This window comes from Delphinapterus leucas, chromosome 1 (genome assembly GCF_059928025.1).
Source record: "Delphinapterus leucas isolate spDelLeu-1000000601 "Yukka" chromosome 1, BTC_Dleu_Yukka2, whole genome shotgun sequence".
In the NCBI taxonomy this organism is placed as follows: domain Eukaryota; kingdom Metazoa; phylum Chordata; class Mammalia; order Artiodactyla; family Monodontidae; genus Delphinapterus; species Delphinapterus leucas.
In genome coordinates, this window is record NC_143129.1 from 173,576,980 (window position 1) to 173,720,071 (window position 143,092).

A 143,092-nucleotide genomic window follows, 5' to 3' on the forward strand; every position below is an offset into this window, starting at 1 on the left:
CATTTACTGATCTCACCCTGTACTTCTTTGTGACACCAATCACAATTACAATTATATAAGTATCGGTTACATTGGTCCTTGAATATCTGTCTTCTCAGTCATGGACACATTATTTTTGCCTCTTGCTCAAGAGAGTGCCCCCCACCAGCTGTCTCAGAAGTGGGTCCGAAATTAGATTGGCTATGTGGGTGTTGCTAGGGAAGGGGAAGCTGTAGGGATCCTGGTTGGGGCAGGCATCTTCAGGGCCCCATCAAGAATGCTTGGGTGAGGGGCTTTCTTGGTGGCACAGTGGTTAAGAATCTGCCTGCCAATGCAGGGGACACAGGTTCGATCCCTGGTCCAGGAAGATCCCACATTCCGTGGAGCAACTAAGCCCGTGCGCCACAACTACTGAGCCTGCGCTCGAGTCCGTGAGCCACAACTACTGAGCCCACGAGCCACAACTACTGAGTCCACGTGCTGCAACTACTGAAGCCCGCACGCCTAGAGCCCGTGCTCCGCAACAAGAGAAGCCGCCGCAATGAGAAGCCCACGCACCGAAACGAAGAATAGCCCCGGCTTGCTGCAACTAGAAAAAGCCCACGTGCAGCAACGAAGACCCAACATAGCCAAAAATAAATAAATAAATTTTTTAAAAAAAGGAATGCTCAGGGTGAATGAAGCCCCAGGCAGAGAAGGTACAAGCAAGAGATGGAGACAGAGCAGTTGAGCCTGAAATGTTCTTTTGCCCTAGAGGCAGCAGCATGGGAAAGTCTTCCTGATCACAGGATGCCCTCCCCCGCTGTGTTTTGTTTTGTTTTGCTTTGCTTGAGCTGGTTTCACCTTGCAAATAACAGATGAGAGGAAACCAATATACGGAGCTTTCTAGACTGAAGCTCCATGGAGGTGAAGACTGTGAGTTTGGCAACTTCGGGGCTGTACCCCAAGCTCAGAGCCGGCTTGATTACCGTTTGTTGGATGAGAAATGAAATAGCAAGTAGACAGCCCATAGTGTGGGACAGAAAGGAGTAGTGATGATTAAGAAATGTGATGTACATATTTACAGATGAAATATTGGATGTCTGAGATTCGATTCAAAACAATCTGTGAAGAGTGGAGAGTGGGGCAGAGTACAGATGAAACAAGACTGGTCACGTATTGATGACTGTTGAAGGAGGGAAATGGAAACAGCAATTGTCTGTACTTTGGTGTCGTTTTTATGTTCTATAGTAAAAAGTTTTTTAAAAAATTAAAAAAAATAAAACAGAATGAATCAGCATTGAAAGGCTGCTTACTGTAAAAAAAAAAAAAAGAAGAAAGAAAGAAGGAAAGGAGATGTACACAGATAACCAACAAAGACCTACTGTATAGCACAGGGAACTATACTCAGTATTTTGTAATAACCTATAAGGGAAAAGAATCTGAAAAAGAAAAAATATGTATGTGTGTGTGTGTAACTGAATCACTGTGCTGTAAATCAACTATACTTCAATGAACTTTAAATAGGAAAAAAGAAAGAAAGGTGATGTCCTCTTTCTCTCCTGTCACACAGATGCTGCCAGGTTGACCAGAGCAGAGCCTCCCTGATGTCCCGACTCCAGGACCCTCCTCCCTGGGGAGCAGACAATGCCAGCCCCCAAGTCAGCCCAGCCAGGGCCAGCTTCTGTGACAGCAGACTCGTCCTGGGCCCTCCCTTTGGTGCCCTCCACCTCAGTCTCAGAGCACGAGGCCTCTGGTTTCCCTCCTTCACTTACCAGAACACGCCAGAGCTGACCTATCACCCAGGTGCACACCCAGGTAGCCAAGGCAACTATTTACCCTCTGCCCTTAGAAACCATCTCCAGCTTGTGGCAGTAGGCACCCAACACAGCTGCCCTCTGCCCACAACCTGGCCGAACAAGCAAAGGTGTCTCCTGCTGGGGCTGGCATTGCCAGGTTGGGTTTCCTACCGATCCACACGCCCTACTGCTCCTGTCCGCCCTGGCTCCCCGCAGCCCCAGGGCACCACACACTCACCTTCTGGTCTGTCTGGGAGCCGAGGGGAGCGAGAGTCAGAACTCACCTCTTCCTGTTCCTCCAGCCACACGGCCCAAGGCATCAGCAAACGCCAGGCAGACGGAGGAGATCAAGCCCTTGGGCCCTGGAGTCACAGAGCCCTGGGTCCAAATGCCCCTGTCCACCTGCTGCCTTGTGACCTCAAGCCAGGCACTTCATCTCTCTGAGCCTCCATTCCTCCCTATGTAACATGAGGATAATACCTGTAACCACCCCTTTGGGCTGCTGTGACAATGAAATTGGCTTAGTGCCTGGCGTGTGACTAAACACTGACTGACTGGAGGGGCTCTGTTCCAGGGGCTCAGCCCTGTCCTGGGGGGATGCTGTGCTGGGAGAGTCCTGCCTCACCCCGTGGCAAGTCCTGTTTTAGGGGCGGCCACCTGGCTGGAAGACAACCAGCGGGTTTGAGCTGGTGCCTCATTTGTGTAGCCAGTACCCTGTATTAACTTGACTTTTGTTTATTTGGGGGGAGGCTCTGGGATGTCCGACAGTGGTTTGGGGGTCTGAAGAGCTCCCAAGTTGTCCCTGGACACTGCTGACGCCCTGGTGGTCCCAGTCCTGCTGGGGACCCGCCCCCCCTCCTTGCCCTCTTGAGGATCTTCAGAGCCATACCTACCTCCTTCCCCGTCACCCTGTCACCACTCCAGAAACACAGCACATGCACCCACCCAATATCCCCAGAGTGCTATTCTTTCCTAAAAAATCTGTTCCCCAGCCTGTGAACACTAGCTTTGGAGTCAGCAAGTGAGGATGTTCTACTGGCTGTGTGGCCTTGGACAAGTCACCTGGCCTCTCTGAGCACCCTAGGATGGGGAAAACATTACCTAACCCCCTGGACACTGTGAGGATTAAACGTGGAAACTTAAGGAAGCTCTGGACATGGCAGGTCCTATGTAAATGATGAACATACGTGGCAAGGAAATGACACATATTGGCATCCCCCCACCCTTCCCTTGCTTGCTGTCTAAGGAGGGGGCAGGCTTAAAGCAGAGAAGCCGGGGGTGAAGTAAGAAGAAGGTGAGGCCGCTGCCATGCCCTGAGTGGCCCTGGAATGTGAGTGAGCACAAGACGAAGCTTTGCAACTTTCCAGTCATGGCCTGCCCCCTTCTCTTCCCACCCTGGTTTCAGTGTGTGGACACCTCAGCCCGCATGTCCAAACTCTGTCCCATGCCCCTCAGACATCTGCTCCACGGCCACCTCGGCCTAGCAGGGCTCACACCCACAGTGCAGTCCACCCTCGGGGGAATAGGCCTGGGGAAGGGGCCCACACAGACCCTGGAAGCAGGCTCAGGCCTCTTCAAGCACGGCAGGGGTTCCAGCATCCGGAAGGTGGTCTACAGGGGGATGTATCAACAATATGAGCTCTGGGTGGGCACATCCCCTTGGTGGCTCACTCTGTGGGATGCAGTGCAGGCAACAGAGGACCAGATCAGCGTCCAGGAGCAAGGCCAGCACCTCACTTGCCTACGTGTAAGGGCGGTTAAGAACTGACTTCAGCCCTGCCCTTGCGACACTTAGTCTAGCAGAGAAAATAGACGTTAAGCAAGGAATTCTATGAAAGCGGGACCCTGATTCGGATGCCTGAAAGGAGAGAGAGCCTGGCTTCACTTGTGGGGGGTAGGGGGTACACCCTCTGCTACCCTCACTGAGGGCCTAAGGCCCCTCCTGCTGCACAGCCCCTTCCCAAGACCCTCAAGGCAGGATGTAGGGGAGCCACAGCCGCAGCTCAGCACCAGTCCTGCTGTGCTCGGGGCCCTTCTGCAGACCAGGATCCCCGGGCCTGTGTTTCTCGAGGGATGGCCTCCAGACCTGCTGCAGGTTCCTGCTCACCCCAGACCCACAGAATCAGATTCTCTGGGGCAGGACCCAAGTCTCTATAGTTAACAAGCACCCTGGGGCTCTGATGCTCCTTGAAATTTGAGAACCACTGTTGGAGGGAACATACCCCATTTGTGCATTTATTCAGCATCCTTTGATTGAGCACCTACTGTGGGCCTGACACTGTGCTAATTACTGAAGATACATCTGTGAACAGACACAGCCCCTGACCTTGGAGCTGACATCCAGGTGGGGGAGACAGTAAGACAAATCAATATATGATGAGATCATCCAGGCAGTGGTAAATACTGTGAAGACAATAAAACAGGGGCAGAGCAGACAGGGAAGGCCTCCTGGAGGAGGTGACATTTGACCTGAGACCTGAAGGACTCAAAGCCAGATCTGTCTGCGTCCGCACCTTAACCTCTTTGCAGCACTGTCTCCCTTGGCTGTTCGGCCCCCCAACTCTGAGAAGCCAGGAAAAGCAAGGATGATGGTGGAAAGAAGAGCACGCTCCACCCCTAGAGAAAAACCTTCACAAACTCAGCGTGGAGGGAAGTGGTGATATAATGCCCACCACATATAAATAGGCCCGACCGCTCCAGAGTCACCCTGGAAGCCTGCGGTCAGTTTGGACTTTGCTTAAGGCCGAGCTCCCTGCCACCAGGAGCCCAAAACGGCTGAACAAACTTCGAGCTTCACATGGGGCCGACCCTCGATGAGTTCAAGGCCAGAGCATTTCCCCAAAGTCAAAACCGCAACAGGAAGGCACAGAAAAAGTCTTCTGAGGAGGCCCCGCCTGGTGCAAGGGCTCTGGTCAGCCTTCCCAAAGGCCGCGTGGAGTAGGAAAGAGGGAAGCTAGAAATGTTCCTCCCCAAGTTCCAAAATCTCTGCCCTGCTCAGGTGCCACCATGCCTGAAACATCACCGTGAGAACTGGGGATTTGGGTTAAGCATTGACCGGCCTCCTCACTCCCGGAAGAAGCGATGCATTTAGCCGCTGAGACGGCGGGTGCAAGAGGAGGGACTTTGTGGGGTTTAGTTGTGCTGACTGTGTCTCGAATTTTCCTTGACCGTTCTGATGTCAGATCATTTGTTCCCATGTCCCATGGGAACTAGCTAGTGACTTGTTGGGAAGTAGGATCATCCTGGGAGTTCCATAGGAGAAGGGGCCCTGGGCAGGGCATCTGGAGCCCAGGTTCTCAGTTCTGGCTCTGCCACTTGGGCTAGTCTTCCTTCCTGTCCCTGGGCCTCAGTTTCCTTATGGTGGGGACCGTGGCCTGAATCAAGCGCAGGCGCCCCAGGCTGATTCTCTTCCCTGACAAGAGGGAGGGAAGAGGGCTCCAGAATGAAGGTGGTGGAGGTCCTGAGTAGGGGAAGGACCCTGGGAGTAAGAATGAGGTGTCGGGAAGCAACACGCTGACTCCCCAGTGCCATTGCCACCTGCTGCCCAGCGGCCCACTTCCTGCCTCCTTCCTGTCCTTGGGCCCCCAGGGAGCTGAAACCAGAGCAGACCTGAGCCCACACTCCAGCCAGGGTAGCAGCCAACGGCAAGCCCCAGGGCAAGGTGGCCTCCTGTGGGCATGAGGAGAGGCTTTGGCAAAGCTGCCTGGGCCATCACATGACCTTGACTGGCAGTGGAGAGAGCGACCAGCACAGAGGCCTGAGTACTGTTTGTGCAAGAAAGAGCACAGGAGGTGGGGCTGTTGGGACCTGGGCTGGAATCTTCACTCCATCTTTTATTCACTCTGTGGCCTTGACCAGACCCTTGGCCTCTAAGCCTCAGTTGCACCATCTGTAGAGTGGGGTTAATGTTCCCCCTTAAAGCCCATGCGAAGCTCCCAAGAAATTATGCACCTACTCTGCTAACCTCAGCATGTGGCACACAGTAGGAGTTTTAGAAAAGAAAAATTCCCTTCCTCTTATAAATGTAAGTTGAACTGTGCCCTCGATCCTGGTTCTTAACATTTAACCCCAGGGACTAAGCTCCCTCAACAAGAGGAACTGGACTTAGTTCAAAAATAAATCACCACCATCACCCTCATTCTTGCTACCAAATCTCTGCACATTTGTTACCAAGTGAGGTCCTGTCCAGTGCACAGTGTTACCACCATTGATAGTGACTACCATTATTGCACACCTACTATGTGCCGGGCACTTCTGTCACTATCCCAACACATTCCCATAACAACCCTTCAAGCTGAGGAAAACCCCATTTTACAGATGTGAAAACTGAGGCTCAGAGATGTGAAGTTTCTGCTCAGGGACCACAAGGAGGTGAAAAGGAACTGAAGCCCCACTGTCTGCCTGTAAAGCCCATGCATTTACCACTAGGCTACACTGCCTCCCAGGCTGAGGGAAGCCTCCTCTCTCAGTACTGCAGCAAGGGCTGCTAGGGAGACCCCGGAGGAAATAGCAAGGCTTGAGTGGCTCCCCTAACCATTCAGCATGTGATAATTTCACTAAAAACTCAATTTCCCTCCATCAAGGGCTCCTCCTCCTTTTTTTCAAAGTAAGACCTGTGTTTCAAGGTGGACCCCAGGGCTGCTTTGAACCCTGGAGGGGTCAAGAATGGAGCTGTGGTGGTGGGAGCACATTTCTAGAATGATCACATTTGCCAAACCCAAAATGGACCTGTGAGGCCTGCCGAGGACAAGGTCCCCACGTATGTGCATTTGGGGCCATTCTGGCAATCAGGGTCCCTGGGTCACTGCAGCCAAGTTCCCATGATGCCTCAGCTCTCTCTGGGAAAGTGCGGTTGTGCCTACAGGTTGTGACTCAGTCGACACATGTGTGGGCCAGTCACGGTGATTAGGGCTCTGTGGTCTCTCTGGCCCCCTGGACACCCTCGCTGAGCCTGGGAGCAGGTCAGGCAAGTCTTCTTGGAGGAGGGAGAGTGGAGCAGGCCATGGTGGACAGAGAGGTTTGGGGCAGGTAGAGAGAAGGACGTGTCTTCTCCAAAGAGGCATCCTGGCACAAAGGAGGTCTGCTTCATAGCCAAGCAGACCTGGGTGTGAATCCTTAGATGGACAGATGGATGGGTGGATGGATGGATGTACAAATGGATGGATGGAGGGACAGACAGATGGATGGACAGATGGGAGGATGGATGGGTAGGTGAATGAATGGGTAGATGAATGGACAGATGGATGGATGGACAGACAGACAGATGAATGGCTGGATAAATAAAAGAAGGAAGGAAAAAGGATCAGTTGATTAATTCCAAGGCTGCAGTCTCTCTTGCTGTCCCATAGCTTCCCCACCCCAGAACCCATCAATCAGGATACACAGGTTATGTCACAGTAACAGACAACTCCAAAACCTCAATGGCTCCAAACAGCACAGGTTTAGTTCCTGTTCACATTACATGCTTGTGGGTTGGTGGGGGCTCTGCCCCATCTTGCCCTCACTCAGGAACCAAGCCGCCACCACCCTGCTAGTCTCTGGTTGCTGTCACATTTCATTGGCCAAAGCCTGTCACATCATCATCCCTAACTTTAAGGGAATGGACAGTGCATTCCTACCACGGATCCAGAAAGAGGTAAGCCTGCATATTTGTCAACAGCTCTAAGGCCACCACACATGCTGTGCCCCACTCCAGCTGCCTAGGGTCACTGTCCCCAGGTCAGTGGGATGGAGACCAGGTGGGGCGGGGGGAAACAGAGAACAAAGACCCTGGCCCCATCTCCCTGGACATCTTCACTCCTCAGCCCCTCAGCCCTGTCTGCATTGGAAGGCGGATTCTCAACCACTGGACCACCAGGGAAGTCCCTGAATTGATTTATTCTTGATTTCGTTTCAGCAGGTGCCGGCCAACTCCAGGGCCAGCACTGTAGGTGACTAGATGACAAAGTTCCTCTGTCCTAGGAGGAATCCAAACACATCCGCTAAAGGTGCAGGAGAACAGGAGGTCCCGGGTCATGCCGGATACTGGATGCTTGTCTGTGTATCACTTGTTCACTGATTTATAGCCCATCTCCCCCACAAGGCTATGAGCTCCATGGACACAGGGACCCTCTAAATCCCCAGCACCTGACACGTGGCTTATCTTCACTGAGTATTTATTGACTAGATAGAGGATCTTGCAGATCCCAGATCTGTTCTTCCTGGCAGTCCATTCTCTTGAGCCTCAGGCTCCTTATCTGTAAGATGGCAGGTTGGGAAAATAAACTCAGAAAGCAAAGGACTTAGATAACTTAGTCTGCAAAGTTCCTGGATCATCACAAGCCTGCAGTGGGCATGGCTGTTGTCATCATTGTTATCATTATTACTAAGTGCTATAATATTGTAGTGATGGGAGAGATCCCTCCGGGGCTCAGAGAGCTGGGGGAGAGCTCTAGCCCCGCCCACAGCTAGCCCTGAAATACCACTCACATTGCAGTCCACTGCCACACCCACAAGTCCATTTCAGCCTCCCAGACCGTGGTTCTTCTCATCTTTTAAATGAGGAAACTGAGGGTCATATTGATGAGAGAATTCACCCAGGTCACAGAGCACCTAAGAGGTTTGACCCCGGGAGAGAGCATTTCCTGAGTGTGTGCAGTGGACCTGTCACTGCCAGGAGGGACACTTCCTTTGCCTTATTTTATCACCCCATCTTACAGATGAGGAAACTCAGACTCGCAGAGGTAATGGGCTTGCCTGAGGTCCACAGTCAGTTAGTAACAAAGGAGCACCTCCTGCCCCTGCCCAGGGCCTCAGCCTCAGAGCTCCAACCCTCAAGAGACTAGGATCTGAGCAGTGCCCTGGCCACCCTCTGCTGCTCCCAGAAGTGCCCTCCGTCTGCACCTTGATCTCCACACCCACGATGCCAGGAAACCCCAGCAGGGCGGCCGAGCTGCCGGGTATTTATAGCAGACATGCAGAAAAGCTGCCACCCCCATCTGTTTACCCACACAACGCTCTTCTAGCTGGACGCTTTCAGCCCCGTCAGCCACAGACAGACCCTCACCGCCACCTCATCTATTTTTTCCTCCCCACTTAATTTTGCATCATCCCAGCTTCCAAAATAAACTTCCCCAAACCAGCCGGGCTCATTCTGGCCCAGAGCCCCTAACGGAGAGCCCCCTGCAGCCCCAGCCTTCACATCAGCCCACAGGGCAGAGCCACCAAACCCAACCCGGCCCCTCGGCTGCCTTTGGCCTTGATTTAGAAGCAGCTGCTCCTGCCCTGGCGGTTTCTGACACTCCAGGGCCGGGGTGTCTGCATTTGTGGGGATGCCAGCTGGGCATCTGTGTGCATGGTTCCTGGCTGGAGGCCAAGGGTGCCGCCCTTGCCGCCAAAACTGCCCCCTCATAAACTCACATGTACACACACACACATGTACACACGTGCACACGCTCACACATGCATACAGTGTCCTGCAAGCTGCAGTCTCCTCCAGGGCATCCCTCACATGTTGGTGGCCTCCTTCCTCTCTGTCCTTGCCCTGACCCCTGCTGACCTCTTCCAGCTTCATCACAGGACCCACCCACTCCTCCATCTCTGCCCACCCACCACTCTGAACTTGTTTCATTCCTCCGACACATCATGCCATCTCACCTCCAGACCTTTGCATCTGCTATTCCCTTAGCCTAGAATACTTTTCCTCTCACCCTTTGCTAAACTAACCTTACTACCCCTTCAGGCCTGAACTTAGATATCACCTCAGCCAGAAGGTCTCCCCTGGCCAGCAGAAGGGGAGCACACACAGGCAAACCAGCTCTCTCATCCCCAGGAGAAAATGCTCCTTCCCCTCGGGATCTGAGAGAGTCATTTAGTCCATCCCCCTGTGGCAGAAACCAGGGATATCTCAGTCATTCCAGAATTACAATTCCAACTTTATGAAACTCCTTTTCAGGTGGGTTTTTCAGGTGAACAATTCAAAAGACCATTTATTTCTTCTGAGTTTTTTGCAAGGCCTGAGGATAGGAAAGGAACTAATGTCTGTGAGGTATATGTATTCCCATTCAAAAGAAAGATACTCATAAGCCCATTTTTTGGATGAAGAAACTGAGCCTTAGGGAATTGCACTTCATTTATTTATTCAGCACTTATTAACTGAGCTCTCACCACGTGCCAGGCACACAGTGGCACTAGGAACACAGCAGGGAGCAAGACAGGCATGATCCCCACCCTCTTGGAAATCATAATCCACTGGAAGAGACACATTACACAGATAATATTACACAGAACTGTTTAATAACCATTGTGATTAGTCTGATAGGGCTTCAAAGGAAAAGTCCAGAGGGGTGAGAGAATATATGTAACCAGGAGACCAAGGAAGCCTTCTCAGACATGATGTGTACGCCAAGACCTGAAAGGAATGAGCCCAGTAAAAGGCAAGTTGAGGAGCATTCCAGCAGGGGAAACAGCACATGCAAAGGCCTGGAGGGGAGAAGGAGGGAAAAAATAGACGGCTTGCTGAAAGCCACACAGCCAGTAAGGGACAAGCCTAAGTCAGATCCCAAGGCTAGCTGACCCCAGGGCCTTTGTTCATGCCTCCCCAACATGAGGGCAGATTGATGCTGAAGGAACGACACACACACAGCACGGGAGCTGCCTCCTTTACTGCCTCCTTGTCCAGAAAGTTGGATTTCAGATGTGAGCATGACACAGAGATTAGTATCACTTATTCTGCTAGAGAATGTTTGAGAAAATTAAGTCCTCTATGAAGACATCTTAGCCACCAATTTTTTTAAGCCCTAATAAAAACAAGTCAAGAAAATAAACATTCCAGAGCAACTAGGCACCACATGCAGAAATCCTTAGCTGTCAGGTACATTCCCTGTTACCATGACCTTAACAGAATGTCTCTTCTAACTTACCTTAGATAGTTCTCTACAAATCAGACCTTTTTTCTGAGACTCCAGGATTACAGGTATCCAAGGACTTGTAGGTAATGTGAATTGAGAAACAGTGAAGTTCATACTGCCCACCCCCAAGTTCCCTTCAGGCCAATGAGCTGCTTTACAGTTCCGCAATGTGCAAGGGAGGGGTCCCACGGGGCATTCCCACCCCTGAAGAGTTTGCTTCCTGGGTTGGGTCCTAAGAGCAGCTTCAACACAAACTCAGATTCAAACTTCTGGCACAAGGCAGCGCGCTAACGAAGCTTCCACGTTCCCCAGATGTCGCTTGGCTTCCCAAAGGTACCAGCATCACTTCTAGCTCAAGCCATTTTCAAGAGTCAAGCAGAAGGTGCAGCCTCAAGAAGTGTTTTCACCCCAGCCCTGTTTCTGGAAGGAAAGAGCAAGCTCCCAGCTGACTCAGTAAGGTGGGGCCAGGGCCCAAAGGAGCAGACCAGAGAACGAAGGCAGAGAGGAAGCAGCTTCCGGAATTTGGTCCAGATGGGAAGAGTGACCAGGACAAGAACGCTGTGGGGGACCAGAAACACAACTTAAGGCTGGGTCTGTGTACAAGACCCCAGGCCTGCCAGCCAGGGAATGCAGGGGGACCCCAGGATGATGGGTAAAGGAGAATGCCCTCTGCCCTGATCGGTAAGGACCCCCATCCTGCAGGTGGGTGGAGAAGGTATGCACAACTTCTCCTGGGCAGGAGCTGAGGGCACAGCAAAGTTAGAACAACTCTGGGGAGAAATGACTACCACTTCCTTCAAGTATAGGATTTAGATTCCTGGTATCACATGGTATTTTGGGTTGTTTTTCTTCTCAGCTCTAGAAGAGACTGGAGAATGGAGAGATTAAGAAATTCCAGGGTTTCACTATGGAGAACTGTATGGAGTTTCCTTAGAAAACTAAACGTAGAATTACCATATGACCCAGCAATCCCACTACTGGGCATATACCCAGAGAAAACCATAATTCAAAAAGACACATGCACCCCAATGTTCATTGCAGCACTATTTACAATAGCCAGGTCATGGAAGCAACCTAAATGCCCATCGACAGATGAATGGATAAAGAAGATGTGGTACATATGTACAATGGAATATTACTCAGCCATAAAAAAGAACGAAATTGGGTCAGCTGTAGAGATATGGATGGACCTAGAGACTGTCACAGAGAGTGAAGCAAGTCAGAAAGAAAAAAACAAATATCATATATTAATGCATATATGTGGAATCTAGAAAAATGGTACAGATGAACTGGTTTTCAGGGCAGAAATAGAGACACAGATGTAGAGAACAAAAGTATGGACACCAAGGGGGTAAAGTGGGGCAGGGGGATGAATAGGGAGATTGGGATTGACATATATACACTGATATGTATAAAAGGGATAACTAATAAGAATCTGCTGTATAAAAAATAAATAAAATAAAATTCAAAACAAAACAAAAGAAATTCCAGGGTTCCAGGTAGAGAAAATGGGCTTGACCTAAAGCAGGAAAGACTGCAGTTAGACATGAGATAGGAATAGCTGACCATCCGAGTGACAGCATCCTGGAATGAACTCCCAACGGCAGTTCTTCGTCCCTGAGAGCGGAATGTAGAAAGACCTGCCCAGACTGGTGAGGCCCAATCAGAGAGGCCCAGCTTTCCTGAGTCTGACGACCCCTCCTGTAGAGCCAAAGATTCCATAGTGGGTGTATCTGCTGTCTACGGTGATGGTGAAATAGCAAAAAGTGACCATAAGTGTTTTAATGCTTGTCTATGACTTTGCATTTTGTTCATCACAAAATCATCTACAAGCATCAAACAATTAATTGTACAGCCCAGCACTATCTATGAAGTCTTCTGTCCCCACTCCTCCAAAAAACACAGACAAATGGAAAAAAAAAAAAAAGCTGAATCTATTCAGCCTTTCAAGAGCGGATATACAGGGATGGAGGAGCACATTAACTTACAGAACATCCAGCCAAAGCAGAATGGGGACCCTCTACAGATCAACCAACCTGATGTCTCCAACGATCAAGGCCAGAAAAATAAACACGGCGGGGGTGGGGGGGGAATAAAGGGGCATGCCCTGGATTAAGAAAAATTAAGAAATGTAACAACTCAATATCATAGCTAGATATTTGACCTTGTCTGAGCCCTGATTAGATGAACAATCTGTAAACAGATATTTTTGAAACTATTGGGGACATTTGATTGGGATGTGAGCATTAATTTCATTAGGGGAGATAATAGCATGGTGGTTATGTAAGAAAATGTTCGTGTATTTTTGACAGTGATGTACTGGTAAATGTTTAACAACTGGCTCTCAGGGGGTGGGGTTGTGGAGGGAGCCCTGGTTTGTAGCTTTTGTCAATTTCCATGGTGTAAATACTCCCACCACAGATGATTTCAAGCTAGCAACATGACATCACTGAACGCCAAGTTGAGAAGAGACCACACAACCAGCTCTCAGCAGCCAGAACCAGCTGGCTCCAGCACTCCACTGGTTTTAGAGATCCAAACTGAAGTGTGTGCAGGAGACATGACAAGGTATCTGGAATGTGTTTGGAAATAATGCCCTAAAGAAAAAGAGAAACAAACAAAAACAACAAAAGAGTAGATGAAGCAAACGGAACAAAATATTGATAGTGGCTGAATCTGGGTGATGCATACATGGGAGTTTGTTATACTACAATTTTCTTCTATTTGAACGTTATCATAATAAAACATTTAAGACTACAATCATCTTCTATATAGGCGAGAGAGCTTTATTCCAAGACTTCTAGGTATGCACGCTGACTCCTGGACTCCTACCCTAACTCCACAGCCCCCCAGGGATCTGAAGATAAAGAATGGGAACCACAGGCATTGACATCACATGCCTAAATCCATCTATCAATCCATCAACAGGTAATAAGCAAGATGTCTCCATGGACCCTGTGCTAGGCTGAGGGTGGAAGGAGAGCCCCCAGAAGAGAAAAGTGACACAGGGCCTGATTGGAAGTCCTGGGTTGTACCGTCTGCTGACAGAGTGGGCAACTTAACCCAACTCTCTGAGCCCCTATTTCCTCGTTGGCAAAATAAGGGTATGAGTAACCTATGGTGAGAATTAAATTGCAATTCATAGGCACAACTCCTGACATGATCCCTGACACACAGTAGGATGCTCAGGAAATACTGGCTTCCTTCCTTCCGCTAGGGCTCTGCTGAGGTGCTGCAGGAACACGCGTGAGCCGTTAAAGATGTGCAGAGCTCACTTTCCTCATCAGAGAATGTCGGTGTCCTGTTGCCAAATCTCCCCATTTTTCAAGAGAAGCTGGGGATCCTGCTTCTTATGTGAAATCTCCCAATCTTGAAATGTTGTCAACAAATTCATATATTTAAAAACCTTGGGCAGGCCAAGCAAAACACACCTGCAGACCACTGGAGTGTGACTTCTGATTTAAACCATAGAACAAGATGAAGCGCTAACCTTCACTGAAGCTGGGCCCCGGGCGTAGAAGGCTTTACGCACAGAATCACACTGATTCCTCACAATATCCCTTATGATCCCCAGTGTACAGATGAGGAAACTGAGGCTCAGCTTGGTGAAGAGTTCTGGCAGGGCTGGAAACAAATATAGGTCTTCCTGAGAACTCAAAGTTCCAGTTTACCCCCTCTCTAGGTTCCTAGAAGGGTCTTTAGGAAGCAAACGCCAGGCCCAGAGAGGGGCAGGGAACTGCCCAGGGCCACACAGACACACCTGGCTGGCTGAGACTGACCAGGTTTCCTGTGCTCTTCTGGAACAGGGCCCCAGGGCAGACAGCTCTAGAAAAGGTGACAGTGCAGATCCAGCCAGCCAAGCCTGAGATGGTGCAGGAAAGGCACCCCCTACTTTTTTTTTTTTTTTTTTTTTGCTGTATGCGGGCCTCTCACTGTTGTGGCCTCTCCCGCTGCAGAGCACAGGCTCCGGACGCGCAGGCTCAGCGGCCAAGGCTCACGGGCCCAGCCACTCCGCAGCACGTGGGATCTTCCCAGACCGGGGCACGAACCCGCGTCCCCTGCATCGGCAGGCAGACTCCCAACCACTGTGCCACCAGGGAAGCCCCACCCTCTACTTTTTATCTCCTTGAACAATGTATGTATAGGCTTAAGAATGCTCTAGACCACAAGCCTAGGCCCTTGGTTTCTCCATCTCAAAAACCTGGGAAGTTGGACAGGAAATCCCAGTCAGCAGCTGCTCCACTCCTCAGTGCTTCTAAGGCTGGGCTGGAGACACAGCCAACCACCCTGCTTTGGATTAATTCACCCAGAGCTGGCAATAATTTAGACATGCAGTATGTGATTCTTTCTGATTAAAAACTTGGCCAGGTTTCCTGTCCTTGGTGAATTTTCATAGTTTTACTAATAAAGAAGGAGAATTCACTCCAAAAAAGGGCCACTCCAGGAGAAAATGGAACCCTCCTACACTGTTGGTGGGAATGTAAACTGGTGCAGCCACTATGGAAAACAGTATGGAAGTTCCTTAAAAAACTAAAAATAGAGTTGCTATGTGATCCAGCAATCCCACTCCTTGGTATATATCCGGAGAAAAGTGTAATTCTAAAAGAAACAGGCACCCCAATGTCCATAGCAGCACTATTTACAATAGCCAAGACTTGGAAGCAACCTAAATGTCCATCAACAGATGAATGGATAAAGATGTGGTATATATCTACAATGGAGTACTACTCGTCCATAAAAAAGAATGAAATCATGCCATTTGCAGCAACATGGATGGACCTAGAGATTATCATACTAAGTGAAGTGAGTCAGAAAGAGGAAGACAAATACCATATGACATCACTTATATGTGGAATCTAAAATATGACACAAAGGAACTTATTTACGAAACAGAAACAGACTCACAGACACAGAAAACAAACTTACCAAAGGGGAAGAGCGGGAGGGATAAGTTAGGAGTTTGGGTTTAGCAGATACACACTACTACATATAAAATAGATAAACAACAGGTCCTACTGCATAGCACAGGGAACTATATTCAATATCCTGTAATAAACCATAATGGAAAAGAATATGTACATTTATGTATAACTCGTCACATTGTAAATCAACTACACGCCAATTAAAAAAAAAGAAGACACTCCAAAAGTTAAGGAATCGTTTCCTTCAACCAAGGAACGGGAAACAACCAATACACGTTCAGATTCCATTTGTGTGGGGCACTCAACACACTGGACACAGAGAGGAGCTACAGACGGGAAGACCCCACCTCAGTCCTAGAGGATTTACAGAAAGTGCCAGGAGGAGCCTAGAGAAACCCCATGACTTTCCCCTTCTGGACCCAGACATTAATCCTTACATGTGGAAGACTTCTGTCTACTAAACAATGTAGTGGGTCATTCAGCACCCAGAACACCTGTGTCCAAACCTTGGCTGTGCCACTTACTATAAGCAAGCCATTTTACCCCTCTGTGCCTCGGTTTCTCCATATGTAAAATGGGAGTAACAACAATAGTGCCGATTCAGAGGGTCACTGATATACCTTAAAGCACTTTAGAGCAGCACCTGGGTTTCACCACGTGTAAATGGAAATAACAACAGCACCTACTTCCTAGGGCTGTGGCCAGGATGAAATGAGTTCACATGAGCAAATCATCTGGAACAGTGGCTGGCACACAGAAAGCACTAGATACACTGTTGCTATTATTATATGAAAGAGCTATTGATGATTGAACTTTTTATTAATTTGTATTTATTTCTTCACAACTGAGTCGCTCTTGAAAGTTAGAAGAGCATTTTCTCAAAGAAACTTTCACATTAAGACTTTCCACTGACTCAGACCAAAGGACTCTCCTCTCCCTTATCACGATCAGGGCGTGCCTTTCTGGCCGGGGCCCTCAGTTCCCTCCCTCCCTCCCTCCTGGGCTCATCTCTTTCCAGCTCACAGGACTCACACCCACCGCTTCACCGTGTGTCTCCCAGCAGCCCCATGAGAAGGTGAGTCAGGTAACATTGTCCCCACCTGATGGTACAGACACTGGAGGGCCAGCAGCTCCCCAAATGTCAGGGGCATGTGCTGAGGGACAGGGACCCAAACACCAGAGCCCCAGGCACCAGGCAGCACTGGGTACACCACTGTCCTTGGGCAAGTCACTTCTCTAACCCTCATTTCCTCATCTGTAAAACTGAGAAAAGAACAGTACCTTCTTCCTCGATTTCTCGTGAGGATTGAATGAGCGACAGCATGTAAAGCATTTAGAACAACGCCTGGCACATGAGGGCTCAATATTTTAGCAAAACAAGACATCCTAGTTTGCCTGGTACAGTCCTACTTTATGCCTGATACCCCAGCAAATCTTCCAGTTAGAGTCACCAGTCGCTCTCAAAAATGTCCTGGTTTGGAAGAAAATTATATGGCCACCCTAAAATAATTGCCCGTTGCTGTTTAAATTATTATTATTATTATTTTTTTATTATTATTATTATTTTCCACCATACCACGCTGAGACTCTAAGAGTAAATATGTTGGATCAAAGTAGTTCTGTAATTCAGTACTGATCTTAGGTGAAAGTGGTCCCTGCCCTGGGGACCCCAAACTCTGGTCCTCCAGCTAAGCTCTCACCACAGGGAGAAGAGACGATGGGGCCAAAGGGACGTGTCATCTGGAGACTGTGCCCCCTCTGGGCCACACTCTGGGTGCCCAGGGCCCTGAGATTCCCTGCCCAGATGGCCCTAAGCCCAATTCCAAGACCTGGGTGGGTCTCTTCTGCAGATCAACCCCTGAGGTCAGATGGCACCGCAGATATGCCCTGCCCTGTGGCCGAGGGGTGGCCAGGGGCAGCTCTCTTGGAGGTGGGGTGGGGTGGTCCGAGCTTATGTGTGCAGGCTGAGATGTTCACACGTGTGTGCACAGGGCCCCTGCACCACCATGCTCCAGTGCAGGCTCTGAGGAGTCTGAGAATTCTACATTCAGAGCTAGCCTTCCAGGTTGTTATGAAAGTATGCTTGTCAAGGTAGGAGAATAGAACATATTTTATTTCACATTTTGTTAGCTTGATTTATAACTTGCAAATATTTAGACATATGGTATGTGAACCTCCACCTGTACTCTTGCTCAGCCCCACAAATCCCTGCCACCTTCTGCCCACTCTCAACACCGAATGGTTACTGAGTCCCTCCTCTGTGCTGAGCCCAGGGGACTCCATGGAGTGAAGGGCACCCTCCTGGCACCCAAACGTGACCATCTTCGTGGGAGCAAACCTCTTGCCTCTAAAACAGTGAAGAGCACAGTGTCAGGGGTGAGGGTGTGAGCCTGGTCTACGGCTCTGCCCCAACCCGAGTGAGGTGGGCAGCTCCCTGCCCCTCTCTGGGCCTTAGTTTCCCCCATTTAGACAAGAGATCTCTCCAGCCCCGAGAGGCTCTGGTACCCAGGCTAAGGTAGGGTGAGGAAGGACACAATTAGATCAGGGACCTGGAGAGGGCGTGACCTGGGGATGGGCAAATAGCTTTCACCGGTCAGTAAGGTATGGAACTGAGCACTTCGCACTAGGGAGGCACAGGCTGCAGCCCATTTCATTTCATTCATTCATTCCACAAACATTGCAGCCGCCCACGCTGTGCCAGCTAGGGGCTGATCTGCCGGATCTGGAAGGATAAATAAAACAGGCACACAGAAAACACAAACGCAAAGCAAGACTTGGCGAGTGTGCTAAAAAGAGACCTTCCCTAATCTTGCATCCTCACAACCCTCAGGTCTTATGTCCATTTCTTGGAGGAGAAAAGGGGGACTGGAGAGGTAAGGGGCTCGGTCAAGACCCTGCTGCTTAGGGCGCGCCCAGATCTTGTGGCCAGCCAGAAGCGAGGTTTCGGATTCCGGCAGTCTCCGGCCACTGTCCCAAGCTGCCCGAAGCTGGGGAGGCCCCGTCCAGCTCCCGGAAGGCTGGAGGGAGGTGAGCGCCAGGGAGGGGCTGGGCCAGAGGACGCTCCGGTCGGGAGGCAGGGAGGGGCCTGGCGGGGGGCGGCCGGGCGGCACCGAACTCCCTGGCGCGCAGCCCGGGTGCGCAGCTCCTGGCGCCCGGAGCGCAAGCGGCTGGGTGCGCGCGAGCGGCAGCCGCGCTCGGTCCAGTCCGCCACGGTCGGGCCGGGGTCGGGTTCCGAGGCGCCGGCGGGGGGCGAGGCGGGGCGGAGAGGGCGGCGCTGCAGTGCCCGCAGCGGCGGGCTGGGGGAGCTGTGCCCGCCTGTCCCCCAGGCTCGGGCGGGGATCAGGCAGCTGGGTCGCCTCGCCTCTAGCCCGGCCGAGCTAGGCGACGCGCAGCCAGGCGTGCCTGGAGCGGACTCCGGCCCCAAGTCCTCTCGGGCGCCCGGCCGGGGAGGCCCCCGGAGAAGCCAGTCCCGCGGGCCAGGGCTGCCGCGGCCGCCGCCGCTCCGGCCCGCCCCCGGGGGGTGTCCCGGGCCGCTGGGCCCGCCCAGGTAACCCCATCCTCGGCCCGCCCCCGGCCCGCCCCCCCGGCCGCCCGCCTCCCTCCGCCGCCGTCGCCGCATCCCGGCTCTGGGGCGGCGCTGACAGTCTGGTCCGCGCCGGGCAGCGGGCGCAGCAGCGGGCAGGGCTGCCGGCAGGCACGGAGGCAGAGCCCCGCCGCGCGCGCGCCCCGGCCCGCGCCCGGCGCCGCGCCCCAGCCCGCCCGCGGGGCGCCCACCTGCCGCCCCGACGGGAGGCCCCCAGCGGCCGCAGCCGCTGCCCGGGGCCGGGCGCCCGCGGCGGCACCATGAGTCCCCGCTCGTGCCTGCGTTCGCTGCGCCTCCTGGTCTTCGCCGTCTTCTCGGCCGCCGCGAGCAACTGGCTGTAAGTCGGGCCGGGACCCGGCTGGGCCGGGCTGGGGCCGGGCGGGGCGGGGCGGCGCAGGCCCCGGGGGCAGCGGTCGGTGCCAGGCAGCGTGGGGCAGCGGGCGCGGGGGCGCCCGGCAGGTGTCTCGGCCGCGGGACGCGAGGCTCGTTCGCCCTCTGCACTGCCGCCGACACCGCCCGGGCCTCCCTCCGGACACCCCTCTGCCCGCGTTCCAGCCCAGAGGCTGCAAGGGTGGCGGCGGCTTCCGCACCCCTAGGCGGCCTCGGGAGCCCGAGAGCGCAAGGGGTGCGAGAGCGAGACCGCGGCCGGCGTGGGGTGCCGGGCGCGGGGCGCAGACCGGGCTGGGCTGACAGGTCGCCGAGGAAGCCCATTACGGGGAAGAACCCTGGCTCCTAATAACAGGTTAATCCCCAGAAGTACAGGGGCTAGTTCCCCGCGCCGACCTGCCCCGCGCGGCGCTGCGGGCTGGGCTGGAGGCGTGCAGAGACCTGTTTCTGCTTGGGGGGCGGGAGCCGGGAGAGAAGGAGGGAAGGGACGGGACGCCCGGCATCCAAGAGACCGCAGCCGACGCTGGACGGCCTTGGTTCTCCCTGGGGCAGGAAGAAACTCCGTCCAGACCTTAAAGAGCACAGCAGCCCTCCACCTCCCTCAGTCTCACCTAAGGAGGGAGGGGTAGTGACCGCTGATGACCTGTCTGTTTCTCCTTGACTGGGCCTGGCTCAGGGGACTCCCTGGGAAGATTGGCTCGGGGGGTGGGGGTATTCTAAAGGGTGAGCTTCCATGAGTGGGTGAACAGGGAAGCAGGAGGACCCTGGACCCCTTCTTCATCTCCCTCAGTGACCATTCCCCCAGTCCCAGGCTTAACCCTGGTCCCAATTCCTTCTGCCCAGAGCTCTGCCCCCATCGGCTGTGGGCAGCCAGTGGGGAGCCAAGCTCCAATATTGATCTGAAAAGCATGAGGTGGGAAGGGGGATCGCCAACAGTGTAGCTGGGGTTTCCATGGAGACAGCAGGAGAGGAAAAAAAATTCTCTCTGCATCAAGACCAAAGAACAAATATCTCCCATGAAATTGCCCCGAGTGTCCAATGGCTGTTGCTATGAGGTCATTGCAGCCTCCAGGGCCCCGCAGGCTGGAAGGAGTGTGTTCGTTGGGGTCAGAGCCACCCAGGGCTTGGGGGACGGAGGTGATGTGGAATTCTCCCAGCTGTTCTGAGAGCAAGAGTGAGCGACTCCAAGGCAGGCTGAAGTGGCTGCGGAGCTTTTGTTTTTCTTGGAGACTGAATTCGATTAACACTTCAGGGGCAGTGGCAAAGTGTACAGAAACCAGGGCACCACCACCTCCCTCCCACTACCCCCAGTAGGCCATCCCCCTGAGAGGGGCTTGGGTCGCAGAGCCGAGGAGGGGAGCTGATTTGGACTTGGGGAAGTCTGGGGTCCCTGGAGTTGACTCTGGAAAGCATGGGTTCAGAGCCGGGGTCTCCAAAGGGAGCGTAAGCGAGAACTGGGTGTGACCAGCCCAGGGCTGAAGGCTGCTCAAAGGCAGAGGAGGAAGCGGCAGTTCAAGGGTCTGACCCGGGCCGTCGGGAAAGAGCACGACATCCACAGTGCAAAGTCCTTCAAGAGCATCTAGCGTTTTGGCTCATTTTACAGATGAGGAAACTGAGGCCCCAGGAGGGGAAGCCACTTGCTCAAACTCAGAGCTGAGAACTGAACCCAGGTGCTCTGACCCCCAGCCAGTGACACACGCCCTTCCCTGAAGCCGTCCCAAGGTTGAGCCAGTGTGGCCCAGGTGGTGTCACCACCCACCCTCAGCCACATCCCAGCCCGAAATCCCAGCCAGGGAGGCAGCCCCAGCTTTGGGTCACGCAAACCATGGGGAATTCCAGCAGCTCAGTTCTCGTGCTGCGCTGTGGCGGGGGGGGGGCGGTGGTGAGGAGGGGCAGCCTTCTCGAGAGAAGAGAGGTTGGCAAACCTGTTCTCTGCAGCCGTGATGGTTCAGGTTGCCACGAAGCAGGTCTCCGGATGACCCAGCTCACTCCTGCTCCACCCTGGGCTTCGAGCCAAGGGTCTCTCTGCTCAGCCCAAGGCAGGAAGAACAAGGGGCTTCCCAGGACGCTGCCAAACCAGAGAGGCTATGATGGAGAAGAGATCTCTGGGCACATTCCCAAGACAGGGTCCATCCCCAGGCCAGGGACTGGTCCAGCTCTGGGGGAAATAGATGTCACAGCCTGGTCTCCAAGAGGAAGACAAGATAAAAGCAGATCACAAATGGATGAGACCATGAACATGCTGTTGCTGTCAGAGGAAAGAGTTGAGTGTGAGCTGGAGCGGTCATGGAGGGGACTTGGCCTGGAGGTTGTAGAATCATGACAATAATGATTATAGCTGCTCCCCCTGTACTAGCTAAATCCTGACAACATCTGAATCCCATTTTACATATGAGAAAATTGGGGATCACAGACGTAATTGCCCCAAGTCACCTAGCTAGTAAATGACAGAGGCATCTGACCCGAAAGCTACCTCTAGAAGGAAAAGCTTCTGGCGGGCAGATGTCCATCCGGGCATGGTAGCTGGCACTGTGTCTTTTCAAGTGTGAGCCACGCTGGAGGTCTGGCCCCAAGAGGATGGCTGGCAGCACTGTCAGAGGGGCAAGGCCTGGGTGTCCACTTCCCTTGCAATACCTGGAGTCAGGCTTCCGTCCAGGGTCGGCTGGCTGGCCGGTTGCAAGAGCCAGTGCTATCTGCTGTCTCCGAAGGGCGGGTGGCCTGGAGGGGAGGCCAGGTGTCCCGCTGCGTGCAGCTGTTGGGCAGGATGGAGCTTGGAGATGGGAGGGCTGTGCAGCCTGAGGCCTGGGCAAGCCCAGAGAAGCTGGAAGCTGTTGATTAGACTTGTGTCTGGCACCAGGAGTGAGTTGACAGCTTGTAGCAGCTCCCACCGAGGGAGGGATGGAGGGATAAAAACAGTCCATCGGTGGAAGGCCCAGACTCTGCCACAGACCTGGGCTCATAAATGTCTCTGAATGTTCCCCCCCGCACTGGGGCTATGCTGGAAGTCGGGAGACCAGGGTTCCAGTCCCAGCTTGGTCCCCAGTGCTGGGTGGCCTTGGATGGGCCTCTTTTTCCCTCTGGGCCACAGTCCTCAGCAGATTGTTCTGAACCCCAAATGGAAGGTACTGGAAGAGTTAGAGAATAGACAAACTAAAGTTTCATCATTGTGGGTTTCCTGAAGAAAGGCAGTGATGCGCTATGCTGGGGCCCCAGCAGAGGCCCAGTAGGCGAGGGCAGGGGGCCTGTGCTCCACTCAAAGGTAGTCCAGCAGAGTGGCTAGGACAGATGGTATGCAGTTCCATCCCAGGTCTGCCACTGACAAGAGCAGTGGCCTTGGACATGTTACTCAGCCTCTCTGAGCCTCGGGTTCCTCATCTGTAACACGGTACCCATGCTTGGGGGTGACGAGGCCAGAGCGAGCCCATGCATGTGGCGTGCTGAGAGCAGTGCCAGGCACAGCGATTAAAACTGCAGCCATGGCTGCTGCAGGATGTGGAGGGCAGCTGTCATTGAACTGGGGGAGCTGTGCCCCTGGTTACAGAGATGATGGAGGGAACGGGCCTTCAGGCTGCTGCCCCCAAGCGCCATCTACCCAAAACTGTGTTGTCCAGACCCTGTGATCTTACACAGGTCACACAGGGAGGATCCTAGGCTGCTGCCTCCCTGCTCTTCAGCCAGGGCCCCCGCAAGAGCCTCACAGAGCCAGGGAGACCAGCCGGGCTCCCGGGCAAATCCTGCCAGCCAGAGGAGTTGCTGCTGGGAATGCCCTTCAGTGCCCCTGGGGGAGGCATCTCCCTGCGCACTGGATCTGACTCCCCGCAGGTGTGCACCTCCGTCTCCGGGCCAAGCTCCCACGTGCCTGCTCACGCAGCAGAGGTGTGTAACTGCCCTGCCCGTGAGCAGAGTGAGGCCTGGCACTCTGGGTGCAACTTGTTGGACCAGGTGTGGGCAGAGCCAGCCAAGATGTGCAGTGCCAGCCCCACAGGTAAAGGTGTGGTCTGTCTCCCCCAAGAAGTGTCAACCTAGTCTCCAGCTATAAAGGGTCCCTCGCTCCCTTCTAAATAGCAAAAACCCACCCCCTTGGATCACCTCCCATGGCTCTGGGCATTGAATCATAATCACTACACACCCACAGCTCTTTACAGTCCACACCAGGATTTCTCAAATCCACCATTGATATTTGGGGCCTGTCCTGTGCACTGTAGGATGTTTAGCAGCATCCCTGGCCTCTCTACTCGCTAGACACCAGTAGCACCCGCCCAACTAGGTGACCACCAAAAATGTCCCCAGACATTGCCAAATGTCCCCTGGAGGACGAAATCACCCCCGGTTGAGAATCGGTGGCTGACAAAGCATTTTCACAGCCATTTCCCTATGAGAACCACATAACCTCTCCCCCTCCCCCTTCAGAGGAGGGAGTCTGTATTGTCTTCAGCCCCACTTCAGAGGCCCAGAGGTGCAGTGACTTCCCCAAGGACATTCTGCACGTCAGAAGCAGGACTTGAACTTGCTCTCACATGTCCAGATCTCATGGTTTTTATCCCCTGCCTATAGAACTGTCTCATATTGTATATAACTATAGTCTAATAATGTGGCTCCTTCTACAAGGTTAGAAACCTCTGGAGGCCGAGGCTGTGGCATCAACACAGCTCAGCAGCCTCAGTGCCTGGCATATATCTGGCATGTAGTAGGGGCTCAGTCAACATTTGATAAACAAACGAAGGACAGGCCTGTTCGCTCCAGAGGGTTGTAAGTTGCTGTCACATCGTGCCCCACTTCCAAAGACCTCGAGTGGGAGGGAGGCTCTGCTCTACTGCCTTGAGCCTCAGGTGATGCTAAGATGTGCCAAACGTGTGGCTGTCACCCGGCAGATGCGCTGCCCTGGCCCGCAGCTCCTGGCCAGGCCACCCGCTCAGAGCCAGGCTAAGCGCTCGCTCCCCTCACCCTCCTCCCAGGTCCCCGGGACCAGGCTCTGCCCGAGGGGTTTTGCTCAGGCAGCAGTCACGACCCAGCTGTCTGCTGTGGCTTGACTTTCTTCCCTCAACCCTGGATTAGCAATTGAGCAACTCAGCCTCTGACAAGACAGTGCTCCCCAAACCTGTTGAAACTCGCCCAACTCGGGCCCTGTGGGTGCATTTGGAAAGCTGAGCAATTGTACCACGGCTCCTCCTCTTGTTCCTCCCTCTGGAAAGAAGGGCTTGGCCTGAGCCAACTGGGCACGGAGTTGGCCAGGGAGCCGCTGATGGGGGTGGGGGTTGCATCACAGCTGCCCCCACCCCAGTCACCCCCCTCTCCAAACGAGCTTGCAAGAGCTGCTCCGCAAACTCAGCTGGGAGGCGAAGCTGCGACCCCATGGTTGCTGTCCAGATTTCTACAGGAGTTGCCAGGTTTTATCTCTGAGTCCTGAACTGTGTCTTCTGTGATTCGGCCAAACCCGAGAGAAGGCACGCTCCCTGCCGTGACCCCCCCCCCCAGCTCCCCCTTCCCCGCTCCAAACCCCTCTCCACCTCCCCCATCTCCTGGCAAACTTGAAACCAAACTCTGTTTTAAAAGTTCCCTGGCCAAGTCAGAACCCCCGCAGCAGAGGGGACCTGGTCTGAGAAGAGAGGCTGGGCGGGGAGGGTGGAAAGAGGGAGGGATGTGTCCTGGGAGGGGAGGAACCCCCTGACAGCTCACGGGTCATGGGGGAACTTTGGAGCGGCCCATTGGAAGCAGCATGAAATTGCTGATGAAACTAGAGGGGCTTCCTCCCTGCCGTGACCCTGGAGGGTGCTTTCAGACCCTGTTTCTCACTCTGTTCACACACAAGTCATATCATCGCAGGGTTGGGTCCCAGGAACTCTTTGCCGAGGACTGGAGACAGCAGGGTATTCCTCTTGAGTCAGTGAGGCCCAGCTGTCCTGGCGCCCCAGGCATAGAGGGCAGAATCACAGCCATCAGAGTCAGAGGGGTTCTCAGAAGTGATCAGCTTAGCCCCCTCCCGGGACACAGAGCCTCCAAGCAGGACAGTGAGTGCCTGGTAAGCCCTATTCAGTCATGTCAAGCACTTACTTGTCCAGACCTACGCTCCGTCAGGCACTGTGCTAGGCACTTGGGGTCACAGAGCGTATGAGTGGTAGAGCTGGAACTCTACCCCAGGTCTCCTGACTGTCTTCCCAGAACTTTCCCTGCAGCAGGTGAAAACAGAGCTGCAGCCCATACACCTAGCCAGTCATCTCTGCTGGAGGTGATGAGCAACAAGGGAGGAACCAAGGTTTTCCCATCTGCCCTGTTGGGGTGGGCGTGCGGGCTCAGCCACAGGCTCTCCCAGGACTGGGCCATTAGAAGGGGTGCACCAAGGCCAAGGAACTCGCTAGAAACCTGAAGCCACCAGAGCATGAGCCTCACTCCAGGAAGCCAGCGCCGGCCCTGGACAGCTCGTGCAGCTTCCCCATCCCTCCCTGGTCCTCAACCCCAGGGCTCCCTCAGCCAAGCTAGGGAGGACAGTTCAATGGTTCGATGGCTCCAAGGGCAAGAAAGGCACCCTGGGGACGAGGGTTGGATGGGTCTTTGCAAGGGAGAAGCTCTCTGCTGGTAAATTAGGGGGGCAAGGCAAACTGAGGAAGTGCCTTACATTTGACACCCACTCACCCCACAAGCACACCTGCCCCAGAGAGAGAAGAAAAATTCTCACCTCTGGCACAGCTCTGGAACCATCCAAGTTCAGGTCTGAGTGGCTACTTCCTGGCCCTGAGTCAGCCACCAGCACCCCTGGGAACAAATACTGTGAGATGGGAAATGGGGGGGGGGCTCCCAAATAAGAGGTGGGGGACAGGAAAGACATACAGGGAGCTGAAAACAATGGAAACTGAGATGTCAAGAGACGGAAAATACGGGTGCTGAGACTTCTGCGGATGGGGAGTAAAGGGAGCTAGGGATCCCAGGAGACAGGTAGAGGGCGAATTAGCACCCTAAGGTACAGGAGTGGGGACTTGGGCTCCAGAGGAGGCTGTCATTTCCCCCCAGCTGGGGAAATGCACTGGGGACAAAGAGAACGTGACCTGGGCATTGAGAACTCTAGAGTTACGCTACACCTGGGAAGAAGGTGGCGTGGACGCAGCACCCGCCACCCCACCACCACTGGGAATGTCTCCAAGGCCAGCCCCTCCTCGCCGGCTGCCCCTCCAGGGGCTTCAGGCCAGTGACAGCAGCTCCTTCCATGGCCTGAGTAGCTGCAGAGGCCACCGGCCCAGATGCTGTCCAGGCAGCCACATAACCCCTGAGACATTGCCCTCCCCAGCACCCTCACTCCTGAAAGCAGCCCTGAAAGATGCCTTCACCTTAGTTCAGAAGAGACATGGGGCTCTAGAAAGACTCATCAATCAAAGAAGAAGACCACCTTCCTCAAATCATTGTCCACTGATGCCAAACTCTCATGCCCTCGATGCCCTGGGCCATCTCTGGAGCCTGATCAGCCAGCCCAGGCTTAGGAGCCAGTATGACCTGTTTTCAAATCCTGACCACCACTGACACGGCCTTGAACACATGGCTCTCTGAACCTCAGTTTCCTCATCTGTAAAATGGAGGGGATGGGGCTTCCTTGGTGGCGCAGTGCTTAAGAATCCGCCTGCCAATGCAGGGGACATGGGTTCGAGCCCTGGTCTGGGAAGATCCCACCTGCCGCGGAGCAACTAAGCCCGTGCGCCACAACTACTGAGCCTGCGCTCTAGAGCCCGTGAGCCACAACTACTGAGGCCCGCATGCCTGGAGCTTGTGCTCCACAACAAGAGAAGCCACCACAGTGAGAAGACCGCGTACCATGACAAAGAGTAGCCCCTGCTCACCGCAACTAGAGAAGGCCTGTGCGCAGCAACAAAGACCCAACACAGCCAAAAATAAATAAGTAAAATAAATAAATTTATTTTTTTTTTAAATGGAGGGGATGATACCCACCTGGACAACCCCGCATGGATATATGAATATATATCCATATAAGGATATAGTAAAGCACGTGGCTGTTGTTTGAAGAGCACAAGGGACAAGGGACATGAGGTCCCTTTCTTCTAGTCATCTAGTCCCATGAACGGTTTCCAAGTCCCCTGGGCACACCTGAGCTAGTCCTAGATCCCCACTGTCCCTGCCCTCCTCACCCCAGTGTCCCCAGCTCCTAATCTCCTAACAGGACCATCCCCCCCATCCCATCCCTCATACTCCCAGTCCTTGGAGGATCCATCTGATGGGCCAGAATCGCTGGAAACACGTTCTCTAACTCCGCATACTCTGTCCGGAGACTATCAAGAATCTACAGTTGGGGGGGACTTCCCTGGTGGTCCAGTGGTTAAGAGTCCTCACTCCCACTGCAGGGGTCACGGGTTTGATCCCTGGTCAGGGAACTAGGATCCCGAATGCTGCGTGGCCCAAAAAAAAAAAAAAGAAATCGACAGTTGGGATCGAGGCTGAAGTGATCCACTGTGCCCCATGGGCGTGTGCCCTGCCCTCCGGAGTGCTCAGCTGAAAAACAGGCTGGGAACCCAGGTGGAAGAGAGCTGATGGAACCAAGCCAAAGAAGACAAATAGTTAGAACTGTCTGGGGTCCAGGAGAGGATCCAGCTCAATGGACTATGACGAGGCTTTGAGAGGGCAGTGATGATGTGACAGTGGTGATAAACATCTTAATGATGATTACGTAGTACTGTTGCCAACAGGGGAAGAGTGCCTACTGTGCGACTATTGAATTCACTTAAGCCTCCTGAGATCAGAGCTATTCTTCTCCCCATTCTAGAGGTGAAGACACTGAGGTTCAAAGATGTTCCCTCTCTTGCCTCAGTAACACAGGGATGGGACGCTGACCCAGACTGTCCATCTCTCCTGCACAGTGCACCGCGCTGCCTGCCACGCCAAGGGATGAGAGTCTCCGGGACCGGGACACTGTAGGGAAGAGGACAGCAGGAGACTAAGACCACGGGTACAGAAACCCTCAAAGGTCTGAGGACAACTGGAGGTGTGGAAGGCTCCTGGGGAACGAGGCGCTCCCCACCTGCCAGGAGCACACAGTCCCGGAGGGGTCTGCGTCCCTCTCGCCCTCACCCGGCCACGCCTCCCCAGGCCACGCCTCCCCGGGCGGCTCTCGGCTCAAAAGGGGCTCATTTCCTTCCGGCTCCTCCTCCTGCCGCTTGGCCTCCTTCCTCCCTGGTGTCGCCGGCAGGCACGACGGCTCCTGAGGAGGCTCTAAATGTGGCCCGGCCGGGTGGGGAAGCCAGAGGGAGGGGGTAGAGAGGCCTGGGCTGGCGTCCCAGCCCCCACCTGGAGACCATGGGGCCAGGACCCACGACGCTCATCTGCTTGGCCTCCCAAACGCTCCAGCTATTTCCCGTCCCCTGTCCTCTTGACGCGCAGAGCGAGAGCTGGGCAGGAGTCGCGAAGAGGTGCGGATTTTCCTCTAGGAATTTGTATATTTTTTTAAAAAAACAAGCAAACCTGGAAAAGCTTGGGACAAGCCCAGCTAATTTTAGTTTCTAATGAAAACAGCAGGTGGCCGAGAGGATCTGATCTCCCTGGCAGGGCCAGGGCCCTCCAGCCTCGCAGGCTGCAGGCACGGGCCAGGCGTGGGGAGGGCCTCCTGGGAGGAGCCTGAAGGACCGGAGCCCCCGCTGGAGAAGACGGGGCACGAGCTGCCTGGCAGCGAGGCGGCCCGGGGTTGGGGGGGGGGGGTAACCTGATCGATGGCACGGCTGTGGCTGGAGTCCTGCGTGGCCGGGGCAGCGGGTAGCAAATGGCTAAGCCTGTGCTCAGCAGTGGCAAGAAGAAGCCTAAATTGGGGCGATGCAACCAGAATGAGAGAAGAAGCAGGGATGGCCGAGGACCTCCACAGGCCGACCCAGCCCAACGCAGTCAGCACCCCCACCCCCACCCCCACACACTCCCAGGAATGGCTTGTGCAGTTGACATTTGAGCCGGCCCAGCTCCAGGTCAGTAAGTGGCACGCGTGTCTCTGGAGGAAAGGTTGAGCCACCTGAGGGTGCAGAGAGGGGATTCCTGAGGCCCCTGGAACCAGCTGGGCCTTGCCGCTAAGGGTCTCCAAGTCCTCAGCAGAGCAAAAAGCCACAGAGCCTCCACTTTCTCCCCTCACCGCCCCGCCCCCAACCCTGAGCACTCTGCCAGGAGGGGAGCAGAGGGGACCTAGTCAGGACAGAGTCATCCATTTATGCTGCAAGCATGTATTGAGCACCTTCTAGGTGCCACACCCTGTGCTAGGCATCGAGGAGGCCACGGACTGGACGTGACACCGAGGGTGGTGTTAGCCCCCTGCAGCTGTCAAACAAGGCAGATCCACACCCAGGGTACAGGGGAAAGAGAGGTCCCAGTGTGAGCTGGGTTTGCATTCCAGCTTTGCCACTCACTAGCTGTGTGACTTTGGGGAGTCACTCCACCTCTCTGGGCCTCAGTTTGCTCATCTGTAACATGAGGCCAGGCACCCTAACCAGATACCAGAATGAGCAAGCAGTGTGGGCAAGGGCGTGTGATGCCTGGGGTCCTAACTCTCCCCACTCCATTCCCAGTTCTTTCCAGTTCTGTAGCCAGCCCTTCCCAGGCAAGACCCTGGGATCTGAGAGAACCAGGGTGAGTTGGGGCCATGTCTCCTGTGGCCTGGAAGGGGACAGCTGTGGAGCCAGATGAAGGCAGGGGCTGGGGGTGGTGGGCATTGGTGCCAACCTTGGGGGCAGGGACACTCCTCAGCGGAAGAGGGTTCTCAGCCTCTTCCTGGAAGCTGTCCCAGTGACTCACACCCATGGCAGGCCAGCAGCTCACCCCTAAATCCCTATTACTGTTATTTCAGCCCGTGTCCCTCGTTGAGTCCTGAGCTTACGGGAGGCGGGGGTGGGTGGCCCCTCAGGTCCATCTCACGCCTCTTCAATGGCAGGGGCTCCGTCTGTCCGCCTGGCATGGGGCCAGGGGGACTTTGAGGCTTGAACCCACCCCCCGTCCCAGCGGACTCTGACACAGACCCATTCATTTATGGTACCATGAGGAGACAGGCTCCGAGTGGGGCGGGGACTTGCCCAAGGTCCCACAGTGGGTTGGTGGCTCAGCCAGGCCTCCCCAGCTTGTCCCTCCTGCCCAGAGAACCCCTGCCTTGAACACAGAAGCCAGGGCCCCAGCACAGCCCCACCTGGCCCCTTGGCAGGACACAGAGGGAGCAGAGGCTGAGATGGGGACAGGTCAGCTCTGTGCCCCCATGTCACAGAGGGAATAGGGGGCCCCACCTTCTCCTAGAGACCAACCCTGGCATCTGAGCAGGAAAGGATCCAGCTTTAGGCCCAGTTGCTAGTCCCCTCACCCGTGGCTTCCCAAACGTGTACCTGGCCCACAGCCAGTAGCCGGGCTCTTGGTGCCCCCTGCAGGCCAAGAGCGCCAGGTGGGACTAGCTCCGTAGCTGGCAGAGGCAGGGGATGCACCTAGGTAGGGCAGAGGAGCCGTCAGCCCCCTCCCCTTGCAGATACACCCTCCCCAGACCCCCAGCCACCTTCCCACCCTTGTCTCCCTTCTGAGAAGCTCAGGCTTCTGCCCAGGCCTCTTCGGGACACTACCAGCCTCTGTGCATCCTCTGGGCAGGACCTGGTAGAGGAGGCTGTGAGGCTCCCGGGAGGCAAGGAATTCACGAAAAGTGAGGGGAGGTGGGACTGCCTCAGCCCAAGACAACCCACCTCCCACCAGCCCGAGCTGCCAGGGAAGGGCGAGATCCTCACAGCTACGGTGCACCCAAGATGTGCCGACCGAGAGCCAGATGCACCAGCCACGTCAAGTCACGTTAATTTCTCACAGCAGCCTGTGGGATTGCCAGATCAAGAAAGCCAGACGCAGAGAGGCCCCGCAGCTTTGAAGAGGAGAGAGGGTCCCAGAATCAGATTCCTTGGGACTTAGAAAGAAACATCCCCAGTGGTTACTCACAGACTTCCCCTAAAGTGCCCTCCAGGCCATTGCCAGCCTGGCTTCACAGCTGCTGCTGAGAACGTGTGAAAAGCCCAGATGCCCACCAAGCCCTGCCTGGAGTGGGGCCCAGACACCTGTACTTTCGGCAAACCCCACAAATGTTTCGATGCGCAGCCAGATATGAGAACCATAACTCGGGTCCAGCCCACGTGCCTGACAAATAGAATCCAGCTGCTGATTGCACACCCCCGGGGGTGGAGAGCTCAGCAACCCGCAGGCGGCCCACCAACTGCACCTTGGCCCGCATCCTTAGGTCAAACGAACCCAGCTCCCAGCAGCCTCTGCCCACGGGTGACATTCAAGTCCTTGAGCCACATAAAAGAATATTGTCTCTACCAAAGGTTTTGAAGTCGGGCAAAACCAGGTTCAAGTCCTGACTCTGCCTTTACTAGCTGTCTGACCTTGCACACAAAGCAAAGTACTTAACTTGTCTGTGCCTCAGTTTCCTCCTCTATAAATGGGGGTTCATTGGCTTGCTGGGAGGATTAAATGCAATCATGTAAGTAAAGTCTTAGGCTTTACTGATTAAGGGCCGTACAAGTTAGCTATTCTTATTGTCATTGTCTTAAAAATCTCCCATATCTTACTAGGCTTTCTGTGTGCTTTTCTATCTGGGTACCATGCATTTATTCATTCCTTCACTAAGTAAACAGATGTCCAGCGAGTTCCTGCCCCATTGCCTGAGGCACCACGTCAGACCATCTTTCACATGCAGGATCCCTTTAGCGCCTGACAACAGTTCCCTGACTTGGCCACAATCGGTGGTCTCCCCCTCACATTACAGGTGGAAAAACTGAGTCCCAGAGAGCAGTGGCCTTTGTCCTTCTTCGGACAAGAAATCTGTGCAGCTTCCCTGGTAAAGATGCTCTGGCTTCTTCACCTCTACCACCCAGAGAGCCATTGCCCCCCCATCAAGCAGACCTGGGCTGCTGGGCTGGTTCACTGTGGTCCCTGGGGCAGTGGGACACTTGCTCTGCTTTTGTTCAGAGCCCCTGACCTGTGGGGCTGAGGCTGAGGGTAGAGCCAGGGTCTGAGTCTCCTGCTGGTAGGTGGTGGGAAGGCCCCTTTCCTCCTCTGAGCTTACCTGTAAAGTAAGGAGTCTGGACCAGACCACCTGTCAGGGAACATTCCTTAAGGCTGTGATTCCGTGCACCCTGCTGCTCCTCCAAGAATCTGGAAGGCAGCTCCAGGCAGCCCTGCCTGCCCTGGGAGGTGGCAGGTGCATCTCCCACTGAAGAGCGGGGAAAGGGAGGCAGGGGAGGGAGGGGAGGCCTTCCAGAGTCACCACTCAGCTCTCCTTCCACCATTAGGCTGCTACTTGTGTGCCTACTATGTGCACTGGGCCCTGGCCAGGGATGCTGGGATGGGGTGAGGGGACAGGTTGAGGGGCAGTGCAGTGGCTGGAGCACAAGCCTCGGGGTCATCCAGACCCGGGCTCCAATCCAGGTCTGCCCCTACAAGTTGGGTGACCTTGATGGTCATCTCACTGCTCTGAAACATGCCTGGCACTTAGCAGGTGTTCTGTTAATGCACACCCTTCCCTCGAGAGAAAAACCAGTTTCTTCCTCACAGGGTCTTTCCCCAGCTCTGCTCCCACCCCGGTGAGTATTTTTGTGTCTTACTCCTGGCCCCCTTGCCTCCTGGCCCAGATTGCGAAGTGGCCGTCACTAGGGACTTCCCTGGTGGTCTAGTGGTTAAGACACCATGCTTCCAATGCAGGGGGCGCGGGTTCGAACCCTGATCGGGGAACTAAGATCCCACATGCCACGCAGCACGGCCAAAAACAAAAACAAAAAAACAAAGTGGCCGTCATTAGGGCAGAGCCTTCCAGGGCCCTCATGGAGGGGGTCGGCAGGGGAAAGGCCCATGGGGTTTGGAGGGGTTTGAAGCTTGGCTCTGACACTTGCTACCTGGGTCACCTTGGGCATGTTAACCTCTTAGCCTTTATTTTGGAATCCATAAGATGGTCGTAATAATCGTCACCTCATAGATTTGGGGTGAGCTGGCAACAGGAAGAAGTGCCTGCCGCCGTGCACAGCACATGGTAGGTGTCCAATCAACAGTAGTGCTCTCTGTACTGCTGAAAGGGATGCAGTAAAGCCCCTTCCCACGTATGCCTGGCCCCAGAGTGCCTCGACATAAGCTATCTCATCTGGATTGTATATCCTCACTATAACCCTGTGAGGTGGGGCAAGCATTGGTGCCCCGTTCTCTGGCTATAAAGACTCCAGGGGCGGAGGGGAGAGCATGGCACACTTTGTTTTCAAAGCCCCCTCCCCCAGCACTATCCCCAGCCCCCCAGCCCTCACTGCCCTTATTGTCCTAAGTGCTACAGTAGTGACGCTGGTCTCCGCCTGATGGCCCTGGGGTATGGCTGGCAGCGAGGATCATGACCTTGTAGCCAGAGGTGGGCTTAGGTCACTGGGGTCTCTGCCTTGGGAGGGAAAGAGACACACCAGGGCAGACAGTGGCTCCAGCCTCCCATCTAGAGGGCATTTCGACACGAAGGGCTCAGAGCCCATGGGCGAGGTCTAGGGTAACATCGGGGTACATATAACAGTGCAGGGGCCACCCAGGCAGGGAGGGATCCCACGGGGGTCTGTCAGCCGCCCTCCCAGTGCTCTCCCTGCTTTGGCTAACTTGAGATGGAGGCCTTGTGCAAGACAGCACTTCCCCCCTTCTGGCCCTGGGAACCAGGCAGGATGGCTGTCACTGGATCCAGAGAGAAGCCAACCTCCAGGATCCATCCCTGGTACGAACTGGCTCCCAGAGACTTGGGCAGGGCGTGGCCTCAGCCGGGGCGTGGAAGGAGGAGGGAAGGGGCTCAGCCTTACGTCCCATCCCCATCCCCAACCCCCCTCTCCCCAGGTACCTGGCCAAGCTGTCATCAGTGGGGAGCATCTCAGAGGAGGAGACGTGCGAGAAGCTCAAGGGCCTGATCCAGAGGCAGGTGCAGATGTGCAAGCGGAACCTGGAGGTGATGGACTCGGTGCGCCGCGGCGCCCAGCTCGCCATTGAGGAGTGCCAGTACCAGTTCCGGAACCGGCGCTGGAACTGCTCCACGCTCGACTCGCTGCCTGTTTTCGGCAAGGTGGTGACGCAAGGTGAGGGAGGGGCTCGCGGGGGTGCTGGGGACCCCGGAAGGGACCACTGTTTCCTGGGGTGGGGAATCATGTGCTCACGAGTGGCCTGGCGGGTCCATCACTCATCACAGGATGCAGAAGGAGGCATGGGAGCGGGCGGGACCCAGCGGGCGGCAGTCCCCTGCGGGAGGGCCGATGGAGGAGGATGCCGTTTTCTGGCTGCGCAGCACAAGACGGTGTGCCGTGTTTTCGGTCCCGGAGCCACCATTCCTGTTCTAGAGTCAGAAACTGAGGCTCAGGCAGGGGAAAAGACGGAGTTGCCCGGGGCTCCTCAGAGGGTGAACAGCAGAAAAGAATTCAGACCTGGGCTTCCAGCCCCCCAACCCTGTGCTATTTTTACCTTAGCACTGGTCTCACCTACGCAAGCTCATCCCGTTCGTCCGTACCTTTGACGAACCCTGTTGAGCCTCACTTGCCCAGCCCTGAGACCCCGGGAAGAGCAGCACGCAGATCCTGTCCTCCTGGGCTCACAGTTGAGGCAACAATGACACTTCAGTAGGGGCAGTGGCTCTCACACCTGTAGCACCAGCTAGGGACCAGACACTGGTTAAGTGCTTTAAGTGATATTAACTCATCTGGCCCTTTGAGATGGGCTTCCGTATTGCAAATGACGAAACTGAGGCACACAGAGGTTAGGTAACTCGCCCGAGGTCACAGAACCAAAAAGTGGCCAAGCCAGGACTTGAGCCCGTGCCGTCCAGCTCCAGGGTCTTGCTCTTACCCAGGATGAGAGGGGACACAGGAGCCTCGGGAGCACAAGGGTGGACCCCTGCCCCAGCCAGGGCGGGTGCTCAGGGAAAGCTTTCCCAAGGAGTGGGTCCTCGGCTGACACCAGAAATATGAGAAGGCATCAAGCCAGAGGAAGATGGGCCAGGGCATAGAGAACGTTCCATGCAACTGGAAGTCTCCTTAAGAGGTCACCGGGTCAAGCCGCTGCCCTCGAGGGAGCGCTCTAAACCAGCTGCCTCTTTTACTACTTCCTGAGTGTGAAACTGACACTAGTCCACAGACCCCTTGACTTGCTCAGGCAGCAGAAAAGCGTTCCTGGGCCAACCTTTGTCTTGGCACCTGTGGTCCTGGACAGCGAGGGCTGCTGGGCTTGTGGCAAAACCATTTGGATGTTGTTGGAAACCAACTGGGATAGAAATTTGGAAGCCATTCTCCTGGGAGTTGGCAGGGGCCAAAAAGGCACGATTATGCTTGGCATGACTGAACACTGCTGCTTCTGAGAAGAAGCAAAGGCCCAGTGAGTGGCCTGGGAGCAGAGGCCCTCCCGGGACCACGGTGCCCCCGCCGAGGACCCAGGGCTGTCTGTCTGATGAGGCCCAGACACTAGGCTCAAACAGCAGACCCTGGGCACAGGAAGCCCCTGGCACACAGTAGGTGTTCCGTGTTTTAGGTGGACTCATGAATAGACTGGCAGGGTCACATGTGCCAGGCCCTTCATACCCCCATGCCTTTGCACATGCTATTTCCTCCACCCCCAAACACCCAGCCCTCTTTCTCCTCCAGCTCAGCAGCTCCCTCCTCCAGTCTGCCCAGCTCCTGCAAGCAGGTGGTTGCTTTTTCCACGGAGCTCCAAAGCTCTTTGTTCATGCTGGGGTTTTCCCCCCTTTTTTCGCTAATTGTTTTGATATAGTTTCAAACTTACAGAAAAGTTGCAAAAATAGTACAAGGAATTCCCATATACTCTTTTTTTAAAAATCTCTATGTGATAGGTTTATTCAGTCAGCTACTTTCATTTTCTTCTTTTTAAAATGAGGTATAATTGACATATTAGTTTCAGGTGTACAATATAACGATTCAGTAAGTCTAGTTAACATCCATCACCACACAGTTGCAAACATTTTTTTTCTTGTGGTGAGAACTTTCAAGATCTACTTTCTTAGCAACTTTCAAATATGCAATACAGTATTATTAACTGTGGTCACTACGCTGTACATCACCTCCTCGTGACGTATTTATTTTATAACTGGGAGTTGGTACTTGGTGACCCCCTCACCCATTTTGCCCAGCCCCCATCCCTTCTTCTGCCTCTGGCACCACCAGTTTGTTCTCTGAATATGTGAGTTCAGTTTTTCCTGTGAAGAATTGCCATATACTCTTTACCTATCACCAGCTGTTTACATTTTAACCCATTTGACTTATCAATTTCTCTCTCTCCTTTCTCTCTCACTCTCTCTCTCCCTTAATACACACACGTGTACACACACACACACACACACACTTCTGTCTAAACCATTTGTGTCCACGTGGCTTTCATTACACCTTTCACACTGAACTGTGATGCCTGTCTCCCCCAGCCCACTCCCCCATCCCTAAACCTTGAATTCTTCCAAGGCAAGGGTAATGTCTCATTTACCAGTTTCCCAGCGCGTGTCAGAGCCTGGCATGGAGGAGACAGTCAAGGGATGTCATCCAGTGGCAGAGAGCAAGTCGGGGCAAGGACTCAAGGGGCAGAAGAGGGGAGGCATGGGTCAGTGCGGCCTGATGCAGGTGAGGGACCCCGTCAAGAAGTGCTTTCCTCACCTGTGTTTGCACCAGGAACCAGGGAGGGGGCCCAGCCCCGGCTCATCAAGTTCAGGAAGATGCTGAGAATCCTACCAGGCTTGGCTGGAACCTGCTGTGGACTAAAGTCCAAGTGACTTGGTCAAGCATCCAGTCTCCTCGGGGCTGAGTCAGGGCATGCACTCGCCAAGCCAGCCACATGCGAGGCAAGGGCAGTCGTGTTTGGAGGAGTCTGAACTCTTCCCATTCGTCCATCCCCTCACTTTTGCATTTTCTGTTTTCTTCCCTAGTAAAATTCCTCCTGGAAAAGTCTCAATTTATCTCCACTGAACAAGAGACGGGACTTGTCCCTCCCGAGGCCACAGTGCTGCTTTTGGGGGGTCCAGGGTTGATGAGGCCATGCGGGGAGAGCACGGGCAGCATGACCTTGGGGGAGGGACCTCACTCCTCCGAGCCTCGGTCTCCTCACCTGTCAGTAGGACCTGCATGTGTGCTTACCTCATAGGGGCATCACCATTTAGGGTGGACCTTGACCCCAGAAAAGCCATCTGTGCTCACCAGCTGCTGTGATTTGGGGCAGCAGCCGGCTGGGCAGGCCTTTCTCACAGCCCCCAGGTTTAGGGGTTGGGGGGCTAGGCCAGTGCCCGCATTCATGGGCTGCCTGGCTGGGGTCCTGACCTCAGACCTGGAAAGGTAATAGCTCACAGGCCAGGCCATACTTGGAGGAGAAAAGGAGCCCCATTTGTTGAGGGCCTCCTTGGTGCTGCCTTGCATCCGACCACCCTCACGACAAGTCCGAGTGTGTAGTATTGTTCCCACATTACAGCTGAGATAGGAGGCCCGGCAGAGGGTGTGATGCACCTAGATCCGGGACCTGACGGCTCTTGGCATGAGTTCCCGGGCAAGGTCCATCCCCTGTCCTAGCCTCAGCGTCCTCCTCCCTGGATGGGGGGTGGTGGGGCAACCCCAGGCCCCAGCTCCTGGACTTCCCATCAGGATTCAAAGATGATGTCTCCAAAGGCCTGCCTGACTCCCAGGGCACCTGGGGGTGGGAGCAGCTCTCTTACGGCCAGCACTGCCCGAGGCCGTACAGCTCCAACCCGCACCCCCTCCCCTCCCAGGCAGTGGAGACCCCCTGCTCCTGGCCTACAGAGGCAAGACTGACGGTGACATAACGGTGACTGGTGAGGACATGTGTAAGTCAGGGCCAAACTGTGCTCTAGGCTGAGAATCTGCCAGAAATTTGGTGAAGGTGGCATTGGAGGCAGCCAGGAATGGGGCAGCCGGTGGTTCTTGGCTGAGCAGGCGTGCAGGGCCAGATGTGGGATGATGGCCTCTGTGCGGGTTCGGTCACTGCTTAATCCCTGTGCCTGGGGCAGCACCTGCACGAGGTAGGTAACTGATAAGTATTCGTGGAATGAACGACGAGGGCTTGAGGGTGGGAGGGAGAGGCCAGGGAGTCTGGCGGAAGTTCAGTGCGGCCGTGAGCAGGATGTGCTGGGGTCTCGGGGTGGGCCGGCCCGAGCAGCATGGGGAGAGGCGTGGAAGGCAGTGCAGACGCCTCTGCGCCTGCTTCCCTCCATCTGTAGACAACGCCGAGCCTTCCCCTGCCTTCTCACACCTTGCTCTGTGAGCTTGATCGTGTCCCCGTCCCGAGAGGGGACCCCATGAGCCCTGCGGCCCCTCTGGGCTCTGACTGCCATGTCGGGAGGCGATGTGGCGCACTGGTCGTAGCCAAGTGAGGATTCAGCCCAGGCTGTGTTTGCAGTGTCCGCGTGTCTAACCTCAGGGCACCTGACTGATGGGAACTTCAGGCTGGATCTAAGAAGTAGATGCTTTTCAGTCCTGGGCTGTGACTCCCTAACACCCGTGCTCTCACCTTTGTCTTCAATGTTGGCATCACTTTGGACCCAATGAGGGTGACAACATGCCTTTCTTCTGGGGACCTCTCAGGCCAGCTTTTGGTGCCATCCGATACATCACAGGAGGTCTGGGGAGGGGTTGCCCCAGAGACACTTTGCACTGGGGGTTCCTTGAGGACAGACTCACCTCCGTCTCCCTCGTGCTGGCATAGGGCCTGGCTCACAGCAGGTGGCTAATAAACGTCTGGTGAGGGAGGAGGTGTCTCTGCGCTGAGGAAGCTTTTAGCCCAATGGCAAATATGTGGACAAGTGGCCCTCAGGGGGTAAGTGCCCTACCAATATTTGTTAGCGAATGAATAAAATGGCATTAATCACCCAACAATAACATTCACAGTAGCTACTATGTCTCAAGCTCCTACTCCAGGCCAGAGGCTAAGCACTTCCCATGTTTTATGCCATTAGATTTCCATACCCACCTGAAGAGGTCAGAACTATTGTCAGCCCCATTCTATGGACATAACAACTGAAATCACACATTTAGGAAGTGGCAGAACCAGGACTAGATCTCAGGCCTGCCAGGCTGAGCATCCACGCTCCTCCCAATACCCACCTCTGTCTCCAGGAAGCTGGGAAAGGCCTGTTCTTGCCAGCTCTGTACTGGGCTCGAGGGGGACAGAGGAGGTGGTGAGGGACAGCGTGGCCCCTGGAGCTTCCAGTCTGGCTGCAGACAAGGACACAAGACACTTAGAAGATGAAACAGTCCGAGTCCAACTCTGACTGCGCGGGGAGGGCAGGCCAGGCCAGCCAGAGCACCCGGGCTCCCAGGAATCCATGATGGTGGGAGGGATGCGCAGAAGTACCAGGGCCTGGCCTGCTGGGCCAGCGTTACTTTCCCCATGTTAGAACCGGGAAAGGTCACTACACTAGTAAGAGTCTTAACACGGCTTTGTCCAGCTCCAAAGCCTTTACTCTTTCCCCTGCCCTATATTGTCTCTTAAATCCAAAGAGGCTTCCTGGAGGTGGTTTCAAGAAAAGGTGAGCCTTTGCAGACAAGAGAGCAAAGGAAATTGGAAAGGCAGGCTGGGGGGCAGGGATGGGGAGATGACAAGGGCAGTGCCTTTCTCAGAGGGCCGTGCCTCTCCTGCCCCACCTCCGGAGGACTCCCGCTGGGTCTGCTTTGGAAACATGTAAGTTATGCTCGGAATGACACTGCCATCAGGACACCTGCCTGATGCCCCGGGGATCCCCACGCCCGTGGCTTCCTTTCTAGCCCAACTCAGCCTCATCTGTTTCTCCTCCAAACACTCCTTCCTGCTCAAATGTCTTTCCATCCAGCATCTGGGGAGACAGCGCATGTGATGTGCTCAGAAGAGCACTGGCCTCGAGTGAGGCAGGCCGCGGTTCCAATTCCCTCTTGGCCACCGACTGGCTGAGGGACCACAGACAAGCCCCCGAGCCTCACTTTTTCCTCCACAGAGCAGAGCTGGAGAGAGCTGGTTGCTCAGATCACCATGAGCTCATGGAAAGGCCCTGGCACATCCCAGGCCCTCAGAAAGGGTAGTTATCACTGGATCCCCAGGACAACTCTGAATTCCCGGCCCCAGGCAGGCTTAGCACCTTGGAAAAGATGGCAGTGACGTGGGACCTAGAGGACGCTCAGGATTTAGACCAATGGAGCCAGGGAAGAAGAAAGAGCAGGAAGAAAGGAGTTGGGTGTGGAATGGGGCAAATGGCATTATGGAAAAGGCAGAAGGCTGTAGGGCAGCTGCTAGCACCTTCGAGAGCTCTGCCTTTCCCTCGGCCGGCTCTGCTGTCCCAGGAGGACAAAGTCCTCCCCCTGCAGCTGGAACAGGCAAACCCCCAGACCAGGGAGCAGTTATCGACCAGGTTGCTGGGGAACCCCCCTCTGCCACCCTCACAGCCACACCACAATCCTTTTTCTGTGTCTCAGCGGTCTCTGCCAGGCGCCCCACTGGTGAGCAAGGCTCCAGCCGGGCAGAGGGGATGAGCCCTGGAGTCAAGGGATCGGGACCCAGGGCCAGTCATAAAAGGCTGGAGGAAACGCTGCCATCGGCTCTCGGGACACAGTGGCTCAGCCACATTCTTCAGGCCTTCTGGGGCCTCCTGTGCTGAGCACAGGCCCACTGCTCACCATCCCCCAGTGAAGAACCCACAAAAGGAACTGGACATGTCCCACAGCTGGTGGCTTCACACATGGAGGTGGGAAGAGATGGGCTGTATATTCCTGGGGGCTCCAGGCTCTGGGCTCCGGGCGGCAGGATCATGTCAAGGTTGAAACTCTGGAGCTAGGCTGCCTGATTCCGAATTCTGGCTCCACCACTTCCTGGCTGGGTGTCCTTGGACAGGTGCTTCATGGCTCAGTGCCTCAGTTTCCTTATCTGTAAAATGGGGAGTAAAAGTGTCTACTCTGCAGGGGTGTTGTGAAGAGTATATAAATTATGTCAAGTGCTCAGACAGTGCCCAGCACAGAGTGAGCTCTCTCTAAGGTTTAGCTCGTCTTATTATGTTCCTTCCAGAACCTCTTCCTTCAAGCCCAAGTGGAGAGAACTATAGCGCCCTTGCTCCCGAGGCCAGGACAAGGGGGCCTGTAGTCCTGGCAGATGGGTGTTGGTTGGGGATGAGGCAGGGGTCTCCCTGAGCCACCTCACAGGGAGCCCTGCACCCAAGGCTACTAGCACTCAGGGGAGGAGGTGGGCCCAGAGCTTGGGGCAGGCCAGGGGCTGCCTGAGGGCCCAGAGAAGCAGAGGAGAAAGGAACATGCCAGGCCAGGGGCTGGGGCCACCCTGCCAGTCCCATCCACCCTACTATCTCGTGCTTTCCCTTCCCCCTTGGTCTTTGGGGCAAAGATTTGTGCTGGTTCAGGCCTGGAAATACCAGAAATACCAGAAACTAAAGTCGTCTCTCTTTGGGCGGCCACAGCACAAAACCAACCAACATGATCCTGCTATTAACCTCGATTAACTTGGAGAGGATTCCATCTCAGGCTGTCAAGGCCCCCGTGGCTCCAGCCAAGCCCCCTCATGCCGGCCCAGAGTGTCCAGGCCAGGGCAGAGGGTGGGCCGTAGAAAGTGGGTGGCGGGCAGTATCCCCAGCTCAAGGGCCGAACCGAGAACAGGGCGTCCTGGGCCATGGGGGCCTGAGCTGCCCCCAACCCCAGCGCTCGGCCTCCACTGCCTGTCCACAGACACGGGCACAGAGGAGGTGATTGTTTCTGTCTGACCACGGCGACTGCTCCCCAGGGCAGCCGAGAGCACCGGCCTGGGTGTCACAGAGGTAATTGCCAACCACGAGGCCAAAGCCTCCCCCCTTTGCTCCTGTGGACACAGACACTCCAGCAAGAGACAGAAGGACAGTCACGGGCACACAGAGGCCCTCACAGGGCCCAGAGAGGAGCAGGGCCCGTCTGGTCACACACCCCGCCAGCCCTGTGCACATGCACCACACACACACACGCAACACACACAAAGACACTCCCTCCCACCACCCACACCCCCAGAAAGGGTCTACATAGCAGCTACACCCCCTGAGGCACAGTTCCTAGGAGGATAAAAACACCCATTCAGGCAAGAGACAGGGCAGGCACCAACATAGAACCACCAAGAAGTCATGGGGCGGAAGGGAAAGACAGGCAGCAGAGGCGGACAGACCGGAGTTTGAGTCCTGGTTCTATCACTTGCTGACTGAACGACTGCGACCCACTTCCCCTCCCCAAACCCGCAATGTGCCATCTGTGAACTAAGCACAGATAAAGCTTCCGATGGTAGAGGGCATCCCCTCTTCAGCAGTGATCCTGGTAAGCGGTGGGGCCATTGTCATTACGGTTTACTCTTAGAGGTATAAGGAAGCAAGGTGGTCTCAGAAATCGGCCCAGCCTCAGCAGGAAGGGCTGGGGCAGGTTCCTCGGGCGGGGGACCCCATCAGAGCCTAGAGGGGCCAGCTGGGGAATAGGCACAAAAAGAGCTGGGTTGACAGGCCAGCCTGCTACTTCTGTAGCCTTGGAAAGTTAATTCACCTCTCCCATGCCTGTCTTGTCTCTCATAAAATGACGTTAACATCACTAACCTCCCGGAGAGGTTCTGAGAACAGTAACTGACGGTGCTCAGAGCACTGAAGCTGGACCATCTGGCTGCTCATGCTGTGTGGCCTGGGACAAGTTGGCTAATCCCTCTGAAAGCGGGGATAATAATTATACTCACCTGACGTGTGCGGGGAGGCTAAATGACCAGCACACGTGAAGGCCGCAGGGCAGTGTCCGGCGTGTGTTAAGTATGTTGGCCATTGGTGGGTAAGAATAAGCACCAGCTCGGCGTGACTCCTGCCCCACGGGAGTCAGCCTGCCTTGCTCTCTCCCTGGGCCTCCGTCGTTCAGGAGTCCCATCTACGCCTCTCCTCTAAAAAGGAGGGTGCCGGGAGGAGCACTGGGACCCAGCCCTGCCCTCCCTCTGCCTCCCTCCCACAGGGACTCGGGAGGCGGCCTTCGTGTACGCCATCTCTTCGGCAGGTGTGGCCTTTGCGGTGACACGGGCGTGCAGCAGTGGGGAGCTGGAAAAGTGCGGCTGTGACCGGACGGTACACGGGGTCAGCCCACAGGGTAAGTGCGGGCAGTGGGGAGGGCATGCGTGGCAGGGCAGGGGCCGGGGCCCAGGCCCTCACTCACCCACGGACCCCGCATGCCCACCCCACCCAGGCTTCCAGTGGTCGGGATGCTCGGACAACATCGCCTACGGCGTGGCCTTCTCACAGTCATTTGTGGACGTGCGGGAGAGGAGCAAGGGGGCCTCGTCCAGCCGGGCCCTCATGAACCTCCACAACAACGAGGCCGGCAGGAAGGTAGTGTGTGCGGCCCCAGCACCCTCACGGCCGGCCGGGAAAGGGCGGGCTCGGCAATGTCCCCAGACGCTCTCCCCCGCCCCCACCTGCCCCTCAGAAAACACTTGTTGGGCTCTGGCCGGTACCAGGCACCTCCTATGGGGCGGGGGGCACGGGGAGGGAGTGGACAGGTAAGCAGGTATCACAGGACAGTGTGAGCGGCCCCCAGTGTAGCACACACGTCCCCCAACACGCCCCCACCCACACATATATGTGCACACAGGTGTGTCTCCATCCCTCTTTGTCACGCACACACCCCTAATAAGTAGCAGGGTTAGGATTTCTCTGTCACTGCGAAGACCGTGTGCTTAACTACAATACCACCTGCTATCTCCATACCTACTCTTCAAGGCTCCTGTGCAGGTTCAATGCAGCCATCTTCTTCCCCAACACGTCACTTTTCCCTGTTTCGTATGACACTGCCCTCTCCTCCATCAACTCCGAGTGCCCCAAGGGCAAGGACAGTATCTTTGTTCCCAACACAGCTTACCAGGCCACCGTGGCATACAGCAGGAGCTTAATACAGAGGAAGCATGACCGTACATCTTTCTCCAATTCTGCGCCATGACCCCGTCTCTGCCCCCGCTCATCCGCCCCCCAGCAGCCCCTCCCCGGCCTCCCCTGGCATCTCCTGATGGCCCCTCTCCCCTCCCCGCCCCCCGCAGGCTATCCTGACTCACATGCGGGTGGAGTGCAAGTGCCACGGGGTGTCGGGCTCCTGCGAGGTAAAGACGTGCTGGCGAGCCGTGCCGCCCTTCCGCCAGGTGGGCCACGCGCTGAAGGAGAAGTTTGACGGCGCCACGGAGGTGGAGCCACGCCGTGTGGGCTCCTCCAGGGCGCTGGTGCCGCGCAATGCGCAGTTCAAGCCGCACACAGACGAGGACCTGGTGTACTTGGAGCCCAGCCCGGACTTCTGCGAGCAGGACATGCGCAGCGGCGTGCTGGGCACGAGGGGCCGCACGTGCAACAAGACGTCCAAGGCCATCGACGGCTGCGAGCTGCTGTGCTGCGGCCGCGGCTTCCACACGGCACAGGTAGAGCTGGCTGAGCGCTGCAGCTGCAAATTCCACTGGTGCTGCTTCGTCAAGTGCCGGCAGTGCCAGCGGCTCGTGGAGCTGCACACGTGCCGGTGACCGCCGCCCAGCCCTGTGCCCAGCAACCACCTAGTGGCCCAGGGAAGGCCAATAATTTAAACAGTCCCGCACCACCCACCCCAAAAGATACTGGTTGTATTTTTTGTTTTGGTTTGGTTTTTGGGTCCTCATGTTATTTATTGCCGGAACCAGGCAGGCGACCCCAAGGGCACCAACTGGGGCCTCCCTGAAGCCTGGGCCTTTGTGGCTGCCACTGACCAAAGGGACTTTGCTCATGCCTCTGGCTGCCCACATGTGGCCACTGCTGACCACTCACTTGTTATCTGTACCTGTTTTTCCACTTGCAGACTTAAGGTGGGTAACGAAGTGTTGCAGCCACAGGCCTACTGACCCTGCCATCTAGGGAAAGGGGCAGCCCTATGGCAGGGGGATGGTGCCATCTTGACAGCAGTTGCACCCCACACTTACACACGGACCCCGGGCAGCTTCAGCCTGGTAGCTTTGTCTCTCAAGCCCCGTGGAAAAGGAATGGGCAGACACCAGGTCCAGGGCAGAAGGTTAATTTCAGGCCTCCATGAGCAGCCGGAGGTTCAATCTCTGTGGAACCCTCCAGGCAAGAACAGCAGATGAGGCGAGAGCCAGTGAAGGCTGCAGTGCCCCCACCCCTAGCCCAGCCGCCAGGCCTCCCCTCAGAGAGGGGGACCCTCACTCCCTGGTCCCTCCCAGGCAGGAATACGGCTGCGTCCTGGATCAGAGACCCCAGCTGGGCCTTCACAGTGACGCCGTGAGCGTCGCTCCACGGTGCTGCTCCTCTATGAAACTAAGAATGGAAACGCCACACGCACACAGGAGAGGGCCACGTGAAGAAGCCATCTCCCAACTTTTATTTCACTCCCTTAACCGAATCTATTGAGCAAATACTGTTCTAGGCCCTGTACTGGGCCATCTCACTGGATGACCACAGCAATCCTGGGAGGCCAACAAGACAGGGATGCATGCCTGTGCCCATTTTACAGGAGAAAGGGCAAGGCTCAGCTGGGTCCCAGAGCCAGTAGAGGCAGAGGCAGAGCCAGAAGAGCCCCCCAGCCAAGGCTCCTCCTGGACTCCTGTACCCAGAGGCCCAGAAACTGTAGGTCCCCCTGGGTCTGAGCCTCAGGGAAGGGGCTCTGGCTGGAGGAAAAGGGGCTGGGAAGCAGCAGGAACCACAGACCACAGGCTGAGCCGGAGCCCACTTGGTTCCCAAGGGAGGGCAGAGCAGGCTCTGAGGGAAGAGGTGGACAGTGGGAAGGCTGACGAAGTGAGGTCTCAGCAGCGGAGGGTACCGAGGGTACTGAAGCATAGCCCCCAGAGCTAGCACCAGCAGCCCGGGCCTGGCCCTGTGCACCAGCCAAACCATCAGGAGCCCCGCCCAAACTTCTGTGCGCAGGACCTGCACACAGCAAGCCCTGGCCTGACCCAACTGCTTCTCAGGTGGGCTCCCAACCACCAGAGGACCTCACTCTCAGCCCTCTCTGCAGGCTGCACCCACCCTGGGGCTTTCAGCTCCTGGTTTGAGGTCTTAAGCTCCAGGCTCCAGGTTCTCAGACTCCAAGTTCTTGGCTCCAGGGTTCAGCGTCTGAATTCAAGGTCCCAGATCCAGAATACGGGCTCCAGCCTGTAGACGCTCTCCCCCAGGCCTTGCGGTTTGTGCCTCCTGGTGTTGGCTCCCTCACGAAGACAGGGTCAACACCCTCGGCCCCCAGCCAAGCTCTCTGCTCATGTCCATCCAAGAAGAAGGCCAAAACCAAGTGAGAGGCTGGACCCACATTCAAATGTGGGGATAATCTTGGGGCAGGCAGGCTCTGATGTGGATGAAAGCTGAGTCGACTGTGTCCCCACAGCTGCCCAGCTGGGCTCACTGCTCCTCTGGCGGGCTCTGTTCAGCTGTCTGCTCAGAGCCAGGCAAAATACTATCCCTCACTGGCAGAGGCCCGACCCACACAAAGGAAGCAGTGGAGACCCCTCCCCCACCCCTAAGTCCTGTCCCCAGAGCCAGGGCACTAGTAGATTCAGGCTGGATGCTGGTATGATGGGCACTGCCCCAGGAAGAAGAGAACGGATCTGCGCTTATTCATAGGCCTCACCTTTCCACCTACCAGGGGGCTCCTCAAAGCTGATCCTCCCGGCGTTCTGAAGGGTGTAGCCTCGGTGAAGCAGACTAGATTCTAGGAACCTCTGCCCAGCCCTACCACCACTGCCACCAGCACCCCAAAGGCCAAAGGGATCCACAGCTGCAGGAAAACGGAGCTTCCTTGGACACACCCAGCTCTAAACTGTCCAGCAGAACAGTTTAAAGAGGAACCAGCACAGGACTGACATAGCCACGCATCCTGGAAGCTGGCCAGAGGGTTCAAGCCCTGCCCGAAACCCTCTCCACTGGTCTTACCGCAAGGCAAAGGTGCCCTCGGAGGCCTAGGGCTGGACAAGCCCCAGCTCTGGATGCTGCTACCCCCTCTGCTGCCCCCACCTCGTCCCGATTTTTATACTAGGCTCCTTGCCTTTGTGACATCCCCATGAAATAGTCTGGTGCACGATAAAATGATTATTTCTTTATCTTGCAATTGTGGCAGTGACTTTTTTGTAGAAGAGGGAGAAGAGCAACTTGGGGAAGGACATGGGAAAAGCAGATAAACATTATCAAATTCTAGAAATGGGGACACCCTTTGACCCCTCTCCTTCTGAATATCTAGTTTGAATTCACCTTTAACACCCAGAGGCTGTATCCGCATTTCACTGAGCCATGCATGATCAGCTGTTCAAACCTTGGCCTAATCCAAGGTCTCAGAACGCTTCTTGGGCATTGATTTGGAAAGGAGGGACAGATACGATGACAGAGGAGGGTGTGGTAAAGTGGATGTCGATTGAGGAAGTGGGGGACAAATAGAAAAGAGTTTAGTTCCTGCCCAAGGACACAAGGATTCAAGGCCTGTGACTAAAAGTAAACTCCAAGGTTGGAGCCCAGTCAGAATGAGGAGTTTGGATGGAAAACTCCATATAACTCAAGTCACAGCTCCTGGGGAGACCCAAAGTGGCTTCTCAGGAACCTCAGTCTAGTGGAATGAAGTCCTCAGCCTTACCAAGGGGGCCATGGTCCCACACCTACACTCCACCCCTACTGCAGTAAACCCACACCAGCCTGGGAACAGTTAGGCTACTATGTGCTTGGCTTTCCAAAAATTTAATGGGGTATAAAAGGGCCAAAGCAAAGTGCTTTCAGGATAGCAGTGGTACACACAAATTTGTGAAGCATTGGGGAGGGGATGGGGTCTAGAGTATGGGAGGATAGAAAAGGACACATCCGCAAATCAGGGTCAAACGCAGAGAGAAAGAGACTGGTGATATAGAGGGTCCAAGATGGTAGAGCAAAGAGGTGGGGATGCCCGTGCCCAATCACCTTCCAGAACTGGGAAAAGGACCTAGGCTTTGCAATCAAACCGACCTGGGTTGGAATCCCAGCACTGCCACTTCTTCACTATATGGAACCTTGAACAACTCTTGTCCCTCTCTGGAACTCCTTTTCTTCATTTGTAATATGGGGCTGCTCCCCCTGCCCCAACTCCATTCATAATTTGGGGTTAAATAATAATAGAATCTGTTTCTTGGGGATGTTAAATAAAACGTGTGAAGCTCAACAAATGGCAGCTATTACTATAAATATTATTATTCCCTTTTCAGGAATGCAGTGGGCAGTTAAGGGAGCTCTAAGATTGAGGGGATCCGAGGGAGGATGAGACGAGGAGGAAAGCAGACAGTGTGGGATAGGTTAGGGGCTGAAGGCAGGTGTGCCCCAAGACTGTGGTCCTACTTTGGCCCCATCCCAGAGATCAGAAGCAGGCGGATATCTCAGGGCAGAGATCTCCAGGCAGGAAACCGAGAATCCAAGGGATCGGGGTACCCAGGGAGCAAAGCAATGGCAAAGCTGCCCCTAGGCACCAACAGGAGAGGCTGAATCCAGGCTCCAATGTGGGTGAGAGGCAGGACTAGGACAGGGAGTAGGGGTGAAGGAGGCCATAGTCAGAAGTAGAGGTGGGTGTGTCGGAGCTGTGGGAAGCTTATGCAGTGGGGCCCAGGGGCTCCACCTGTGAGGGTGGAAGGTTTCCAGGGCTCCCAGGCCAGGTCTGCTCGCAGAGAGGCTGTGTCCAGATCCATCCTTGACAATGCCCTCAGACTCAGGCCTGAAGGTTTCTGAGAAGGTTGTGAAACCATGTGATAATAAAGTGGACCTCCTTCTCAGCTCCTTTGTGATAGCCAGTACTCCAAGGAAGTCTTGGGGAGACCAGAGGCAGGGTTTAAAGTGGATCTTGGGCCAAGAAAGGGCCAGAGAACACAGGAAAGTGAAGGGTAGAAGGAAGTATAGGGAGGGTTCTGGGCAACTGACAGGGGCTAAGAAAGGCTGAGTGAGGAAAAGGCAGCGGGTAGGAGGGCAGACACAGAAACAGAAAGATACCAGAAGAAAGAGAGGAAGGTGCTGAGGGACCAGAAGGCATCTGGGCAGAGGAGCCCAGCAGCTTCCTAGCGAGAGGAGAAAACGCTGAGCTTCAGGAGAAGGCATCTGACTCGAGAAGGTCTAAGGGATGGGGGGAGGGGGCGGAGTGTGGCCTGGCCTGGCCTGGCCCAGGCGATGACTTCATAGGCATCTCCCCCCATTCCTTCCTGAGCCGCCAACCCTGCTGACCCCCTGCCCGCATCTCAAGGGTCTAGGCCAAGCAGGCGCTGACAGGGGAGAGAAGGGGCCCTTCTGGGCCAGGTCCCCAAGCCTGGCATAGTGCCTGCTGGGGAGGAGGGGCCTAGAGGCCCAGCCCTTGTCAGCATCCCGGCCGGCACTTTGGAGGCAATTAGCAGCCCAGCTGAGCTAATCCCCCGCCTGGCGAGGCCAACACAAACAGGCCCAGGCCGGGTACACACTCGCCTCCCTGTTTGCTGAGGGGCCCGGTGGTCTGCCAAGAACAACACCAATAACCTGGGGCCTTCTCGAGGTTAAGAGGAGGACCGGGGCTCGCTGAAGAGCTGACAGTGCCTGACAGAGCATACTCTGGCCAGGTGCCCTGGCTGCCCCAGAAAGGCAGCCACTGTTCCCAAGCCTTTGGCCAGCCAGGAAGAGGAAGCTGGACACAAGGAGCCATATACTCTGATTCAGTGCCCACCCCCCACCCCCAGCCCTGCCACCTGTGAGCGAGAAGGGCCAGCCCGGGCTTGTGCTGCCTCAGCCAGCCCCACAACTGAGGCCGGCAGGGGCCGGGCCCTCTAGGCAGGACTCGAGGATTACATGCTCCACGCTGGACACGGGAACCCAGAGGCAATTCAGACCTGGACCCTGCCCTCAGGGGCTCACAGTCTACCGAGAGAACAGACTGCGTAGGACCCTGCAGCAGGGCCGGTCTCTAGCCACACTGGCCACTTCCCCAACTTGGAAACGCCATGGCAGAACTCCCACAACTGACAAGGCAAAGGCGGACCCAGAAGAAACAAACTGAGGCCCAGAAATTGATAAATGGGGAGACAGGAGGGATCCAGAGCCAACTTTGGCACAGACTGGTCCCGGTTCAAGCCAGCAACCACTGGGCGAGCCCAGAGACAAGGCCCTGCTCTGCATCCCCGCTTCTCGATTCCAGCCCAATTTCACCTTCATCAGCCCGTGGCCTGAGAGCATCTCTGTTCTGAGCCAAACCCTCTATCCTCAGTTTGGTTCCTCGCCCCCACAGGTATGCATGGACTTCGCAGCAACATCAGGAGCCACAGCCCCTTTGAAGGGTCTACTGGGGAAAGCGACATGGCCTCCTGCCTGGCCAGGCCCCTTGCGACACTGCTGATCATCAATAGTCAACACCATCACCGTTTACTGAGCATCTACTGGCTGTGGGGTCAGACCCACACCAACACTGCCTGCCAGCACTATCCCATGTCATGGTCACAAGCGAATAATGGAACAGAAACACTTCCTGTCGGATAAATCAGCTGGGAGGCAGCTGCACGATTTACCCCCATGTTACAAATAAGGACACTGAGGCCCACAGAAGGGAAGACTTGCCTACAGCCAGAGCCCAGACCTCCAGGCTCCTGATCAGGATGTAGTGTGTCACCAGGCTCCACCCACAAGCCTCTTCATTTTTCTTCACCCCACCCTGGCCTAGACCCTTCCGGGTCAAAAAGCCTCAAGAGTCTTGAGCCTACCCCTCCCCACAAAAATAGCATTATCTGTCTCTGGCTGGGCTATGCTCAACTCTGTCACTCTGCTGGGAACCTACACATGGCTATGTAGACAGCTTTCTCTAGGGCAGAGGGTGAGGAAGGCTGGAGTCACTCTGCTAAGGTGGACAAAGCCACATCCGGAAACAGCAGCCCTGCCTCCTACCCCCTGCCCTGGCTGGTGTGGCAGAAGACTAGGTCCGGTTCCAAGCCTGCCAGACAGGCTGTCAGGATCCTGCCCACCACAGGAAGGGGCTGACAATCCATGATGTGAACTCCCTTTGGGCTGCTCCCATACCTGGCTCTAGAGCATCTAGCCTTGGACCAAGGTATAGATGAATAGATGAGTCCTTTTCCCTTTCAGTTCAGCCAAAAGGGGAGGTATTTTTCAAAAAGATCTTTTACTAGGAAATTGAAGGAAAACAAGTAGATTATAAGTACACAGAAACAAGCAGATTCCTAAGCAGGACTTTAACCAGCACCTAACCAGAGCCCTGTGGACGCCACTTCTCCCTTCTCTCCTCATGAAGCCTCCTTCTAGACACCGGGACATGGGGTCGGGGTGGGGTGTCATTCTAGCTCCACTGCTGGCAGCCTGTGGAATCTGAAGCAAGTTAGTAAACTCTAAATCTCATCGGTAAAAGAGAGATGAAGATAACGACAGAGCCAGGACTGAGCTCGCGTCTGACTCCAAAGCTTCTATTCTGTACGGCCTCCCCACCCTGCCCCCACCACTATGGCTTTCAGAGGGCCACACAAAACACTGAATGGGGAAGTGCCTTGTGGACTGGGAAGGGCGGTAAAGGACATTGACGGTTGTCATAAGCCAGCACCCTGGCTCTTTAAGAATGAGGGAAAGCGTTCTATGGGGGTGTGGGGATGGCATCGTAGGTTCCCGTCCCATGAGGTTTAGATGACACGAGAATTTGCGGGGTCTCTCTCCTCCTGGGAGTCTTCCCACCCCTCCTCCTCCCTCCTTTCAGCACCTCCGGCAGCCTGCGCCTCCTGCTCACCCCCTTCTTGGACCTGCGGCTGGAGCCACCTGGGAAACTTCAGAAATAGCTGACGGTTATCACAGCCAGGACAGGGCGAGCTGCTGCCCCTCTGATTCATCACAGAGCTGGAGTGGATCCAGAGAAGTGACCAAGAGGATGCAGGGCTGCTGCTATGAATTCAGACTGCTTCAGTCCACAAAGAGAGAGGCAGAGGGCTCATTCAAATCATAAGTGGATAAGGAAAGGGGACTCTGGAATCATTCTTCAAAAGAACAGGCACGCGGGGTGCCGGAAGAAGCCTGAGCTGCAGTTGCACAGATCCGGGACTGAACCTCTTCTAGGCCTCTCGCTAGCAGGGTGACCTCGGATACGTTAACCCCTGTGAGTCTCAGCTTCCCCATCTATGCCATCTCAGAGGCTACTGTGGGAACTGGACCATAATGTAGGTGGCTGTCCAGTAAAAAGTTCTCTGTCCCAGTCCCTTCACTTTGACCTGGGACACGTGTTCCCCCCTTCTCCCTTCCCACCTAGCCAGGTACCAAAGCCACCAGCCACACATACCCCAGCCCTCTCCTCTCAGCACCAGGGGAAGCTCAACGTGTCATATGATTCCTAGGCCCCGTGCTGCTCGGGTTCCCGTCTGCAAGCCCCGCAGGCTTCAGTTAGATAGGAGGCCCCCAGCTCGGTGAGGAGAAAGGCAGGTTATTCCCCTCCAACTTGCCCTCAAGGGTAAGAGCTCCGTCCAGTTCACCCAGCAGAGGCTTCAGCTCATTAGCAAGGAAGGGGTTCTCAACCTTTAACCTATGCCCCCCTGCCTTTGAGCAACAAAACCCTTGCTTTGTTAGTTCTATGTGACATTTCAAAATAAATCTTGTGACTAAAACAAGCACTTCAAATCACATACACAATTTGTCCCCTGGCTATTCTGTTGATAATACTTCCCCTCAAGGGAAGTGTAGTGGTCAAAAGCTCTGGAGTCAAATAATCCCAGCTCTACCATGTCCTAGCTGTGTACCTTGGGTAAGTCATTTAACCTGTTTCCTCAGTTACAAATTGAGCTACCGTGAAGATAAAGCACATAAAGCACTTAGCACGTTGCCAGTGCACAGCTGGTGCTCAGCCATTAGCCATCACTACTGCTGTTAACAGCAGAGGAGGCTCCCGTTGCTGAGCCAGATGCATCAGGGTGCGCTCCCCAGACTTCAGCTGGCAGAAGATACACTGCACAGAAAAATGGGTGGGTGCCCCTTTTACAGACCCGTGCTCCCCTGAAGCACCTGTCACACTGTGGCACACACACTGTTGCTTCTAATGTTCACATCCCCCTCCTCAGACTGTGAGCTCCTTCAGGGTGGGATCTGCATCTTCTCTTTTACATGGCAGGGGGCAGGGGAGTGTCAGGAAGCATTGAATAAATATCAAATGACCCGAGGCATGCACTCTAGGAAAAAGTGCAATGCAGCCACCTGCCAAGCGCTAGATGGCACAAGGTGAGCTATTGGACTGATAAAGGGCAGCAGAGGAGTGGGCTCGAATCCTTGAAAGCTCTAAAACACTACAGCTCTATGGCTGCTACTCTAGATTCCTTCTCTAGAACAACGGAGTCAGGAGAGTAAACTATCTCCATCCACTACTACCCCTGGATTACAGGACCCCACCGCCCTTTCAAGGCCCCGGAGAAAAGCCCGGCCTGAGCCCACAAGCCCTGGTCCCTGCGCAAGGCCCCCCGGAGAGCCAGCTCACATGGCTTTGTTATAAATGATGCCCTGACAGCCATCTGACCCACTGTCTCCTGGTCTCCCCATCTCCAAGTTCCTGAAGCCTCAGCCAAAGACAACAGTGAGGACTCTTTTCTTCAGGGCCCAGAGTGGAAGGCTCCCCAGCACCTGGGAGCAGCTGGAAGTTGGAACTCAAGGACTCATCGCTGCTGGTCTCCCCATCTCGAGCCAAACACATCTGTAAACAAGCCTTCTCAGTGGCTCCCTGCAGCTGCTCCCCAGGAGTCAAAAGGGAGAGAAGCAGGCTAGAATCAGGGCAGCCCAAGGCTTACAAGTGAGAACTGAACCAGGCGGGGCCTGGTCTGAAAGAAGGCCCCTTGGTATGGCCAGGCCTGCGCTGGTGGCCTTGTGCCCAGATCCTTGGATGGGTTCACCACTGCCTAGGACTGCTGCCCTGTGCCAGGCTGCTGGGACCCCAAGAGGCATAGGGTCTGTGTCACACTGCTGTAGGTCCCACTGTTTTACAAGCTGGCAGAGAGAAAGAACTTGCTGGGGCGGAGATGCCTGGATGCTGCGCTGCTGTGCGTGATCCTGTTTGCTATAAAACAGCCAGACATTCCTAGGACCTGGAATCGCGCCGAGGCCATGGAGCTAGCCTTCCCGACCATATATCTCCAGGCGGGGGACAGGCCTGAGACATCTGAGATAATAAAGACATGATTGTCTCAGCCCTGGGGCTTGTCTCCCCTTTGTCCCAGGGCCCAGCAGCCAGCAAGAAGTTTAAAGACATCCACCCCCTTCTCCTGGGAAAGTACAAATGCATCAGATTCTATAGCCCCTGGGGTGAGCTTCCCAAAAACCAGGCCTGGGATTCCTGCTCTCAGCTCACCAGAGCAGAAGACAATTCAGGGTCCATCCCGTGGCAGCACACAACTAAGTGGAACGTAGAGCACTCATTTGGGGAATAGGCCATTCTCCGTGCATACATCTCAATCTTCACCAGCCCTACAATAGAGGAACTCTTCAATTTTAGGGATGAAGAAACTGAAGCTGAGAGGGGTTAATGCACTTGTCCAAAGTCACAGGTATTCAAAAGCAGATGGTTTCAAACCTAGATCTGTTTTACTCCAAAGCCTGCAACCTCCGTGTTAACTCTAAAACTCCTCCACAACCCCAGACTTCTTTTTAATGCTCCTTCTTCCCTAATGTCCAATTGCTCAATTCCAAAGCAAGAAGGTTTACCCTTTAACATCTGAAAGGAAAAATTCATGAAGGAAGCAAAACCCAGACTCCGAATCTAGAAGCCAAAACAGCAGTTGCCAGCATGGTTTCCCCGAGTCATTTCTACCTCAATCTGACCAAGTGACAACCACCTCCTATCCCAAGGGAGGGTGGCTTCACAAGGGAAAATAGACGTGAGAGGTGCCGAGGATGAGCCCCAGCCGTTTTGTGAATCAGTGGAACGCCAGTCCTAGCTTTCCTAACCACAGGACCCACTGAGTGGAAAGGGGGCATCATCCACACGGAACGGTGGGCTCACGGAGAGGGAGCACTGGACGCAGAACCAAAAGACTCTGATTCAATCTGTGAATCTTACAGACGCTCAACTCTAAGTCAGTTTTCCCATTTGTAAAATAAACACCTGTTCTACTTGCCTCACAGGCTTTTCTGAAGATGAACACAAAAGCATTTTATCAACAGCTTTACAAATAGATGGTATTATGACCCATGCGTGGTTTCTTCCCCTGTTGGTTTCTTTTGCATTCCTGGCTCCCCACTCTTCTTGCTGCCTTTCTTCCGATCAAACATCTGAACTGACTATGTGCTTAACACCATGCTGGATCCAAGGGTACAAGGAGAGGCTCACACACAGGGTAAGAGAAGATGACAGAGACATAAGACCAGACAGTGTGAGGCCACAGCCAACTGGCTCCCAACAAACTGAAGAGCCAGGCCCGCTGAGGAATGGCCAGGGTCTTGTTAAGCCTCAGGCCTGCCCAAGGTCCTCTCAGCCTGGCTGTGGGGCCCTAGGACTAAAAGTTTAGCTTTCCCCTAATTCAGACATTCATCTGCCCATAGGCAAGGATACAGACATGATCTTTCAAGGATACTTCCAGCCCCAGGGTCCCACCAATCTGCCACTAAGTCCTTGATTTTTCCATCCTCTATTCGTGGGCCTTACCAAATTAAAGAGCCTCGACTCTATTAGATATAAACTTCCCTCCTTGGGAGCAAAAGGGCACTAGGCAAAACCAAGCAGTAGGAAATCTTTCAGAATGCCCCCAGGGAAAAGCTGAAAATCCCCCTTACCCACCTATTTTGGCCATCTAGGCTCAGAACTCTTAAGACGACATGGAGGTCATCTCATCTGATGGTCCCAGTGTACACCCTTCAGGAGTTCTCTGCTTACACACATTCCAACCAAGCCCAACAGCCCTGAAATAAACCAATTCCCTCCAACTCCCATGCCACACACAGATGTTTCACTCTCCTCTGGCAGCCCAAATTCGATGCTGCTGCTTGTAGGGACAGAACATATCTGTCTATACAGAACATGTCTGTCTACACATGTCTGCAAGGTCCCCAAAGACAGCCTGCACAAAGGCTTGGTTCATGATCCAATTTAAAGAAAAAAACTTAGGGAGAATGAAGACTGATGCTTGGCTGAAGGTTAACTGAAGGATATTCAGTTATTTGAGAAATGAGAAGCAAGATCATTGGCTCTAGAGGGTAGTAATGGGTCTCAGAATTGAAGTACAGGCTGCAGGTATGGATGACAAGACACTGTGGGCAGTGGGCTCTTTTCCCAGCAGTTTGAGAATTTGTACTCTCTTCCCAGGGGCAATGAGAAAGGCAGAAACTCAAGAAACCTTGCTAAGTCTCAGGTGCACAACCAGCCAGACTCTTCTTGCTGTTTCTCTGCCATCTAGTGGCTCCTCTGGAGCACTACAGGTCCACCTTGTGGCCATTTTCCTCAGCCCCTCCAATATCTTCCTAAATAATGGTACCACTTAGACAGCCAGGCATTATGCTGATGCTGTATCTACATCACTCCTGGTCTTCATAACACTGCAAGGTGGGTATTGATTCCACTTTTCAAACAGGAAAACCCAGGCTTACCGAAGTCAAGTCACTTGTCCAGGGTTACACTGAGAGTCAGTGGAAAATATGATGGCCGTCCTCATGCCTCCAACCCACCTGGAGGAACAGAAGGCCCCAGAACTAAAAATAATCTCAGTTCTTCCATAAATCCCTACATGCTCCAAGTTCCTCAGAGTTAGTTACCATCCTGGTCAAGTAGATGGTACCACAGCCTCCTCCAGCCCCAGGATACACGGGGCACAGCACTGGGAATTGAGCAAATCACCCCACTTAATCTCTGTCTGCAAACTGAGAGGCCACACAAAAACATCTACACAAATGCTCACAGGATCGTGACACATAATAGCCAAAAGGCAGAAACAACTTAGGAGTCCATCAAGTGATGGATGAATTAATTAGACAAAATGTTATCCATACAATGGAATATTAGCCACAAAAGGGAATGAATTTCTGATACATGCTAAAATATGGATGAACCTTGAAAACATTATGTTAAGTGAAAGAAACCGATCATAAAAGACCACAACATCATATGATTCCATTTATATGAAATGCCCAGAATAGGCAAATCTATAGGAACAGAAAGTAGTATCAGTGGTTGCTTAGGGATGGAGGAACTGGGGGTGGGGGGAGGAGGGTTTAGGAGGTGATAGCTAAGGGGTACGGGGTTTCTTTCTGAGGTAAAGAAAATGTTTTAGGGACTTCCCCAGCAGTCCAGTGGTTAAAACTCCATACTTCCACTGCAGGCTGCGTGGATTTGATCCCTGGTCAGGGAACTAAGATCCCACATGCCACGCAGCGCAGCCGAAAAAAAAAAAAGAAAATGTTCTAAAATGTATCATGGTCATAGTTGCACAACTGAGTGAATATATAAAAACCACTGAAACTTCCAGTTATAAGATAAATAAGTACTAGGGATGTAATGACAACATGGTAAATATAATTAACACTGCTGCATGGTATATATGAAAGTTGCTGAGAGTACATCACAAGGGAGACATTTTTTTCTATTTAATTTTATATCTACATGAGATGATGTTCACTAAACTTACTGTGACAATCATTTCATGTTGCATGTAAGTCACATCATTACACTGTACACCTTAAATTTATACAGTGCTGCATGTCAATTATATCTCAAAACTGGAAGAGGAAAAAAAACACTGAACTGTACCCCTTAAATAAGTAAATTGTACAGTATGTGAATTATATCTCAATTGTTGCACCGCCACCACCTCCCCAGAGTAAGAGGGCTGGTCTCAATAACCTCTAAAGGCCTTTCCGGTTGTCATTTAGGGGGCAGAATCATCTATCACTGTCAGTCCAGCACTGATTACTTGGCCTGAACAGATGTAACCTAGTATTACCACCAGTCCCATCAAAGGCCACCACAATAACTTTGCTTCATGCCCTCCTCCCAAGCCCTGAGCAGCCTCTGCCTCCAAAAGGTGGATGCCTTCTCTTCCTACCTTAAGGAACCCAAACCATAGACATCTACACACTCACTGGCTCTAGGAAAGAAAAACAGGGCAGATGCGGCCCACCTCAAGCTCTGGTCCTTTCTCTTTTTACAGAGGTCCTCCAAAGGTGTGGCTCCATTTTGAGCTCAACCTTTCTGAGAATGTTCATTCACACTTGGAGGAGGCAAGCATGTTTTGTAGGAAACACACTGGCTTTGGATCAGATAGCTCTGAAGCTGAATCATGGTTTCACTATTTTGAAGCTTCATCTTGGGCAACTTACTTAGCTACTCTGAGCCTAAATTTTCTGTCAGATGGTTCTGAATATTAGCTCCCACTACTGTTATGGAAGAAGCATGTATATCACTTGAGGATATCATTCCATAAGCCATGTACACTGTACAAGACATCAGGAACACCCTCTCCTGTAAGCCTTGGCTCAAACACTCTACCCTCTGAGAATTCCTACATGACAGCCCCACCTCACTGATTATCCCCCTGGCTTTCAATGGTGCTATTCTAAAGGACCTTCTGTGAGTTGGTCAAGAGAAAAGAGGAAGGATACCAGGTTGCAGAATTGGCACTCCCATCATCCCCCCACTGGCCTTGGATACTCACTAAGGTCCAGCTTTCTCATCAACAAACCCTGCTGTGCCAACCCACAGGGATGCTATGATGAAAAAAAGTCTCTACAGTTGAGCAGAGACTACAGGCAGACTATCCAGATTCAAAGGCACCTCAAGATCCTCTAAATCTACGCAAAGGAAAAGGGTATCATTCTCTCATGCTACAACTGTTCCTAAGGTCACCTTCCCCAAAAAGGTCCTACCCAATTAAGCTGCCAGTGTAGAGGAAGGCTTTTATACAGCTATGCTTGCCCTCAGCATTATACCATGCTTAAACTATACTTTTCAGCTTTGTAATTCATCACATACATTTTATTTTCACAAGATACATATGGATAAGCACACAGGTTCCAGAATCAGACCTGAGTTCCAATTCTGGTTGGAGATATTAAGCAATCATGAAGTCTCAGAGTCCTTATCTATAAAACAAAGTTACTTGTAGCATAAATCCCACAGGGCTGTTTTGAGTACTAAATGTGATAATACTGTGGGTTCAACACAGTGCAAAGCACACAGAAAGTACTCAATAAACATAGCCATTCTTTTACCAAAGAATATGCTCCTTTCTTCCATGAACCTCAATAATTAGAGCTGAGCCCTCCCTGAGTGTGGTTAACGTTCCCTCTTTAACTCACTCATTTGTTTATGGGGGTCCCTAAAAGCTATCTTTCTTCACACTACACCTATCCCTCAACAGGGCTCCTGACTACTCCCCGAACACACCAGGTATCTCTCATCTTTGTTCACTTTCCAGCCACCCAGAAATCCATACTCATCCACCTGACCCCACCTCCACCCCTATATATCTCTGCATGTCTAAATCAGACCCACCTTTCACCTTTTTCAAGAAGCCTTTCCTGATTTACTTTCACCACCCTCCCTTCCTCTCACTAACAACATACACACACAGCTAAATGTGACTTTTCTTCCTGGTATGTTCTGTTACCCTCCCTTACTTTCATTCTTATTAGAACCATTCTCATCCACCTTGCTATCTAACAGAGGGCCTCTTAGTACTAAATAAACATGTAAAATTGACATTGCACAAAACAAAAGCAGTGGAGAGATTTGTGGTTCTTAACATAATAACGTTTTCTGAACAGTTCTTATCCCTTGATGTTCACAAACTGGCTCGGACCAGCAAGATCCTCATGCTAGCTTCAGGGATTTGGCCAACCTGAGACAACAGTCCTGGTAATTCTGGGACACAGGGGAAACTGCACAGCTGACCTGATCTTCAGAGGGTTTTTTTGTTTCCCTGCCTCCCAGGGGTTCTAGAAAGAAAGCAATTTCAGAGATGAAGCATCTAAAGCTCTTCGGATACAACGTACTATGCACATGAAGTACTTCTATGAAATTAAAAAGCTTGGGAGAAACCCCATCTCTGCGTCTTGGGTTCTTCTTAAAGAAAGCTCTGAACTACCTTGAGCTCTACCATCCTAGCTCTATAAATGGTGAATCTGTACTCCTATAATTACTAAAACACAAAATCTCCAAATACACCCAGTAGCATGTCACAATGATATTAGTAAGTACTTCCTCACACACACCTAAATTCTTCCCATTGCAAAGCAAATCTGGTAGCTGTTAATATTTGCACTGCAATTCTTTGTTTACAAAACATGTTCACATATATGATATCATTTAATCCTCACACTCACCCCCAAGACGTAGAAATTAGCATTATTCCTATTTACAGATGAAGCAAGTGTAGCTTAGGGACATTCACTGACTTATCCAAGATGACACAGCTAATAAGGCCAGAGTTATAACTTGGGGCAATTATTTCCCTACAGCACATTGGATTTTTATATTTTGACTGACTACAAATTCTCTGACTCTTAACCTCTCCTAGATAATTCAGAAATCCCCCTAGTCCACAAGTGAATTCGCTCAGCCAATATTCCTTTCTGCCTCACCACCTTCTCCCTACCCTCTGCCATCAAGACCCCACATAGGGAATCCCCTGGCAGTCCAGTGGTTAGGGCTCCATGCTTCCACTGCAGGGGGCACGGGTTTGATCCCCGGTCAGGGAAGTAAGATCCCCCATGCCGCACAGTGCGGCCAAAAAAACCCACAACAAATAAATAAATAAAACAAAAACATACAAACAAAACACCCACATAAAGAGTGGTGTTCAGATATTAGATAAAGAGCACCCCGGAGTCAATTGGCAGTTCTAACTTAGATTCACCACTAGGTGGAGGTAATCTCAACAGTCCAAGAAGTTCATGGGCTAGCTCATTGGGAAAGAGAGAACAGTGGGGCCGGATTTCAAACTAGCTCAATCCTGCGCTCTAGAGTCCACGACCACCACTGCTGAGCCCGCATGCCACAACTACTGAACCCTGCGCGCCTAGAGCCCGTGCTCTGCAACAAGAGAAGCCACTGCAATGAGAAGCCCGTGCACAGCAACGAAGAGTAGCCCCTGCTCGCCACAACTTGAGAAAGCCCGTGCACAGCAACGAAGACCCAACACAGCCAAAAATAAATTATAAAATATAGAAATTTATTTTTAAAAAAAAGTAGCTCAATAAATTGTTTAAAAGAAGAAAGAGATTGCTCGATACAGGCACAAGTTTCCCCACTTTTGTGAGGGTATGCCCCAATACCCAATAGCCCATTATCACAGAGTTAAGAATTTCCAGTTCAGAGCTTATGGCTCAAAAGCACTGAACATTTGCAAAACCACACAGGTCCTCTGCTCCAGTTCCTGCCTCTGAGAAGACTGGTCACATGACTGCATCAACTACAGCTAAACCACAAACCAAGACACAGAAACTAAGACCCTATCCAATCAAATATTAATGCATCAGTATGAGGCTAATACAACGAAGCAACTGTTTAGTCAGACTTCAAAAAAAAAAAAATCAATCCACCTGGAACTATACTCACTGACGAGAAAGAGGAGGAAATAAAGCCACGTGACACTGGCTCACACCCTGCCCAAAGGTCTGAAAAATAACCAGGGTGTGTGTGGCGTTGGGGATCTGCAGCAGAGAAACAAAGTGACCTTGTTTTTAACTTAGCAAGAGATTTCATCTCCTAGAAGTCCAATTTAGTCTGTTGGAATAACTTCAATTTCATACTCATTTCTAGCACTAACTTACACTTTGGAATTTGGACCTGTGTACTCTCTGCAGATGAATTAGAATATTCCTGGGACGAGTGAAAAGGATATTCATCTCCAGTGAAATCTGTATAGTACACTTGTCTTGAAGTTATCAGGGAAATACAGCCTTCCTCTACATTCTAGCTTTGACTTAGAAAACCTTAGCTGAACTCTACAACTCAAATACCTGCCCCCTTCTCAAATTGCTGCCTAAGTAATTTAATTACTTAGGTGACCGCCCAAACTATCTTAGTGCCAGTCCAATAAAACCATATGACTATGAATTTTGTAAACCCTCTTTCTGATTAAGGGTAAGAACTGAATGCTGGTTTGGAAAACCTCCTCCTCAAAGGAAAAATGCTGTAAAGATTTGTAGCCCAAAATTACTCTAAAATTCATGTCAGACATAAATGAAACCTTAAGAGATCATGTAGTGCCACAGTTTTCAAACCTGGGGGTATATTAAAATATCTGATGAGCTTTAAAGAAGTGATGCTCTGGGCTTTCCTGGTGGTGCCAGTGGTTGGGAGTCCGCCTGCCGATGCAGGAGATGCGGGTTCGTGCCCCGGTCCGGGAAGATCCCACATGCTGCGGAGCGGCTGGGCCCATAGGCCATGGCCGCTGAGCCTGTGCGTCCGGAGCCTGTGCTCCGCAATGGGAGAGGCCACAACAGTGAGAGGCCCGGGTAACACATACACACACACACACACACAAAAAAGAAGTGATGCTCCTACAAAAAATAATTTGAAAAAAATTGTGATGCCCAGACCCTATCTCCATTATTTTCCTTTTTTTTTTTTTTTTTTTTACGGTACGCTGGCCTCTCACTGTTGTGGCCTCTCCCGTTGCGGAGCACAGGCTCCGGACGCGCAGGCTCAGCGGCCACGGCTCACGGGCCCAGCCGCTCTGCGGCATGTGGGATCTTCCCGGACCGGGGCACAAACCCGCGTCCCCTGCATCGGCAGGCGGACTCTCAACCACTGCGCCACCAGGGAAGCCCTATTTTCCTTTTTTAAAATGAGCTCAAACCTATTTTTGAATTTACTAAATAGGAGAGAATGAATATATGAGTGGCAGACTTTGGGCTTGGCTATGTGTAATCCTCTGGGCAATGGAACGTGAGAAATTTCAAATGTGCTTGACCTTGTACCCCCTTTGGCTCACCACATGAAGTCCTCTCAGGAAGGCACTGCTCTCTGGAGCCAGGCTCCAGAATGAGAAACATGAAGCCAACCTGAGCCTAATCTGAAGCCTGGAGGCAAAGCCCAACTGACCCCTCAGCGAGAAAAATAAATGCTTGTTGGAATAAGCCGCTTGAGTGTTAGGGTGGTTTGTAATGCAACATTACTGTAGCAATAGCTAATAAAATGTTTTTAAAAAAGAGGAGGGGCTCTTCAGAAAAAACTCAAAGTAATACATAAAGTATTGTAACAGCCCTGGAAAGAAAATATTAAGATGAGGTCTTCTGTTAAGCTATGTAGTTAAATCACCATGCTCTGAAGTTCGGGGAACCTGGGTAAGTCTTACAGAAAACAATGAGAGCTAAATTAGGAATGTGATTTAAAGATACTCCCCTCACATATTATTCAGATACACTAACCATGAAGAGCTCAGCCCTTTCTGGAAGATAATGGAGTTGCTACTTCTTGGTGAAATACCGTCCCTTCCCCAGACTGTTATATACCAAATTTGTAGTGTATGTTAGCTGTACCCAGCGGAGGCTAAGTTCCAAACCTCAAGAAGCAGGGTCCTCGTATACCAGTTTCTTAGCACTCAGCACCCCAATAACCATTAACAACATCAAAATGGGAGAAGGAAAAAAAGAAAATAGTCTAAACCTAATAATGAAGAAAAAGTATTATTTTATCCATTCTATGAAGGTATTATGAAGATACCAATAAGACACCGATGATTTAACAACAGTTTTTCGGAACCAAAAAAAAAAAAAAAGCACCACTACATTAAATGTATACACAAATTTTAAGAGGTATTCTGATCATACTATGAAAATGAGCCCCCCAAAAAAGGAAAAATACACCTCAGAATAAAGGAACTACTGCAATCATTTCTTAGATTCCACAATCAATCCTCTCTTCCCCTTAGAATATATTCCCTCTACTGGCATAAAATCCAACTGAAAGGGAATTCCCTGGCAGTCCAGTGGTTAGAACCCGGCTCTTTCACTGTTGGGGCCCTGGGTTTGATCCCTGGTCGGGGAACTAAGATGCCACAATCCACATGGCACAGCCAAAAAGAAAAAGAAAAAAAAAAAATCCAGCTCAAAGGATGCCTATTTCTAAGACCTTCAGTAAAACATCGGTATTTTAGAAAAACAGTGATGTACTGGTGTTGTATTAGCCTAGATACTGTAAATTTTGCCATAAGCTAAGTCTGCTAAGGCCTGTTTCAAAATAGCGCTTTTCCAATCCCTAGATCACACTCCCTGGGCAGTATCACTCACTAAGCCAAAGATAACAGACAAGTCTGTTAAGTCAAATAGAAAACAATATTTAAACAGAAAACAATGTTAGCTTCATCCATATGCCACCCATGTTCATCTGATATGTGTAAATCAAATTGAAAATATTTAATTAGAAAACAATGTTAGCTTCAATCAATCCTCTTGTCACCATTGCTCTTCTGACGTGTGGATAATTCATCAACACAACCATGTAACCTGCTTTATTTCATTTATTCATTCTTGAAAACATGTACCCATCCAATGACTATTTTTAGAGCCATTTCTTATGTGTCAAACACTGCTCTAGGCCAGGGCTACAGCAATAATCAGGATGGACCTATATGCCACTGTACTAAGAACTAGGGATACACATACACAGTTTCTGCTCCCCTCAGTCTCATAACATGATCCAGGTGTCTCCCCCTGGTATGGTCAACAAGGAATAAGATACATTCGTTAAAACAGCAAAGCTTAGATTTGCCTCTTCCTAACCCATTCCCAATCAGCCCAGCTTAGTTCTAGCACAGTATGGAATCAAGTCAAACATGACTCCATATAGAAAACTATCAAAATGAGGCTATACCTTGTATCAACCTTATTAACTGGATTAACAGTCCTTAGTTTCTAAGACTCTCATACAGATCAGTATAATGCCCTTAAGGGAAATGAATCATTCTTGTCACCTACAGAAAATGTGTCCCATATTCAGATTCAAAGCACAGAATCTGGAATCTTATAGAAGCAGTTTGAGGTGAACAACCTAGGAGCAGTGGTTCTCAAACTTGGCTGCATAATGTAAATACCTGGAAAGCTTTTAAATAACCCACTGCTCAAGCTCCACTCTACTAAAGCAGCAAAGTTTGAAAACCACTGATACAGAAAACTTGGAGAAAAATGGCTGCTTTCCAACTGATGGATGGATTTGGAAGTATGCTGCCATTTCCTTCCAAAAACATGAGCAGTGAGCTTCCAGAACATTTCTTCACTAAGAACTGTTATGAACCCACTTGGTATTAAAGAGGAGTCTGTAGGCTACCTGCCAAACTTAGGGGAGAAGGCACAAACCTGAATGTGAGGGGAAAAAGAATCTCAAACTGAATTCCACAAGACAAAGTACATTAAATCTTTGTGCTCTAAATCTTTATCTTGAAATCTGTTAGAAATTGATATCAATAAGGGTCAAGTTCCCATTCCTAAATATCTAAAAGTTAAGAGGCGGAGGGAAAATAACAACCCCCAGGCTGACTTGTAATGGGTTTTTTTGTTTGTTTGTTTAATACATCTGAAAAGAATGCATATACAAAGAATTCAGACATGAGAAAGCATTGGTTCAACACTAATGAAATCTACAAGAAGTAGGATTTGGGGAAGGTGGGGAAGATTACCTAACATTTTTAAGACTTGGAAACTGCAACCAAAATAAGCTGATAAAATCCCTATTAACACTTATGAAGAGTCTTCATAAGACTCTCCCCAGGATTTTTATTAAACTAGAGAGCCTCACCTGGCTGCTCTAGCGTTCCTCATATGCAAAACAGAAATAAGGGGATTTCCCTGACTGGTCCCCATGTTGTTAAATGTTCTCCCCACCCCCACCCTACCCCACCCCACCCCCAGCTTCTTAATGAAGCAGGTCTCCATCCTCATAACTTGAAAGAGGATGTGAATCATCCCATAGACATCTGTCTTCTAGCACCACCCCTCGGATTTCCTCTATACACCAGGTCTTCAGCTGTGTTCTAGGAACACTGTATCATACACTCTTAAGCTGCACGTCTATGCTAAGCATATTAAGACAATGACTGACAGGGAAAAAAAATGTTTTTTAATTACGTACTCAATCCATTTGGTGTATTTCAAAAGGTGCAATACTTTTCTTCATTTATCAGTGAAAGAAGTTAGAAATTAACTTCAAAAAAAATCAGCAAATGGCAAACAAATTTCCTTGAGAGTCACAGTCACATATATAGTGCATCCTAGAAAAGAGGAGGGGCAAGACAGGTTCCACCCACTTTCACGAGTTTCATCAAATACTGGACCTACTCAAGGGTGGAGAGAAAAGGCAACTTTCAAAAAGGAGTATATTATTAAATGAGGCGTTTACTATACTCCTTCCTAAGAGCACCAGGTGGGGAACACGTTTTCTAAACTAGATCTAGGAAGTGGAATGTGGAATCAATCTATCCTCCTCCCCTTAAGGGCTGTCCAATGGTTAATGAATTAAAAAAACATGACTAAATAAAAACAAATCCCACACACACTCCCCCGCCCCCCAAAAAAAAGAAAAGAAAAAAGAAAACTAGATATCCCAGATTACTCGCCAGAGTGGAACCCGGAAACAGCTTCAACAACCAAATTAGTCTGTTACAGAGTCATCACAAGCATGCCTTGCTTTTAAACAAAAAAAAAATAATAATAATTTTTTTGAAACAACAAAACAAAAACTAGTACTGATCACTTTTCTGACAATACACAATTACTCAAAATTAACTAGTACTGAGAGGGGGAAGGGGGCCATACCTACGGGCCTTGTCTCACATGAGTGCATGTGGGTAGGTGCAGGGCATTTGTCATTATTGCAAAAACGAATTTTAATTTTTAATCTTTAGTTTGATTTAAACATTGCTTTTAGTATGATGCCGACACCAGCTGTGCAGAAAGGGCTCTGGAGAGACGTTCATAGCAGCACACACCTGCGGCTCTTCTTCGGTTCTGGAGGCTCCAGGGCAGCCAATATTGCTTCATCAAATACATTCTTTAGGCCTTTCTGAAAAGGGGTAGAAAGAAAAAAATGGGCAGTCTGATACTCAGTATAATACAGTTGAAGATCAAATTTAAAACATTCAAACCCCCAGGAGTTGGCAAATAACGAAACCTTAAAAACAACCCTGAATCTCAACACAATCATCTCACTTCACCAAGTTTTGTCCAGGCAGGGCACTGGAAGGATCCAGCAATTCAGGAGCAGAGGAGCAGATATTCATGAGTGAGACAGTGGTCCTTTAAGAAAGCTTTTTGCAGACCAATGCAAACAAGCACATGTCATTTGCTCATTCAATATGAGTTTTGTAATATGCTGCTGGAAGATTTTACATAAAAACAAGTAAGCAGCTCTGCATTCAAATGAAACAGCTAGATATGGAACAGGACTGAGAGGCTGGGCACCGGGCAGTGGCGTCCTTATCATATGGAAGGTGCAGGCAAAGATGGAGAGAGCGATTACAGCAGCTGCATCAAAAATAGTCACTCTAAACTCCCTTTATCCCACCAATTAGAGCCAAGGGGATTCAAGGAAGCAAAAATGTGGGTACCTGATACATATGTAAAACTAGAGCCAGTCAGTGCAACAGGAATAAAGTTTCATCAGGCATTTATACAAACAATTGTATATTTTTAATTTCAAAATTTGAAGGTAACCATAATTGTATGTTTCCCTCACAACAGTAAAATCAGAAGCAGGAAAATATAAAGATGGCAGCTTTACATCTCAACATTAACAAACCTTAAGTCAACTGTTAAAATGGATGCTACTCTTAAAAGATAATGTAACAAATGATCTCATAAAGCAGTAGCAGGTACATCAATTATCTTTCCCACCCAGACTGACAAATACTCCACTACAGCACAGACAGCCAAAGCAATAGCAACACAAAGTTTCACTACACAAAGGAAAACCAGAAAAGAATCCTCCCTTCCCCATTACACTGTACTAGCAGGTCACCCTTTTTCCATAAATTTTGTCATGCAATTACAATTAACAATTGATTGTAAGAGTAAAATGATGTTTGTGTTGTTTCCTCCATCTAGAACTAAGATCTAGAAGTGTTAAACTCTTCTTATTTTCCCCAAGAGGACATTCTTAATGCCAGACCAAGTTCCCTTTTGCAATAGTAATCCAAACCAAACAGCTCTGAGCATCAGGCAACTCAAGCAGCAGAAAGTTAAACAAGTCCAACTTGACTACTGATCACAAAAAATATTCTATAAGATATTGCATTCTTGATCAAAAACTAATACAGAGGTTGCTCTAAGGTGGTGAGTAAAAAGACGCAGAGGCTTTCAAACAGGATGGTTTTATTCCTTTGTTTTTAAACGATCTTTCTACAGTAGTGGGACAGGAAGCAGCAGCAAAGAGGGGAAGGAGAAAACAGTTTAGAATATACAGCACTTCCTTTTGGGTTGAGTTTCCGGAGGCTCGAGGGCAGCTAGGATAGCCTCATCAAACACATTCTTCAGACCTCTCTACAAGACAGAGGGGAGGAGAGAGAATAGCAGCCAGGTTAGAGGATTAGAAAGACCAGCAGATACAACAGCAGTCTGGATTAACTGGGCTGAATTCACAGAAGCAGTGTGCCTTAAGAAAAATAACTGCCAGAAAGCTAGATCTTAAGCCCATTAGCAAGACAGTAAATAACAGAACAAATTTCTTACCTCAAAAAAGGTTAACTGAGCAAGAAAGCAATTTTTGTGAAAATGCCATATGTTGACTTCTATAACAATCACACTTTGAAATCTAAATTACAACATTTTAATGAAAATAATGCCAGAGGAGAGGAATGGATATGTAAGCACGAGATACATGCAGTGAATAATTAGGCCTTGCAGAATTCCCTAGTACTTCTAATGATAAGAATGGCACACACATTTTGGAACTACACCTACTACAATTTCAGGCTTCTGTGAATTCATCCCCTGAATAACTGAAGGACACAAATAGCAGGCTAACAGGCATGCTACATGTTTCTAGATCCAAAGACATATCTGGATGGGATTAATCAGGATTTCAGAGTAAACCAGTTTCCCAGAACAAAAGGTTCAGACACTTAGAAAAACTGTTAATTGTTCAGCAGTACCAACTGGGAGAAGTTTAAACAACAGACTCTAGAAACAGCATACACCTCAGTTATTCAGTAATGTTATTAGAGCAAGTAACCACCACCCAATAGGAAAACAAAGAACAGGGTCCTAGAATGAGTTTTAGCAAGCAGTCCAATGCTTTTAGATGTCCGCATGGTTATCAGAGCATAAAGCATGGAGTGAAAAACAAAGAATATTCTCAGATCTACAGGGATTAAGATGCAGAAATACACTTACACCTCAGCCAGAACTCCAGCGTGACAGTGCGACTCAGTAGTACTGGTACCAGGTCTACAGACTCACCTAAACTCACCTAAATCTGAAGCCACAGGTATACCTCCCAAAGAAGTTCCACATGTTCTTTAGGTCAGTTGGATCCCAAGTAAAACCTTTCCCCAAAGCCCCAGAGCACGGCTCCAATAAGGAGCGCCAGGCCCAGATTACCCCAGCCGCCCCCACCTTGCCCTCCCCCCACCACAGAAGCCTCGAGAACTGGCACTCACACATTCCACTAGGGACAAAATAAATGAGAAATAACAGTAAGCACTTGGAAAGAGGCAAAGAGGTTAAAAAGTTTCCTTCCTTCTGTGTCTTTTACAAAGTAGAAATGATGAAAGTTAAAGTTCCTCTGAAATTCTTTCTACACATCTAGGAGCAAACTCTGGTTGTCAAACATAAAAGGAAGGAGGGAAGATAGAAAGAAAAATAAATTTTATAAGGGAAAAAAGAGGAGGATGACAATCAGAAACCAGGGCATCCCTTAATAAGAAGCAAATACTTTCTTGCTTATTGACAAAGATCAATTAATCCCCTACAAGACAAAACTAACCCCTGCTTTAATCACACTATCTGATTATATTAAAAGCTCAGTTTTAAAGGAACCAACAAACAGAATCTGGAATCCTAAAAAATTATAGCTCCCAAACAGTACCCAGGGACCCCATTTTCTATCTTCTCTTTTGATTTCTCCAAACTTCAAAATCTGGTAAGAAAAATGTAGTTGCTAAGACCTTTTCAAATTTCTGTTCTCTGGAGAGTGACTTACCATATAAACCTGTTCATACTGTAAAAAACTTTATATGGAAGCATCCAATTCTCTAAGCTTCACTAGTGACCTAAAATTGGGTCCACATGGCCTACTTGCCTCCATTTCCCCCCAAAGCAACCTGTATTTAGAGAATGGGGATATGTAACAGTTATCTGACTCATATGTTCCACACACATCCTTCTTCAATACACATACACACACACACATACACACACACACACACACACACACACACACACTTTTCTGGGGATGGTATCAAAACACGAAAGCATCAGGCATTTAAAAAAATCTCAGTTAGTGCTACATGTGAGAAGATGTAAAATCTTCTCAACTTTTACATATCTGCAATAGCAATACAACAGAACTAAACTGCCAAGGAAAACTGGGTTTGGGAGAAGAAATTAGCCCTTGAAGTCATCCTGTGAAATATCCAGCTAAGAACAAAAATTTTATCTTTGCACATCCAACCCAGGGCTAAACTGGAGATTATTAAATTATGTCTACATGCTACATACTAAATACCTAGTACATGTTTTTTTTCAAACTTCATAAAAAAGAAAAATTACCTGAAAAAGTAGCATGAGAAATATGTGAATTTCATGTAATTATAAGAAATCTCCACCCTTCAGTCTTGCCTTATTTTAATTAGGCGTGTTTGCTCATTGTTCAAATGTCAAAGTAGAATAAAAGAGTTCTGTGCTAATTATTTACATAATATTTTCCTTTGGTCCCCAGAACAGTACTCAGAGGGGAGAACTGGTTGGTGATACCATGAAGGTAGAGAAAATGAAATCACACAGGTCACTTATAACTCTCACTCTAAATACCCTAACACTGCTCCCCGTCCTCAGAATCTGAAGTTTCCCATCAAACTATGAGACGAGTTCCAATTAAATCATTCAGAAAGAAAAGAGGACTGCATAAAGAAGGAATGCCTCCAAAAACATAAGAATAGTGACACTATATAAAGGCATGCTTGAGAAATGGCCTAGGTAGCTTTCTCTGACATGAAAGTCTCAATGATTACAACCAATTCCCTATCCCAGTTGAATTACCCCAGAAACAGTATACCATCAATTGTCAGTACTGATAAAAAATCAGATTTATTTAGATGAGATTTTAAGTTGGGGGGAGGGAGGGGAATCATTCACAGACTCTTGTAAATTTGTGCTAATCTGGACCTTTCCGTTAATTTTTGTTTTTAACACAATCCCTGACCACTACAAATGATTCAGTAAAACGTGGGAACTCACCAACACAAGAGCTTTATTTAGAGACTAATAATTTTCTCCATAAAAACAGAGACCTCTAACAAAAGAATATATACTGTGAAGCTGGTCACAGTCTTCCTGGGCAGCTTTCTTGAGCACTGCAGACCACTGTCAGAAATAAGCCCTGAATCCTACTGCTGCTCGAAACCACTCCACTGTAAATAAACGCGGGGTTCCACAGTCCTCACCTGTGTAAGTGCAGAACACTCCACATACTTGACAGCCTTCAGGTCACGGGCCAGTTTTTCAGCAGTCTCTGGGGTGATAGGCTTCTGTTTATTCTTGGCAAGTTTCTCAATAGTAGAGGGGTCATCTCTGAGATCAATCTGGGTCCCAACAAGCAAGAAAGGAGTCTTTGGACAGTGGTGAGTTATCTCAGGCACCCACTAGAGAAAAGATATTTTAAAAAATACACCTGCATTAATCCACAAGCCTCCAAAGCTATTTACAATCAACAGAAGTTCTATGACAACCTTTTTTTCAGGGCAAGAATATCTGACTAACTCACCTTTTCTTTCACATTTTCGAATGAGGATGGAGAGACCACTGAAAAACAGACTAGAAATACATCTGTTTGTGGATAACTCAGCGGTCGTAATCTGTCATAATCCTCTTGCCCTAAGGGGAAAAAAAACTGGAGAAATCAGCAACTGAATCTTGGTGCCCTCATAGCATTAAAATCACAAATCAGTCAACAGATTAAGCATGCAGCGAACAGCACACTTATCATTAATAAGAAGGCAACTTATTTAACAAAATATATGGCTTTGTAATAGAATATTTGAGCAATATTCTCACTCAGCTAATTCTAGTTAAAAGGTACAAACTATCAGTTATAAAATAAATAAGTCACAGGGATGTAATGTACAGCACAGGGAATACAGTCAATAATATTATAATAACTTTGTATGATGTGTAATATATAAAAATATCAAATAACTGTTATACAGCTGAAACTAATATAATATTGTAAGTCAACTACACATCAGTAAAGAAAAGCAAAACCAAAAACCAAAAAAAAATTTCAGGTCCTTAGAACAGCAATGAATTTGTTATGTATTAATTATTTGCTTTGTTACTGATTTGTAGTTTTCAATCTTTGTGTCTACTAGCAACCAAACAATAATGTAACAAAAATAAACTGTTGCTACAGAAATAATTAAAAATCAAATCTACTCAGATCTGATTAAGAAACAATCACAGTGAAACTATCTAAGGGAAGGAAAATCTCAATGAAACCCAGCTGACAAAATCCACTGCCCATGACTACCAAAGCAGGTTCACATGTTTAGTTAATATGTACATGTAAGACCACTACCTGAAACTGAAAACACATAGAGAAAAATTCAACAAGAATCAATGGATGCTAAATCAATATGGAGGAAACTCTGGCGAAAAGGAGAATATTTGTATGGTCTTAAAGATTATTAATAAACCACAAGGGGAAGAACATAACTACACTGTGAAGAAACAACATCACCTTGACTGAGTGATCTAGACTGCCACCACCAATGAGTGGCAGATGAGTATCATACGCCACTACATTTATATCCTGAGAAAGACATCACTAAGGTAGTATTCCAACCAAAATAGCATAACTTGTATCTAATCATGAGGAAACAGACCAAACCCAAAATGAAGAACATTTTTATAAGGGGAGGAGGGAGAGAGGATTCCTGGGCCTGTATTCAATAAAAACATCATGAAAGACCAAAAAAAAAGGGGGGGGGGCAGGAGGGCTGAAGAACTGATCCAAATTATAAGAAACTAAAGAGACATGACAATTAAATGCAATACATGGTCCTATGCTAAAAGCAGAAAAAACTGGACTTGGATCAACTGATAAAACTGGAATATAGATGTTAGGTTAGAGTATGGTATCAATGCTAAATTACCTTAAGTTGATTACCATTATACAAAAATGTCTCTGCTCTTAGGAAATACATACTTATTCAAGGCTAAATGGCAACTTACTCTCAAATAGTTCAGGGGGAAAAAGTATGTATAAATATGTTGGAAGAGAAAAATACAGCAAATAGGGTAAAACATTAACAACTGGTAAATGTGGTTAAAGGATGTATGTGGGCTCCTGATACTATTTTTGCAACCGTTCTGTAGGTTTGAAATTATTTCCAGATAAAAAGTGTATATCCATACACATTTCCAAAACTGTGAAGGGAAGGGAAGAGTCACAGAGGAAGGATTTAACAGTCCAATTTCAAAACTGAGCTACAACAATCCTATGTATTAAAGAATAGCCCTAAAAAACAAACAAACAAACAGAAAAAAAACAAAAAGGGAATTCCCTGGTGGTCCAGTGGTTGGGACGCTGCACTTTCACTGCAGATGGCACAGGTTCAATCCCTGGTAAGGGAACTAGGATCCCACATGTCGCAAAGCCAAAAAATAACCAAAAAACAAACAAAAGAATAGGTAAGTAATTAATGACACTGAACCGTATGCTAAAAATGGTTAAAATGGTAAATTTTATGTTATATTATTTTACCACAATAAAAAAAAAACTTTAAGGGGAAAAAAGGAAAGTTAAATATTTTGTATGCCAGTGATTTTGTTTTGTTTTGTTTTTGCCAGCATTGAGAGAGAACACAAGAATTTAGGGTAGCTATCAAAACATGATAATTAAAGATGTCATTCTTATTACCACTTAAATAATACATCATAAGTAGACAATAAAGGTACTGTCAGGATAATACTCTATGGAAAGTGAATAAAGGTTGAAGGAGAAGTCCAAACAGCAGATATTACAAAACAATAAAACCACCATCAGTACCTCTAGCATTTACTGAATACTTACTATAGCAATATGCTAGGGTTAGAATCAAAGGAATTCAAAGGTATGCACTAAGATGTGTAATTCTCACTTCTTAAATTATTAATATAATGTACAACTGTAGACATAGAAGGGATTTGGAAAGGAAAGAATGGGGAAAACAAAATCAGCCAAACTCTAACAATTGTCTCAAACTGCCTGAGCTCTAACGCTAGCTGGAGCTTTGAGGCATCACAACCAAAGTTCCAATAAAACAACAAAACAAAAAGTAAATGTAGAAAATAAGACAACAAAACAAAATTAAATGTAGAAAATAAGACAACAAAACAGTTAACCAAGCTGTGTAAAAAGTACAGACGTTCACACACCTTTTCTTGGCCCTAGACCCTATTCAAATGGAATATATTTCACAAAAATTAAGTCTGGCATACTAGAAAAGGCTTCATTTTTAGTCATTCAGCCCCTGCAACAAAAGCAGATCCAAGTCTGTATTCCTGAGCACCACTAGGGGCATCTAAATAAATGCCCAATGTTTTACATGCAACCAACCTTCTATTCAGATGGACTGGTGACAGAAAACAAATACAGTCATTCTCTTTTTTTTTTTTTTTTGCAGTACGGGGGCCTCTCACTGTTGTGGCCTCTCCCATTGCGGAGCACAGGCTCCGGACGCGCAGGCTCAGCGGCCATGGCTCACGGGCCCAGTCGCTCCACGGCATGTTGGATCTTCCCGGACCGGGGCACGAACCCGCGTCCCCTGCATCGGCAGGCGGACTCTCAACCACTGCGCCACCAGGGAAGCCCAAGCCATTCTTTATTAACACTAGATCCAAAGCTGTACTGGTCTGTCCATTTACTTGCAATGAACAAGCCCTCAAAGCTATAAATCTTTTCCTTTCCCAAGGAGAAAAGAATTAAAATTGTTCGATAAACAAAAAGTAGGCTACCTTACATCTACATTTGCTACAATTGCTACATTTAAGGAAACAGAATGAGTACGATCCCTTAGATGAGCAAGATTCTTCAATATCCAAGCATAATTTATCCAGCTAAAATCTATCCTCTAAGTATGAGGCAGCACTATCAGTTAACATACTTTAAGGTACACAACATGATCAAGAAAATTTCACTCTACTGCGTAAGACAGGTTTTGACTACAAGTCTTAAATTATATCTACTCTAACAGTACACCAGCTCATCACTTAACTTCTAATACTTGACAAAAAGCAAGGATACATCTCATGAGTTGCTGGTTTTTTTCTTCCTCACAATCTCATATTCAGAATTTGAATTCAAGAGGAACTAAGTCAGTTTGAACTGAGGGCTCTGGTCCATATGAAAAATCTGAAGTGATCTCATGGTATGAAAAATAAGAATACTGCTAAAAAACAACACTTTCAGAGAATTCCAGTAGGACATTATAAAGCCAAGAAGACAAATTAAACATTTCACAAAATTTACCGCTACAAATTAAAACCTAAACATTTTTTCTACAACCAAGTACTCAAAATTTAATGGCACTTAGTGATCCCTGCTTCCTCTGTGCTATGGAGCTTACTCCTAAATAATTCCGTACCTTTTATATCATAAAAGAAAAAGAAAAAAAATCCAAAAATAAATGAGGACACTCTGGAACCTGATTCCTACCATGTTATGTATAACATCTGTAAAAATCTATACTATTGCATGTTAATGCAGAATTTACTGAAGATTCAAATCTTAGTCGTAACGCCTTTGGAAGGTTCTACAGTAGCACTAAACTAGAGACCAAAGCAGCTATAAATATCTCTATGGAGAGCGTTGTCATTCCTGATAATGTAATTGATCAGTAACTGTAGAAGGTTGCCAGATACTAGAAAACACCTCAATGAAAGGAGTTTATTTTTAAAAAACACAACAAACAAAAAACAGAATCAGCTAAACCAGGTCAAAGTGCACCACTATGACTTGTTCTGAATATTCTTCTTCTGCTAAGAAAGAGAATAATATTAGCTGTACACCAAACACATTCCAGTCCCTGTGCTGGGTTTTTTTTAATAGTAAAGTGTGTGAATCATAAATACACAGCTCCTGAGTTTTTACATATGTATACACTTTATGAAACTATCACTGAATCTTCACAACACCTCTAAAAGGAAAATATTTTAAACATTTTACATATCAAGGTAATTAAGCCCCACACAGTTAAGCAACTTGTCAGCTATCTAGCTAACTGCTCTATCTAGCATCAAAGTCCAACCTTTCTCTTGTTTATTACCATGGTAAGCCCGGAATGATTGCCTGTGATTACAATGATTAAAATTTAAAAATGAAGCTAGCTTTTGAAAATTGAACCTAAGAAAACAATTAAGACTATATATATAAATAAATGAGAATGGGGAAAAACAAATTTAATGTAAACATAAATGAACCCAACTGTATTACAAATAACATAGCCACACTTTGGGCGGGGGAGGGGGGGATAACAAATCCAAGTAATTTTTGAACAAGGAACTGTGTATGCTATTAGACCAAAGAAAAAAATTACTGCAAACAAATCTTGAACTCTTCTTACATATTTGCTTTTCACAGTGGTATGGTATAGCAATTCTGAAACTATTTTGTGTGTATTGCAGGACTGAAAACAGGTACATCTTTTGGGGAACCTAGCTTCTAACTATAGAAGAAATGGAGATGAAAATATGGAATTGATGAAGGCAAAGAAGACTGCCTGAGTTGGACTAAATTGGAGGTATCAACAAAAACTCATTATCCAGAATAAACGTGTTAATATTTTCTTCCCTAGTTGAATGAATGATATTCAGGACAAGTCACTGTGGTGCAGAACAAGTCGCTAGCATGTTACAGCTGTTTTGCTGTCTTATCTCTGTCCAGACCTCTACAGCAATGAGCATATCTAGCACCTAGATTCCCATTTTGCAACAACTGTAGGAAAAATTGATTCAGGCAAGAATTGTCAATGGTTATTAAATCTAGAGGGGGTGCTATTTAATGACAACAGAATATTTACACCATTTTAATATATCTCCTCACAAATTAATTATTAATTATAAAAGGAAAAATTCTAAATTCTAAACATATAGTAGGAAAACTGGACAACACCTTAATCAAGTGATCAAAATTACTTTTACCAAAAGGTGATACCCTGAGATGGACGTAACATTACTGATCTGGTATTCTAACCAAATATGCAATATCCTGAATCTACTCATGAGGAAATGGACAACCTCAAACTGAGAAACATTCTGTAAAATAAGTGGCCTGTTTCCTTAAAAAAATGCCAATACCATAAAAGGCTGAGGTTCCATACTAAAGGATACTAACCAAAGAGAGTGACAACTACATGCAATGTGTGATCCTAGGTCAGAACCTATACAAGAAAAAGTGCTCTAAGGGACAATATTAGGACAATTGACAAAATTAGAGAGTTGACTACAGGTTAAAGTTTAAAATGTTATATATAATGTCAAATTTCCTAAATTTGGTAAGTGCACTATAAGAGAATATCCTTGCTCTTAAGAAATATACAGTGAAGCATTAAGGAACAAAAGGGCATGATGTATGCAACCTAACTCTCAAATGGCGTAGAAATAAAAGCAATATGCATATAGAGCTGGAGAATGTCACAAAGGTTAAGAATTGGTGAATCTGGTAAGGAGTTCTTTGTATTAGCAACTTTTCTGTAAGCCTGAAGTTAAATCAAGACAAAAAGTGACAAAAAAGAATGTGTGTCCAAATACTAAAATGTTTCTGTAGTAAAGATCATAATATGAAAGAAAACTGCAAACAGACCCCTATATTAACAAAAGAAGTTAAACAAATTGTGGTGTGAACTGCCACACAACGGACTACTGTGGAACCATGAAGACTATGACACACAAGTACAACACTGAGAGGTATCACCATGCTTTTCTTTTAAGAGATAAAGTCAGGTACAGAGAGAAGAATATCCTTTTTTTTCCTATGCATAAATACAATGAATGTATAGGAAGAGCTCTGTTTAGGACATATGCTAAGATGTGATTGTCTCTGGATATAGATGCTTTTTCATTTTCTCCTTTAGCTTATCTATATTTTGATTTTCCTGTAATAAGCAAAACCTGTAATCTCTATAATAAAGAATAATATTTTTAATTTTGACATAGAAAGGAATTGGTGGTGGAATTGGAATTATTCAATATGAAAAAGAGCCTATGATAAACATATTGTGAAAAAATTTAAGTATAGAACTATATACACAATAGTAAAACATATGAAAAAAATAAATAAATAACTGTGGAAACTCATTAAACAAGAATTTGGGGGACTTCCCTGGTGGTCCAGAGGCTAAGACTGTGCTCCCAATGCAGGGGGCCCGGGTTTGATCCCTGGTCAGGGAACTAGATCCCACGTGCTGCAACTAAGAGTTCGCATGCCTCAACTAAAAAGACCCCGCGAGTCACAACTAAGGCCCAGCGCAGCCAAATAAATTTAAAAATATTAAAAAAAAAAAAACAGAATTTGGTGTTGTGACCACAGGGGCAGAAATAAAGCTATGAAACAGAGGGAGAGTCCTATCTCTGGTCTTAAGCGATATTATTTTAATATATCTATAAGAGTTTCAGCCAAAGACAGGAATAGTATAAAAAGAATTCAAAATGACTATATTCAATATCTTGTAATAACCTATAATGGAAAAGAATCTGAAAAAGAAAAACATATATATATATATATATAAAAAACTGAATCACTTTGCAGTACACCTGATATTAACACAACATTGTAAATTAATTATACTTCAATTTTAAAAAGGTTTTAGAAAAGAATAAATTAAAGAATTCAAAATAAAATAACACAATCAACAGGTTAAAAGTAACCAAAGAGTTAAAGAAAGTCAGAGGCTATCTCAGTGGGGATGAAAGCTTTAGCAGAAAGAAAATTGAGTTAATGGCATGACTCGAACCAGGACTCTGAGATTAAGGCCTTTGGAGAAAGACACAGAGTCTCCTTGTAGGTATGTCAAAGATAGGAGACTCAATCTGGATGCCTACAGTCCCAGGTCTCCAGTGCCTGTCAAAAAAGATCTCTGGCTTATAGTGACCTTAACCAGTTGAGGTGAAAACTCCCCAATTTGCCTGGTATAGTAAAATAATTTCCTTAGTAAATGGCCTTTAACCCCTAGAAAGATTCAGAATCTAATATAGAGATGAAATAAATCAACATTATTATTGTTAATTTTCAGTTACATTTAAGAATAACCTATTCTTATTTAACACTCAGCGTCTATAATATTTAAAACAATCACCATGGGACTTTGCTGGTGGCACAATGGTTAAGAATCCGCCTGTCAATGCAAGGGACATGGGTTTGAGCCCTGGTCCAGGAAGATTCCACATGTCGCGGAGCAACTAAGGCCATGCGCCACAACTACTGAGCCTGTGCTCTAGAGCCCATGAGCCACAACTACTGAGCCTGCGTGCCACAACTACTGAAGCCTGCTTGCCCAGAGCCCATACTCCACAATAAGAGAAGCCACTGCAATGAGAAGCCCGCGCACAGCAACGAAGAGTAGCCCCCACTCGCCGCAACTAGAGAGAGCCTGCACGCAGCAACGAAGACCCAACGCAGCCATAAATAAATAAATAAATAAATTTATTTTTTAAAAAACTATCACCATGTTAAAGAACATGATAGATTAGTTTTCTGATTCCAATTTAAACTGTGTAATTGAGTAACTGATCTTGAGGTTTTTTTGTTGAAAATGTTAAGAATTTTATGAAAGTTGTAAATAATACTGTTTAAGATAAATTAAAACAAATACAGAAAATCGTAAATTATCAGGTTTATTAAAGTTACATATGTAAAAACTTGGAAATGTTTCACTTGTCAGGTCAAGCAAACTGAATTGCTCAAAACAGAAAAGTAAATACATTAAGTTTATAAATGCAATCTAAAGTGCTAGAAGAAATTTAACAGTTGTAAATGAGGCTGACTGGGATTAAAGTCTGACCAATCCAAGTTAAATAAACCAATGTTAATCAAAGGACCCTAGGCCACCTTGAGAACAATCTGTCAAAACTGACTGTTTTAATAAAAGATTTAATAAGTGTGCAACTAAACTTAAAGGCTTACCCACTCCCAACCTAAGACTATACAAAGACCTGCATACAAATGTTCATAGCACCATTATCCATCATAGCTTAAAATTAGAACCCAAACAACCAGCAACTCGTAAATGGATAAAACAAACTGTGCTATATTCATAGACTGGAATACAACTCAACAATAAAAAGAAACAAACTACTGATACACATAACACAGACAAATCTCAAACAAATTATGCTAAGTGAAAGAAGTAAAACACAAAAGGCTACAGACTCTATGGTTCCACTGATATGAAATTCTAGAAAAGCAAAATCATAGTGACAGAAAGCAGATATGTGGTTGCCTAGGGCCAGGTCAAGGGAAGGGACTGACTATAAAGGGCAAAAGGAAACTCTTTAGGATGATGTATATTGATTATGGTGGAGGTTACACAACTATATGGTCAGCAAAAATAATCAAACTGAACACTTAGAATGAGTGAATTCTATTGTATTATACTTCAATAAAGCTAAAAAATTAAACACTGATTAAACCATAAAGGTTTATAAAAATAAGCTTTGAAATTTGAAAATAAAATTTTAAATTCATTTTCAACCCCAAGTAGCCATAAATTGTCTTCTCTCTGTATACAGATTGCCTCCAAGGGCACACAGAAACACAAAAAAATCCCTCACCTACCACGAAATGTAGGTCATTATCTCATTTTGTCTATCTTCCAAGTTTCCTCTAATATACCATTACCCCTAATTTTTAATTCATAAAAACTTTAAAGGCCTAAAACACCATTAGAAAGCCACTGATCTCTGGGGCTTCCCTGGTGGCACAGTGGTTAAGAATCCACCTGCCAATGCAGGGGACACAGGTTCGAGCCCTGGCCCGGGAAGATCCCACATGCCGCAGAGCAACTAAGCCCGTGTGCCGCAACTACTGAGCCCGCATGCCTAGAGCCCATGCTCCACAACAAGAGAAGCCACCGCAATGAGTAGCCTTTGCTCGCCACAACTAGAGAAAGCCCACGCGCAGCAATGAAGATCCAACGCAGCCCAAAATAAAAATAAATAACTTTATCAAAAAAAATAAAGAAAGCCACTGGTCTCTAAACTTAACTGTTTACTATTGTCTCTCCATTTCACCCTCCCAATTGAATCTAGACAGTTCCTTAAAGTGGGCAGTATGATACACTCCATAAGAGCAATATGTCAGCTGACAGACAGTGAGAGGGTAACTCATAAAAAGTGAAAAAGTTAGGATTCCTACATACCAAAAGGATACCTTTCTGAATTTTTCCTTTGCCTAACTGAGCTGATGACAACAGAAACAACAGAGAAAAGTCAGAAATGAAGATGTGCAGCTACTGTTAAAACAAGGAAAAAACACTGAGAAATTGGGAATACTTAAGGAAGAAAGAAATCTGTTCCTTAAATCTGAAAAGTTGACCATAAATGTCAATACTGTGAGCTAGATTATTGGTTTGCCCTCAAAATATTTTCAAATGTAGTATAAAATAACAAGCTATAGTATAATATAAGAAGCTATCTGTACATATAATATGCAGACACATATATTAAGTAAGTCTTCAAATATCAGAGTGATAGTACAGCCTGTCTAAGGTACTCTGCTCTCATCCTATTTTATCTCCTTCCACACCATCCATCCAGGGTACCCCAAATGCCTATTTGCTATTCCAGGTCTGGGACTGCTTCTCGGTCAAGCATCGACCATCATAATATTCAATCCTGCTATTAACAAAAGGCAAATGGTTTGCTAATATTCTAGTTTCCCAAATGTCCAAAATAAGACAAGCACCAAGTGTTATAGTTACAGACCAAAACATTGTAAAAGACATCAAGTTTTCACCTGCAGTATCAAAAAGTCCAAGAGTATAAGGCTCTCCACCAATCATAACTGTGACTGCATAGTTGTCAAAAACCTAAAACATAAAAATATGACATTGTTAGTGTGCAAGGGGATGGTCAAAACAGGACAGGACAACTCTTAAGCTAAGACAATGTTTCTTTCCCAAGACTCAACCATCTCTTAGTCCATCTTTCTTATATGACCAACCTTGCCAACTAAGCCCTTGCATGACCTAATAGTTCTTGAAAAAAGTGGCAGGAGATGTATTCTGGGATGTCTGCTCTACCCCAGCAGCTTGGATAAAAACCCACAGAAGGCTTAGAGGTGTCACAGGAGCAGAGTCCCCTGACTATACAAGATGATCCTATTCAAGTCTGAAACTTCTGAGACAGTAGTTTAAAGTTTACCTCAATTTTCAACCTGATTTCTAAGAAATTATTTCTTCATAGACCATTTCCTTTTAATCTAGTATTAAAATCTCCTAGATCCATGATAATCTTTTTCCTTTCAGGGTTGAAGACAGGAGCAGCCTTGTTGCAAACATTCCCATTAGAGAGAAATGTAGGTTCCTTCAAGGTACTCAAGGAAAGTGTCTAAGAAACGGCTGGCAGATTATTTGTTGGGACTTCATGAATAAAACTCACGTTATTGGGTACAAATCACATGACCTAAGATATCTTCTTTGAATTGGGTATACTTAAGGATAGTATATAGGTGGGGGGGGTGTGTTTATGTACACTTAAGGATAGTGAATAGGGTATACTATTTGTAAACAGACTGTAAAACCCATTAACAAACTTAGTATATACTAATATTGGTTGTACTAAGTTATTTGTGAAAATGGGAGCTAACAGTGCTAAATGAAAAAAGACCCAACACTAATTCATGGACTCCTCTGAATTAATTTACAATTGAAAAGTAAGGCTTTGCAACCAGGAGAAGGATGTTACATTTTAAGATCAGCTCTGTTTAACACTAATTTTCTGGTTCATGTTTTAGTGGGTCGTTGGGAGTTTGTTTAAATGTAAGCAAGAGTGGATTGGAAGCAAGGGCTTTGGGGGAGGTGGTAGTTAAGGGAAAGTCAGTTCCTGATAACAAGAACAAGGAAGTGTAAAGAATGTGGTTAAGCTCTCAAACCATTCAGGTTATTTTCTTAAGTCATACCTAACCCTTTTCCAGAGATCCACATACAAACACATACATAAAACACCCATAAGCCCTCCTTAAATAGAAAGCCTAGACTCAGAAACCATGTTTACAAGAAAACAACTTTAAATGGAGACTGAAACACAAATAATCTGACAGTTGCCCTCACTCAAGATCCACAAAATCGATGTAGCTCTAAAAGTCCCCTAAAAGTCCCTTTCAACCTCAGAACTTCTTTCACTTACGAATGTCCCCAAATGGGCCAACTCAAAAATACGATTTCGTATTTAAAAATATGATTTCTCCCCCTCAAAGAAACCTAATTTTTCTTCCAATAGCCTGGGCCTACCTCAATCACTTTATATGCCCTGGGACATTATAGACTTTCAATTACAATTAAACATAATTACCAAGCCTTTAATCTGTCACCCTCTCAAAAATGCTCTCATCTCTGAAGATTAACCTAAAGTAATGATACATTTTCTTCCTTTTTACTTCCAAACAATACTAGTTCCATATTAATCATACATAGGTGCTTCATAACCCACCCCTAAAAGAGCTCACTTCACAGAGGTGGTTATTGCCAGGCCAGGCCAACCCTAGCTCCTCTCTCACCACAGAATAGACATCTATGTTTAATATAATTACACCACTGGATTGGTCAACCAACCTGGGACAAACACTGGATCCCCAAACACATTCACAATGAGTGTTACTCTAAATAACTGTCTCTCTCTCTCTCTCTCTCTCTCACTTCAGTATCTTTGTTATTCCCATTTTCCCTCTACTCTTCCAAGGAGCCGATAAAAAGCATTTGTGGGAGAGAATCCCCAAAGGCTTCTTCTGTTGATGTACTCATAAGAAAAACAGGTCTTCTGTGCCTCTAAAAACCAGTCTGGAGCTCCATTACTGCTAGGACAACAGCTCCATAAGCTTTCCTTCTATTCCCTAAGGAGAATAAGTGGAGACACATACTACTTTCCCTGAAGTTACAAGACCCCCAAAATCATCCCAGAAGACCTCCAAGCACTGATTAATCATTGGCCAAGATATCAAAAAAAATCACCTCTTTCCAAAATGTAGGGCATACTTCTCCAAACTGAGACCACCACGCTTTAGAATCTTGTCTATTGGAGTTTTGCCTCCCAGCACTTCTTGCAAACCCTTGTATCACCCCTTCTGACTTTCCACTGATTTTTCAGCTGTTTAATTTTAAAGTGTATATAATTTACCCATGAGAAGTCAAGATCTTTAAAAACAGGAAACAAAGGCAGACAACAGAAAAATTTCAGTACATAAAGTTTTCAAAAGGATATCAAATTATAATATATTTCACTAATAGATGGAAGCTTTATACTTACAGTCGGTACATACTCAGAAGGAAATTTGTTTGTTGTGTAGGATATCAGGAGACATGTTTTACCAACGGCACCATCACCCACAACAACGCACTTAATCGTCTGCATTGCTGAAACAGTTTTGTATCCACTTTAAATATTTCAAATTTGATGATGACCTACAAAAGGATTAAAGATATTTCTGTTAATTATTTGTACTTATACATGTGTTTTTTTCCTTCAATTAGCAACAGGCTCTCTCATTCAGAGCAATAACAGAAACAGCAACCCAACTACTAGGGCTAAAAGAACCTAAAAAGAGAAATAGTGACTTGCAAATAAGAGTCAATTTTCTAAGTTTCTGATCCTTGGCTGTTTTCTTTTTTCTTTTTTTAATTTATTTATTTATTTTTGGCTGTGTTGGGTCTTCGTTTCTGTGTGAGGGCTTTCTCCAGTTGGGGCAAGTGGGGGCCACTCTTCATCACGGTGTGCGGGCCTCTCACTATCACGGCGTCTCTTGTTGCGGAGCACAGGCTCCAGACGCACAGGCTCAGTAGTTGTGGCTCACGGGCCTAGATGCTCCGCGGCATGTGGGATCTTCCCAGACCAGGGCTCGAACCCGTGTCCCCTGCATTGGCAGGCAGATTCTCAACCACTGCGCCACCAGGGAAGCCCGGTTGTTTTCGACATAAGGGTTTTTTAAAAAATCAAAAGTAGCATAAAGAGCAGCATGTCTTTTTATAATGCAAGAGAAGAGGCTATTTGAAAATGAATCCCACGTAGTGTGTCAAGTTAATTTGTGCAACTTTTCCTTCAGTTGTACATGCCCACACATGTATGTGTACTAGACTGCAATACAAAGACCACTGCTTCAAAGAATGGTCCATTTACCCAATCTTAGAGCTATAGTTACTCAGGCTATAACCAATAAGCAGCAGAGCACCACCACCTCCCGTCTGTAATAGATGAGCAACATGAGGGACAGGACAACGATCAGGGTGATCCCTGGTCTCAGTTGCTCTTTTAGCGCCAAGTTGCCTAGCTACTAATTCAATATTCATGGCATGAAGAGGTCAAATCCTAGATTTTTATAATGAAAAATTCAGATCACTCTAAAGCATTCTAACTTACAAACAGATACAATTACTTCAGCTTCTCTTACTGTAGTCCTCCATTCTAAGAAGCTATTGATTACAAATGCGCCAAGGATTTATTACATTTCAATTCTGAATGCTTGTTTTTACACTTAAACATTTCTAAAATCAGAACATATCTTTACCGAAGGTTCCTAACCCTTGTTACCAGCCATTTTCCCCCACATTTTGACATCTACGAAACTGGGATATATGACATCTTAAGAGTCAATGAAAAATTATAACAGTTTTTCTGGAAGAATAAAGAAGAAACACCACACCCTCTATACCTATATTTTAAGATAAAATCCTTTTTCAATTATAATTCTGTAGGGATTACAATTTCTTGTTAGCTAAAGCTGCCACCTTATTAAACATAAAAATGTCACAGAACCATCTAACTGTGGATTGGATGCCAGGCCTATATGCTCGTATAGTAACCTGCACAACTCTTAATCATGACTTACAAGTCTGTTAACATCTCTGTATCAGGGCTTCCTTGGTGGAACAGTGGTTAAGAATCCGCCTGTCAATGCAGAGGACACAGGTTCAAGCCCTGGTCCGGGAAGATCCTACATGCAGCGGAGCAACTAAGGCCATGCGCCACAACTACTGAGCCTGCACTCTAGAGCCCACAAGCCACAACTACTAAGCCCATGTGCCACAACTACTGAAGCCCCGCACGCCTAGAGCCCATGCTCCGCAACAAGAGAAGCCACCACAATGAGAAGCCTGCGCACCGCAACGAAGAGTAGCCCCCGCTCGCCACAACTAGAGAAAGCCCACATGCAGCAACAAAGACCCAACGCAGCCAAAAATAAATTAATTAATTAATTTCAAAAAAAAAAGAAAAAAAATCTCTGTATATACAAGTGAGTAACCTACAGGAAATATACATTCTCCTGTTCCTCATCAAAACCATCTTGACTACATTTTCCCTGTAATGCACTAGAGAAGTACTCATACTAGGTTAAGGATCTTAATCCCTAAACAAAATCAAATTACCTATCAAAATAATCACACTAAACCAAGCACTAAATTAATTCTAGAGAATTATTCTAGAAGAATGTCTTTTACTTAATAATAAAAGAAGAGAAAACAGGAATAGCTGTCTTCTCATGGTTCCTCAGTCCACCTCTGAAAAACAGGATAACATTCTGCTAAAAAACAAGGTCTTCTGTAAAATTTCTTTCCAATTCAGAGTAAAGAAAAGAAAGGTTAAGCAGAGAGAGTTCTGATCATCCTACAGAATATTTTCCAGGTGCCTAAAAATCAGTTTCAAGTTCAGTTCCTGTATCTTCTATTTCTCATGACCATTATTATGGGGCAATTTTTTTTACAAAGAGTTTAATCATAAGCACTGGACAGAAAGTAAGGTTTGATCACTGTGGCAGACACTGCTAGCAGTCTTCCAATTCTTCCTCTCTTCTTTAGTAACAGAATTTTACTGAAGCATATGGCTCTTAGTAAAGACTACATTTCCTAAATTCTTTTGCAGCTAGATGTGACCAAGTTCTGGCAAATGGGAATGGAAGCGATGGATGCAATTTTCAAGACTAGCCTTAAAAACAAGGGGAATAGTTTCTCCTATCCCGGCCTTTAGACTGGAATGCAGACATGATAATGGAAGCTGAAGCAGTCACACTGAACCAGAAGACAGAAATTACATGCTAAGGATGAGTAACACAATAGGAAGGGCCAGCCCTGTATTGCCTTCCAAGGCTTTTACATGAGAAAGAAACTTCTCTTTCATTAAGCCCCTATTATTTTGGACTTCTCTGTTACAGCAGCAGAACTGAATCCTAATTACTATATTTCACGGATGCTAAGAAGACAACAATTTTTAAAATACATCCTAAATTTAGAGGAGTTAAACGTAAGAGAAAAAGTCTTAGAATCAATAAAATTATAATAATATTTGGATTTATCAAGTAACTTTACAGTAAACTTGACCACTTTTGAGACTTTGTCTTAAAAACACCTAAAATAAATGCTATTATTAAATTTTAACTGTGGTTAAAATCAATTGTCATCCCTAAATATGAAGATCCTTATCTTCAGTCTACCTATGGTATTCACTTTTAAGACTTGTAACCCATACTACCTAGCAAATACAAAATCATCAGGCCATTTATAAACTTGAAACTTCTAGTGAAGGAAGAGCTACCATTTCCTGAAAGTTTCATTAAAATTCTCTAGGAAATAAGGAAGAAGAAATTGAAAACAAAAAGTTTCCATAATTAAAGACATGAATACGACTGCCGCATGGTTAAGTCACAACTATCACAAGCTGTATTGAATGTCACAATATTGTTCTGTTTTATGTTTTGTTTTTTTGATCATGAGGCATGTGGGATCTTAGCTCCCTGACCAGGGATCGAACCTGCACCCCTTGCATTGGAAGGCAAAGTCTTAACCACTGGACCGCCAAGGAAGCCCCAAAATCTCTCTGCATTCTTAAGAGCAAAATCACTACGACTAAATGCCAAACTTTCTGAGGAAGATCTTTAAGCTTTTCCAATGAAAGATAATGGGTGACTAGAACTCTTGTGAGAGAAATGTGGTCCGCAAACAGTTTGGCAAGATCACTAACATTACTACTTTGAGAACTTTTAGAAGTCTGGATCTTTTCTGAGCAGGAGAAACAGCCCCCAAGCCAATCAGGCCCTTCTTGCATGTCCTGCTTAGTAAAGCTGGGAAGAATTTCCGAAATACAGAAACTAAATACATAACAATAATAATTTTCCTAACCCTGAAGTCAGGAAAACCCTGGGTTTTAACCTCTGCTCAGCACTTACTAGTGACCTACGCAAGTTTCTTAATCTCTTTTTGCCTCAATTTTCTCATTTGTAAAACAGAACTAATTATAATTTACACCAACACCTTGCAAAGTTATAAAGACTAAGTAATATAAAAGGACTTGGCTCCTAGCACATACTCAATATACATGAATTCCTCTACCAACTGTGCCAGTTAAGTCAATCCCACCATACCTATTTTCGTCCAGAGGATCAAAACTTGCACTGCACTTTCTTCTCTCTTTGGTGGACTATTACCCAATCAAAACTTCTCACACTTTGCACAAAGCAGGTGCACCAAAAACATAGGCTAAAATGAACTGAATATATTTGCTGCTATTTAGCTAATGACACAAAAAACAAGAAATCCACCCAAATATTTTTTCTTCACCTGAAGACTCCCGTATGATTTTTTGCTGTATTTCCTGCATTTCCCTGTATTTACAGAGCAGTCCCTAAAACCAAGCTACTTAACAGGTGTTAACAATATAATTTAGGTATTGGAATAGACCCTATCACTATCTTTAAACACCAAATTAAATGCTTTTTTAGTTTATTAATTATCACTGCCTACATGCAAACTACTGAAAATGTGACAGTTGTTAACCTAAAACAATAAAACAGCCAGTTATTTTACCTTCTCCCTATTGGAGATACAAAGGTACTTCTCAGGTCTACAACTAAAGTCTAGTGGTAGGGTGTGAGAGCTCCCCCTTCTGGTCACCTGACTCCATCTTTTTTTTTTTTTCTTTTTTTTTTTCTGACTCCATCTTAAATGAGGTTTCTGTTTATTAATGTTCACATTGTTATTGATAATATTTTTTATAATCACTTTTTCCTGTTAGGCTTGAATTCAGCCTCTAGATCAGCAATTCCAAAACTATCACTTCGGACAACCAGAGTCAGAATTACCTGAAATGAGTTTGTTAACAATTCAGATTCCTGGGCCCTCACCCCAAATCTAATAGATCAGAGCGCAACACTTCCTATGAAATTCTAATGCACAGTGAAGTTTGAGAACCACTGCCCTAAATGATAACAAGACAAAAAATACCAGTAACAAAAGAATCTAAGCTAAAATAAACACTACTGACATTTAGATCACCTAGAAGTGAGTTTCTTAAAAGCAGAATCCAAATTATCACTGTGAGTTATCTGTATCAACCAGGCACTTTACATATTTAGTAATGAAAAACTCATGTTGTATACTGAGAGATCACGAACCAAGATACTTCAGAGGTGCTTTAAAACTGGTTCAGGGCTTCCCTGGTGGCACAGTGGTTGAGAGTCCGCCTGCCGATGCAGGGGACACGGGTTCGTGCCCCGGTCCAGGAAGATCCCACATTCCGCGGAGCAGCTAGGCCCGTGAGCCATGGCCGCTGAGCCTGCGCGTCCAGAGCCTGTGCTCCGCAACAGGAGAGGCCACAACAGTGAGAGGCCCGCGCACCGCAAAAAAAAAAAAAAAAAAAACTGGTTCAACCCAAGTGTTCTCAAATAATAGTGCCAGTGGCAATACTTATATAGCGCTTACTATATGCCACATACTGTTCTAAACATATTCATACATTTCGTCCTCTCAACTCTGAGATATGTACTATACTGTCCCCATTTCACAGGTAAGAAAAGTAGGGCTCAGCGAAGTTAAGCAACCAGACCAAGATTACTGAGCCCGTAAATGGCAGAACTGGAATTTAAACCCAAACAGTCTGTCAAGGCTCTGCTCCAAAATTCTATACTATACTACTTTCTCCTAAGAAGTGACATTAATCAAAACAAATATGTTCACTAAAAATGGAGTGGCAAGTATATACCTATGACAGTTGCCAGACTGGGAAGAGGAAGGCAGAAGAAGAAGCAAGAAACAGGGGTTAAGTTCATTTCCTATTTCTTCACCCTGCAGACAACCACTCAATCTTATTGGGGAGAAGGGAAGCGAGAAGAGAGAATTTTTAAGATAAGAGTTCACTCTTCCCCTTTCTATCTATATACCCACAAATCTTCCATTTCTTATGCTTCCTCAACCGACAGTTCAGCAATCTATCAGAAACTGGTTGTGGATCCCCAGTTAAGAGCACTGGTTCAGGAGTCAGACTGGCTCTACCACTCTAGCTATGTGACCTTAGGCAAGCTGTATAACTGCTCAGTTCTCCCTTATCTCAAAAATGAAAATAGTAATACTTTTCTCATAGGGTAAGTTGATCGAATAAGATAATATATGTAAGGAATTCAAAACAGTGCCTGGCCTCTGGTAAATGCTTAGTAAATGTTTGCACCTACTCTTAAATGAGTAAAGGCACTTTTATAATACTCATTGTCTTTACTACAAATGTAGTCAAATTTAGAGCTATCACTACAAAGGTGGTCATTTCAGAGTCAAGTTCCAATTTAATTAGGATTATTCTGCAAAGCATTTGACATGTATTATTAATAATTTCATGTACTGAAAGGTCACCAGATGACCCACAGATGGGGAGGGAGTAGGGGGCCAGGGGAGAGACTTTGTTCTTGTAATATATACAATGCCAGCTTCAACAACATGGAGGAAACTAAGCCAGACATATTTGTAATTCCTTATGTTAACTTCCTATTTAAACAACGTCAAATCACCATAACAGCAAAGAGGCTATGTAGTACCAATGTACCATTCTGCTATCCAGAGTGGCTAGAAAAGTTATTCTGCACCAATAACTAAGCACTATTTCTTTTAATAATGAAGTTCATTTGTACCAGAGCTTGGAATTGGTTGGTGTTGAGCAACTTAAGGCATAAAAAATGATTCTGCCAATCATAAGGAAGATAAAATTGTGAAATAAGGTGGATCTTCCATACTCCTTCCCAATACCTATCACTCCTCCTGACAGCCACACCAAAACCGTTATCTCCTACATTCTTAAATGCTTTGGAGGTCCAAATTACCCTTTGAGAATCTCAAAACTAAAGCCCCTTTAGTTTTCTGGGGTTCTTGAGCTCTGGATTTAAAGAGGCTATGGAACTCTTAGTATCATATTATTATTGGCTGGATGCCAACTAAACTCCACCAAACAATGCAATCCCTGAGGAAAAGGATTTGTATGTGGGGAAGGGAAAACGCTCCCAGCTACAGATGCCCTATCTTCCCATGCCCCACAGTTCATTCTAGGCACAAGGCACAAAGAGCATATGAAAAGGTTTGGGGGTTAGGTATTTGCTAATAAGCTTGTTTTGCAAAAAATGTATATTCTCAATCAGACTATTATATCCCTTATAAAAAGATGTCAAATATTAACAGTAAACAGTGTGAATAAAAGCCGCATCCAATTTTTGGTATTCACTGTGGTGAAAATAAGTGTTTGGTCTTTGTCCAGGATTCCTGTCACAGAGCTCCTAAAACCCTTGCAATTCCCCTAAATGGTAGCAGTACCTTTTGTCATTCATAATGAGCCCCTTCCTAATAATGACTTAGGATGGGGCCTCTGGATAGCCTTGGGATGGGACTGCTCACCAGAAAGACCAAGTGATGAGAGCGTTAGAACTTTCAGCCCTACCTGCCAACCTCAGGAAGAGGGGACGGGGAGGGGAGCACTGGAGATTGAACTCTGTGAAAACTGGCGAACAAGATTTAAAGAGCTTCCAAGTTAGTCAACACGTCGTGCTGGAGAGTGCCTGCCTGGGGAGGACACGTACCCCATACCCCAAATTTGCCATCAGCCATGCAGAAGGGTGGATAGCCTGGGTACCCCATCTGCAGCTGGTGCCTAAAGTGGAGGCAGTTTTGTGGGGCTGAGCCCTTAAGCTGTGGGGTCTACACTAACTCTGAGAGTTAGTGTTACCATGGAATTGACAGAAGTGATGTCGGAAAAAGACACTACATTCACACTAACACAAAATACACTCAAAGTAATGCTCTTTTCATTTGAAACACATTTCCCCCGAAGTAATCCATTTTCATACTTAGGATACAGGAAAGAGATATGGAGAATCAAGAGAGTAACAACCCTGAATAAAAAGCCTTCCTTACCTATCCAATGAAACAGCTGGTCTGGTTAAACGATTAAACAGAATAAATAAAATCGGCATCACCTGTCTCTCCTATCAAATCCAGTCACTTTAGAGAATATGGTTTATATAACCTTTTGCTGTCATTACACCTCCACCATAGTTACCTTTCTCCCCCAAAACAAGCAATACACTGTAAGAAGAATGTTTTTAAACCTTGAAATAAACATTTAGCTTCAAAAAATTTATGAGAACCAAAATTTAAGAGTTCACCCAATATTACTTTAAAAAAAACAAAATAAAGAATAAGATTTTTTTTTCCGAATTGGAATATCCCTTAATGAACTAACTAAATCCCATCATTTTGCAGATATTCTGGTCTAAATGCAAAGGACTTGCCCCTATGCCAGACAGTTAATACTCATGTATCCTGACATTCTTTCCCAACTCTTCAGAATTCAGGCAAATACAGAACAAGCCACATAAAGACAGTTCTTTTTGAACTTCATAATTTGTTTTCAGAGTCCTCAGTAAATAGGAAATAATCTTAGAAAACTTTGGCACTCATTCCGCCTGCCAGTGCAGGGGACAAGGGTTTGCTCCCTGGTCTGGGAAGATCCCACATGCCGCGGAGCAACAAAGCCCGTGCACCACAGCTACTGAACCTGTGCTCTAGAGTCCTCGAGCCACAACTACTGAAGCCCGCATGCCACAACTACTGAAGCCCGCAAACCTAGAGCCCGTGCTCCCCAACAAGAGAAGCCACCGCAATGAGAAGCCCGCACACTGCAACAAAGAGTAGCCCCCGCTCACCACAACTAGAGAAAGCCCGCACGCAGCAATGAAGACCAAACGCAGCCATAAATAAATAAATTATTTAAAAAAAAAAAAAAGTCAAAGCAATTCAACTACTGCTCAAACGTATTTGCCCTAATAAAAATCCAAAAGAAGCTTAATATGATCAAGTAGTTTGCCTCCGTTTCGAATAATAAATGTATGCATTCCAATTGGAAAAATAAGTTAAAATTGGAATTCTATAAAATAACTTTCAATTATTAAAAAGTAGACAACCCTGTGTTGGAAGAGACCCCATAGGTCTCTTGTGGTCCTACCCATCTTGCTAGGTATGCTAAGAATGCAAGGCCCTGACCACTCTACCCAGGCCATGTCATAGGGTTGTGTTTGCAGCAAACAACCTTGAAGGGTACAGTAATGTCTCCCTCTGGGACAAAGAACAGGGTTGCCTTCTGCATGCTATTAAATAGTAGGTTCCCCAAGCTCGGTGTTCCTCAGCTATGACACAAACCCACTGCATCTCCCACATGGAAGTCTTAGGGATAAGGGGAAGCAGCACACAACACACTGATCTCCTGCTGCTGGCTGTGGCTTAATTAAATTCTTTGTCTCTGACCCTAGAGTCTCATGTCTTCTGCCAGCAGCCATAAAACAATATCAGGCTAACATATTAGCTTGTAAGGAGAGTAAAATAAAATCCCCAAACCTGTTTACTTAATTGACTGAGCTTTGTGAGACATACTGATTTTGTTGTGGATTTAAGTTGTATAAGTAAATAATAGAGCAGTTTAGATGGTTTCTTAGAATTATTAGAGTAGAGGCTAGGTAAGAACACCAGGTCTCAAGTATTTCATTCATTACCCAGAAGTTTTCTTTATAGAAAATCCTCCTGAAATAATTAACACTTTTTTGCGCCTTGTCCTCCTCACTCAAGCCAGCACATGTCCCCTAGGAGCTGACTGGCTATTTCAATTGTTTATGTTCCATCTTCTAGGTGTCTATTCTAACAGGAAGAAATTAGTGAAGGCCAGAATCCTATCATCAAGAAAGGTGTTAGGGACTTCCCTGGTGGCACAGTGGATCCTCCTGCCAGTGAAGGAGACACGGGTTTGATCCCTGGTCCGGGAAGATCCCACATGCCGAGGAGCAACTAAGCCTGTGTGCCACAGCTACTGAGCCCATGTGCCACAACTACTGAAGCCTGAGCACCTAGAGCCCGTGATCCGCAACAAGAGAAGCCACCACAGTGAGAAGCCCGCACACTACAACAAAGAGTAGCCCCCACTCACCACAACTAGAGAAAGCCTGCACAGCAACGAAGACCCAACACAGCCAAAAAAATTTTTTTAAAAAAGGTGGTAAAATAAAAATAAGAAATTAAGTATTCACTCGTTTTGCTTTAAATAAGGCTAATAAAATTTTTAACTTTTCAAAAACCAAACCTTATTTTGTCCTCTCCTATCCTTAAATAGCTGTAAGCTTATTTACCCCAAAAATTCCACTTACTCACCTCTAGAATTAAGTCATTATAGAAGGTTAAAGGGCAAAGTCTCCATAGTACATGTCCAAGAGCCCTGTTGTTGATTTTCTAACGTGAGACTGGTAAATATGTGCAAAATTGGTAGATATTTCACCAAAATATAGTCAAAGAAATCAGGGAAGTAAACTTGGGCAGAATGTAAGTGATAACACTACTGCAGCCTTTGCTTTTTGGGAAAGATACTGGGTTTTTCTCCCCTCCCCTAAATGTACTTTCCAGATGTTTCATAAAACAAAAGTATCTTTGGGCAAAAACATCTCAAATTCTTCATGTATCTCTCTCCCACAAAATGGTTGCAAAATTCCTAATATCTCCAGCTGCCAATTAAATGCATTAACATATGCAAAGTGATGAAAGGCAAACATTAGGCACTCATTAAAGCAATTATTCAATTCTTCCATTTTCTGCCACTTGTGAAAGAAACTGATAAATACTGTGAAACCACAACCTACATGAAAGAGTAGAGAAGTGGGTGTCAAATTAAGGTTCTATGGGTCCTTGAGACCACAAAAATGAAGCAACTGTCAGGGAAAAAAGTGCTGACAGTAGCACTTATAAAATGAAAGATTATGATTCTGTGTGGTAAAAGATGTTTTCAGCAGGGCTAGAAGTTTGCTGTGTCAGCTTCATTTCTGAAAATGACTTCATTCCGAAATGTCTGATCCAATAAGAACGTGAGTCCTTATTTTTACTACCATGCTGAGTTTTCCTTCTTCAAATTGGCAAAAACTAAGGGATGCTAGCCAAAGTAATCATTTTATATTGTCTTTGTGACCTAAAAAAATTTTAGTCCAATTAGTAAATACCTGCATACGCTATATAACTTTTGAATGTAATATTTCAAAACAATTTGGAAGAATGAAGAGTATGCAATAATGTATAAGAGTACTAAGTATCTGATTAGAAGAGAATGGATATTACAGTAAGATTTTCCCTCAAAATATTCAAGACTCGTAGATTTATTCATTCAGTCAACAAACCTTTATTAGGCACCTAATAAGTGGCAAGCATTGTCCTATACATAGCCATATCCCCCTCTGCCTGGAACAAAGCTCATGTCCTTTTGGGGCAACAATCCAAAGTGGCATATACAGACAATAACCAAATAAGCATCACCCCCCCCATATTCTTCCTTAATATTATTACTAATACTGACACCCTTATATGCAATTTTCCCATTCTGGTCTCTTAATTAAGGGCAACATAATTCTGTTCTCTTAAGAAAGGGCAAGGAGATTTTAAAACACACTCAAACCTCCCCTCAGTTTCCTGCAAAAGACCAGATAACAAAAGACAGAGCATTTCACACATCCCAAATCTCAAGTCTCAATCTGCCACAGCTCTGAGGTCTTGACAACCTGGGGAATAGGACTGAAATTGCACAACTAAGTATGCATCTTACTTGGCCCACCTAATCAACTGCCAACTGTCTGACACTATTTAAATTATCCAATATAGTTTGGTGCTTATCGCAATGTCTATGCCTTTATCCACATCATATCATCTCTCCAAACCTTGGATGTCTAGCCTTACAACTCATCCTATTTCTATCCTAACTTACCACCCCCAAATCCCACCTTAACTGAAACACCTTCCCTAACTATTCCAGCTTTCAAAAACTGCCCAAATGGGGACTTCCCTGGTGGTCCAGGGGATAAGACTACACATTCCCAATGCAGGAGGCCCATGTTCAAACCCTGGTCAGGGAAACAGATCCCACATGCCGCAACTAACAGCTCCCACGTGCCGCAGCTAAGACCCAGTGCAGCCAAATAAACAATAATAAAATTTTAAAAAACTGCCCAACTTCTCTGAACTTCCATAGCAAGACCCTTCTTAGATCTTAAATCTCATATTTCATACTCCTATCCCTAACACTCACCATGCTCTAGCCACACAAGTCTCATTATTTTCCTCAAACATGCCGAGCCCTGTCCTGCCTGCAGGTCTTTATACGTGCCAAATATGCCTTCCCCTGCTCCTAACGCTGTTGACTTCTCATCCTTCAGATCTCAGCTCAAATCACCATCTCCTCAGAAAATTCTCCCCTAAACACACTATCCAGGTTACTATCCACTCCCCTTCCCCCTTACTTCCATCATACTACCCTGTTTATTTCCTTTACGGTATGGTCATAATCTGTAATTATCTTGTTTATGTTATACTGCAGTAAAGGAAGACAGATAAAAAATAAGGAAATCTCTGGGAAGGCAGGGACTCTGATGTATTCCCAGAACACAGATCAATACTGGACACCGTAGGTACTCTCTCAACAAATGTAAAACACAACTGAGCACTTAGTCATGTTGTTTTTATTCACATAAGTTTGTGTTTATTCTAAAAGATTTTAAGCTCTCAGAGAAAAAAACTAGGCTTATACTTTATCATCTCCTTCCCAAGGCACTTAATATAGTACTGAGCAAGAAAAAATTAAAATTTTTAATGTATGTGATCCCAGCAAGTTACTTCACTTCCATACCTTTTCTCTACAATAACATCTAACTCACAAAACTGCTACAAAGAGAAACTAAGCAATGTATATAAAACTATTAATTATCACCTGGCACAGAGTAAACACCTAATATGGCACCTTACTCTTATCCCCAGTTAAAATTTGCAAAAACCGGGCTTCCCTGGTGGCACAGTGGTTGGGAGTCCACCTGCCGATGCAGGGGACGTGGGTTCGTGCCCTGGTCCAGGAGGATCCCACATGCCGCGGAGCGGCTGGGCCCGTGAGCCATGGCCGCTGAGCGGCTGGGCCCGTGAGCCATGGCCGCTGAGCCTGCGCGTCCGGAGCCTGTGCTCCGCAAAGAGAGAGGCCACAACAGTGAGAGGCCCGCGTACCTCAAAAAAAAAAAAAAAAAAAGTTGCAAAAACCAAAATGGCCCTATGATAAAGATCGGAACCACTATTGTTAAATGAAAGCATCTAAATACTATAAATAAGAGTAAACTAAGAAAAATCCTTGCTTCTACTTGACAGGGTTATTTGCTAACTTGATCAATCCTTTCTAAAATCCCCTGGATCTGATCTCAAAGAACAGTTTAAACTAAATGTCACATTTGTAGCAAGAGGATTTGGAATGTTACAGAAAGGGTTGTAACCCACCTTCACTTAAAGAAGAGACAAAATAACAATCACAGAACAAATATTTATCAAGTCTCTAATATGCCAAAGGAAGACAATACAGAGTAGGAGTCAAGCACAAAATCTTTCAATTCAAGTAGCCCTAAGCTCACATCCCCATTCTTGTGTGACTTGGGGCAAGCTATTTAACCTCTTCCCAACACTCTGTTTCTCCATTTGTAAACCAGAAATAGTATTACCATCACAGGTTGTAAGAATTAACTGAGTTACTCCTCTGTGCAGCACTTAACACTCAAATATAAGCTCTTTTAATCATTGTGAAGTGATCCAGATAAACAGTCAATTCAATATCTGATTATCTAAGCAATCTTCTGTAGGGGGTTGTGTTTATACTCTGTCCAAGTACAAAGTGAAAGTCAATCACGTACCCCTGAAAACAAAATGCGGTTTAGATTAGGACATAATATACAAGGCAAATTTTTGCTTTCAAAAATTATCAGAAACAATAAGAAACAAGGTTTCCATGTCTAGGCCAGTACCTACCAAAATTTAATATGTACATTCATTCTTTGATCTGGCAATTCCATTTCTAAGACTTTCTCCAAGTATGCAAAGAGGTAGACACGAGGATATTTACCAGAGCCTTGCTTGGAGGAGCAAAAGACAGACTACTGACATGTCCACCAACAGGGGAATGGTAAAATAGATTATAATACAAAGGAATATCATGCAACTATTTAAAAAGAATAAGCTATAGTGCCTGTTATGGGCTAAACTGCGCCCACCCCCACCCCATGACTGCTACAAATTGATATGTTGACGTGATAAACACCAGTAACTCAGAACATAAGTTAGAGATAGTGCTTTTAAAGAAGTAATTAAGGTAAAATGAGATCATATTGGTGGGCCCTAATCTAATATAACTTGGTGTCCTTATTAGGAGATTAGGACACAGACAAAGAGGGAAGACCAAGTGAAGACACTAAAAGTCCACCATCTATAAACCAAGGAGAGAGGCCCTCAGAAGAAACTAACCCTGCCAACACCTTGATTTTAAACTTCCAGCTTTTAGAACTGTAAGGAAATAAATTTCTGTTGTTTAAATCACCCAGGCTACGGTGCTTTGTTAGAGTAGCCCTAGCAAACAGTGCCAATACAGAGCCAATGTGCAAGATCTTCAAGATATATTAAGTTTTTAAAAAGCAAAGTGCAGAAGAGTTGTGTATAACATGCCGATTTATGTATGTGAATTTTTTTATGGAGAGGAGATACACATATACTTACAGGTGCAGAGGCTATGTACAAAGACACTTACAGGTGCAGAGACAAAAACACATCTGCTAGACAAAAGTGACTGCTTCTGGGAAGAGGATAAGGGTGTGTCTGGGATGGGATGGGAAGACTTATTTTTCATCATATTCTCTTTTGTACTGAAGTTCTCACCATATGCATGTAATATTTTCTTTAACTTTAAAAACAAAACTATCAATTAAAATGAAAAGATCTCCAAAACACATTCAACAATTAAGAAAAACACCACAAGCAAACCTGGTCTAAAAGTTATCAAGTTCTAAACTCACCAAAATCTCTGATCTATTTCATGAGCGTAAGCATTTTTTTTAATGCCCTGCATTGTATTGTATTCTAAGAGCCATAAAAACATTCAATCATTTGTCTCAACAATTCCATTTCATCCACTTAGTACTGCAATGTAAATCACTCAATTTACCAATGTATTTCAACAATTAAAACATTTTATTCCCATTTTTGAAAAAAATAATTCCACTTCAGATAATTAATCCAAAATGAAGAAAATACTTTATCAAGAAACAATGAAATGCCATAACATTACAACAGAAAAAAATGATTAAGTAACAATACACCAGAGAATGAAATGCTATACATATTAAAAATAGTTGTGAAGACTACCAACACAGTAAACAATGTAAAAAAACAAACCCAAGGGCTTCCCTGGTGGCGCAGTGGTTGAGAGTCCGCCTGCCGATGCAGGGGACACGGGTTCGTGCCCCGCTCCGGGAAGATCCCACATGCCGCGGAGCGGCTGGGCCCGTGAGCCATGGCCGCTGAGCCTGCGCGTCCGGAGCCTGTGCTCCACAACGGGAGAGGCCACAACAGTGAGAGGCCCGCGTACCGCAAAAGAAAAAAAGAAAAAAGAACCCAAGAAGAGTTAGCAGCTGTGCTGGAGTGTGTGTGTGTATCAGTTAAACAAGAAACAAGTGCGTAACGCATCTTATTCAATCTTCACTGCGTCAGGACACAAGTTAGAATCTAAAACATGTTACAACAGACTTCTGTTCTTCCAAGAAACAACCTTATGTGCTATAATAGTCAGCAAAATATTTAAGTACCTATTATAGCACTACATTGGATAAGGCAGAAACCCTGTCTTCAAAACATTTTAGTAACTTACTGAATGCCTACTCTGTGCCAAACACTATGCTAGATAGCTTGACATACATCACCTTGTGTATTTTACTGGCTATAAGCAGAAGAGATTAACACAACTGTAGTAGTCTGCTACAAAATTACACTATGAACTACAAGTTCCATAGATTTTCAAAAGAGTAATAAATAAAATATGGGGGTGGTCTAAAAGAACGAGAATAAATCTCTAGTTAGAATACCAGGAGAAAGGACACAAGTAGTGCTAGCCTGCAAAGTGAAAGAAACACACACACGCACACACACGCACACACAGGATGAGTTCAAGTCATACAGACTGAAAGCTAGCTAAGCAGAGGAACTTTCATTTAACGTGGGTGGGGAACAGGAGGCTACCATTTCTTTCTGATCCATGAACAAGTTTTTTTTAGGAATATAAATCTTGTCCCTATATTCCAATGAACTGTCAAAGGTAACCAGATAAAGTACAGGAACTCAGCTAAGAAACTACTTTAATAATCCAAGATTTACATGAAGGACCTGCACTAGGGTAGTAATTGCATGGCAGTAGAGAAGAAACAGTTGACCAGTTTGGGGGTGGAGGGTGGGTTTGTTTAAGGAGGTAGTAAATTAAGAAGGAAGTTTTTTTTAGTTTAGGAAATTACAGGATAGGTTTGTACCACAGATAAATGGAGAAGCTGGAAAAAGAAATCTTAGGGTCAAGCTGTTATGTTCTTAAAGCACTCTTGTGAGAAAACATGCAAAAGAATAGCCTTCCCAGAATCAGAACACAATAATTTGGTCCTAAGTCTATCAAGGATGAAATCACGTGCCAGTCTGTATCAGAAATCCCACATACAAGCATACATTTGCAGGAAAAAAAAAAGTTACTATATTACCTAGACAACACACACACAGTAAAATGAGTGACAAACTGAGAACCTTTCTTTGAACAGGTTACCAGGTGAGATGCCAACTACAAAACTAACCATGATCATTTAGAGTTTGTTATATCTAATGAGGCAGAGGTACCTACATTCAGATCATCATACAATCTAGTTTACAAACTACAAGCCATTTTTAAACCAGATTACCAAGATTCTGAATCAAAGCAGTCTACCAATTTTGATGTAAAATCTGTTAACGGGGTGAACTTCTACAGAAGCATTCAACTGTGTGCTTGAAGAAATAATTTGACAAAGAATAAGAGATGCTATAACATTTGCACTAAATTCTATGTCAATGCAGTACAGCTGGCATGACTGCAGGCTGCATAGCAGTGAGTAACAATATAGTTCTATTCACTAAAAGAGATCAAGAGAAACAAAAACAACAAAGATAAGAGTTGCAAAGACTGAAAAACAACCAATATGTGTTGGCTACAAATCTGCCTTTTAAAGCACACTTTGCAACCAAAGACAACACCATCAAAGCACAAGCTTCTACCTTGATTATCAATTGTTTCTATGGAAATTATATACATACACCGTATTTCGAGAAGCTAAGTTCCTATAATGATATTCCAGATGTATCATGGAATACATTTGTTTAATGTCTATTTTTAAAGACTTCATATAAAATTAAGCAAAACAGTACCTGTCACTGATCAAGAGTGACTACAGTAACTCCCTCTATCCATAATGCTCTTCCCTGGATGACTCATTCAGTCACATCCCCTACAGATCTTTGCTCAAATGTCATACTGCAGTTGAGAACTCCCCTGACTACCTTATTTTAAATTGCAACCCAAGTTCTACAAACCCAGAAGCACTCCACTGTACCCTGCCTCTCCTTCTTCATTTTTAGCCAAACACTTATCTCCAACTCACACATTAGTATGTCAATTTCATGGGGACAGAGATCTGTTTTGGTCTACTGTATTCACTGCTATATCCCCAATACCTAGAACAGTGACTTTGCACACAAAGGGTTGCTGAATTCACAAATTAATAAAATAGTATGGGTTAGAGATGCAGCAAGTCAAAAACACTTGTTCTTTGGACTCAGAATATACCCGTTAGTGGGTCCTCTAATCTCCTAAACCCTCATCTATTACTATCTGGATAAAAACAAAACAAAATTTAATACCCTCTGAGAGAGAAGGATTCTATTCCTAAAGCTTAAGTCACTTCCACAGTCTGAATTAGCTAAAGTAGTTAACAGCAAGTGTTTAATAGCCACCCAGCATCATTTTTGGGAATAAACACCCTGTATCATCTCTAGCAACTCTATTCTCTATTCTGTTCTAGTAATGCACAATTCTACAGACTTTTTTATTTTTGGCCTCATGGCATGCAGGATCTTACTTCCCTGACCAGGGATTGAACCCTCACCCCTTGCAGTGGAAGCACAGAGTCTTAATCACTTGGCCACAAGGGAAGTCCCTCTACCAATTTTTAAACTAGCAAAAAAACGATACTTTCCTAGAAGCACGAGGATCCCCACAAAGTATGTGTATCACATTGTGTTTGCAACTATATCAGAGTGACACAGTTAATGTAACCAATCTTACATTGTCATTTTATAATTAAAACATGCTTCTAATTTTGGAACAATTTACTCAGATTTAAATCAATTAAAATAGTGTATAATAGCACAGGGAGGTCAGCTCGGTGCTTTGTGACTGCCTGCAGGGGTGGGATAGGGAGGGTGGGAAGGAGGGAGACGCAAGAGGGAAGAGATATGGGAACATATGTATATGTATAACTGATTCACTTTGTTATAAAGCAGAAACTAACACACCGTTGTAAAGCAATTATACCCCAATAAAGATGTTAAAAAAAAACAGTGTATAATGAACTTAAGGAATCACATAATTGCCAAAAAGTTATCTCCAGAATCTGCATCTTCAAAAAATCTTTGCCATTGATTCGTTCTGTTTTAAAAGCTGCTTCTATGTCTTAGGTTTCTTTTTTTAGAGTGTGTGTTTTAATATTTGTAAAGAATCGTCTCATCTTCATATTTAAAAAAAGAGAGGCAGAGTGCAAGAGACAGATTTTTTTATAAGAGCAGAAATGATACCAATTTCTCCAACTGAAAGTAGCAGAGGTAAAGAACGTGCCAACAGAAAACAAACTTTCGTATTTTCAACATGTGTCACATCCAAGACATGAATAATCTTGCTCCTGAAGAAAAATTACTAAATTACCAAAAAACAATAATTTTTTAAAAAGAACTAAGGCAGCCCAACCTAAGTCCTTAACCCCAATCATGATACACAAAATGATGTCTTTTCCCCACGCCCCCACCTCTCTCAGATAACTATCCAATAATAAGTAAAATGATTTTTCTGTTCCTGGCTCTGATTTAACTAGAACCAAGGACAAGTTTTAAGGCAAATACATCTTCATTTCCATGTAACACATGCAACCAGAAAAAAAAAATTAATGTAAAAGATGGGATCTGGGGTGGGTTTTTATTCTTGTGAGGGAGAACTGGATTGGGCAGTATGTATGACAAGAAAAAGAAAAGGAAATATGTCAAATTATAAAATACAAAAAACTTACAGATTACTACCACAAACTCTAAAAAACTTCTCGTGTACATTAACAATTATTTTTTTTAAACACAGAAATTCTTTGGATCGCAAATAAAACAGTTAAAAATTATATGACTTTCAGAGCTTTAAAAAAATGGCTTTGAAATTACTGCAAGCTTTTCAGAATACTGGAAAACAATAAATACCTAAACTAGGATCACTGATCCAAGAACAAAGGAAACTGGAGACAGTGACTCCATTTCAGAAATTTCCTTTGCAGCCACTGGACAATCACTTCCCCAGTCCCTAATAATGGTCTGCTTTTCCCTTCCAATACCTTCCCCATTTTTAAGTTGAGATGGAGTTACTCCCCCACAGACACCCCAAAGATGGGTTTTATATGTAAAATGCTAAATTCCATCCCAAGGAACTATATATTAGCAATTTCTTTACAATAGCTCTTGAGTGGGGTTTAGGCCACAGGAAGAATAGATAATCTATGGCCTCTGAAGTCTTTACCTTTCACGTGCCTCAGTAACTTGAGAAAAATTTTCCCATTTTTCTACCCATAGCAAAGCCACACCAACAGCCCCTGAACCTAACAGAGATTAACAAGCCACGAGACACCAGCATCTCCCAGTCCACTTTCTCAAAGCTTTACAGGGTGTTCCATGGGTGGGGGAGGCAGGGCCGTCATCAAACAAGTTTAAGAAACACTGAATTAGGATTTCCCTGGCGGTCCAGTGGGTTAAGACTCCACACTCCCAATGCAGGGGGTGCAGATTCCATCCCTGGTCACTGAAGATCTCATACGCCGCATGGTGCAGCCAAAAAAAAAAAAAACACTGAATTAAACAGATTCTCTGACGATCTAACTTCTATGAACCTTTAATAAACTTACACACATCATGAATTTCCAAGATGGGGATATAATAAGTAGGGTTTCCAATTTATTTGACACCTACCCCCATGGAAATCTCTTCCAGGTATTCTGAAACACACCAGAGAAACAATACCGACATTACTCTTAAAATTTAAATTATCCCTTATCCCCATCTCCACTGATTATTATAAACTCTTAGGATGAACTAACATTCCCTTTGGCCTCATGAACAAATAAATCATATGACCTAAAATAATTCAAACATTTTCATAGCTTATATTTTGTAGTATGTATACTATTTGTACACTTTCTGAAACAAATGAGGGTATTAGATATTGATTTAAACCCCAGCACTCTAATATTCACAGGAACTATCCATTCATTCCTAATTATCTGATAAATGAAAATTTACATTTTAAAATCTAAGTTTACTTTTAAATCTTACTGTTAATCTTAAACTTCACAATAAAAATATAGTTCTCTGGCAAAGTAATAAGTGATATAGATGGTTTAATTCCACTTCAGAAGATTCTAAAATTGAGCTCCTCTCAAATACCATTCAGCTGGTGAAACAAATACTAGTAACTATAGTGAAGTTGTATTAGGAATGAAAATCCTTGAAACCACACATAACAATGATTCTTTGTTAAGAAACTTTATTCTTTCACTTCCTACTCCTCTTCATCTGCTTTTAAACAGATTTAAAAGCAAACCAAAAAAAAAAAAATTACAAATATCCTTAAATTGCCCACCAACAAAGCAAATGGATTGTAGCTGAAATCTTGCTTATGATTTCTTCTACAAAATCTATCATCTCATACTCTTTAACACTAATTAACATGGTATTCTTTCACTCCACCTCCATTTCTCCCTCTGGTTTCATTTGATCTGTTATTCTCAATCTCTTCTGTTTACACAAGGAGTAACAAAAAGTGATCACCTTTTTAGCTGAAAATAATGGCTGTGGCTTAATATCCAACAGTAGACAGCTTCATATTGCCATTTGGGACACAGAGAATGGACACAGGTGTGCTCTGAGACATTGATCCCCCAGCTCTCCTGGGGCTGCAGCACCTCTAGCAAGCCAAGAATAGTCTTATCCATTTACTCCAGTGTAGCATACAATATTTTTCTGTCTCCCTTGATTTGAAAAGGGTTAGGAAACATTGCTCTAGAGCATACACTGCTACATCAAATAGTGTAAGAAAAAAGAAAAATTCAATCAAGTCCTTTAAAAGTAGCAATAATTTTTTCAGGATGGTAGCTATATTAAGACTAGATTTTAGTTATTAACATTTTCCCTTGGGACTTCCTGGGCGGTACAGCGGTTAAGAATCCACCTGCCAGTGCAGGTGACATGGGTTCGAGCCCTGGTCCGGGAAGACCCCACATGCCACGGAGCAACTAAGCCCATGCACCACAACTACTGAGCCTGCGCTCTAGAGCCCACAAGCCACAACTACTGAGCCCTTGTGTTGCAACTACTGAAGCCCACGGGCCTAGAGCCCATGCTCCACAACAAGAGAAGCAACCACAGTGAGAAGTCCGTGCACCGCAATGAAGAGGAGCCCCCTCTTGCCGCAACTAGAGAAAGCCCACGCACAGCAACGAAGACCCAACGCAGCCAAAAATAAATAAATAAATTTTTTAAAAAAAAACATTTTCCCTTGAGATTGGAGATACGGTTTATTTTAGTAAAAAAAAAAGCTGAAAACATTTTTTACATTTGATCAGCTAAATGCCAACTTTGAATTTCACCTGATTTCATAACCAACAATCATGTGAACGATCCTAATCATATTAACAATTAGTTTTCCATAAAAAGTCACTGCGTTCAAACATGTAACTGAACTCAAGTTCAAGCAGTTCTAAAACGAGAATTTGGGATTATTTAGTTATTATTAAGTGGGTAATGACTCTTTAGTAACTAAACAACACATTAGTTCCTGATAATGAACACAGACATGAGGCGATTCTACACAACAGGCAAGAAACTATAATTCATTCCTCTAAAAGCCAAACAGGTTTCACATTCACTTCCTGATTACAATCCTTGCAATAAATTCTGATACGCTGCCTGAAAGAGACCAGGTTATACTTAAGTGGGGGAAAAACAAAAACAAAGCACTCAACGCTTTTTGTGAAATCCAGCAGTCTTAAAGAGGGTGCTTCAAACATCAATGTGCATAAAAATCACTTGGGGATTTTGTTAAAATGCAGATTCTGATTCAGTAGGACTGGGATGGAGCCTGATACTTCTAAGGAGCTCCAAGCTGATGCTTACGCTCCTGGTCCACAGACTACATACTGCATACTTGACACCCCTACTTCCATGACACTGGTTAAGATAATGGATAAAAATGTAGAGCAGGGGCTTCCCTGGTGGCGCAGTGGTTGAGAGTCCGCCTGCCGATGCAGGGGATGCGGGTTCGTGCCCCGGAAGATCCCACATGCCGCGGATCGGCTGGGCCCATGAGCCACGGCCGCTGAGCCTGCGCGTCCGGAGCCTGTGCTCTGCAACTGGAGAGGCCATAACAGTGAGAGGCCCGCGTACCGCAAAAAAAAAAAAAAAATTTAGAGCAGACACCAATCCTCACCTCATTTAATTTTTATGGTTTCATGAGATTAATCTGCGGGGGGATGGTTATTAAACTGTTGATGTTTGAGAGAAATGCAGATAACTTCTGAAAGGCGGGGGCATTGAGAGGTTGTAATAATAACAAGGGCAAACACCTACAGAGCACTTACTATGTGCCAGTGAAATGTCTTAAGTACTTCACTTAGGTTAACTGATTCTCCTAACACTGTGAGGTAGAAACTATTGCCAGCCCTATTCTACAGAAGGTAAACTGAGTGACAAAGACTTTACTCAGATTGCATGTAACTAATAAATGCCACAGCCAGGATTTAAATCCAAGCAGTCTAGCTCCAGAGTGTACACTTTTAATCCCTATACTAATAGTGTCTCTCCCAAGAACATACAACAACAGAATTAAAACAGCAAATCAAAATGGCTTACTCCTAGAGAAAATGATGCAAGTGTTAAAAGTGTAAAGTGTTAAAGAACAGAGTGAGCAACAGAGGTTCTCTTCAGGTGACTGACCACTGAGGCTTGGTGAACACCATGACTTAACAATATGTAGTATTTTGCTATATTAGAAATTGTTCTGGACTTCAGCATAATAGCTAAATAGTTGAAAAACACTTTTTTTTAATTTTTTTTTAATGGGAGACCACTTCAGTGGCAAAAATGGGGTTTCACTTCATGGAATAAGCAGTTTGAGACCAATGTCCCAGGGGCGACTAGTAACGAAGAGTTCTGACACCCAGGACTTATAATAGCAGCAGTGGCAGACATAGCTGAAATGACAAGTAATGAAAATTGCTTTAGCAAAAATATTTTGCACCGAAGGGATGAGTAACTAAAAGTAGAAACGTAAGGGACAAAGCATAACATGACCAGGAATTTGATACTGTTGAGGGGAAGAAATGGAAAAATTAAACTGCTATTTCAAACAAAGAAATACAGGAAGGAAACAAACATTAAAGTCTGAATAATTTTTAGGAGAATAAGAACTGGTCATCAGAAAAGATTTTCTAAGCAATGGTTAACTGTTCAGACAGTACAGCTGCAGAAGATATAGGACTAAACAGATGGATATGGTCAAACAAAAGTAGATGAGTAATCATCACTTCAACGAGCCCAAATATGAATATGGCTGACCAAGCACAAAAGAGGTCCCAGGAAACACAGTACACAGGCCTACAGAATATGCAGAAAGTGAAAATATTAAGCCTCAGACATCACATTCATTCATTTGACAAACATTTCTTGAGACACATCATAAGTCTGGCACTATTCTAGGTGCCAGGGATACAGGGGTGACCATACTATGTCAAAAGCCCTGCCTTCACAGACTTACATTCTGGTGGGAGAAACTAATAGACTTGGAAGAGGATACTGAATATTGAAAGCCTAGAATGAAGCCCTTTAATATAGGAGAATATACAGATCTATTTATGGGACATAAGTTAACAAAATATTAACCCCTCCTTCCCCAGCAGAGGAAGCTCTGTAGCCTGAAGTGTTCCTCATTAAGCATTCTTTGTCCTCTCAAAAAAGATCCTAAAATGATACATGCATTTAAAATATATCTACAAATAAAGTACAATATGACTTTTACTTCCAAGAATGGCTATAAGTACTACTCCCAGACAGGCAGCACAATAAACTGTACTTCAAAGTTTTCCAAATGCAACACTTCTTGGATCAAAACATTTTATTAGTGTAACCATTTTTAAAATAACTGGAAATGCTTCTATAATATACCACAAAATTATAAGTGGAAAAAGTATCCAAATAAAAGAAAACAAATCTTGAAGTTACAAAAACGTCAAGATTTGGGCTTGGTGGACTTAAAAAGAATCTCACCAATATTTGATTTTAGCCCCTGACTACCCTAGGCTGTAACACCTGCCTCAGACTGCCAAAAAATTAAGTTCAACTGAGTACAGGTGTCAGTTATTACGTGCAAAAATTTTAAGAGGCTGTGACACCTCTGGGTCTTGTCTACCAACACCTACACACTACAGAAGCTGATTTAAACCTACCACTTCTTTTAAGTGTTTCTTAACGAGCAATCTGTTCTCTCTATACAAATAAGGAGAAACAATAAGAAAATATTTGTTTCAACATGAACTATCCTTATAACAATGCATTACACAGTTGGGTCTCATTTGCTTTACAATGCTAACATTTTTCTGTACCACAGTACCCTGGATGTACCTAACATTCTGGAGAACAAATACTGTGATCCCCAAAGTCTGAAAAGGTTACTCACTTAAGTTTTTCTGGTTAAAAAAACCAAAACCCGTTTTTAATTACAAAATTAAAGTGACTAGCAAGCAAAGATTAGGTGTAAAATGAACTGATTCTCTTTTCACCATACCCTTGCCACAATACTGCACGAGTGTAGACTTTGGTACATACTCTAAATCAGTAAGTCATATGGGAGAAGTTAAACAATCTGGACCAAAGAAATGCTTCCACAAATAAATTAACTTCATTCCAGTACTCAAAGGGATCTTTAAAGTTACTGCCTACGCAAGTGTTGTCTTACGCTTTATTTCCTGGCACAAGCTCATCTTGAGATTTTAAACCTTCCTGGCTTTTAGATGCATATGAGATGGCCAGGCTTTCAAAAGATTATCTCTGAATACGATGAGTTGGGAAACAGGCAGGATCTGACACTGGGTGACCCAACCGAGCCAACAAAATGCTGTCTTAATTTAGTGAGTCCCTGACTTGTAGGAGTTAAAAACTCTCACCCCTTATATTGCGATGACGTAATCTTCCCCACTGCATTTCTCGTGGACTTAAAGGGGAGGACAAAAAAAAAAAAAAACGAACAAAGAAAATTTCCCCCTAAAGAGAGGAATTAGGCAAACGGCAGAACGACAGTTTCGGGAGGTGGTTAGGTAACTCCCTGAAAGGGAAGCTTCAGCTGAATAGGCAGGGCGAGTTGGAGAAGGAAATGTAAATGGTATTAGGAACTCGACCTAAGGCAGGAATAAAGGAGACCGGAGAAGCGGTGACCAGGCCCACCCCGCGGGACAAGGCGTCGGGCTGCGGGACCGCTGAGGGAGGCGCGCGGCAAGCAAAGCCCCGGGCCGTCAGCGAGCCGCGCGCCGCCCGGCCGCCACTTCCCCGCCGCGCTCGCAGTCCGCTCCCCTCCCCCCGCTCGCCGCAAAATGTCGGCGGCGGCGCCCGGCGAAGCAGGAAGTCGAAGCCGGGGCGCGGGGGGCAGACCCGGCCAGGGAGTCCGGGTCACCGCCACCCCGCGCACCCCAGGCGCCCGCCAGCCGCTCCGCGGCCCAAGGCGCCCCGGACCGCCGCCCGCCCTAGGGGGTCCGCGGCGCCGGGGGGAGGGGAGCAGGGTGGTCGGGATGGGTGTGACCCTTTCCTTCCGCCGCTGCCAGGTGACAGCCCGGCCCCGGCCGCGCCCTCGGCCCTGCCCCGGCGTCCCGGCCGCACACCTCTTGCCTGACCTGTGTCCCCCCAGCCTTGCCCTCCGCGACCCCCTCCGCTCCGTCCCCCGACAGAACCCGGACCCGTGCGAGCCCGGACGGCGCCGCGCGAGCCCGGCACCCCACCCCCACCGCGCGCGCCCCACGATCCCAGGCTTCCAGGGATCCCAGAGATGGGGTGTCCCCCCCCGGACGGGGAAAGGCCGGGGGCAGCGCGGCGGGGACCGGACTGGGGGGAGGCCGCTCCCGCGGGGAGCCTCGGGCCCCGCACTCACCTCAGCTCCTCCGCCGGGGCGTTGGCAGCAGTGCGCGGGGTCTCCTCAGCTGCCGGACAGGGGCACGCGCCTGACGTCAGCACGCAGGACACGCACGGTTGGGTGCCCGCGGAAAAGGGAGGGACCGGGAGGCGAAAAGAGGCAGAGCGGTTCCGGGCGGGGCCTGAACTCATCCCCTGCCCGGGTTCTGGCCGCCTAACGCGCACGCGCCAGCGCCGCTTGCTAGTTGGTGGCCGGTGTCGGTAACTCTCCACTGGTTCCGCGGAATTTGTAATAATGCTATAAACGGTCGTTTGCGAAGCGCTTCCACTAACATGTCTTTTGATACTTGCAACCTTACAAAGTTTTATCATCCCGATTTTGCAGAGAAGACAGTGGCTACTCAAACAGGGGCAGTGACTTGCCCGAAATCACACTACAAGTGGACGGCGTCCTGACTCCCCAGGCCTGTATTCCCTCCGCCTTGGCGTGAGAGCTGAGGGCTCGCTTCTCATCTCTGCCAACAACCCACTATCCCTCGCTCCAACCACATAGGTCGTCTTTTGGTTTAGAGACTTCCTCCCCACCGAAAGGCCTTGCACTCACCGGTTCTCCTGGCTTCCTCCTCTTCAGCCCTTCCTTTGGCTTTCAGCCTTCAAATGTCACTGCCTTCCTGATCATCCTATCCACACAGCACCTGTTTATCATGTGTCTTTCCGGCTAGTGTGCAAACTTCGGGAGAATAGGAACCTTCTCTGTCTTTTCTCAGATGTTTCCCAGTGTTAGAGGGAAATAGCTTATCTTAATAATAGTTCGTTTATTGATAACTACCACAGTTATTTGGCCAAGAAAAACACCTATTTCCAATATACTTAATAGTCATATTTTCTTTTGGACTTTTTAATTACACAAGAAGAATAACTACATTTTTTGAGTGTTTACTATAGGTGTGGTGCTAACAGGTTTGCACGTAATAGTAGGTAATGTAAAATTCATAACCACCCTATAAGTTAAGAACTGTTACCCCCACTTATTGATGCATGAAGGTGTTAAGGGACTTACCCAAAGTCACCGAGCCAGGCAGTAGCAGAGCTGGGACTTGAACCCAAGAGGCTGGCTCTAGTTCACCTACATACTACCTAGCAGGTTTATTGCAAAGAAATCAGAAGATAAGCTTCAACTGTAGTCCTACCCCTAGTGATGCCAACTATTAATATTCTGTGTACACCTTTCCAAATAGTCATAGATATAGATACATGTATGCACATTTGTTGCACAAAGATTGTACTCTGCATTTCTCTCTCAAAAGTACATTGTGAGCATCTTTCCATGTCAAATAAAGCATCATTTTTTAAGGCTGCATTCTACTATATGGGCATTACAATGTTTATTCAATCAATCTCCTACTGTTGGAATTTAGGTTATCTTTGGCTACTGTAATTTTTTTTTTTTTTTGTGGTACGTAGGCCTCTGACTGTTGTGGCCTCTCCCGTTGCGGAGCACAGGCTCCAGACGCGCAGGCCCAGCGGCCATGGCCCACGGGCCCAGCCGCTCTGCGGCATGTGGGATCTTCCCGGACCGGGGCACGAACCCGTGTCCCCTGCATCGGCAGGCGGACTCTCAACCACTGCGCCACCAGGGAAGCCCTCTACTGTAAATTTTTGACTCTTGTAAAAATGCATGAGCTTAATTTCTTAAACTTGAGGGAAAACTGGTTGTTTTCTCCCCCTGCAAGACCAGTTGGCAGTGACCTGTCCTCCATCCCATCTCACAATTCCATCAGTGTCCCCAGACAGTGTCTGCCCTTTCCCTCAGCAGCAATATCTCATGAGGTGTCACCCAACCCACTTGGCTTTTCCTGCCTTTATTCTGAAGACAAGGACTCACTTAGTACTTTGTCTATCGTGTTGTCAGGTTTTTGTCAGAAGGACCCTCCCCAACATTTTCACAGCCCCCAAGGCAATAGCGTTACTATTTGACCGCAGTCTACACCTTCCCCTGCTGCCAGCCCAGACCCCCACCTCCTAGTGCCCCTTCCCCACAACGCCACTGGCTGCAGCTGCTTCATATTGGCAGAAGGCGCAGCCTGTGGGTCTCCAGGCCTCCTTCCCCTGTGGTTACCAGCCCAGGGTCTGTTCCTTCTTCCTTTGGTAACAGCACTTCCACTTCTCCTGGGGCAACCCTTCCCCCAGTTCTCAATCCCTGTGGCTCTAGAGGAGATGTCTACCCCTAGTTGCAGGGATAGACATGTGACCCATGCTTGGCCAATCAGCATTTTAGAGAGCCCTCTTGCCACAGCATCTCAGCAATGGGCGTATGACACAATGAGAACCACTGAGTCTTAGGTCAATTCTGAGCCTTTGGTCAGCACTGTCCAGTTGAATGAATCTATCTTTTGAGGGCGGGATGTACTCATGGCACTGCTGGCGGCCATCTTCCCACTGTAAGGCAAGAGACTACCTGAGAATGAGTCCAAGACAGAGGGCAAAACAGAGCTGAGAGATGGGACAGTGAAACCAAGTCCTAGGAGCATTGTTTGAGCCCTTGGATCCAGTCTTGCTTCAATTTTCAGTCATATTAGCCAATAAATTCCCTCTTCTCCCTGCAGTGGAAGCCCAAAGTCCTAACCACCGGACTACCAGGGAATTCCCTGGATCTCAGTTCTTATTAGGTCACTTCCCAGTTCAGGAAACCGTGTTTTCTCCTTTGCCTTCAAAATAAAATTCAAAGTCCTTTAGCCAGGTATTCTATGTCCTCCATGATCTGGCACCAACTTGCCTTTTCAAAGTTATTTCCCTTTCCCTTCTGTATTAGTCAGAGTTCTCCAGAAAAACAGAACAATAGGAGATTAGATAGATAGATAAATAGATAGAGATCTACATCTACTTATATCTATAGTATTTATCTATATTTCCTATTAGATATCTATCTATCTACCTGAAGAGATTTATTATACACAATTTATCACACAATTATGGAAGCTGATAAGTCCCAAGATCTGCAGGGTGAGTTGGCAAGCTGGAGACCCAGGAACTGGTATAGTTCCAGTCCAAGTCCGACAGCCTAAGAGCCAGAAGAGCCAATGTTTCCGTTGCAGTCCAGTGGCCAGCAGGCTTAAGACCCAGGAAAAGTCAATGTTTCAGTTTGAGTCCAAAGCCAGGAAAAAGTCTTCCTTACTCAAGGGTGGGTCAGCTTTTTGTTCTATTTAGGCCTTCAACTGATTGGACAAGGCCCACCACGTTAGGGAGTGCAATCTTCTCTACTCAGATATTAATATCATCCAGACACATCCAAAATAATGTTTGACCAAATATCTCAGCACCCCATGGCCCAGTCAAGTTGACATACAAAATTAACCATCACGGGACTTCCCTGGTAGAACAGTGGTGAAAGAATCCACCTGCCAATGCAAGGGACACAGGTTCGATCCCTGGTCCGGGAAGATCCCACGTGCTCTGGAGCAACTAAGCCTGTGTGCCGCAGCTACTGAGCCTGTGCTCCAGAGCCTGTGGGCCACAACTACTCAGCCCGCGCACCACAACTACTGAAGCCCACACGCCCTAGAGCATGCGTGCCACAACTACTGAGCCTGCGTGCTGCAACTACTGAAGCCCGCACACCTAGGGCCCGTGCTCCGCAACGAGAGAAGCCACTGCGATGAGGAGCCTGCGCATGGCAGCAAAGAGTAGCCCCCGCTCACCACAACTAGAGAAAGCCGGGGCGCAGCAACAAAGACACACGCAGCCAAAACTTTTTTTAAAAAGAAAATACTTTAAAAATAATAATAAAATGAAATAATCACAACTTCCATCACACACCTTACACTGAAGCTAGACTAAATTACTTAGTATCGTGCATGCAGGTACCACGATTTCTGGTCTCTGTGCCCCTGCTCAGGCTGTTCCCCTTGCCTAGAACAGCTTTCCTGATCATCCAACCTACCTGTCAAGTCCCACTCTCCTTTCCACCACGAACTGTACCTTTTGCCAACACTGTCCTTGTGTCCCTTCCCACCTCTGTGACTCTGCAGATTCAGTGGTTCCCTTCTCTGTTTGCCAAACTCCTTTTCTTCAAGGACTAGCCTAGATCTCGGCTCTGAAAGCTTCGCTGACAACCCCAGGCCCCAATTATTCCCATTACACTTGGTATTTAAAGCATACATATTGGAATCATCTGTATCTGAGCTAACTAAACCATTAGGCCGTGAGCAGGCCGGGGCCTTATCTTATTCACTGTTGTCTCCTTTTACCTAATTTCCTGGCACTCTGCCAGCCCTCAAAAATGTTTGGTAAATAATGAATGAATGAGAGTCATCCACCTCTCCCACAAAGCCTGCTCTGCTTCTTGTCGCCAAAAGTGATCTCTGCCTCTTCTAAACTCTCATAGCACTTATCTGAGGATTTCTTTGGGCCTCACCCTCTTCTGTGATGTTTACCCATGCTTTCTCTGCCTGACTGTAAGCTCCCAGGGGCAGGATCAGTTTGGGGTGCATCTTCATGCCCCTAAAAGTGCTCTTCAGGTGCCTTAAATGTAGTGAGCACTTAAACACCGGCTGAAGGAGAGAAGCCTCAACACTGCATTCTCTGCCAAATGCCAAAGAACGCAAATCCTCTACCTCCTCCCCAGAGCCTGCCAAGGTTACTACAGGAGACTCCATATTAAAGAGGCTCTCCTTTGTGGCCTTCAGTCTTAGGATTTACATGAGAAAATCCTAATTTAAGACTTTCTATGCAGGGACTTCCCTGGTGGCGCGGTGGTTAAGAATCCGCCTGCCAATGCAGGGGACAGGGGTTCTAAGCCCTGGTCCAGGAAGATCCCACATGCCGCGTGCGCCACCAGCACTGAGCCTGCGCTCTAGAGCCCGTGTGCCACAACCAGTGAGCCCGCGAGTCACAACTAGTGAGCCCGTGTACCACAACCACTGAAGCCCGTGCGCCTCGAACCTGTGCTCCACAACAAGAGAAGCCACTGCGACGAGAAGCACGTCCACCGCGACGAAGAGTAGCCCCCATTCGCCACAACTAGAGAAAGCCCGCATGCAGCAACACAGCCAAAAATATTTAAATAAACAAATAAATTTTATTTTTTAAAAAAAGACTTTCTGTGCGATTCATAGGCGATAAAATTATCAAGAAAATCGAGAAAGTGATTATTGTAAAAATCCGGCTACTGGCTGCCTCTAAAGGAGGTTGTAACCTGGAATGGATGGGGGAGTGCAGGGTTGGGGGGATGGTGTTGACAATGTTCTATTTCGTGACCTGGGTGACGATTACATGGATGTTTGCTTTATAAGCGTTCATTGTACTGTACATGTGTTTTACGTGCTTTTTGCTCACGTGTAACATTTCATAAAAATTAAGGTTAGAAATAAATAAAACAAAAATAAAGTCTCACTGGTGTTACTAGAAGGCTGATGTTCTTGTGTAAATTTCTATCACTCAGACGCAAGACTTCCCTTCCATTCTGATTTACTGGCTGCTCTTTCCCTCCTCTGACTGGTCACGGCCCAGGCCTTGCCAGCAGCTCCATTTTGCTGCTAGGACTCCAGATGGGCTCCTGCTTTGGCCTGCCACACCTTAGGGGGCTAGAGCTGCTGCAGCTGCAGCCTACTCCAAGGGCTTCGACCTCACTTTCTGCAGCCCCTCCTGCTGCTCAGCCTTCCTCCTCCACTTTGTGCCGCATCATTTTGCTTGTCCAGGGACCTGGACCCTTCTTGGAGTCAGAGAAAGGAGAGGAACTGACCGAACCTGTTTCCTACTTGCCTTTTCTCTAACCGGCCCAGGCTTGCCTCCTTCCCTTCATCTCTGTTACACATCTCTGGTGGAGATAATCTGGGTCACTGAAGAAGGGTGGATGAGATGAGATAGGGAAGAGAAAAATCTAGAAACAACTGAACGACTTCTTCCCCATCCGGTAGGGTTTGGTAAGAATCCAGAGGCACATGGCACAATGATGAAGTTTTAACTTGAAAATGACCTGAGACTCATGTGGGCTAACTGGTCATGGGCACATTGTCACCAATATTCAACAGTCAGTAGGTGTCTATTATGTACTAGGTACCTTGGAGGCAAAGGTGAACAATAGCCCCCTGCTTAACCCCTTCAGTGGCTTCTCCTGGCTCCTGCCCATCTCTCCAACCTCCTCTGGACCACCCACTCACTCACTCACTGGGCTCCAGCTACGTTGCCCTCTTTGTTATTGCTCAGACACATCTGAGCTTCCTGTGCCTACCCCAGAGCCTTGCGCTCGCTGTTCTCTCTCCTGTTCCGCACGTGCCTGCTCCTTTCCACCCACTGGTCTTTGCTCAAATATCACGTCTTCAAGAAGACCTCCTCCCCACCCAGCTTCAGTGGCACCTCCAACCCACTCTCACACCACACGGCTTTACTTCCTTCCTAGAGCTTATCACTATCCAAAATGATCTCACCTCTTTGTTTTTCTTATTATCTGTCTCTTCCCATTAAAAAGTAAATTCAAGGCTTCCATCACCACTGTACCCTCAGTGCTAGAATATAGTGCACACTCATAAATGACTGTTGAAAAAAATACAATGAATGAAGAAGATACAATCCCTGCTCAAAGAATTAAGATCACGTAGTGGGACAAACAATAATCAAAATAAGTGCTACTATGAGGTATGTACAAGGATCTGGGGGAATAAGAAGAGTATTCACAATAGTTATATGTAATATTTATTAAGTACTTCCTAAGTTCCAGGTATTGTGCTAAGTATTTAATATGTATTATCTCATTTGAAATTCACAAGAACTCTGGAATATAGAAACCCTGATCTCCAACAAAAATGAGGAATGGAGAGGTTAGTAACACGTGGCCATAGTCATACAGCTGGTAGGTGGATTCAAACCCAGAGGTGATCAAGAAAGATTTCCCAAAGGAACGAGGTTTAATCTGAGTCTAGAGGAATTGCACAGACTGGTCAGGCCAGGGTGGGGCGTGCTGACAGAACAGAAAGATTCCTGGTAGAAAGAACAGGCATGTCAGGTTCACAGGCATGGAAAAGCAGGATGCTCAGGGGACAGATGAATTGCACAGACATAATGTTGAACATAAGAAGCCAGACACAAAAGCGTATATACTGTATTACTCCACTCGGTTCAGTAACAGGCAACACCACTCTAGAGCAATAGAAATCATAACAGAGTTACTTTTTGGGGGGTTGATGACCAGGAAAGGGCATGAGGGAGACTTCTAGGGAGCTGTTTAAATTCTGTATCTTCATCTGGAAGGTGGTTAGAGGAGTATGCCCACTTTGGGTAAATTCATCAAGTCATACAAAAGATTTGTGCACTTTACAGGATGTGTGCTATATTTAAACCTTAAAAATTAAAGGTCACTACATCAGTAGTATTGGCCTAAAAACTAAAACACTTGGGTTTTTTTAAGAAGTGTGGAATTTTTTCAATGATGAGGTTTAATGCCTGTGGATAAGGTAAGCAATGAGAAGAGAGATGGGGAGGAGTGGGAAGATAAAAACAGGATTTTATGTGGAGAAATGAGAAGACAGAGCTGTTTGAGAGAGGGGCTCAGAAGGAAAGAACAAGATCAAAGGGACAGCTGAGAAGGAGTCACTCACTGAATCTTCCTTTAGCCAAGCAGATTCAGATACAATAACATTTATTGAATATTTCTGTGCTTTCAGTGCTGTGCTAGGGTGACCCTAGCTGGGAATGAGAAGCGAGACAGGTGTGGGAACTGGAGCTCAGAGAGGTGACATGACTTGTCTGAGATCACACACCTCATAAGTGCTGGAGTTACCCTTGCTAGAAACATCCCATTTGTGCTGGATCCTAAGACAGGGCTCCAAAACACTAAGTACTGGCCCCAATTGAAGGTGGAGTTTTAGCTCAGAGGAAGTGAAGGGGAGGCCCTGGCTGCTTTGGTGGTGTTGGTGGCTTCCTGCACAGAAGACACACCCAGCTTCAAAATCACTATTCTGGGCAGTCAGGTTGTTGCTAGGCACCAAGGGGGCCCTGGAGCTTTCAAGCAGAGCCAGCCAAAGGCAGTTAACCTCACCTCACTGCAATGTCAGGTACAGAACAGAGAAGAAAGCCAGCCACCCCAGTGAAGCCTGAGTGAAGCCTTCTTCTTTTGGGGGGTCTTATTTTCACCATCATCTCCAGCTTTAAACAGGAATTAATAATCTCCCTCCCCCGCCCCCAATGAAATGCTTGTTTCCCATCAATTCTAGTTATTTGTGCTCACTAGAAGGAAGCCCCTTAAGTCAGGCAGTAACCATGTGTCTCCTACAAAAATTAAGCTATTCCTAGAAGACCAGTCACATGCAGGTCCTGTGTTGGAGGCCAAGAGCAGAGATTCCCTCTACGTGGGGTTCACAATCTGCCTGGGGACACAAACTAGGCACCGCATTACAGTGTGAGACTTAGAACAGGGCATGGCACATTGGGTACACAATGCGTATTCGCTGAATGAACAGGGACTTAGAACTAAAGGGAAGGTGTTATAGGAGCTCACAAGAGGGATTCAAATGCTGATTCAAGGCAGAAATCAAAGGCAGCTTCACGAAGGTGACCAAGGCTATCTGCGTCACAAAGAATGAATAGGAGTAGGCTGGCAAAGATCAGGGGAGGCGTAGAGATGGGGCATTTTGGGCCAAGGGAAAATGGCCAATAAATGCATGGTGGTGGGTGGAAAACGCTTAGCAAAATAGTCAACTCATTGTCAAGGGCATTGTACTGAGCTGCCTGTGGAAACTGACCACACGTGGTGCTCCTAGGAAGGCCAGTTACACTTGAATTCTCCAGCAGCCACCACCGTTTTCGTGCACTCCTCGTGGCCCCCACACCAGCCAGAGTTGGCTTCCTTTCCAGCAGCCGGGGCCTGGCACCCACTCACCGCTCAGGGAGTAGCTGCCCAACACATGACATATTTTTCCATGGCTCTAGCCAGTTGCTAGGAATCTCATATTACCTTGTGGTCAGAACACTGGTTTTCACCAGTAGCCATCTGGCAGGAGCATGTTTCAATAACTAGATGCAATTATTCTCTTGTGGAACTGGAGTCAATATAATCACAAAGGGAAAATTAGACACACGAGACATTTTAGAAATGCTTCCCCGCTACCTCCTCTACATTGTCCTCCTCTTGCCCTGTCACTAACAGAATTTAAAGTGTTTAGGGTTCTTTAGAATTGGGGTCTACATTGACTCAGAAATGACAATGACTGGTATTGGTGATAACGAGTCGACTGGGTGGAGAAGGCCAGGAATCATCTCGGGTAGCGGCGATAGAGAGAGGGAATGACTGTACTCCAAACCCCCACAGGGCTCCTGAAACACTTAAAGTTGGTTTACTCTTTAGTATCCAGGCAGTGTGACCTCATGGCAAGGGCCTGGGACTAGAGCCAGACGAAATGGAGATGAACTCAAGCTTCTCCTCTTACTGGGTTGGTTTGGGGTGCGGATTTGCATCTGTAAGTTCACTTCCATGAGAAAGTGTTGGTACCACAGGGTTGCTGGGAGACAGCGCTGGGCATTGTGCCAGTTCTGGTTTGAGGTTCTGGTTCTGTAACTTACCTCTCTAAACCTCACTTATGCTTTGGAGATTTGACTTCATACCTGAATCCTCTACCTTGCTCTTTTTTTTTTTAATATTTTATTTTTGGCTGCGGTGGGTCTTCGTTACTGCGCACAGGCTTTCTCTGGTTGCAGTGAGTGGGGGCTGCTCTTCGTTGTGGTGCGCGGGCTTCTCATTGCGGTGGCTTCTCTTGTTGTGGAGCACCAGCTGTAGGTACGCGGGCTCAGTAGCTGCAGGCTCAGTAGTTGTGGCGCACGGGTTGAGTTGCTCTGAGGCACGTGGGATCTTCCTGGACCAGGGATCAAACCCGTGTCCCTGCATTGGCAGGCAGTAAACCTCTGTATGTTGACAGCAAAAGACAGCTAAGGGTTACTGGACATGAAAAATATACATACTAAACATGCATAACATATTTTGTGTAAATAAAAAGGGATATACGGGGATGTCGGTCCAGTGGTTAAGACTCTGGACTTCCACTGCAGGGGGCATGGGTCTGATCCCTGGTTGGGGAGCTAAGACCCCACATGCTACACGGCATGGCCAAAAAAAAAAAAAGTGGGGTGGGGATATACATATTTGTGTGCACATGCATGTATATCTGCTTACATAATTTATATTTTCTGGAAGGATGCATAAGAAACTTAATGGGAAGAGAGCCTTTAAATTTTCCATTTATACCCTTCTATACTATTGGACTTTTCTATACACATGCAAATGTATTTTATAACCTTAAAAAATGTCAACAGGAGGGCTTCCTTGGTGGCGCAGTGGTTGAGGGTCCGCCTGCCAATGCAGGCGACATGAGTTCGTGCCCCGGTCCGGGAAGATCCCACATGCCGCAGAGCGGCTGGGCCCGTGAGCCATGGCCGCTGGGCTTGCGCGTCCGGAGCCTGTGCTCCGCAACGGGAGAGGCCACAACAGTGAGAGGTCCGTGTACCGCAAAAAAAATAAATGTCAACAGGAGTTACCATTTGGACCCTTTTTGGTTTTTTCATACTTTTTGTGTGAAATGAATCTAAGAAATGTTATTTTCAATGGTAACATAAAGGTGAGAAAAGCCAAAGAAACATCTTGCACACAGGAGAGTGCAGACATGACGGAAAAAGCCCAAGGCTAAGGGGACAGAAATCCAAGGCTCAGATTCTAGCTCTACTACTTATGAGCCAAGATACTTAACTGCCGGCTCTCAGTTTTCTCATCAGTAAAGCAGGTGTATTTACCTGAATAGGTAACCTCACACGAGTTAGGATTAAATGAATCAAGAATGCATCTAGTCTAGATCCTGGCACACAGTCAACCATCCCAATAAAACATTCTCAAAGTTGGAGGCATAGTATTAATTTTCCTACCAAAACACTTCTGAAGATTTGCCAGAGTAAGTGGCATTACCCAAACACATAGAGGAAACATACTGTACAACAGGGGGAATATAGCCAATATTTTGTAATAACTGTAAGTGTAAAATAACCTTTAAACATTGAATAAGAATTTTTTAATTAAAAGAGAAAAAAGGAACCATAAAGCCCAATTCATACAACTTTTCCAATAGCTTTCTCAATTCAACATTAACCTTAAGAGACCATGGACCTGAGGGTAATCTGTGGCATGTCTAGATGAACTCTCCTCCTTAAAACCAGTGGTTTTCAACCAGGGGCAAACTTGCCCCCAAGGAACATTTGGCAATGTTTGAAGACATTTTGGTTGTCACATCTCGGGGGTGTTACTTTTAACTAGTGAGCAGAGGATAGAGATGCTGCTGAACGTCCTATAATCCATAGGACAAGTCCCCACAAAAGGGAATTACCTGGTCCCAAAGTGCCAAGGTTGAGAAAAACCAGTGCTAAGTGCACTCAATCCAGGAAACCTCAGCTGTTTTGTAATAAAACCCGCAAAGTGAAAACTTTTTGGTCCACCTGTAAACTCTGGCCCTTTACTTGCATGCTAAATTCTAGGCCATCAAAGCAGCTGAGAAACTGGAGCAGGTCAGGAAATTCCTTAACACCAGGAGTTCCTAATGCCTGCAGACTAAAGGAAATACCTTCAGAATGTTTGGAACAAACTGAAGTACTGAAGATACAACACTTAGAGTTCCTCCTTTGCCAATGTTAAATTTTACTCTTTGCAAAAGGTGCACCTTCTGTCCAGTGATCTCCTACTCCTAAAGTTCAATTAAAACGCCACTTCCCTTAGCTATTTCCTCTTTGCTTTTAACATTTTTTTTCAATAGATCTTTATTGGAGTATAACTGCTTCACAATACTGTGTTAGTTTCTGTTGTACAACAAAGCGAATCAGCCATATGCATACACACATATCCCCATATCCTCTCCCTCTGGAGCCTCTCTCCCATCCTCCCTATCCCACCCCTCTAGGTCATCATGTTTCTTAGTGCTCTCGCAAAACCAGATGCCAAAAGGAAAACTAGCTTTACTCTAGCATGTCTAATGATATATTTGTATAGCTTCTTCCTCTCCTCAAAAACTATGCATTTCTTTCAAACTTGGTTTTATAGTATTTATATGCTAGCATCTAGAAGAGTCCCAAAGGCACATGAAGTACTAAACAAACATCAGCAGAATCAACAGGAGTTCCAGCATGGAGTTAAGCAGCCCCTATCCCAAAAGATTAGTTTCCGAATTGGTACCAAGTGTGTTACAGGAACGGATCTACAAATCCCAAAGCCAGGCCGCAGAGACAGAAAGGTTCCTCAAGACTGGGTCATGCTGGGGAAGCAGCTGCTGTTCCCTCTCTGCCTGTCACAACCAGAGATACTGCTCTGTCTCAGCTGTCAACCAAAGTACAGGCCTCCACACACACAAAGCCAGGATGGCCTCTGTTTCGGGAAGAGCAGAACTGTCAGATGGTTGAGTGAGTCCTCTTACAGGAAGACGAGCTGTAGAACAAAGGTGATGAAAATGGAGAAAGAGCAAATCAAACAGCCCTGCCTGAGAGTTACCTCTTATGACCCTGTTTTACGCCTCTCAGTTTTGTCCAATTTAAATTCTGACTTTGAAAACAAAGGCCAGGCCTGTTCCTATTTCCCAGCTCAGCGAATGCCACACAGTTCTTATCTCGAGCTCACATCTACTCCTGATAATTATCTCACCTTTCTCAAATGCTGACTACTAAGAGCTAAACTGGTAAATCATCAAAGGACATTTTTCCTAAAAACAGAGCTTTAATATTTCAAGGACATCCCAAATGAGTTACTGGTGGGGTTACAGAAGCTTCCATTCATGCCACCACAACAAGAATCAAGAATATTAAAGTTGAAGCAATTACCTCTTTGGATACATAAAAACATGCTTTAATATATTAAAGCATGTCACAAAGTACAAAAAAGGAGGCATTCAGCAGAGCAAAAACAAGCAGCGGGCTGACTGTCCTTACAAGAGGGCAGGGAAACTCATTCTGGAGTTCACAGTCCCAGGTAATAGAGCTGCTTCAGCCAAAAAAAGGTTTTGGTTAATTCTTATTACAGCTAGTCAAATGCAAGCTCAAAGAAAACCGAAGTTCAGATTTCCCATGACTGCAGTTGGATCTTGTAACAAAGAGAGCCTTTGGTTACTTCTCACATGTAGGCTGGGCAAGAAGCAAGCAGTAGGATTTAGCCAGTGACTCTGACCCCAGGCTGACATCTCTGTGCCCAAGCTCTGAGTTCCTCAGGGAGGACGGCCTGGAATTGCTCCTGCACCAGTATTTCCACAATCTGCTCCTTTGTGTAAATATCAGGTCTCAGCCACTGTCCAGCAAGCTCCTGGAGATGTCTGAGGACATCCCTGGGGCCAGCTGCATCCTCATAGCAGAACTGCCGGAACCTCTGCCTGGAGGCTGCAGGGTTGAGAGGACTCCCTCGGGGCACAGTCTCAGGGTCTTCTTCAGAGTCTTCATCGAGGCTCTCTGGTGGAACCTGGACCTGGGGAAGTGTTATCAGGACAACTTCTGGCTCCTCAGCCATCCTCTCATTTGGTGATGACCTTACTTCATCATTCTGGATTTCTCTATTTCTTTGTATCTCTGGGTACCCTTCAGTCTCCATTCTAGAACTCTGGAAAAGGATTTCTCAGACTCCTAGGCACAAAGAGAAAAGTCAGGGTCAGCAAAAACAAAGGATGTTAAAACCTCTTTGATCACATGGATCTGGTCCAGACCTAGGTTCCATCAACTTTTCAAACTTAACGGGGTTTCTTAATAAAGCTACTAAGGGACTTCCCTGGTGGTCCAGTGGTAAAGAATACGCCTTCCAATTCAGGGGACACGGGTTCGATCCCTGGTCAGGAAACTAAGATCCCTCATGCCGAGGGGCAACTAAGCCCACGCGCACCACAACTACAGAGCCCACATGCTCTGGAACCTGCACGCCACAACTGCAGAGCCCATGCATCCTGGAGCCCGCGCACCACAACTAGAGAGAGAAAACCCACATGCCACGACTAGAGAAGCCCGCATTCCTCAACAAAGATCCCATGTGCTGCAACCAGGACCCGATGCAGCCACACACACAAAAAAATAATAAATAAATAAACTGTTAAAAAAAAAAGCTACTAGAAATTCTGTTTTTGTTTCCTCTTGCTGGATCAACTGACACAATTGAGAAAATGTATCAGTAGTTTGCCAAAATGTAAGATGTAGATTCTCAAAGAAGAAAGAATGAAGAATGCTGGCCTTGCTAGCTGGAAAATCTTTCATCCATTTTTTTCCCCCAATACAAACATATACGCATATGATTTGTAGGGGAAATCTTTAAAATCATGGGTGTTTGCTTCCTCCAGCCACTTTTATGGAGCATTTGCTATGTCCAAAAGCAAATTATGAAGAAGTGCTAAAATAGAGGAGAAAAAGGTCTGTTCATTTACATCCAACTCTACTGTCTTTTCCATGTCCCTCCCTCTCTTTCATGAGAATGAAAGAATAGCAAGTGTTTAAAATACTTTAGGGGACTTCCCTGGTGGTGCAGTGGTTAAGATTCCATGCTCCCAAGGCAGGGGGCCCAGGTTCAATCCCTGGTCCGGGAACTATATCCCGCATGCATGCCCCAACTAAGAGTTCACATGCTGCAACTAAGGAGCCAGCGACCCACAACTAAGGAGCCCGCCTGCTGCAACTAAGACCCGATGCAACCAAATAAATAAATAAGTTTTTTTTTAAAAGGTACTTTAGGAGCTACCATCAGGGTGGAGTCTAAGGCAATTTAAAAAAAAAAAAAAGGAAAAAAGCCTTTATGTTAAGATCAAGATCCTAAGCTCCCACCGTGTATGGGAAATTGAACTTGTCAGAAGCCTAGCAGCATACATTTCTGACTCATCGGTTGCTTGACAGCTCCAGGATTAGCAAACCAGCTGTAGTGGGAGGAAGGAGGATGGGGGTCAGGTGGGCAAATCAAATACCTGTGAAATGTTGGGAAAAAAGGTTTTGCTTCATTTGGGCTAGAGCCCCAGTCCAAAGAGGGATTATTTACAGGAAAACCACAACCTATGTTAATTTATTTAAAAGAAAAAAAAAAAGAGAGACTTCAGATGACAGTATAGAAATGACTATATTAATTTTCACACAAGGAATGTCCAATCATAGATCATAATCCCTGTGATGAAGCCACTTTACAAGGATCATCTTTTTTAAATTAACACCACCTCCCCCAAGGATTAGTCCTTTCCTACTCTATATTGCAGAATTGTTGATGTTTAAAATCTCTCCTGCGTCAAAGATTCTCAAATGTTTCCTGCGCAACAACTGACAGATGCCAACAATCACAACACTGACCAGCTGACGTGAATTAAATGGTTCTCTGCTCCTAATCACCTGTTCTCTAAACATTCACTGACCCATTTTCTAGGAGCCTTGAATTGATTCTAGACCCCATCACGGAGATATTCTTGGAGTACACCACTTCTTCTCATGCTATCTGCATTTTTATGCAATCGACAGGGTGTGCTCATCCCCAAAAGTAAGTTGTTAACTAGTCCAGGTGATAAGAAGGACAAAAGCAGAATATCTCCAAATCTCAGGGGTGCCTTCAATTAAAAGGAAATATTTAGTCAAGGAAAGGTTGGATGAAACACTGTAGGAAAGCAAAATCTTGGGAACAACTTAAGCCATCAACAGGGAGATGATTCAATAAAGTACTGTCACCCACTCCGTGGAATACTATGCAGCCTCGTAAGGAATGAAGGAGGCCCATGAGAGCTGATATGTAAAGCTGTCCATAACACAGCACCCCGTGACCAAGGTGCAGATCAGTATATGTAGTATGATCCCATCTGGGGAAATTAAAAATTAGCATAAGCATATATGACCTGATATATCCCCAAACAGTACCTGGAAAGTTATCAAAGAAATTCCTTTTACTTCTGAGGAGCAGCAACAGTGAGAGGGAAACATTTTTCTTATATCTTTCTGTATTGTTTTCTTTTTAACTACACCTATATTACTTTCGCGACAACTCAAGAGGAAGAAACTTTTCAGGTTTTCCCCTCCTGCTCAAACCCTTTCTGCGTGAAAACCCCTAATCCACTTAGAAAAACACCCTTTTACTAATTCGTCTAGTTCCTAGCACCAGAAGTTTTTACAAGCTCGACTTTTAGGAACAGTCTCAATTGTCAGTAGGCCAGTTTTCAAGGTTGGCTCTGAAAGATGGACCAGCTCCACGATTTACCCAGCTTCTAAATCCTATCCGTTTTAGAAGCCCCCCTGCCAGACAGAATGCTTACCCTCACCAGTTAATAACTCCAGTTTACGGAAACCGTATTTCCTACCTGACACTCTGCTAAGCGTTTCACATTCTCTACGTGATCCTCTTAGCCACTCAGGTTAAATTCTTGATAGGACTCTCTACCGCCCCGGTTATCTCCATTAACGGCAGCCTCCGCCGCTACATTTGTTGAACTTTACAAGCCAGATACTGCGCAACAGCTTTCCCTCATCCAGTGCTCCCAATGACCCAGTATGACAGTTACTGTCATTTCCACTGACAAACTTAGGCTCGGAGAAAGGGGACTTGCCCAAGGTCACAAGGCTAGGAGGTGGCGGGACCACTCAGCCCAGTACAAAAATCCCCGGCGTCTCCGCAGGGATCTGAGCCCGACTCCTCCCACCACCTGGGCGCGGCTCAGAGGGCCGAGGTGCGGCCGGAAAAGGCGCGTCTGTGGCTCCAGAGCTGGGAAGTCCTACTCCTCCGGGGCTGAAGCGGGGCCCAAGGCCACGGCAGGCCGAGCAGCCGGCACACCCCGCGGACAGGGGCTCCCTGCTCCTAGGGCCGTCCGCTCCCACCCGACGGTGCGCGGGAGAGGGGAGGCGCCGGGGTCGGGAAGGGGAGTTCACCTGCGCAGGTGCCCCTCCGAGGGCGGGGAGACGGGGCGGCTGGCGATGAGACGCGAAACCCCGCTGCCGGCTGCGGGAACGAAAAACCAGTTTCCCGGCGCCAAGCTTTGTAGCCCGCCGTCGGAACCGGAAGTCGCGCCCCGCCCGGAAGCTGGGAGCGGAGGGGGAACCGGGTTCGCGGCGCCCGGTCTCTCTAGGCCTTGGCGGTGCTCCGCAGCTTCATGATCTTAACCCGTTCTGGTCTCTTGGCCTCCCTCAGTCCCCAGTTCTCCCGACCGTGCGGAGCTTTGGGTACGGCCTAGGAGGTTTTCCGCTGTGGGGAAGGCCTTTGTCTTTCTGAGCCGCAGTTTGCCCAGCAAAATGGAAAGAGGATGAAGCAGGAATCGAGACACTCCTGGAGACTGCTGGCAGCTGAGTCAGCGCCCCACCCTGAGGTTACACCCTTAAGCCTTTGCACCACCCAGAGGAAAGAAACCAAAATAAGAGGGCTGGCTGGCTGGCTGGCTGCTGTTGGCTGTCAGTGGTCTGTATGGCTTCCCGTGGAGTCACTCCAGATGGACAGAGGGCGCAAGTCCGTTAGGTGTCTCCGTGTACCCAAAGAGACCCCCCACCCCCCAGATAGTGAGCATGTGCCCGTGGAGCTTTGACAGTCTGTCCAAGGGGAGACCCCGTGTGCGTAGGAGGTGGAATCTTAGCCCTGTGTGTCTCTGGATTCCAGACTTTCCAGTTGCCATGGTTAAGAACTGAAATTTAGAATTCTTACTAAGCTGGTTTGAGTCAAGGCACACAGGTTAAATAGCACAGCCTGTAAGAGAAGGTGCAGAGATGCGAACCAAGGCAGACTTCCCAATTCACTTTTATTTCTGAAGGGAAGGGACTTGGCCGTCCCGTTCTCCTTCCAACTGGCCTATCCAAAATGGAATGGGCTACGAAATTAAGAGGGGCACCTCAGTGCCTCCTGCTGGGTTATCACCCCAGAGCCAATGTCCCTGGGGAAGGGAAAATGTGCCATTTGTCTTCACAGCCACCACTGGTCAGTAAACTCCTAGATGGCCAGGTACTCGAGTTGGTGGTTGGAGAACCAGAGCTCCTTGCCATGGCCCTACCCCCACCTCCCCTAGCGACTGTGGGCCCTTCTCCCACTCACTCCTACAGTGCAGTCACCACCTTTACCTCCTCTTAGCCTTGGTTTCCCCATCTGTAAAATGAGGGGCATTGAACTAGAGTAAGGACTTCCAATTGTCATTCCTCCCCTTCAGTTCTTTTTTTTAAATCACATATCTATCCAGTCTTTTATTTAATCCATCTTATTTTTTATTTTGTTTTTGGCCACACCTCGACACGTGGGATCTCAGTTCCCCGACCAGAGATTGAACCCATGCCCCCTGCCGTGGAAGCACGGAGTCCTAACCACTGGACTGCCAGGGAAGTCCCTGCCCTGCCCTTCTAAAGGCACCCATCCCATTCCTTTATAGCCTGTTACCCTGTTTTTATTACCTGTTCATTATTCTATCTCATCCACTAGAAGCAGGGTCCACAAGGCCAAGGACCTTGACTGTCCTCTCACCATGCTTCCAACACATACAATTGAGCATGGGCTGGGGAAAAGTTCACTGAATGAATAAATGGGTAAGTGAATGAACAGAGAAGGCTTGGATTTTATGATAAAGCTAATCTGATAAAGACCAGCAGGGACATAGATATAGTTTAACAAAGTTAGGTTGGTTTATTAACTTGCTGCAGCCAGGGAGACAACACCCAGAGGAGCCAAACAAAGGAAGAAACAGGGTTATCATAGGGTTAGGGGGCAGGGTGGAATTTAGGTGGAAATGAAATGAAGCAGTGTTGATAGGCTCAAAGCAAACCTAACTGTGTGGAGAGGGGTTAACATTTGACTTGGGCTGAGAAGCGAACTCATGGTCTTGTTTCCTTGGACACCACAAAGTTAAGATCAATATAGAACTACTGTGTCCAGAAACCCCTTATCTGAAGCTCTGCACCTGGGCTGGTAATCCAGGCTGCTTCTCTGTGTCAAATCTGGCTCCAACCCACCAGACAAGAGGGGAATGTTCTGTTCTCCCTGACATGATTTCAAAAAGTTTCTGACAGTCTCTGGTTTTAGGGAATGAGGTTTCTCAGCACTGTCTTTGGTGTTAATTGACAAAAGAAGGTTTGACAGCTTCATGTTTCACAGGAGTCCCTTGATGCCTCAATCACTTGGAAGTGAGGGCCATCGAGTACTCCAGGGTTCCCATGGCACTATGACCCCAGCTCCCTGGGCCCCATACTACTCTGGGCCTTCATTAGAACAATGAACCAAGTCTCCATCCATGCTTCCCGTCCAGACTAGAATCTCGAGGGTCCGGCCCAAGCCAGGGTCATTCTCCGCTGCCCATGCCTGGCACAGAATACCAGCAGCTGCTCAGTCCATGTCCATTGAATCTAACTGTTGATAAGCTTTCTTTCTTTTTAAAAAATTTTTTTAAATTGTGGTATAGTTGATTTACAATATCGTGTTAATTTCAGGTTACAGCACAGCGATTCATTTATACGTATATATGTATATATCTATTCTTTTTCATATTCTTTTTCCTTATAGGTTATTACAAAATATTGAGTATAGTTCCCTGTGCTATACAGTAGGTCCTTGCTGACTATTTTATGTATAGTAGTGGGTATATGTTCATCCCAACCTCCTAATTTATCCTTCCCCCCACCTCCCTTTCCCCTTTGGTAACCATAAGTTTGTTTTCTATGTCTGTGTGATAGATTTTCTAAATGGAAAGAAAAAGAAGTAGATGGAAAAAAAAGTGGATGGAAGCATATCAAAATGATAGAAGTATCTGTGTAAGAGAGGTGGGAACGTGGGTGATTTTTACAAATCTTTCCCAAAGTGGAAGTTTCTAAAACATAACCAGTATGAATGTTCTGAAAAAAGAAGATATAATAGAATTGTTGACTCTTAAGATTTAAAAAGTGAATTTTTTTAAGGTGACCATGTTTTTATTTTTCTTTTTGAATTAACAAAAAAACTTTTTTTAGTTAAGGTAGAGTTGAAAAAAATGAATTATTGACACTTCAATGATTTTAAGATGAGAACTAAGTTGTTGACATTGTGGTTAAAAAAGAGCATTGCCACGCTGATCTTTATCACTTTTATTTATTTATATTTTATTTATTTTTTAAAATTTATTTATTTATTTATTTTTGGCTGCATTGGGTCTTCGTTTCTGCACGCGGGCTTTCTCTAGTTGTGGCGAGCAGGGGCTACTCTTCATTGTGGTGCGTGGGCTTCTCACTGTGGTGGCTTCTCTTGTTGCGGAGCACGGGCTCTAGGTGCGCGGGATTCAGTAGTTGTGGCACACGGGCTCAGTAGTTGTGGTACATGAGCTTAGTTGATCCGTGACATGTGGGATCTTCCCGGACCAGGGCTCGAACCCGTGTCCCCTGCATTGGCAGGTGGATGCTTAACAACTGCGCCACCAGGGAAGCCCCCTTTGTCACTTTTAGAAGAGAATTGAAGTACTGACGTTGTGCATCTTCAAAAAGTGGATTGTTCTTCATGATTTAGAAAACAAAAGCAAAAAATTGTTGGTGTTGATACTCTAATCATTACTCAAAAAATTAAATTATTGTCTATATAGTTTTTAAAGGATTTGAATTGTTGATTCTTGGAAATTTTAAAAAAGAAACTTGAATTATTCATTGAATTGTTAGCACTCTTAGGCAAGATGTCCTAACTCCCTGTTGACCATACATGAGGAGGGTGTCATAGAAGCTCTCAGCCTTCCCCTGAAGCTGGGTGGAGGACACTTGAGGGTCCATCGCCCAGCCACAGTGTGGAATTTTACATGTTTGGCTGCCCTTTGTCCTAAAATTGTTTTGGAAAATTGTCTAAGGGCTCTTCCCTGACCCACTGGGAAGAAGTAGACACTGCAGTGCCCTGGGAGCGCCTGACAGTTGCATATGTCATTCAGCATTGTCTCCATACAAATGATTAACATGTCCTGGCTCCAGAATTTCTCCCATCCTCCTCCACTCTCCTGTGATGCAGAGGTCTCTGCTCTGCTGGACTCAGTTCCTTCCTTGCCCTCACTCTGGCCTTGTCAGACCGGTTCTTGGGCTTTTGTAGGAGCTGGAGTGGGGCTCAGGACTGGAGGAGAGGGTTTTGGAGGAAAGAGTTGAGATTCCAGGGGTGGTTTTTGGAGAAAAATGTGTGGCAGTTGTAGTGTGTGGAACCAGTGGATGGGAAAAGAAAAAAAGGGAATTTTAAGAGATACTGTTGATACAATCACTTTGGAGAGCAATTTGGCAATTGGTAAAGTTGAAAATGAGCACACTCTCCCAGTCAGCCATTCCACTTCTCGGAATATGCCCTAGAGCCACTCTCACATGTGCACCTGGAAATATGTCCAAGGATGTTCACTGAAGCATTATTTGTAATCAGAAAAAATTGGCCCTGCTCTAAATGTCCATTAGGAGGGGGAAAGGATAAATAACTAGTGTTCTTGGGCAATTGAATACTCTACAAAACTAGCAGCAATGAACTGGAGATAGATAAATCAGCATAAATAGACGTCAAAAACATTGGGTGAAAATATTGGGTGAAGGAAGCAAGTTGCAGAATAATCCATATGGCAAGAAGCCATTTATGTATTTTAAAAAACCAAAGCAATGCAATATATTGTTTATGGATATTTATATTTGTGATAAAAATATAATAGCATGGAGTGAAAGGATAAACACCAAACACCTTTTATCAGTCAGGATAGGTTAGGTCCATGCCAGTGTAACAAACACCCAAAATCTCAGCAGCTTGTAACAAGACTGTATTTCTTGCTTGTGCTGCATGTCCATCAGGGGGCAGCAGAGAGGCTGTGTTCCACATCTCCTTGCTCTGGGACCAGGCTGACCTGGAGCCACCAGTTACTGAGGCAAAGGGAAATCGTCCTGTCTCTCAAACCTTCACCTTGGCCAGAGCAAGCCACATGGCCAAACTCAACTTCAAGAGGGAAGGTAACAGCTATCCTACTATGTGCCCCAAAGGAAAAGCAGTAATATTTGGTGGATAACCCCACACCCATGGTGGTGAAGACCCCTGGGAAGAGTACAAAGGGGCCTCCACCTGAACTGTAGTTATTTTAGAAAATATGAAGCAAAAATGTGAAATTTGTTCATTGTGGAGGGAGGCTATTTGGGTGTTTTGTTTATTATTCTCCATGTTGTATCTTTTAAACTTTTCAACACTGGAAGCATAATTTTTTAAGGAAGGGAACAATGGAACAACGTTAATATTAAAAATTGTATACGTGTGTCCTTGTGGGGACCATGCTTCCTTTCATGGTATTCAGGAGAAACGTGAGTAAAAGAATTCGGTTGTTTTTATGTTGAGTTGGAGGCACGGCAGCAGTCTTTTGGACCTCAGCAACAGCCCACTGGGGTCCGACCTCGGTCTCCGCATTGTGTGTGCATCTGTGTGTGTGTCTCCGCCCTGCAGCAAGGGCTCTCCCTGACCTTGTCCTGCTTACCTCTGTTCTCTCAGCCCAGAGCTTTCAACAAAGAAGGTGCCTAGTGAATGTTTAATGAATGACTCTGATATGCTCATTTCTGTCTAAATAATGAGCCATTTCAGGGCAGAATCCATGTCGTCTTCCCCCTGTGAGCCCTCCTCAAGAAGAAGGAATGAATGCTTGTTGAATGAATGAATGACTGCAGTCCTCCTTCCCCAGCCCATCAATGGAAGCAGAAAATGCACAGCCCTGTCAATTCCAACATGAGCCTCCCAAGGGGCTGGTAAGGACAGTATTTCTGCAGACTCTGCCATGCTTTTATGCCTGCATTGAAAAGCCAGTGATTGTGCACATGGCTGTACAACTTCCCAAGACTCACCGGTTTGGGTTTTTTTTGGTTTTGTTTTTGATGTTGATTTTTTGTTGTTTTTTTTTTTCTGCCACACCACGGGACATATCTTAGTTCCCCGACCCGTGCCCCCTGTGGTGGAATCACGGAGTCTTAACCAGTGGACCACCAGGGAAGTCCCTCACCCAGTTTTAACCACAGAAAGTCCTGTGTCCCAGGAAAACTGTGATGGTCGGTCACTTGACAGCAACTCCCTTCTCTCTGGGCCTCATTTTTTCCTCATTCTCATATGAGAGGGTTGGTTCTCTTCTCATCTCTACATATCACATCTAAGATTTTAGGAACAGGCCAGAGGGGAAGAGGTGAATCAAAGAAGGAAGAAAGACTCAATTTGGAATTTTCTGAGAGATCTTTATTTTTCACAAAGAGAGTGAATGGGCACTGCCACCCCGGCCTTGGTTCTAGTGGCTTGCAATGGTCTGAAAAAAGAGAGGGGAAAAAACCAGAATAGTCTAGTCAGGAACACAGCTTCTGACGCCATATGGAACTGAGTTCAACTCCCAACCATGTCACTCATTGGCTGTATGACCCTGGGAGAGTGACTTGAGCTCTCTGAGCCTCAGTTTTCTCATCTGTACAATGGGGGTAATCATAGTACTTACCTCATGGGGGTTTTAAATTAAACTATTAACTAAGGTGTCATCACAGTGCCTGGCATATGTTTAAGAGTCCATAAATGGTGGCTAAGACTATTGTCACGAACAGTATTAATCCTCCCTGACCACCCATTGCCAGATGAGGTTTGCATTCTCACTGGGGCCTGAGCCTCACCTATCACAGCTTCCACCACATTTCATCATTTTGCTCATTTAATCGTCTGTTCCCCACAAGCCACACATCACGCTATCCTCCATGACAAGAAAAGACCTGGACCAAAGGAGGCACTTCATATACACTTGTTGAAAAAAGGAAGTTCAGCAGTAGTTCAAAGCTCCACCCAGAAGCCCTTGAGATTCTTAGGGCCACACTGTAGCAGAAAACATCCTCAAACCCTTCTGGCATGTGCCCCACTCCCACTACTGACCTCCTAGGATCAGGATCTGCTGTTCTCACCCATCCCCCCAGCACCTCTGAGAAGAGCCAGCACCCGGAGCCCTCGCTGCTTGCCCTGTCTTGCTTACCTCCTCAATCCAGTCATTGAAGGCCGAGACTCGCGTGAACACTGTGGGCTTCTTGAGGGTGTTGCAGCCAAAGGCAGAAACGAAGCTGGTCACGCCGTGGACCTGAAAGGAGCCATCTGCTGCCGGGCAGTTGAGGGGTCCTCCAGAGTCACCCTGGAATGGTTGGAGAGCAGTGGGGGACTGAGCTGTGTCTGAGCTTTAAGGAATTGGTTCAGACTTTGGGGATTTTGAGAAACCCTTCTATGACTTGACCTCTCTGAGCCTCAGTTTGCTCCTTTGTGATGGGGAATGATATATATCTTACAAGATTTTGTGACAATTAAATGAGGTGATAAGTATATGGTCTTAGCGCAGTGCTTGGTAGAGAGGAAGCAATCAATAAATGGTAGTTCTGATTCTTAGTACCACAGTTAGTTATTAATATTGTTATTCATATTCACTTGTACAGTGACAGTATTGCTTAATTATAACTTCAGGACCCCAGATTTGAAGGTGACTTTAGAGATCATGGTGTCCATATCCCTTGCTGTACTGATGGGAATCCTGAGGTCGAGGAAGGGACAGTAACTTGTCCCAGATCAAGTCGGTGTGTGAGCTGGGACTAGAGTCCAGAGACCAGAGCTGTGTGCCTGGGCCGCAGTGACTTCCTCCAAGTCCTGCCTGGCCTGGAGGCTTGAATGAGCCCAGCAGTCAAGATTCCTCCCTCTCCTCCCAGGCAGATAGCAGAAGTACCCTGGGCCCTGCACACCCAGCGGAGTGGCTGTAGCCCCGCACCACCTCGGGCAGACGAGAGCTGCTGACTCACATTGCACCCAGAGCGGATGTCCCCGCCGGCGCACACCATGGTCTTCTTCAAGGCGCTGCCCCACCAGTCCAACTTGGAGCAGTGCTCGTAGTCTACCACGGGCAGCAGGGCCTGCTGCAGCTTGTCCGGGAGCGGCCCACTGGCTGTGGAGATAGAGAGCATTGAGCAGGGGCTGTAGGGGTGCAGGGCTAGGGCTGGGATCTGGGAGTTAGGACTGGGAGCCCCAGAGTGGGACGGGGGGTTTGAGGAAAAGCCACTCTTCTAGTCTGATGGGAAGTCTCCTCCCACCAGGTTATGTGGTCCTGCCTGCTTTCTCCATCAGAACATCTCCAGCACCTGGCACGCAGAGGACAAAAAAATCTTCCATTGAACACATTCACGTTTGGGAGGGTGAGGGGAGAAGGCTGCCTCTGGAGGAGGAATGGAGGAAAAGTGCAAGGATGCTCCTGATGTCGCCCTCAGCGCCCCGCCCCAGGCTCTGTCATCCTACCCACTGTCCCTATGGTTGGCTGGAGGGGTCAGCACGTACTGTAGAGACGGCCCCAGCCGCTGATGTAGCAGGGTGTCTCGTTGGGCAGGATGTCGCCGGCGGGAGGGAGGCTGGCGAGCTGGACCTTGTCTCCCAGCTGGGCGCTGTGCGAGAGCTTGATGAGGGCGATGTCATTGCTGGGGAGGAGGGAAGAGTCATGGGGAGCCTGGTCCTCCAGCCAGACCAAGCCCCGCCCCTCAGCTTTGCTTAAGATATTTGACCTCCGGGATGCGCCCGACGCCCCTTCTCCCTCCAGATCCCATGCGTTCCTACTGCTGAGCAACTTTAGGGAGCCCTCCTGGCCTCTTCAGCCCACGCCGACCCTCGGCCTTGGTAATTGTCCTCAGCTTTGACACCAGTGGTTCTCACGCATCAGCTGTGTCAGAATCACTGGAGGGCTTGTTAAAACACAAGTTGCTGGAGCCCATTCCAGAGTTTCGGATGCGGTGGGTCTGGGAGGCCCCAAGGGTTCACATTTCTAATGAGTTCCCAGGTGACGCTGCTGCTGCTGGCCTGGCGACCACACTTTGAGCACCACTGCTCTCTTCATCTGCCTGTTTGTCCCTCAAGTAATTGCATCTGGGTCTGATTTTCTCTCCACTCACCCCAGGAGCCCCTGAGGATGGGTCAAGGTCTTGACCATCATGGTCCCTCACTTCTGCATTGCACTTTCAGGGGTTTTGCACCCTTCTTTGATCCTCTCACCAGAAAAATGCTGAGCTACCCAGACATACAATTTTGCATATGCTTGAGAAGGTTAAGAAACCCTGCTTTGTGTTCTCACCCGGTGATTTTCTCCTTGACCCTCATAACCACCCAGGAAGCCCAGAATGCCACCCTTGACAAGTGGTCAAACTGAGGCCCAAAGAAGGGCAATGACTTGCCCAAGCCGCACAGTGACTTGGTGCTGGAGCCTGACTCTCAGTCCAGTGCTCGTCCTTTAGCCCACAATGCCGGGAACGCAGGACGCTCTGGATGAATGCCCACTGAATGGAGGAACCCTTGGATTTGGGACAGGGGTGCCTGAGGAGTCCTGGGTTCTGAAGCCAACCAGCCGAGTGGCCTTGGGGGAGTTCCTGCCCCTCCCTGGGCCCTGCTCTCCCCTCTGTAGGGAGAGATGTTTGGTGTGGATTATCCTTAAAAGCTCTGTTGGCTCTGACCCTCAGCATGTGGGACCTGGGCTCAGGCTGCTGGCCCAGCTCTACTGTCCCTGGGAGTCTTCTCAGAATCAGTGTTGGGTCATAGATAGACCAGCAGAGGAGCCCCTGGGTCCCAGGCCTGAGAGTTCACTCACCCACAGGACACGCATTTGGAGTTCCAGAGTGGGTGTACGAAGAGGTCCCCAGCATTGATGGGGATCACCTGTTCGGAGCCCTCTTTCTCAGAGCGGTCATACTCGCCCAACACCACCTGGTAGGTCAGGGAGCTCCTGCTGGCGGAGGTGACATCAGTACAGGCCTGACTGGCCTCCCCCCTCCCCTCCCACAGTCCCCCACTGCCCCAGCCTGCCTGGGTCTCACGCAGGGAGGGGGCAAGTGAGAGAACTCACGAGATGCAGTGGCCCGCTGTCATGACCCAGTCAGGGGCGATCAGGCTGCCTCCACAAGTGTGGTAGAAGGTCCCGTCCTTTTTATACTGCAGGGAGACCTGGTGGCAAGGGAAGGAGGAGCCTGAGTGGTCTGGGCCCCACAACGAGGGCTGCTACCCATGGCTGTATAGGTTGTGCACTGCACAACTCTAGAGAGAATCATTCACACAGAATGGCACCTCTGGAAATGTGCAGTGCCTAGCCCACACAACTGTACCATCCATGGCTGCTTTCATGCTACAGTGGCAGAATTAAGTCATTGCAACAGAAACCACATGGCTGACAAAGGCTAAACTATTTACTCTCTCGTCTTTTACAGAACAAGTTAGCTGACCCCTGTTGTAGACCAGTGCCATCCGTAGAACTTTCTGTGATGATAGAAATGTTCAGTATGGTCCAGTATGGTAGCCACTAGCCACATGTGGTTATTGAGAATTTAAAATGTGGTTAGCATTGAGCAACTGAATTTTTAATATTACTTAATTTAAATTTAATTTAAATTTAGGCCTATGTGGGAAAAGAATCTAAAAAAAGAGTGGCATATGTATATGTATAACTGATTCACTCTGCTGTATACCTGAAACTAACACAAATAAATCGACTACTCTCCAATAAAAATTAAATAAATAAATGTAGATAGCTACATGTGGCTACTGTGTTAGTGGCTACATGAGTGCACTAGTGCAATGAGTCTAGTCCTCTGTGCTCCCTTCACTGACCTCTATAAAGCCCTTCATCCCGTTATTGCTCCAGACCTTATAGCCCTGTTGTATAGTTTGAGGGGTCTAGAAATGAGTCCCCCCAATCTCACTCCTTAAACATCACACTTAACTTCCACCATTAATGCACCAACCCTTGGGTCAAACACTGCCCTTTCCCCAGAGTCTACTTTTAACTTGCAAACAGCCCAGTGAGGGTTACAGATTAAATGGGCAAAACTTCCATATGAAGTAGATTGTCCCAGGGTTTCCTGGCCTTTGGAGACTGAGGTGAAAACTGGAAACAGCACAATGAGGTCCAGAATGAATATTCTGCAATCAGAGCGTGGGGTGCAGAGCCCACGGTGGGAAATAGTGCAGCTGGTATTGCTCTTACCTGCCAGGGCCAGCTGTAGGGGACCGCATTCTCACCATTGACAACGCGGGAGGAGAGGCTGTAGGAAGTCTGGCCAAAGCCCGAGGCTAGAGGGTAGAGTAGAAGCGTCAATCAGCTAGAGGGTCCCCCAAAGCAAAGAAGAGGTCTGGGTCCCAGTCCTAGCTATGGCACAAACAGGCTGTGAGATGCCATACAACTCCTTCCCCTATCTGAACCTCAGTAACCACATATGAACAAGGAGCATTTGGACTAGAGCAGGGATTTCTGGACTCCCAGGAGTCTAGGGAGAGAGATGAACATGTGGCTTCCTTTCATGGCAGGAATGAAGGAGTTGATGCACTTAGAACCGTGCCTGGTACCCAATGAGCCCTTGAGAAGTGATAGCTATTGTCGTGAAGAGTGGTGGCTTTGGAGTAAGACTGCCTGGATTCAAAGTGCAGCTCTGCCCCTGGTTCTAGGATGGGCTACTTTACTTCTCTGAGGGTCAGTTTCTCTACCTGTAAAATGGGGATAATAGTAGTACTGACCTTAAGGGGACTGTTGTGAGGGTTACATGAGATAATATACGAAAAAATCCTTAGCGTTCTGCCTGGCATATAGTAAGCACTCAGTAAACATTATCTGTTACCATTCATTATTGTCAGTCAAGAGATGCTGCTTGGAGGAGGTAGCCCTGAGCTGTAATGTAATATGGCAGAGAGTCCAGGAAAAGGCTAGACCACAGGATATGGAGTGCAGTAGGGGGAGTGTGAGAGGAGAGTTGGGTTAAGCAGAAGAACAGAAATTCCAACCCAAGCAGTCTAACCACAGACCCCAAAGTCTTTCCCACTAGACTTTGTTTACCACCCACGTCGAGGACTCCCACCACAGACCTTTGGGTCCTCCAGTCTTCCCCCTGAGCTGGTCTATCACCCACAGCTTCCCCTCTATTCTCCTGCTCCAGCACCAAACTGAAAACCTCCACAATCATGCCCCAGATACAAGCTGGGACCTCTCCTATGGAACCAGGTATTGGGTTTGCGAGACTCAGGGTGGGTTGGTAGATTTCAAGGGCTCCTGGCACAGGGCAGCACAGGCTGGGGTCTTACCAAGGGCCACAAATAGGAGAAAACTCAGCAGCCGGAGCATCGTGAGTTTTGAGATGGTAGGAAAGAGATCCATAGCCTGAGGCTTTAATATAGGGCAGAAGACGGGTGAGGGGGGTCAGACTGGGCCCCATTCCCGGAACAGGTGGTAGAACACCAGGTCTCCCATGGTTCAAGGCTACAGCCCCCACCCACTGCAGATGGGGGAGAGTCAGTCAACAACAGGATCCAGGGTTCCCTGCAATGTGTGGCTGCACAGGTGGCACTGAATGGCAAGCTGATAGCAGGGGAAGGGGCAGGAAAGTTCACATCAGAACAAGACAGCCTCTTCCAGGAACAAACATAGGCTCTGGGACTGGTCACACCTGGGTTCAAATCCTGGCTCTGCCACTTCCAAGCTCTGCATCCTTGGGCACATGGCTTAACTTCTCTGAGTTTCAAGTTTCTCACCTCTAACATAGGATTAATATTAGTTGGGGACTTCCCTGGTGGCAAAGTGGTTAAGAATCTGCCTGCCAATGCCGGGGACACGGGTTCGAGCCCTGGTCCGGGAAGATCCCACATGCCACGGGGCAACTAAGCCCATGCACCACAACTACTGAGCCTGTGCTCTAGAGCCTGCGAGCCACAACTACTGAGCCCATGTGCCACAACTACTGAGCCCACGTGCTGCAACTACTGAAGCCCACGTGCCTAGAGCCCATGCTCCGCAACAAGAGAAGCCACAGCAATAAGAAGCCCACACACCGCAATGAAGTGTAGCCCCCGCTCGCCGCAACTAGAAAGCCTGCACACAGCAACAAAGACCCAACGCAGCCAAAAATCAATCAGTCAGTCAATCAATAAAGGCTATTTCTGATTGTGGTGGAAGGTACTATGAAAAGAATGAAATGTAGGTGACTTGGGTGGGAATGGGAGTGACTCATTCAGATGGGGGACCAGAGAGAGTGACATTTGAGCTGAGGAGGTAGTGTTCAGTTGAGTCCTGAACAAGGCAAGTAAAAGCCAGCCATGAGAAGCCCTGAAGGAAAAGCTCTCCAGGTGGGAAGGACAACAAGTGCAAAGACCTGGAGGCTGGAATAGGCTTGGCTTGTCCAAGGAGAGGAGGTCAGTGAGGCTGAAGCATAGTAGTCAAAGTGAAGAGTGGTAGGGGATGAGGTCCAAGAAGAGGTGATGCCTAAAGCTGAATTCACACCTGATCCAGCAATTCCACTCCTAGGTAGGACCCTCAAGAAAATCATGCACATGTGCCCCAGGAGACATGCACAAGAATGTTCCTGGTGTTCCTGTCCTCAATCCTCAATAACAGAAACATAGAAACAACAGAAATGTCCATGAAGGCAAATGGGTGAAAATGTGTAGTATATTTATACAGTAGAATATTGATCAGCCGTCAAAAATAACGAACCACCATGACATGCTACAATGTAGCTAATCCCTAGGACTCTAAACTAAGAAGGAAAAAAGGCCCCAGAAGATGAAATGCAGTTTAATACTCTTTTTATAGAATTAAAAACAACTGAGATTTTAAAATATACCTTTTAAGGAATGCAAATAGGTGAATAAAACTGTATAAAAAGGCAAGCAAAGGCATGACGAACAGAGGATTCTGGATGACCGTTAACTCAAGTCTGGGGTGGAGGAAGGAGGATAGATTAGATGTTGTTAGAGCTTCCTGCTTTGCTTTGGTAGTTTTCATTTTGGTTTTAGCTTTTTCAAAGGTAAATTTGCATACAATAAAATTCTCCAGTTTTAACTGTAAATTTAATAAGTCTTGACAAACACACACAGTCATGTAACCACCACCACAGTCATGATACAGAACATTTTCATTACCCGAGAAATTTCCCTCCCACCCAGTCACATTCCATCCCACCCCCACACCTGGCCCCCCTGGCAACCTGTGATCTGCTTTCCATCTCTTTAGTTTGGCCTTTTCTAGCATCTTTACATACAAATGGAAGCATATAGTATATAGTTTACGTTTCTGGGCATCTTTCACTTAGCATTATGCTTTTGAGAGTCATCTGTGTCATTATGTTAGATGTGGTTTTGAAGGTGGCAACTACATTATTTAAAATAACTGTCTGTCTAATAAATAAGAGTGGCCCATGAGCAGACTCATGATATTTGATTAATCCAATTCTGTTACCTGAAATCCAGATTTAGAGAGAGAGAGAGAGAATAAGAAAGAGAGAGAGAGAGGTGGGTGAAGGCCAGACCCTATAGGGCCTCTTTGCAGGTCAGGCTGAGAAGGAGTTTGGTCTTTATTCTAAGCATAAGGAGAAAGCTATGGTGGGTGGGAGTGGTGATTAAGTAAGGGAAGGACCTGGGATCTCGCTTTTGCTTTCAAAAAATCTCTTTCCTGGGCACCGTGGGAAGGATTGTGGGATGCGAGTGAGGGGAACCGGCTGGAACTACTTCAGTCGCTTGGGCAAAGCAGGGCTATGAGGGGTGGGCATGGGGCTTGGCCTGGGATGGTGGAGATGGAAATGGAGAGATGTGGGTGTAGTCAGGGTATATTTTAGAGGTAGAGCGATAACTGAGATCACCTCAGTGAAGTGTGAAGCACAGAGCCTGGCACTAAATCAGTGAACTCAACTCACATTAAT

At 47.2% G+C, this 143,092-nt stretch overlaps 4 protein-coding genes across 16 annotated transcripts; 1 reads left to right on the forward strand and 3 right to left on the reverse strand.

Moving 5' to 3' along the window:
- Positions 1-18,734: 18,734 nt before the first annotated feature.
- On the forward strand, positions 18,735-47,596 carry WNT4 (Wnt family member 4). Of its 6 annotated transcripts, none has more exons than XM_022551902.3 (6): positions 19,408-19,487; positions 33,080-34,259; positions 34,376-34,611; positions 43,501-43,632; positions 43,729-43,871; positions 44,576-47,596. In XM_022551902.3, the coding sequence occupies exons 2-6, from the start codon at positions 34,153-34,155 to the stop codon at positions 45,041-45,043; spliced, it is 1,086 nt and encodes a 361-aa protein (XP_022407610.1). In that variant the 5' UTR covers positions 19,408-19,487; positions 33,080-34,152; the 3' UTR covers positions 45,044-47,596. The 6 variants fall into 6 exon arrangements, with proteins under 6 accessions (XP_022407611.1, XP_022407610.1, XP_089755548.1 ...); XM_089899422.1 differs by lacking the exon at positions 19,408-19,487 and having other exon boundaries at positions 19,524-34,259; positions 44,576-44,944; positions 47,143-47,596; XM_022551903.3 differs by lacking the exon at positions 33,080-34,259 and having other exon boundaries at positions 18,735-19,487.
- An 18,359-nt stretch (positions 47,597-65,955) lies between these two features.
- On the reverse strand, positions 65,956-112,129 carry CDC42 (cell division cycle 42). 4 transcript variants are annotated; one of them, XM_089899437.1, is made up of 6 exons: positions 112,074-112,129; positions 85,119-85,273; positions 82,612-82,684; positions 72,388-72,497; positions 72,068-72,265; positions 65,956-67,470 (listed from the first exon to the last, which is right to left on the reverse strand). In XM_089899437.1, the coding sequence occupies exons 2-6, from the start codon at positions 85,221-85,223 to the stop codon at positions 67,381-67,383; spliced, it is 576 nt and encodes a 191-aa protein (XP_089755563.1). In that variant the 5' UTR covers positions 85,224-85,273; positions 112,074-112,129; the 3' UTR covers positions 65,956-67,380. The 4 variants fall into 4 exon arrangements, with proteins under 4 accessions (XP_089755563.1, XP_022407422.1, XP_089755556.1 ...); XM_022551714.3 differs by lacking the exon at positions 112,074-112,129 and adding an exon at positions 111,489-111,600; XM_089899430.1 differs by lacking the exon at positions 112,074-112,129 and adding an exon at positions 110,515-110,824.
- Positions 112,130-114,361: 2,232 nt separating this feature from the next.
- On the reverse strand, positions 114,362-128,738 carry LOC111163418 (SCAN domain-containing protein 1-like). Of its 5 annotated transcripts, none has more exons than XR_016388662.1 (3): positions 128,339-128,738; positions 124,304-125,092; positions 114,362-121,360 (listed from the first exon to the last, which is right to left on the reverse strand). XR_016388662.1 is itself a non-coding variant. In XM_089899448.1 (2 exons), exon 2 carries the CDS (start codon positions 125,058-125,060, stop codon positions 124,629-124,631), a length of 432 nt encoding a protein of 143 aa, XP_089755574.1. In that variant the 5' UTR covers positions 125,061-125,092; positions 128,339-128,738; the 3' UTR covers positions 122,487-124,628. The 5 variants fall into 5 exon arrangements, 3 of the variants coding, with proteins under 3 accessions (XP_089755574.1, XP_089755576.1, XP_089755581.1); XR_016388663.1 differs by lacking the exon at positions 114,362-121,360 and adding an exon at positions 122,487-123,914; XM_089899448.1 differs by lacking the exon at positions 114,362-121,360 and having other exon boundaries at positions 122,487-125,092.
- Positions 128,739-134,319: 5,581 nt separating this feature from the next.
- Positions 134,320-140,698, reverse strand: LOC111163341 (chymotrypsin like elastase 3B). Its single transcript, XM_022551939.3, has 8 exons — positions 140,484-140,698; positions 139,396-139,481; positions 138,262-138,359; positions 138,007-138,141; positions 136,713-136,849; positions 136,184-136,326; positions 135,379-135,531; positions 134,320-134,676 (listed from the first exon to the last, which is right to left on the reverse strand). The coding sequence occupies exons 1-8, from the start codon at positions 140,554-140,556 to the stop codon at positions 134,659-134,661; spliced, it is 843 nt and encodes a 280-aa protein (XP_022407647.2). The 5' UTR covers positions 140,557-140,698; the 3' UTR covers positions 134,320-134,658.
- Positions 140,699-143,092: the final 2,394 nt, after the last annotated feature.

What these genes read in the sequence shown, in the direction of transcription:
- LOC111163418 (XM_089899448.1), bottom strand. Translation starts at nt 125,060, where the DNA reads ATGGAGACTGAAGGGTACCCAGAGATACAAAGAAATAGAGAAATCCAG.
- WNT4 (XM_022551902.3), top strand. Translation starts at nt 34,153, where the DNA reads ATGGAGGCCTTGTGCAAGACAGCACTTCCCCCCTTCTGGCCCTGGGAA. An exon ending in CGGCAAGGTGGTGACGCAAG is followed by an intron (nt 34,612 to 43,500) that starts GTGAGGGAGGGG and finishes TCCCTCCCACAG; the next exon opens with GGACTCGGGAGGCGGCCTTC. An exon ending in ACACGGGGTCAGCCCACAGG is followed by an intron (nt 43,633 to 43,728) that starts GTAAGTGCGGGC and finishes CACCCCACCCAG; the next exon opens with GCTTCCAGTGGTCGGGATGC.
- CDC42 (XM_089899437.1), bottom strand. Translation starts at nt 85,223, where the DNA reads ATGCAGACGATTAAGTGCGTTGTTGTGGGTGATGGTGCCGTTGGTAAA. An exon ending in TGGACTTTTTGATACTGCAG is followed by an intron (nt 72,498 to 82,611) that starts GTGAAAACTTGA and finishes TTTTCCCCTTAG; the next exon opens with GGCAAGAGGATTATGACAGA. An exon ending in TCGAAAATGTGAAAGAAAAG is followed by an intron (nt 72,266 to 72,387) that starts GTGAGTTAGTCA and finishes TCTTTTCTCTAG; the next exon opens with TGGGTGCCTGAGATAACTCA.
- LOC111163341 (XM_022551939.3), bottom strand. Translation starts at nt 140,556, where the DNA reads ATGGATCTCTTTCCTACCATCTCAAAACTCACGATGCTCCGGCTGCTG. An exon ending in TCTCCTATTTGTGGCCCTTG is followed by an intron (nt 139,482 to 140,483) that starts GTAAGACCCCAG and finishes TCTACCCTCTAG; the next exon opens with CCTCGGGCTTTGGCCAGACT. An exon ending in ACATCCGCTCTGGGTGCAAT is followed by an intron (nt 135,532 to 136,183) that starts GTGAGTCAGCAG and finishes CAACCATTCCAG; the next exon opens with GGTGACTCTGGAGGACCCCT.